Source organism: Pongo abelii, chromosome 16, assembly GCF_028885655.2.
Source record: "Pongo abelii isolate AG06213 chromosome 16, NHGRI_mPonAbe1-v2.0_pri, whole genome shotgun sequence".
Lineage (NCBI taxonomy): Eukaryota > Metazoa > Chordata > Mammalia > Primates > Hominidae > Pongo > Pongo abelii.
In genome coordinates, this window is record NC_072001.2 from 66,239,092 (window position 1) to 66,365,851 (window position 126,760).

A 126,760-nucleotide genomic window follows, 5' to 3' on the forward strand; every position below is an offset into this window, starting at 1 on the left:
ACAAAGAAATAACAAAGTTAAGTTCCGGCGGCTCGACCAGCAGAGTTCGAAACGGGGCCTCACTTCTCAACTCGGGTGGAAACGCCTCCACCCTGTCACCCCGCCCATAGCAGGTCTTTTATCCGCTGGAGCCGCCTGGACAGTCCTCGCGGGGCACGCCCGAGGCTCCCCGGAGGAACTACAAGTCCCATGGAGTCCCGGGGCGCGGGCGGTGATGACGACGCTCTCGCTGATTGGCCGCACGGGCGGGGCGCGCAGGCCTTCTCCGAGAGGAGGGGCGGGGCGCAGGGCGGGGCGAACAGCGGCGGATTGGCGGGCACGCCCCCTCGCCCGCGGCGCCCTCCCCGCCTGTCTCCACCGCCTCCTCTGGCTCCCCGGTCAGAGGGCCGGAGCGAGAAGATGGCGAAGACGTACGATTATCTTTTCAAGCTCCTGCTGATCGGCGACTCGGGGGTAGGCAAGACCTGCCTCCTGTTCCGCTTCTCAGAGGACGCCTTCAACACCACCTTCATCTCCACCATCGGTGAGGGAGGGGCCGCGGCCCGGGACCGGGTAGAGAATTGGGGGGCGGGTACGAGGGGATGGGGAGAGGGCGGAGGACGCTTGGGAGCCCGGGAGAGGAGACCCCGGGGACTGCAAGGTGGCGGGGGCACTGAGAGGGGCGAGGGCGTGAGGGAGAGGGGCGAGGGCGTGAGGGAGAGGGGCGAGCGGGAACGTGAGGCTAGGGCGAAGGGGGAACTTGGGGGCAAAGGAAGGGGAAGGGGAACAGAGGAACAAGGACTAGGGGTATTGGGGGAACGAGAGGGTTCGGAGACTGACAGGGAGGGGTCTTTGAGGGACAAAATGTGTTGGGGGGAAGACGCAGGAAATCTCATGTAGAGAGAGAAGGGGATAGTGGACGTGCCAAAGATTAAAAGACAGGAGAGGAAGGAAATGTGAAGGGGGAAATGAGGGATGGGAGCAATGAGAGGGATGTGAAGTAAAGGGACAGAGGACACAAGGGACAGAGAGGTGAGAACCAGGCAACTGGAAGGGAATTCAGGGGAATGAGCGGTCCGGAGGTGAGGAAGAAGGGGACGGCTGGCCACAGGAGGTCTGGACTGAGATGTCGTAGGAGGGGGCAGAAGAAAACTGTAGGTGGAAGAAGAGTTCAAGGGATCAGAGGGCAGAATGAGGATACTTGGTGGAGAAAGTAAAGGGATCTGGGTGTGAGACAGAAAGGAAAAGAGGAAGCAACATCATAGTAAAGGGAGGTTGAGCAGAGAAGACAGAGATGGAAAAGAGAGGAAATGGAAAGTAGTGGGGCGCAAGACTTGCTATAGTAACTGATTACCATTTTCTCTTTACTTCCTTTGGATCAAGTGCAGGAGAAAGCAAAATGTGACTAATGATGGAATAATGTCTATAGAGCGTTAATTTGTTCTGTGAGTGTTAATGGATGTTAAGGGAATTGGTGACTTTTGGAAATGATGTGGTCAGGAAAATATGGTTCACCTCTTTCCTACCATCTCCTGAGAAGCAAGACTTCTCAGTATTTTAAATCCTTCGGTTTGAATGTTTAACAGCTTCTCAGCCAAGGAATTGATCTTACATTCTACACGCCTCCCTGTATATTTTGCTTTGGTTCTAATTATTGTTAAATGAATCACAACATGTGATATACCTCTCAGTTACTTCCAATTGATTCAAGAGTTTTTCTGATCCTGGCTGGGAGCTATCCTTTCTACTTTTGTACTGGAAGACACTGTGTTCAGGTAATAAGATCTCTTAACTTACCATAAACTGAACACCAAGTCAAAGCTGGTTTTAAGCTCTTAGACGTGACCACCTTAACATCATTTCTCCTGTTAAATAGTTGCAGGTTAATTAAATACCTTAAGAATACCTCAGCTTTTGGTTGTATTGGTGATGTTTCTGGCCTCTAATAGTGGCTTATTTAGTCATCTTTCTTATGGTTCTTACAGCATATTTCACCATGAATTTCTGGGTTGGGAAATAATAGAGAGCTAGTGCTTTGGTAATACGTGTGTTTAAATATTTGTGTATTTTTAAGGATAATTTATCTTTTTTTAAAAAAAGAGTATTTGGTATCGAACACTCTTTAAGTATTAGAAAAGGCTATGGTTTGTTTGCTCATTCTGGCTTCTTTCATATAGATTGAACAGTCTAAAATCTCCTGGGTGTTTTGATGTCTGGGCTTAGGGAAGTTTGAATTGCAAGTTCTTGGCAGTCAGTCTTGAGTGGGACTTTTTCTTTTCTGAAAAAGCAGATTTTAAATGTCATCTCTCAAGTATATTCCTAAGATTTGGTGGTAGCTGCTGGTACAGCAACTAAAGGGCGTTAATTTTTGACATTGGTATTAATTTCAAAGCCTCAAATAACGATTTTTCATTGTTGAATGCATACTGCAGTCCAGATGGTAAAGGATAATTTCTAACAAGTTGAGTGGGTGTCCTTTTGTCCATTCTGTATTTGAGCCTCCCAGAAGTGTCTCCTGCCTTGAAAGTAAGTGAATCTCGCTGATGCTGTTTTTGTTAAGCTTCTTGGACGACTTGCTTGTTTGTAATAGTTTTATTCGTTTTCTCTTTTTCCCTTAATTTTTGTCCCATGTTTCCTGTAAGGGTATCTGCTTCCTTTTAAAATAGTAGCTTTTAAAAATTTTCATTTTGAAGGGTTCAAGTCTATCAGTGTATTTCAAAAAATGATGGAAATGAGGTTCTTTGGAGGGCGACAGCTATGAAGGCATGAAAACCAGTGTCCTGAAACAGATTAGAATAGGAAGTGGACATGAAAAGGAGGTGAATCTCATGTGAGATCTTGGTCTTTATATTTTCTGTGAGGTGGATGTGGTAAAAAGAGGCTGTGAGCTGTGTCTTCAGTTGACGTGGAGGAGGGGAAATCCCATACCTCTTATTTAGCCCCAGAGCTCCAACAGGAAGTGGTAGCACACTGCCTTCAAACTGCAGAATTTATATACCAGAAACCTAATGCTCTGCAGTCAAAATTAAGCTGGGAAAGTAAGGTGAACGTTAGCACCATTCTGGTTCCACAGACTCTTCACTGATTACAAGTATAGATTTTGAGTGTTGACATCTCTAGCAGCGACTCCCTCCATGCCCCTCACCTCATTCCCAGGTGATCTGAAGTTATTGAGGTGACAGCCCATCTCCTCCCTAGTCATGAAGTACCTAAGTGTGTAAGTTCCTGTGCTTTTCTGACTGGGTTTTGATGAGGTCTGCCACAGCATTGCTGACAACACTTGATAAGCTCTGTGTCGTACGGAAAAGATGTATTTCTCAACGCCTAGGGTTTGTGTGTATGTGTTTTGGTAGATATGTATGGGTGTCTGTTTCTTCCCATGAATATACATTTTAAGTCTTAATTTCGCTTTGTCAAAGTTTTAGTAGTTTTAAAAGTGGGAATCTGCCATCTTTCGACACTGTTTTGATAGGGGTTCTGTCATCACGAAGGGAAGGAGACAGTCATTTTGATTCCAGATACAGTTATCTCAGAGATACTTTCTTCTTCTCACTTCTCTAAGGTCTTGCTATTGGCTGGGTGTGGTGGCTCACGCTTGTAACCCCAGCACTTTGGGAGACTGAGGTGGGAGGATCACTTGAAGCCAGGAGTTCAAGACCAGCCTGGGAAACATAGCGAGACTCTGTCTCTACAAAAATACAAAAATTCATCAAACGTGGTGGTGTGTGCCTGTATTCCTAGCTACTTGGGAGGCTGAGGCAGGAAGATCACTTGAGGCCAGGAGTTTGACACCAGTCTGGGCAATATAGCAAGACCCCATCTCTACAAAAAGTAAATTAAAAAATTAGCCAGGTGGAGTGGTGCACACCTTTAGTACTAGCTACTCGGGAGGCTGAGGCAGGAGGATAACTTGAGCCCAGGAGTTCAAGGTTATTAACAGTAAGCTGTGATTGTACCACTGCTCTCCAGCCTGGGAGACAGAGCGAGATTCTGTCTCTAAAAAATAGATAAGTAAATAAATAAGGTTTTGCTATCTTCTCTGATATCTCAGGTCCCCTCATTTCCTTTTTGCTCTTTGAGGGGTGGTGGAAGGTAGATTTTCTTGTATCTGACTTTTTGAAGATCTTCTAGTATATCTGTCAATAATTTAGTTAACTGTGAGGAAAGGATGTTTTATCCATTTGAAATTATTGGTCAAGTGCCTAGGACCAACTCGCCTTTCACTCCAAATGTTTGAAAATTGAATTTTTTTTATTGGCTCTAAAAACCCTTATGTAATCATAATTAACATTTAATTGGCCGGGCGCAGTGGCTCATGCCTGTAATCCCAGCACTTTGGGAGGCCAAGGCAGGCAGATCACAAGGTCAGGAGATTGAGACCATCCTGGCTAACACGGTGAAACCCTGTCTCTACTAAAAAATACAAAAAATTAGCCGGGGGTGGTGGCGGGCACCTGTAGTCCCAGCTACTTGGGAGGCTGAGGCAGGAGAATGGCGTGAACCTGGGAGGCAGAGCTTGCAGTGAGCTGAGATCGCGCCACTGCACTCCAGCCTGGGCGACAGAGCAAGACTCCATCTCAAAAAAAAAAAAAAACCAACAAAAAACAAGCAACAACAAAAAAATTTAATTAAGTGCCTGTAAAATGTAACATAAAGACAACTAGGAATGATGATACAGTTAGCTATATACTTCCTATGGGAAATGGATGCATTTTAATATTGATATGAGGGCATACCGACATCTTGAAATGGCTCTGGACAGAAAAAGGTGCTGTTTTAACAAAAAGAGATAACCCAACCCTGTCCTCTTGACAGGACAATCAGAGCTTCTTCCCTTTGCCGTCTCTCTCCTGCCCTGCCCCCTTCTTCCTGTTAGGTATTTCCTGAGTGGTTTCACTATTTAGTATAGTCATAGTTTAACAGCAGAAAGAGTCTTAGATATTATCTACTTTATTCCTGTCCCAATTTTATAAATAAAAAAAAATGAAGGTTTAATTGACACCCTCAAAATTACACAGCTGATTATAGCAGATCCTGTAGTGAAACCCCAAATCCAAGTCTGTGTCACTTTTCACAACTGAGTTACTACTATTCCTAATCAGTATGATTATCCCCATTAATTCAAGTTATCACCTTTTCCAGGGTAGAATTAGAGTTTGCACATACGCCTTTATGTGAGGAAAGTTAAGACATTTCCATTTCGATTAGCCAAGTCTGTTCAGGTGAATAGCAAATGTTACTACAATGACTCTGAGTTCTGTTGGAGTTTATACTGGAATAACTCAGCGCATAGCTGTCCTTTGCCCTTTCTTTCTGTGTCTATAGTTTCACATTAAGAGATCAAAGTGTATCCCATCATTAAAATTTCTTCCATACGTAAAGTAACTAATGAAATCATATTAATGGGGGTATGTTAGTAATTGTTGTAGCTTAGTCTCATCAGAGTACTTTTAGACATTTTATTCTGTAACACTGGATATTTTTCTTGGGTTCACTTTCCTTAAAATCAGGGGTTAGCACACTATAGCCCATGGGCCAAGTGTAACCTGCAGCCTGTTTTTGTGTAGACCACAGGCTAAGAATGGTTTTTGTATTTTAAAGGTTATTAAAAAATAAAACAATATGCAAAAGAGACCGTATGTATCCCACAAAGCTTAAAAATATTTACTAACTGGTTCTTTGTAGAAAGTTTGCTGACCGTTGCTTAAAATTAAAAACTGTTTTTGGTTGGTAGCATTTCAAAGCTTTTATCAAGACTTATTGACTGAAAAACAAACTTTGTCATATTTACATTTTCATCCAAGATGATATCAACATTTGGCTGAGCATAATCCAGATATGTAGAGCAAGTTGATTTTCATTTTCATAGTTGTTTTCCTTGGTTTCAACTTCTCAAACAAAAATATGCAAGGAACATGCAAGTTCATATTGAACATTTTGTACATAAAGCCTTATTTTAATGTCATTGTGTTCTTTCAAAGCTGCCAGTAGATTTCCCATCTAAGCAATAGCATTGATAACGACTCTGGTTCAGAAAAAGTAGAATTTAATACTTGATCATAAAGGGTTAAACTCATCTCTTCAATCAATGTTCTAGTGAATGAAAAAAGCCTTCCTACATATAAAGGATCGGCATGGGGAAACTGAGTCTTGGGTACAAATATGGATCTGTCTGAAGAATGTGTACTTTAATGAAGAGCTTCACCAGCTGTTCTGCAGGCAGCAAGTCAGGGAGGAGGTTCTCTTGGCAACAGCAGCGAGATTGTTTGGATCCACTGAGAAAAGCTGGAGGGAAATAGGTTTAGATATTGTTTTAGAGGTAAATAAGTCTAGTCTTTGATGACAAAGAAAAATTTAGCAGTATATTTTTGAATTGAATCCAATAACTGAATCTGAAAAGAACCATAGATCCTGAAGTGGATGAGCAGGGAGCTGCCGGCCTCAGGCCAGCTCTAGTCTAGGTCTGCCTGTCTGCACCTAGCTCTGGACATCAGCCCTCCTGTGTGTGTTAGAACTGTTACTTGAGAATATTTTGCAGGAATAGAGTTTTCATAGCATGAGAAGAGGGTTGGGGTGAGGATAGGGAAGTAGATTTTAGGTGGCGAGTAATGTGGAGTGTGATATCACTAAGCTTCGGAAATGCAAGTAGCCACGGAAACATAAAAAGGGAAATTCAAGGTAACATTGTAGATTCTTACTACCTAGGTTAGGGGTTGCAAATTCACATGGTTCTGGTGGGAACTATGAATAAGGTGAGTGGACCCAGAATGGGAAGCAGCAGGGAGTGATGTGGACCCTGGATTGTATGTATTCCCTCTCTGAGGGCGTGGCTGCTTTTTATTTGCAGCTTTACCATTGCCATGCTGGAAAATCATCACATATTTCAAGATTTGCTGAAAATTTCTCATAAAAACTCAACTTTATGGGCAATTAATAAAAACAAACAAAAAACAATGTGAGGGCCATTACAATAAGGGCCAAACAGACATGTCTGTGGGCTAGATGAGGCCTGTGAGCTACCAGCTTGCAAAGCAGGCATGGCCATCAAGGATGTATGGTGGTTACAATACTTTAAAATAGATCCTTTATCAGAGCTGGTATTGACATGAAAAAGCCTTAAATTATTTTCATTTTCCAGGCAGATGAGGTGGACTAGTATGTTTGGCATTATGGAGATAGCGTGTTGAATTAAGAGCAATGGGCATCTGCCGTTCTAGCTTTGTGGGCTTTGGGGAGTCGGTTATCCTTCTAGGGCCTTAGTTCCTTATAACAGAGTGTAAGAATACCATGTCTACCTTTCAGACTTGCTGTGAGCTCCTTAAGGCAAAAATCAAGTCATATTCACCTTTTAAATCTCCAAGGCCTGTATTAAATGTCTGCACATTGGATGAATGAACGGATGAAGGGATGAATTGTGAAAGCCCTATATGAGCTGTAAAGCATAGCTTGAATTTGTTACTGTTCTCTTTCACAGTATTATAGATGATTAGATGATATTTGAGTTAAGATAAAAAGTGTTTAATGTGGACTCTTAACACAGGAATGTTACTTCCCCCAGTATAAAATGCTGCATATCTTTCTATAATCAGTTTGAAAGGTTTGTTTTAGAATATCAGAGATATTTCACTTATCTTTCAGTCTCCATAATAAGCTGTTTTAACACCCAGCTTCCAACCCCCCCACTAACATAAATACCAAATAGAAAATGAGTGAAATCACTGGGTTTGCATTATAAGAGCCATTTCAGCTTTGTCTCTGCCCATTAGCTTCAAACAATGCAACAGATGCCTGTTAACAGTTTCATGCCCATTTTTAATTAGCAGATGGAGCTGTGTTTGTGTCTGTGTTCTGCCCAGCACTCATTTGAGTGACAGGGTAGTGAGTAGATTAGACCTGGACTGGGCGTTTGGGTTGAATAAAGCCAAATTCTATTTAAAAAAAATATTTGTATAAATATTTTTATATAAAGCCCTTGTGTATCTCACTGGAATAGCATATGTCTATAGTACTGATGTTTATGGTTGTGTTTTATTCTCATCTTACAGGAAAAAAAATGATCATTTTATAGTTTAAATAAAGGGTTTTCTTTAGTCTTGAAACTATCATGAAGTGGCTTTCTTTTCTTTTTCTTTCTTTCTTTTTTTTTTTTTTTGAGACAGAGTCTTGTTCTTTCACCCAGGCTGGAATGTGTTGGTACAATCTCGGCTTGCTGCAACCTCCGCCTCCTGGTCTCAAGCAGTTCTCCTGCCTCAGCCTCCAGAGTAGCTGGGACCCCAGGTGCACACTACCATGCCTGGTTAATTTTTGTATTTTTTATAGAGAGAAGGTTTCGCTATGTTGTCCAGGCTGGCCTCAAACTCCTGAGCTCAAGTAATCTGTCTGTCTCGGCCTCCCAAAGTGTTAGCATTACAGTGAGCCACCACACCTGGCTGAAATGGCTTTCTTTAAAGACTCATTTCAATATGTTGGCATAGTATATTGAGGAATATGCAAAGCTGGGATGAAAAATGTCAATCCTGATGGATTGGTAGTGGCTGCCAGGAATGCTGTGTTCTGTTGAGTTCTGACGTCCTGTCTGAGCTCAGCAAGGCTGAGCGCTGTGATGGATTCCTAATGTCTGCCATGGACAGTAGGGAAAGAGAGGGAGGGCAGCAACTTCCTACACATTTGCTGTTTTCTAAAATGAATAGGTAGCTATTTGCTGTCCAACATGTTATGGCTAAATTTTAATATTAGTAATATTATTAGTAAATAATTATTAGATATAGTATGTCTGGAGAGGTGCCCTTTTCCTATGTTCAGTTTTGTGTTTTGGGATTTTTCTTATTTCAAGTTGAATTAATAAGAACCTGAAAGGAGGTAGGTACCTGGTTGTCCTTAGAGGAAGAAATAAATCTGCTTTTCAAAAAAAGTTACTTAGTTGCTTGGGACTTCCTTTGGGAGGCCACATAAAGTGGTGGAAACAGTTTGGGAACAGTTCTCTACAGCAGCTCAATTAGCTGTGATGAAAGTATTTTCTTGCTGTCCTACTTGTAGCATTTAGCATTAGTTTAACTAGGCACTTTGGTATTTACCTGTTTACTGCAACTTTGGACGTTTTCCAGGGAGCTCTCATGTTCCTCGGCCCAGAATTTTAATTCTTGGCTCTCAGGGAAAATGCTAACACTGTGCTTGTTATCATGTTCATCGTATTTAGGCTTGCCACCACTGAGAAAGCCTGGATAATGGTGGTACTTGTGGTCTCGTGACAGCATTGCAGGATTTCAAAGCACTTTGCAAAAGCTCAGTTAGGTACGGAATCCCACCTCATTATGATAAAAACCATCCACAGAGCTGTTAAGCAACGCGTAGTATTGCACGGCCTTCTGCTGGCAGAGCTAGGACTGGCGTGGCTTCCCATATCACTTTATAATTTTGCATATTTTGGTGAAGAACTTGGCGGTAATTATTTTAATAAATCATAGATGTTATCCTGATGTATAAAGTGGAAGGACAACTCTGAAGATGTATGGTCAAGTTTTAATGTGAAGTATTGGATGATCTATTAAAAGTTGAATTGTAAATTCATTTCTTATGCAATATTTGTTTATCTGGAATGGATATTGCAGCATACTCTAATCTCCTTATGCACACATACATACGAATACACAAAATCCATAACAAAAAAAAGAGTTTGTGTTGGGAGATGTCAGTGACTAACCCTTCTGTAATTTGTTTATTGCTTATGAATTTGGATGTGATAGCTGTTTATGGTTTTCAACAAGGAATCGTTTACTTTTTCTCTTCTAAATATCTCTGAGTAAAATCTTGATACAGCATGGAAAACAATTCTTTATTGAGAGTCAACTGTTCCCCTTTTGGAATGACTCCAACCACTTTCTTGTTTCACTGTCTGTTAGCACCTCACCCATACCAAAACTTAGAGAGAGGGGATTGGGTTGGGAAGAGAAAAATGAAAACATTTCCCTTCCCCTATCTGTTTCTTTGGCTACTTGGTTCAGTCTCTTTTTGCTTTTGTTAGCAGTTGGAGTAAACTATTGGATGAAGAGTTAGAAATGTCTCTGTAAAATAGTTTGAGAATTAATAGTGACCTTTGACTTCTGTTTTTCTCTTACATTGTTTAGAACTAGATAATTTTTAAAAAATTGGTGCCTCTCTCTGCCATAGCCAGTAATGAGCACAGACCAGGGTGTTGTCCACAAACAAAATAATTTGAGTTGTTGCATTCCCTATTTTGTCTACATCATTTTGAAAATTTCCAACCTTATAGAAGGATGAAAAATTTGTGGGAAAAGTGAAATAATTTCTTTAACATGCACAAAATTCCATTATAATTAAGTTGAAAAACATGCATATATAAATATATATAATATCATCAGAGTTATGTCTTTATTTTGGCCCTTCAGCCTTCAACTTTGGGTTTTGTTTGTTTGTTTGTTTTTGAGACTTTGTCATCAGGCTGGAATTAGTGGCCTCCTGTGCACTACCACACCCAGCCAATTTTTGTATTTTTTGTAGAAACTCGGCTTCACCATGTTGCCCAGGTTGGTCTTGAACTCCTGAGCTCAAGTGATCTGCCCGCCTCAACCTCCCAAAGTGCTAGGATTACAGGTGTGAGCCACTGCCCCCGGCCAGCCTTCAACTTTGATAAGCACTATTACATTTTATGTTGTGATCTTATTATATGATTTACCATTTTTTGTTCAAGTTATCTCTTAATTCTTATTTTAAAAAGTGTGTAGGGCTTTGACAAACAATTGTTTTGTGTTTTGAATTATTCATGGCACAAGCCCCTCCTGAAAACATCAGACTGATCATGAAGGATGAGTGCAGGCCTCGACGGTCTTCAGGTCTCTCCTGGCTGTGGCATTCTGTGAGTCTGTGAGATCAAACAGTGTCTATAAAAGGGTTTGTCGTTTTCTTTCTTCAGTTAATGATTGTGGATGAGGGTTCTTTGCACTGATAGACACTAGTGTTTTGATGACATGAAGATGGAAGAAGAAGTAGCATTAGTTAATTCAAACAAGCCTGTATTGATCTTGTAAATTGGCTAAAATCTTTGTTGTACTAAAGAGATTGCTTAATGTTTTTGAATCCTATTCTTTAAAATGCTTTGGTTTGAGTAATAAAGCTAAATATCACCAGAAAAATAACTTACTGAAAATTGTAAAAGTATCTCTTTGAGAAGAAATGTATAAAGCATTTTCAAATAGTCTCATTTACTTACTATAAAACATGGTGAGGCTAGGTGCAGTGGCTCACGCATGCAATCCCAGCACTTTGGGAGGCCAAGGAGGGAGTATCCCTCGTACCCAGGAGTTCAAGACCAGCCTAGGCAACATAGTGAGACACTCATCACCACAAAAAGAAAAAGCATGACAAGACAAAAAAAAAAAAAAAAAAAACCTCATGGTGAGGTAGGTGAAAAATAGTCTAAAATAATAGGAAGCCCTTTGCTGGTGCTAAATTTCCATTTGACAGATGGTGGGCCTGAGGCCTAGAGGCATCGGGGTTGCCCAAGGTTACACAAAGCCTGACATTGAGCATTTGTTTTTTAATTTCAAATCTATTTTCTCTTATACTCCATCTGCCTTCATTTCTCTTGCTATGAAAAGACACATGGTTTGGCATACAGTCTGGGCGTAGTCAACATTTTGTGGGAGAAAAGGAAGGAATTGGACTAGGAGATCTGGGATGCAAGTACATATTCGGCCCTTGATTAGCCTTTTGCTTTGGGGTTAAAAGGGAGTGGCTGGGGGTGGGTGAGGTTTTAGCTAGATCTCCAAGAACCTCTTTCCTCCTTGCTTATGAAATTGGGGGTGGGGGTGCTGTATTGGTTTGTCAGTCAGTTACTCATGCCAAAAATTAGGTCATTATCATTTTCACTAAATTCACTCATTCAACACTTTGTGGTCTGCAAAATTTTGAAAGGGGAAAGAGTTAATGAGTATCCAGGCAATTTTAACACAATGATGAAAAAGGCTACAAAGGAGTAAATCTACGTGTTATGAAAGCATGCAGAGGAGAGGTCGAGGAAAGATTCTAGGAGGGAATTACACCTCAGCTCAGATTGGACCCCAAAGGAGGAGTTAGTTGGGTAGAATGGAAGAGAGTAAGGAAGGGAGGCTCTCCGGGCAGAGCCACTCCTGCCCTCCAGAGAGACAGCATAGCCCTTGAAGGAGGAACTTGAAGATATCTTGTTTGGCTGAAGCCTCAGGTAAGTGGGGGATGTGACGAGGTGAAGTTGGGTCATTAGAGGGCAGAAGGGCTTCTAACCTTATTCAAGAGTCTGGACTTTATCCTGGAGCAGTAGGGAGCCACTGTAGGATCATATATGGGGAGGCCAATTAGGATGTTAAGAGACGACATCATTTGCCCATTCCCTTCACTTGGACCTTTGCCGTTTACAAAGTACTTTCACTTATGTTATTACTTTATGTAAACTACTCAATAATCGTATAAGGTAGAAGGAGATATATATCTCCTTGTTGTAGACAAGGAATCTAAAGTTCTGAGAGGGTAGTCGACTTGATTAATCAAGTAAGAAGCTAGAGGGGCCAACACATGAGCCTTGCACTTCAGTTCTGGACTGTACTCTAGCTGCAACAACCTGTTCCTCTCAAAACAGGTGCTGGAGTTTTCCACAGGACTCAGTGTGTTGGGCACTTAGCCATAGGACCAGTCCCTTTCGGTGGTCTATAATAACTATTGGCCAGGCGCGGTGGCTCATGCCCGTAATCCCAGCACTTCGGGAGGCCGAGGTGGGCAGATCCACGAGGTCAGGAGATCGAGACCATCCTGGCTAACACGGTGAAACCCCATCTCTACTAAAAAAAAAAAAAATACAAAAAATTAGCTAGGCGTGGTGGCAGGCGCCTGTAGTCCCAGCTTGGGAGGCTGAGGCAGGAGAATGGCATGAACCCGGGAGGCGGAGCTTGCAGTGAGCCGAGATCGCGCCACTGCACTCCAGCCAGGGTGACAGAGCGAGACTCTGTCTCAAAAAAAAAAAAAAAAAAAGAACTATTAAAACTGACCAATAAACCCTTGAAAAGTATGTTGAGTGGGAAGATGAAATCAACCTCTCCTTGGACAAGCCTGAGTAATAGCTAATGCAAACATGCATCAAGTTCACTCTTGGCCCCTGGAGGTCAGTGGACTTGTGGTTTGGGTCTCCTGGTTTCTAACTCAGGCCCTTAGGAAGCAATCAAATATGTGTACAGCAGAATGGGAACAGGAGGGGACAGAGTTTAATTATGAATCTGACTCTTTCGTGAAAAGGAAACTAATATCAGAAATCTCAGTGTTGTCTGTCCACATGGGGACTGTTGGTTTGTTATGCTTGTATGTTGTTGGCCTTAGACTACTAAGTGCTAGGAACAGCTACCTTAATTGTGAGCTTCCTTCCTTTGGCAATTTAGGTTTAAACTTCATGTCAACCTGTCCTTTTATTTGAGGGTGAAATTGTATCTACTCTAGCTTTTGTTTGTAAAAACCTTGTTTGGCAAAGTTTTCCTCACAGACACAGTAGCATTGTAAACTGGATGAACACCTGATTTGTTTAAGTCTCCATAATGCCACTGTGATCCAGAAAGCAGAGAAGTCTGAGCAACTCAACTTTTTATGTAACAAAGTCCACTTGCTAAAACGCCTGAGCTTGCCTCATAGGGAAGTCTCTGAGCCCTCTCTTAGCCTTTATAGTCTTGATTTATGCAGTGGTCACTGGTTTCTCTATGGCCCAAAAAGATTAGGAGCAGGACTGAGAGCCTCTTGGAGGCAGGCCACCAACATCGGAGAGGAAAAAGTGGCAGTGTGGGACTATGGAAGACATTCATTATATGACTTCAGACATGTCAACAGTAAACTTCCTGGGTTTTTATTTCTTCATGTATGAAAAGGAAATGTTGTGCTAGATACACTGTAAAAGTCTCTGTCCAAACTCTGATCCTAAGTTATAACCAATGGACTCACTGACAAAATGGAAAAAGTAGACATAAGAACTCAAAATAATAATGTAGCTAAAAGAACTTGGGCTTTTGAGATAGAAACTCCAAAGTTCAAATTCCTATTTGAAAGCCTTGGGCAAATTATTCAGCCATTTTCTTTATTATAAGAAGGATAGTAACTCCCTTGTAGGACTTTTATTTTATTTTTTGAGAATTGAATGCTGTTACTGTGTGTATGATGTGTTTGTCACATGGAAAGCACACACAAAAAGTGTGTAAATGCATATAAATGAAATCAGTCCCTAGTTCACTGAGGGTAGGTCCAGACAGCTGTAAGAACCTTGGTAATCTTTGGGGGCTTCATTGTTATAGCACATGATTTTAGTAAGAGCTAACATTTATTGAGTGCTTACTGTATACCAAATTCTAGGCATTAACATTATTCATGGATTGACCCATTTAATTCTTGCAACAGCGTCTTAGTTGTGTTCTCTCTATTTTCCAAATGAGGTAATTGAGGCACAGAATGGTTGAATAACCTTTCAAGGTCATATAGCTAGTAAATGGCAGTCTAGTTCCAGAATCCATTTTTAACCGCCATGTTTTTTTTTCTATCCCAACAGTGACTCAGAAGTATTTTTTCTGATTCATTATCTTCAGGGAGGTGGTATGGTGCAGGGTGAACTGCGGGTGCCACTCCTTACCAGCTGGGTGACCTCAATGAGGTTTTTAACCTGCGTGGTCCCTTAGTTCCTCTTCTCTGCAGAGGATTGTCGTGGGGTGGTTGAATGAAGTGCTGTGGTAAAGCATTAATGAAGCACAGGGCCTATCATGCAGTCAGGCTCAGTATAAGGTGAGGGTTTTTTTTTTAAATCCAGGTAACATAAGAAGCACCTGTTAGCATGAGTTCCATACAAAATATGAGCGGGAGCATTCATTTTGGTTACTTAAAGGAATGTATGTCAGTTTTCTAGAAAATTACTTCTTAATAAAGTTTAGGACTACATGCATTTTACAAAGCTAGAATTGGAAATATTTGTCTTTAAACTCATCCCCAGAGTGATGGTGATTATCCCCTACATCAGTGGGCATAAGGAGGCATTGAAAAATCAGCCCTTGACCTCGGATGCAGCATGTTAGTGTAATATCAGGAGCAAGTTCTTCCAATTGCTGCAGACTCTCAGGGCATCTTGAATTCCTACTTTGGGTGAAAACATAAACAAAAAACAGCGTAGAACACCCTGTCTAGAAGGGACAAATGTTTCCATTTAAATATTCTAGTTCAATACCCTATGTTAGGGCCCTGAATTTTAAGTACAGTGAGTTTCTGAGTGAAATCTCCTGAATTTTAATGAGTTTGTTTGCATACATGAATTCGAACAATACATTCAATCTTAAAACACGGTAGCTGATTTTAATGGAGTAAATTACCCAGATTGAAAGTTAGTTAATAGGTTTTTGTTTCCCTAATAATCAAGATGCTGTTTCCATCTCAAAACAGTCATTAATCATACTTTTACAGTATCAATACATGCTGTTAGTTTCTTTTTCATCTTTAAACTGTCTCAAGAGATTTAGGAAAAGAAATGTGCGTAAGTTAGAATAAAGTGTGATTTCCTCCATTTAACACTTTTTCTCATACAAGGATGAGGGCTGGGGTGCAGTGGCACATGCCTATAATCCAAGCACTTTGGGAGGCTGAGGCAGGAGGCTTGCTTGAGCTCAGGAGTTAGAGACCAGCCTAGGCAACATAGGGAGACCTCATCTCTACAAAAAAAATAAGAAAATTGGCTGGGTACGGTGGCTCATGCCTGTATTCCCAGCACTTTGGGAGGCTGAGGCAGGCGGATCACCTGAGATCAGGAGTTTGAGACCAGCCTGGTCAACATGGTGAAACCCCGTCTCTACAAAAATACAAAAAAAATTAGCTGGGCATGATGGTGGACGCCTGTAATCCCAGCTACTCAGGAGGCTGAGGCGGGAGAATCGCTTGAACCCGGGAGATGGAGGTTGCAGTGAGCCAAGATCGCACCATTGCACTCCAGCCTGGGTGACAGAGTGAGACTCCATTTCTAAATAAATAAATAAATAAATAAATAAATAAATAAATAAATACAATTTAAAAATTAGCCAGGTGTGATCATGCGCCTGTAGTCCCAGCTATTCAGGAGGCTGAAGTGAGAGGATTACTTGAGTCCAGGAGGTTGAGGCTACAGTGAGCTATGATGGCACCATTGTACTCCAGCCTGGGCAACAAAGTGAGACCCTGTATCAAAAAAAAAAAAAAATACGCACACACACACGGGATGATATTTGGTAGGGACAAGGGCATGAAGGGCCTCAAGGCAATGTAAGGAGGATAGATTTTATTCTGACTATAGTTACGTTCAGGGAAGTGACACATTTTATTTTATTTCTTTGCTCTGAAAACATGTCAGGTTCATAAGAAGTGACACATTTGGTTTATAATTTTAAAAGCAGTTTTATGAGAGTTCATTTCAAAGTTTAATGGCACTGAAAAACCATGCCATGAAACTCTCAGGTCCAGTCTGTTCCCTAAAATTTTGATGTACCCAGAAAAGCATATTGTAAAAAATGTTCAGATGGTAAGAGTTTTACTTTCTAATAAAGCATACAGATTTGTGATGGGGAGTTCAGTTCATGGGCAGTAAAAGCAGTGAAGTGTGCCTCCATGGTGGAAGAGCAGGAGCTTTCAGGGCCTGTCATACCCGATTGGAAGCTCCTGGAGGACAGGAACTGTAACTGGCCTCTTCAGAGCTCTTTTATCTGGTGCCTAGGCACACGGTATCTGTGGAATAAATGAACAACACCACGTATTTCCTTCTGAAGAATGACTCTTGGGCCCCTGCAGTAGTGATATCTCCTCCATTAGCACATACATATGTTTCAAAGGATGTGTAATTATCACCTATTATTGCCTATGGTCTTTTTCTAGATGTGAGAGCAATAAAATCAGCCCATTTCTTTTTTTACCCAGAGTATTTATCTATAGTAATAAATGCCTGCTAACTTCATTTATGCCGCACATAAATATGTACAGTTCCTGGTACAGAGAAGGCCCTGAGTAAATGTTTGTTTTTTTTTTTTAATGACTGTGCAGTTGATAGCCCGTAGCAGTTTCCTTAAGTCCCAGCTGTTGGTGTCTCACTGAAATCATAGCAGAAGACTCCCCTCTCCCCCTCATTTTCCTGAAAAGATCCCCTACTCCCTAACAAGTGCTTCCCCAGCATCATTGCTTACCATCTCTGATTTCTGGATATTTTCACCTTTCCTTGTTTCTTTCGCTCTTCTCTCCAAGGAGCCAGTGCTAACCTGTTGGTTGGTATGCTTGATGTAATAATACCTTCCCACTCTCCTGGGACCTGGCCCTGGCAGTCATTCCCCTCCTCTCCTCCGTCGTCTGTCTTCTCTGTCTAGTTCTCCGCTTGCCCTTTTCTGCTCTACTTTCAACCCTATTGTAATCATCCTCATTCTACGTAGGATATCCCATAAACTCGCTACTTTCTCAAGTCACCCATCTCCCCTTTCTCCTTCCTTGTTCCTTAATTTGGTGAAAGAGAGAAGTCTTGTCCCCCATCTCCTCACTCATTAACCCCTCAAAGTCCTGCTCTGCCCCCTTCAAAACTGCACTCGGGTCATCATGACCTCCTTGTTAACAACTGTCCAGTGGTCCTTTCTCAGTCTTTGTCATCCTTGGCCTCTCATCAGCATTTCACACTGTTTATTATCTGCTCCTTGAAACTCATTCCTCCTTCGGCTTCCAGGAATTGTCTGCTCCAGCATACTTCCTACTATTCTAACCGCTCCTCCCCTTTCCATGGTAGTCTCATTTTGCCTTTTAATGGAAGTCACTTCCAAGTGTCTGTTCTCTAGGTTTTCCTTTTTTTCTCTTTTAGAAATTGGACACTTCAATAAAATTTGTAATTACGCCCGTCTGTGTGATTATTGCATTGATGTCTGTATCTCCTGCCAGATTGTAAACTCCGTGAGTGCGCATACCAGCTCTGTTATGGTTCTCATCATATCCCTAGCTCCTAGCGCAGTGCGGGGCACGTATGAGTGCTCAAAAGCTCCCACGTGGTGATGGAGCTAAGCTTGCCTCCTTCCATGTGTGACTACCCAACTTTCTGACTCCTCCTCTTCCCAGCCTCTCTCAGACTCCTCTGTGTGCATCCCACCCCACGGTCGGTTCATTTCCTCTTTTTATCTAGTACCCTTTCATGAATTGTCACATATTTTTTAACCCTTCCATATTTTTCTTTTCAGGTATTTAGGCTCAAAACCTGGAAGTCATCTTTGACTCTTTCCTTTTCCTTAGTTTTTTTTTTTTTGGAGAAGGAATCTTGCTCTGTCACCAGGCTGGAGTGCAGTGGCGCGATCTCGGCTCGCTGCAACCTCTGCCTCCTGGGTTCAAGCGATTCCCTTTTCTCAGCCTCTCGAGTAGCTGGGACTATAGGTGCGTGCCACCACACCCGGCTAATTTTCTTTTTTGGTATTTTAGTGGAGACGGGGTTTCACCGCGTTGGCCAGGATGGTCTCGATCTCCTGACTTCATGATCTGCCCACCTCGGCCTTCCAAAGTGCTGGGATTACAGGCGTGAGCCATCGTGCCTGGCCCCTTTTCCTTAATTCTTATGTACAATTTGTTGCCAAGTCCTTCCCATTCTTTCTTCTGCCACCCTAATTTAGGCCCTCAATACCTCTCTCCTGGACTTTGCCGTGTCCTCCTAAGTGACCCGAGCGCTTCCAGTCTCATTTGGGTAGCGTCCTTCCCGAATTCCATTCTATACACTTCAAGCAAATTAGTTTTAGAGCATAGCTCTGATTATCGTATTAATCCCTTATCCCTCCCTTAAAAGTCTTATTTTTTACTTTGTCCACTGGAATACATCATCGTTGGCCTATCATTCCAAACTCCCTACGGTGTGGCTTCAGCTATATCTCTCTCTGTTTTTTACAGGAATCCTAAACTCTAACCCAGGGACCCTCAACATCTGTGCTGGGTGGACTGTGGCCACATTTTCAGCTGGCCAGTGTAAGGGTTTTAGAGTCCCTTACATGAGAAGAAATACCATTTTTAAGTCTCTGAGATGATGTGCTTCTTACATTTTTGGAATTAAAATGCTCCTTTACTTATAAAATGCTGGTAGTAATAGATGGTCATTATCTCACTGTCCTTTGTGAAAGAAAAAAACGATTGTAATAGAATTCTTGCTATTTTGTTTCTCTAAGGGAGGTAAGTTTTCTCCCTAAGCAAACTTTATGGAATACACAACGCCTGGCTTTCACCTTCTTTTATTCTCACTACCACCACCTTTTATTCTCGCCTGCACATTTTACTAATTCACAAAATTAAAAAGTGTAAGATTAACTGCTCTACTGCTCTGCCCATAATGGCAGTTTCCAAGAACATACCTCATTTCGGTCTGTTGACATCTGTCTTTCCTGATGTTCCTCATATGTCACTTTCTTTATGAGGCCATGTCAGGATTGTCTCCCTTCACCCCCAACCCAACCACCAAGATGCTTTCTCTTTCCTCAGTGGGACTTTGTACTCTGTAGTACTTTGATCTTTCATGTGGCACTTACCATGTTGTTCCTATAAGTAGAACCGTCTTCCTTTGCTTCCCCAACCCTCCACTCCCATGATAATTTTTTTTGAGGGGGAGTCTCCCTCTGTTGCCCAGGCTGGATTGCAGTGATGGAATCTCAGCTCACTGCAACCTCCGCCTCCTGGGTTCAAGGGATTCTGCCTCAGCCTCCCGAGTAGCTGGGATTATAGGTGCCCGCCACCATACCCAGCTAATTTTTTGTATTTTTAGTAGAGACAGGGTTTCGTCATGTTGCCCAGCTGGTTTTGAACTCCTGAGCTCACACAATCCACCTGCCTCGGCCTCCCAAAGTGCTGGGACCCACGATAAATTTCTTTAGGACAGAAACATGTTTTGTCTTTGTGTTCTTTGCATTGCCGAATACTGTACTTAGTACCTATTTGGTGCTTGAAAAAATTGTCATTGAACTGAAATTTCAGGATGATATTATGAAATAATTTGATGAGGCTGGGTGCAATGGCTCACGCCTGTAATCCCAGCACTTTAGGAGGCCGAGGCAGGTGGATCACCTGAAGTCAGGAGTTTGATACCAGACTGGCCAACATGGTGAAACCCTGTCTCTACTAAAAATACAAGAATTAGCCAAGCGTAGTGGCAGGCGCCTGTAATCCCAGCTACTCGGAAGGCTGAGGCAGGAGAATCGCTTGAACCCAGGAGGCGGAGGTTGCAGTGAGCCGAGATCACACCACAGCACTCCAGCCTGGGAGACAAAAAGAAAAAAAAAAAAAAAAAAAAAAAAAAATTGGTGAAATAAAACCGTCATTTTCTGGGGAAGGGAGCCTTTAAAGGTACCAGCTTAGAATTTTTTTTCTGATGATTCTGAAATTAGAATTATAGTTGCTTACTGAAACATGTTAGGAATGATTGCTCGTTTATCTTTTTTTTTTTTTTAATTATACTTTAAGTTCTGGGATACATGTGCAGAATGTGCAGGTTTGTTACACAGGTATACATGTGCCATGGTGGTTTGCTGTACCCATCAACCCGTCATCTACATTAGGTATTTCTCCTAATGCTCTCCCTCCCCTTGCCCCCGACTCCCCAACAGGCCCCAGTGTATGATGTTCCCCTCCCTGTGTCCATGTGTTCTCATTGTTGAACTCCCACTTATGAGAGAGAACATGCAGTGTTTGGTTTTCTGTTCCTGTGTTAGTTTGCTGAGAATGACCATTTATCTTTTAAAGATAAAATAATCTTAGACTGCAACTCTAGACATCTCAGAGTAGGATTCAGGCCTGCTGTGGTTGTGGTGGTGAAGTGGAGAAGTTGCATGTTTCATTGGCTTTCTTTTGTGAAAAGTTGATTTTTATTTTATTTTGACAGAAGAGGCCCTAAAAATCTTCTTTTTCCCCAGGTAAGAGGCTACAGTTTCTTTGCCTCTGGCCCTCGCTAGAGCTGTCAGTGCCCTGTGAACATTGGCCTGATTTAGACAATGAGGCTTTCTCTGTGTCTTTGAGAAAGCCATCTTTGTGCTGCGCACAGCACTGTTACTTTCATTCTTCATTAGAAAATGTTTCCTTAATGAATTTCTTTTTTCTTCCTGCCTTGTCTACCTCTACTCTCTCCCCTAAAATCTTTTGTTACTGAAATTGAATTGCGTGAAAGCAAACCTGGGTAAGAGATAGGTAGTGCCACAGCTAGGCCTCCTGCTGTCTGCACAAGGGAACCTTTGGTGCTGTCCAGGTACCTTCCACCTCCAGCTTCCCAACCTTCTGTGGATCATCTTTCAATTTTTTCACACCAAAGCACTGAGATAATTTTGGATGTGGGGAACGTGGCAGGGTTTCTGACATGGAAGACCCTGAAAGGAGTAGGAAGTTTGTGCCGTGGCCTCCCCCTGTCTTTTCTATTGAGAAAGGGGTGGCCAAGTAGTGGGTGGTAGCTGCAGCTGTGGGCAAGGCCCATTCTTGGCCTTTTTTTTACTAGGCTGTAGGCTGGTTTTTATTGAGTGGCTGGTATGCAAATAAAAGATGAGAAATGTAATTGTCTTCTGAAGAGAACAAAGAGAAATTTAATTGTCTCTCCTTAACATCACACCACAGGCATTTTCTATCAGCATACTCGAGGTACTGTGTGGTGTGGTTCTAATTAGCTTTGAAGAGCCAGAGCTCAACTCAACCTGAGGAAACCTCTTTTGCCAAAAGATACCACTACACAAGGGACCCATCAGAGCTCTTGCAATATCAAAAGATAAACAGCAGGGAAAGAGTTTGGGGAAGGATTCTATGGTTGGTTTGAGATGTGTGTCTTATCTGCAAAAACCCAAATAAAAGTGAAAGACCAGCTCTGCTTTTATTAACTTAAGTGTTTTGTGTTAAAATCTCTTTTGGCCTAACTTTTCTTTATTGACAAGAGAACAAATAGTAGAATATCCTTTGTAGATCGGAAGTATAGAAATTACTGAGAATACTGGGAAATGCTTCACAGATGTTCCTGAAACTACAGCCAGATTGAGTGAATTCTTGTCCCTTTCTGAGTTGGGAGGTTGGGGGATTATTGTCTCACGTACTGTGATATTATAACTGTGTTCTACCCCAGACTGTATATGTTCACCATCTCTCTCATTGAGATTCTTGTTTAACCCTATTATATCCTTAACTTTGATGGCCATTAGAATGGGAAAGAATGTTTAAGCAAGACTTTAGAGAGCCATAGTTTGATATTTCCTTTATAAAGCTTCCTGATACTGTTTAGTATTTACTTTCGTTAAATGTATCTTCTTAAAAGTACAGGTAGTGTGGTAGAGTTCAAAATTAACTTCCAGTTACATCCAGTCATAGTTTTGGTGGATTTTTTTGCCAAGCACCGCATTTTTCTTAGTATTGTCACATATTGACTGACACTAGTCAATTGCGACTAGTGACTGGTCATGATAGATATTGATAGACATCTCATAACTGTCATGGCTGAAGGGGAGTTGCCCCTAGTTGATCATTCAACATCATGAAGAACCCTGTGTTTTTTTCTTTTTTTTAGAGACAGGATTTCACTCTGTCATTTAGGCTGGAGTGCAGTAGCGTAATCACGGCTCACTGCAGCCTCAACTTCCCAGGCTCAGGTTGATTCTCCCACCTCAGCTTCCCGAGTAGCTGGGACTACAGGTGTGTCCCACCATGCCCAGCTCATTTTATTTAATTTTTTAAGAGAGAGAGAGTCTCTCTATGTTGCCCGGGCTGGTCTTGAATTCCTGAGCTCAAGCAGTCCTCCTGCCTCAGCATCCCAAAGTGCTGGGATTACAGGCATGAGCCACAGTGCCTGGCCTAAAAGCCCCATCTTCCTACACAGTGCATTGTAGTCTTTCCTCCTGAGTTGATGTAGAGGCATCCTTGGTGTATAACAAGCAGAGCATGCTGAACTAGTTCGCAGCAAAAAACAAACAACGAAAACTTGATATCCAGGTTGTTCTTGGATAGGTCACCATGTTTATCATTTTTAAACATCCGGGGTTGTGAGATAAAGTTGTTAAGGGAGGGATTGCACCAGCACATTTTTCTGTTTCAGTTCATGTTCATCTGACTCATATTTATTCTAGTCTAACCTCATTTTGTGTGAAAATTTTTGTACTAGAAAATGTCACTTTCAATTAGGGGAGGGGAAATTCTGATTGGGGATCAGAAGAGTCAAGATGTATTAGTGATAATTTGGCATCACTTTTGATTCAAGGTAAAAACACAGAATCCCTAAAAATGTTGTAAAGTAAAAGTGATTCACGTAACTTGATAGGGGAAAGGAAATGTCACTGCTGAACTTTACTGTGAGAAGAGGGGGAGGTGAAGGAAATTATTACAAAATTTTTGTACGTGATGAAGAGACAGCCTCTGGACTTCCCCAAATATTTCCGTATTCCCTAAAACAGCTCTAGTGAATTGCTTCATGATTGGTGTATGAATAGAAAGACACTAGAACTCTTAAACTTGATCTTGAAAGGCCCATCTTTGTATATAATCATCCACAGATGTCCGTATGTGATTATATATTCCCATAGTGAGGCAATGATAAATGTAAATGAGAACCATGATATAATTTTGCCTTGCTTGCATGCACATTTTCAGAATATAATTAAAAGCACATGCCACTGTCAGTAGTTAACTATGAGGTTTGTCTTAGTTTTTTTTATAAGACTTTGGCAGAGGCCTAAAGCATGTTTTAGTGTCTAAGTCTTTCCTCCCTCCCTCTCTTCCTCCCTTCTTTTCTCCCTTCCCTCCCTCTTTGGAATCAAAAAGGAACTCTAAGTTCTGACTACTCTCTTTTCAGAACTAGGGACAATTTCAGCTTGTACACAGATTAATTTTCATTTTTTGGCTTCTCTGCTGGTACCTGAAATTGTAACTAAGTTATTACTAGATAATTCCTTTCTGACTTCTTCCTTCAAATAAAATCCAATGAGGACAAATGTCTTCTAGGTACTATTTCACTACCAAAACCGATGGATATGTGTGGAGGGGGACGTGGGGCAAAGCAGAGGATAGGCTAGGGGTGCTGTTATAATGTAACTTAGGTCAGTTGATTGGTGCTTAGTAAATCATGGTTTTCTGTATAGTGCCAAATGCTCAGAAAATCTGTACTGGATAAAGAATTTCTTGTTCAAGTCTATTTAGTTACTGTACTTATGCCTAGAACTGGAATGTGCGCCTCTTTTAAATTCAGTAGGCTGTGCATTTATGACTATAGATGATACCGCTTTCATTTTTAAAATAATGATAAAAGCTTAAGTTGTAAATTTAAGTTGTAATATGGACACTTAAAAAAAAACCCAAAACAAAACAATCTTCCTTCTGGTTATGGGGAATTCCTACATGAGTTCTTTCCAACTGCTTTTGTTTATATGAGTGTTGAAACTTAAAATGAGTAAATTCTGTCTTCCAAATAATTTTCTACATTTTCCATTTATTTCCATCGCTTATATCTGCTCTCAAGAACAAAACAAAAGTGGTTTCCAGGCCAGGTGCGGTGGCTCACGCCTGTAATCCCAGCACTTTGGGAGGCCGAGGCGGGCGGATCACGAGATCAGGAGTTCGAGACCAGCCTGGGCAACATGGTGAAACCCCTACTCTACTAAAAATACAAAAATTAGCTGGGCGTTGTGGCATGTGCCTGTAATCCCAGCTACTCGGGAGGCTAAGGCAGGAGAATTGCTTGAACCTGGGAGATGGAGGTTGCGGTGAGCCAAGATTGTGCCACTGCACTCCAGCCTGGCTGACAGAGCGAGACTCTGTCTCAGAGAAGAAAAAAAGTGGTTTCCTTTGCTATACCAACGTGTAAAATGTAGAAATTTCCAGTGTTTAAAAATTCTGATTGGCTATTCCTTTCAAGGTATTACAGTGTGGGAGGTAAAGGATCTAATGTAGTTATCTAGGAGTTTAAGTTTGAAAAAGAATTCACCAATGGTGTTGAATTCCTTGGAAATGGGTATGCTCAGTTTCTTTCTTTTTTTTTTTTTTGAGACGGAGTCTCACTCTGCCACCCAGGCGCTGGAGTGCAGGGCCATGATCTCGGCTCACTATAGCCTCCGCCTCCCGGGTTGCAGCGATTCTCCTGCCTCAGCCTCCCGGGTAGCTGGGATTACAGGCAGGTGCCACCATGCCTGGCTAATTTTTGTATTTTTAGTAGAGATGGGGTTTCACCATGTTGGCCAGGCTGGTCTTGAACTCCTGACCTCAGGTGATCTGCCCACCACGGCTTCTCACTTGATCTTAGCCAAAAGGCTGAGAAGCCATCCACCACGGCTTCTCAAAGTGCTAGGATTACAGGCGTGAGCCACCACGCCCGGCCCAGTTTCTAACACTTCACAAAGCTTTTGCATCTGACAGTGGATGTGACCAGAGCGGGTTCTCTTGCTTCTAATTTCAGCACAGTTCATTTCTCTTTTTTAATGTAACCCTTGAGCTGTGGGCATTAAAATCTGCTTCTGAGAATTCATGTTTCTTATCTTTTCCTCCTAAAACTGCATATAGTGGTGTTCTCCCCACCAAAAGAAACAATAAAAATGATTTCCCATGGAATACACATGTAGTATTTAATTTTATTTTTCTTGTTTACTAAGGTCTTTAAAATTGAATAGGGCATCTAGAGCTCTCTGTCCTCAGACCTTCCACCTCATTCTTATGGAGTCAGGAGTTTGCAATCTCCATAGGTTTCTGAGCTCCTTTCCCATTCCAGTCACAAGAGATACCTGCTGTTGCTATTTGTAACCAAATACCATATTTGTCAATAACTACCAACAGGGGCTCTGGGAATCTGGAAGCTGAAGACATCACTCTTGATAATTCAGTCCAAGGGCCCTTTCTCCCTCATACCCATCTCTTCTCTACTGGGATTTAGACTTTTGCCTTTCTACATCTTATCATAGTCTCATCGTGAAATGTGAGTACTTTCATATTAGATCTTATTCATTGATGCATTGATTTTATTTTAAAATTCATTTGTATACTTCTATACTTCTGATTAAAGTGTTCCAAAAATTGTCTTGGTAGTTTTTACTTAACTGCTGATTTTTCAAAGATATTAAATGAAAAACTGCCTTCTAGTGAATAACAAGTTTGTAAAGAGTAGGAAGTAATTTTTATACTTATGTAAAAATTTAACCAATTAACACTGTATCTTTGTCATACTGTATTTCTTTGTAGTCTTCGAAGGAACTGAGAATCCCCGTATGATAGACTTCGCTACTTGTAAATGGACTATCAAAAGGAAAGTTCTTTCTAGTTTACTTTGAAAAATGCCTGAGGTCCTCGTAATTTTCATTTTTATCTTAGTTTTAGAATTGTCAACTCAGTCTTATTTTCACAACCTTTACTTTTTACTGAAAGTTGAAGTGGGAATTGGCAGAAGATTCAGAAGAAAGAGGAACTATATTATATTTGCCCTTAAAATTTTACCCTATAGACCAGGCACAGCTGCTCATGCCTATAATTCCAGCACTTTGGGAGGCTGAGGCAGGATGATTGTTTGACCCCAGGTGTTTGAAACCAGCCTGGGCAACATGGCGAGACCCCATCTCTGTAAAAAATTTTAAAAATTTGCCAGGTGTGGTGACATGCACCTGTGGTCCCAGCTACTCTGGCGGCTGAGGTGGGAGGATCACTTGAACCCAGGAGGTTGAGGCTGCAGTGAGCCTTGTTTGTGTCACTGCACTCCAGTCTGGGCAGCAGAATGAGACCGTCTCAAAAAAAAGAAAAATTAAAGAAAATTACCCTATTCAAGAGTCCATAATTAGCATCTTAGCACCATATGATGTGTTTTTCTTCTCTATAATTTTTCATATATGTTATCTACTGTGATTTCTCCTCTCTTTTAACATCCATATAAGTGTTTCAATCCAACTTTTACTTTAATTAATTAATTAATTTATTTATTTTTTGGAGACGGAGTCTTGCTCTGTCTCCCCCACTGGAGTACAGTGGCACAATCTCAGCTCACTGCAACCTCCGCCTCCTGGTTTCATGCAATTCTCCTGCCTCAGCCTCCCAAGTAGCTGGGACTACAGGTGCACACCACCACACCCGGCTAATTTTTTGTATTTTAGTAGAACTGGGGTTTCACCATGTTGTCCAGGCTGGTCTTGAACTCGTGAGCTCGAGCAGTCCACCTGCCTTGGCCTGCCAAAGTGCTGGGATTACAGGCATGAGCCATCGTGCCTGGCCTCAATCCAACTTTTAAATGTTCAGTACCACTGATGTAATAGTTCTGACTTGTGGCTGGTCTCGGTGGCTCATGCCTGTAATCCCAGCACTTTGGGAGGCCGAGGCGGGCAGATCACGAGGCAGGAGTTCGAGACCAGCCTGGCCAATATGATGAAACCCCATCTCTACTAAAAATACAAAAATTAGTCAGGCATGGTGGTGTGCACCTGTAGTCCCAGCTACTTGGGAGGCTGAGGCAGGAGAATCGCTTGAACCTGGGAGGCAGAGGTTGCAGTGAGCTGAGATCATGCCACTGCACTCCAGCCTGGGTGACAGAGTGAGACTCTGTCTCAAAAAAAAAAAAGAAAAGTTTTGACTTGTAAAGTATTCCTCCTTTTTTAGTCCATAAAGTGGTATCAGTGCAGTAGTCTCTGTTGCTAACACACTGGGGGACTTCTGCCACAGAGAAGTTGGCCTCTGACTAGATGCACATGGGTTGATTACATCTGTTTCTCTTAGTTCCACTGAATCTAATTTTCTTTCATTTCATTTCCTTATATCCTCTGAGCTCATGGTAGTTTCCTTCATCTTTAGAAAGAATAATCAGATATCTCATTAGATAAATCATATATGATTAATGTATGATTAGTCAGATAAAAGGAATTCAAATGTACTTCGAAGAGACTAATGAAAAGATGGTATATATGGGGGCCTAATGGTTTGAGGAATAAGCATAAAGGAGTTAGGATTGTTCTATATGATTACTTTCTTTTTGTGTAAAAGATGTAAAAATAAACGTCGTTTACATTTAAAAATATTGAATGGAATATGGGATTTTTCCATTGGAACTTTCTAATCTTTTCCAGTATTTATTCCAGCAGCAATTTAGACATTTAAGGAAAATGTTTTTCACTATGTGTCATGTTTTTGGGTCAGTGAGAAAGCCTTAACCAAGACGATTGTTGGGTGGTACTGTGTTTAATAACTCCAGATCCTTGACCAAGTTTGTAGAGTCACTTATGGCCATTTGAAACCAAATGAAGGATCAAAGGACTAATTATTTTGAATACCTCTGAGTGTTTTCCCCAAGCTTGAGAAGAGTTTCATTCAGCTATAAAATGCTCATTGTGCAAATGAGTGGTTTCCATGCTGTATAATTAAAGCATTGCCTTTAATAATATTTTATTACCTTTACTTTAGCTTGTCTTTTTAATTTGAAGAAAATCTAAACAATTTAAAGTAAAATGTGATAAAGACAGTTTTTCGGGAGAGAGAAGGGTAGATCGCTTCACTTAGTATCTATATCAAATATTTGTATCAAATATTTGTATCAAAAGCAGACTCTCACTTTAAAATTATTCTTCTAGTGGCAAGATTCTTTTCCCTAGATTGAGAGTACAGAGCTCACATAGTAATAACTGCTGTTAAAATAGACACTTAGAACTATAGAGCCAAAGCTTAGGTTCCAAACTAAGGGAAGCTGCCATTTTCTGAAATAATGTGTCTTTCTTATTTAAAAGGACCAGTTCCTTTTTGCCTTTTTTCCCCTTCCTCGCTTCCTTCCTATTGCTCCATGTATGTTGTACATGTGGTTATCTGTTCTTTTTTTTTTATGCTTCTACCCTTATGTTGGCAAAAGAAATGTACCAATGGGAGGTGAAGGTTTAAAATATAACAGTTGAGTTCATATCCCAGTTTTATCACTTTCTACAAGTATAAGCAAGTTACTTATCTGGACCTCTGTTTCCTCTTATGTTAAATGGGGATTAAAGCCCCCTTGCAGACTTGTTATAAGAATAGTGATAAGGAATATTCAGTACCTATCACAGTGCCTGGCCTTAAGTGGGCCCTTAAGAAGTGATAGCTATTTTTATTAATGATAGCCTATCCCATTATAGCTGTCAGCATCATTATCTGTTGAGCAGGGATCTCAGGAGAGTATCTTGAAGAATATCATTGGACTCCACTATACGGGATTATCTAATCTGAAGCTCATTTTGTTTGGCTGCATTTTGTTCTAAGAGTTTGTGCTTTAGACATTCTGGATTGTTTTAAGCTGGAGTCATTGATTTTGCAGGCAATTATTTCCTCATTTAAAGGGCATAGTCCCACTTCATTCATTTGAAATGAGGTCAGTTACCAAACTGCTGAACTCTTCTGGCCTTTTGTGATGGACCTTTCTCTCTTTTGTTTCTTGGCCTTAGGCTGATAAATCAAAGTATCTCAGGTGATAGAGGAATTCCTGGCAATGTCATACTCAAAATATTGGGCATGTTGCTCAAGCAGTATTTCCATTATTGGAATTCTCCTTTTTTCCTTTAAATCTTAGCCTCCCTGCTCCTTAATATGTTACTTTACTCACAAAATAGGAAGAAAAAAAACACTTTAGAATAGCCTCTTAAGTTTAACAAATATTTTAGGGGAAACTATATACAAGACCCTGAAGTTGTCATTTTTCTCTCTCTCACTAAAAAGTGAAGCTAAAATGATCTTTTCTTCCAGCAGTGGAATTTTTTTTTTTTAAGAAGGAAAGAGATCACCGGGCACGGGGAGACTGAGGTGGGTAGATCACGAGGTCAGAAGATCGAGGCCATCCTGGCCAACACGGTGAAACCCCATCTCTACTAAAATACAAAAATTTAGCCGGGGTGGTGGCGCACGCCTGTAGTCCCAGTTACTCAGGAGGCTGAGGCAGGGGAATTGCTTGAACCCGGGAGGCAGAGATTGTAGTGAGCCGAGATCATGCCACTGCACTCCAGCATGGCGAAGGAGCGAGACTCCATCAAAAAAAAAAGAAAGAAAGAAAGAAAGAGATCGAGAGAGAGAATGTGACCTTTAGTTGACTTCCAGGATGTTCTTTAAGCCAATGTTTTCAATATGGGTTGCAACCCATTACTGGGTCGTGAAGTCAATTTACTGTGTCCAGACCAACTTTTTTTTTTTTAAATGGAGGGAAAGAGAACAGACAAGAACATGAGAATAGATAAGAGAACACAGAGTCCACTGCACATGTAAGAGTAACAAGGAGTAAGGGTCAAGTGCTATTTCATAAAACTTTTGTTTCAGTTATGTAAGTATGTGTATATATGTGGAATGTGTTGTTATATAAAAATTATTTCTTACCAGTGGGTTAAAAAAGGCAGAAAGCCACTGCTGTGGGGCAGTTTGCCACTGAAGGCTTGTCTCATTTTTTAGAAAAACCAATTCTATGGAGGCTGTATTTGATCAGACAGATCCCTTTCTTTCCATGAAAGAAAACTGGGTCTTTTACTGTTGAGCCTATATTGATGGAAGGCTTCCACTGCTGGCTTAACTGGCTGTGTTTTTGAGAGGGTCACTTGAGTAATGAGTCTATTGTCTCTCTTCTTTTTTGGTTTTCTGCTTTCTACTCTTTCTACATGGACTCTGGAAGCCATTCTAGTTGTTGGAACAATGGTAGAAGTTCCCACACACTGTAGAGACATCCACAACATTTGGTTTTGCGATTGTTGTCCAAGTGTTAAGAAAACTGTGGTTTCTGAAGAAAGTAAGACTTTCTAACCAATATGAAATATCCAATTATTTCCCCCCACTTCAGTGGTAGCCCTTATATCAGGCCTTTTAATTACAAAATTGGTATTTATTTCAGTGTGTTGAATTTTAAAAAATCACCCGAACCCCTAAACCTGTCTAAATTAACGTGATTAGAATCGAGACAATGGTAGCAGAACCTTTCATTCTATTTCATTTCTCTAGAAGAGACTGCATTGTTGCCTTTTCTTCATTCTAAAATGAAGACATCTACTTTATGTGTGCTTAGTACTGTTTTGTCATTTGTACTTTTCTTAATAATTTAAGAAAATTATTCTAGAATATTCTTTAGGCCAGTGTTTTTAGTATGGATGGCAACCCTTTATTGGGTCATGAAGTCAATTTATTGTGTACAGACCAACTTTTTTTTTTTTTTTAATAGAAGGAAAGACAATAGGACAAGAACATGGGAATAGAAGAGAGAGTACAGTGTTCACTGCACATATAAGAGTAAGGAGGAGTAAGAGTCAAGTGCTATTTTTTGAAACTTTCAGTAGTTTCATATTTTAGTGTTTTTTTGTTTCACTTTTTTGTTTTATCACTTGAAGTTACCCAAATATGTAACTTAATTTGCCAGCCATTAAGATGCATTCCAGTAGGATCAATCTAGACATATGTAAACCTGATTGTATTCCAAAGTAATTGATCAGTGTCAAGAAATGTTTATTGAGTGCCTGTTACTTGCTTGGCAAACAGGAGGGAGGTTCCAAATGAAGTACTGTAAGTAAAAGATGAAGCTCCTGCTTTTTTTTAAAAAGGGTTTATCTTTCATTTATCCCTTTAAACATTTATCAGGCACTTACTCAATCAGCCATATACAGTGCTAGATCCTCTGCTCGAGTGTAATTGGGAAGGTAAAACGTACATGAAACAACAAAAATAATTAATTGCCACATGCATAATGATATACATTTTAAATTCTATAGGAGTTTAGGGTAGAGAGTGAGCAGAGTTGGCTGGGATAACTGGAGGACAGAGGAGGTACAGTTTCTGAATCTTGAGGCACTTTCAGGATTCAGATGGAAAGGATGGAGAATGTTCCAGACAATGGGGAGATCTTGAAAAATGCTTAGAGGCAGGGAATACCGCAGAGCATGAAGGAGGCATTTCTGAGGTTGTATGCTGAGGAATTGTGAAAAATAACGTTGGATATGTTGGATGGGGCCATTTATTTTAAGATGGGTAATTGTAGAGTTACATAAACTAAAAAGGTATCCAGTATCCTGTGGTGCATACAGTCTACTTTGGGAGAAGGGAGGGATTAGAAATAACTAATGAAGCTGTACTGTATGTATTATGATGGAAGCTAGTACTGTGCTGGAAGTATTATAAGCAAAAAGCTTGAATGGCCATGTTAGTGGTTACCTTTGAGCTATATTAATACTGCTCTGGCTTAGGACTTGGCAATATCGCTGACTCAGTGACAAACTTCCTTTTTGGAAGTCCTGGCTCCTCACTTGCCAGCATATGACACTCCCAGTTCACCAGGTCATCCTGTCCCGAACTGCCCAGTTAATTGTGAAGCTATAAGACAGTCCTGGCCAGGGCTCATCTCCACCGCTAGCTGGGGATCCCACCACATTGCTAGACAGGTTCCTGAATGGACTTCTCCTTCAGGACCGGGGCATGGTTGGGGGTCTGTACATGTGCTTGCCTTCCACCCTGGGCTCACAAATTAATAGTGGAAATGTCTTCAAAGCAATTATTAAAAGTAATTATTTATATGATTTCACTTTTGATTCTCCATTTATTTCACTTCTGTCTGCTTATTTATTTACCTCCTTGATGTTTGTGGAGGTGTGTATCAGTCAGCTTTTGCAGTTATACAACCCCAAAATCTCAGTTGCTTGTAACAGTCACATATTTGATTATTGCAGCTGAGGATTAACTATAGTCCTTGGTCAGTTTTCTCTAAGATTCATTCTTCCCTGTTTCTCTACCCAGGCTCCTGGGTCAGCTAGCTTCAGACTGGGTTCAGCCAATTAGAGAAACTGGCAGGAAATAATGCAAGAGGAGAAAGGGAGAAACCAAGATATTTCTGTTTTTCCCTTCTTGCCTTGGGTGGCTTCTCTAGCAGACTGTTTCTCTCTGGCTTTAGCTCTCACTGGACAGGACCACCATGGTTCTTGTCCAGTGACTCTATGTCTTCAGTTCCTATAACACCATCTCCTCCTTTTGTCTCTCCAGCTAAGGGGTGGTAGTGGCTCCCTGCTGTTGTTAAACCTTTTACCATCCCCAGTATGGTTTGCAGCAATTTGATGGCTTATATAGCCAGTTCCCTCTATTAAACTCCTTCTGTTGTAAATACAGTCATGCACCACATAACAACCTTTTGGTGAATGATGGATCACATATAGGATGGTTGTCCCATAAGTTGATGATGATGATGATGATGATGATGATGATGATGATGATGATTCTTATTATTATTTGAGACGGAGTCTCACTCTGTTGCTTAGGCTGGAGTGCAGTGGCACAATCTTGGCTCACTGCAACCTCCCTTCCTGGGCGCAGGCAATTCTCCTGCCTCAGCCTCCCGAGTAACTGGGACTACAGGCATATGCCACGACACCCGACTAATTTTTTTTGTATTTTTAGTAGAGATGGAGTTTCACCATGTTGGTCAGGCTCGTCTCGATCTCCTGACCTCAAGTGATCCTCCCGCTTTGGCCTCCCAAAGTGCTGGGATTACAGGTGTGAGCCACCATGCCAGGCCCGCATAAGATTATGATGGAGCTAAAACATTTCTGTTGCCTAGTGACATCATAACTATCATAACATTGTACTACAGTTACCTTATTTTTTAAGTATAATTTTGGTGTAGCTTAGGTGTATAGTGTTTATAGAGTCTACAGTAGTGTACAGTAATGTCCTAGGCCTTCACATTCACTCACCACTCACTCATTGATTCCTTCAGAGCAACTTCTAGTCCTGTAAGCTCCTTTCATGGTAAGTACCCTATATAGGTATACCATTTTTATTTTACTTATTTTTTATTTTAATTTTTTGAGACGGAATCTTGCTCTGTCACCCAGGCTGGTATGCAGTGGCGTGATCTTGGCTCACTGCAACCTCTGCCTCCCGGGTTCAAGCGATTCTCCTGCCTCAGCCTCCCAAGTAGCTGGTACTACAGGCACCTGCCACCATGCCCGGCTAATTTTTGTATTTTTAGTAGAGACGGGGTTTCACTATATTGGCCAGGCTGGTCTCAAACTCCTGACTTCAGGTGATCCACTTGCCTCGGCCTCCCAAAGTGCTGGGATTACAGGCATGAGCCACTGGGCCCAGCCGCCATTTTTTATCTTTTATACCATGTTTTTACTGTACTTTTTCTATGTTTAGATATGTTTAAATATACAAATACTTACCATTGTGTTACAGTTGCCTACAGTATTTGGTACAATAGCATACTATATAGGTTTGTAGCCTAGGAGCAATAAACAGGCTATACTATGTAGACTAGGTGTGTAGTACATGCTATGATGTTTGCACAAAGACGAAACCACCTAACAATGCATTTCCCAGAACGTCTGGTTGTTAAGTGACACATGACTATACTTGAAGACACATGACTGTACTTGTACTGGTTGTTAAGTGACACATGACTGTACTTGGTTGTTAAGTGACACATGACTGTATTTGATTTCTTTTTCCTGACTAGACCCTGACTGATACACTGTTCCAAAAAAGAAGTTTTTCTTTTGTCTTTATATTGTTTTCTTCTATAGTGCGGCCTCACATAGAGGAATAAAAACAACCCATTTTATTATCCCACAAAATGTCTCCTAATGAAGCAGTGTGATGTAGTGGACAGAGTATTGGATTTGGAATCACTGTCACTTATAGCACTGTGGTGTTGGGTAAGTCACTCATTCTCTCCGTGTGGAGGTACTTATGATTCCTGTTATACCTACATCTTCAGGGTTGTCTGTGATGATCAAAACAAGGAAATGCTTATAAACTATCAAGCTTTCTTCAAGTGATGCAGGGAGCCTCAATGATGTTGTAGAACAGTCTGCCAGCTGGCCATATTTTATTTTATTTGTTTTTATCATTTGTAGTTGTTTCCAACATAGTTTCTTTCTCATTATAAACTCAGAATTGGAAGATGCAACTATAATTAGATAGAGAAAAGTTATAGAAAATATTCATCCCATGTTGGAATATATGTTTGTATATTTAAAAGGTATTCTTCAAATGGCCAAGTACATTTGACCACTGATAACACCCCAGGTATCCAAACTTTTTTAGTTCTTCCTAGCCTTACTGTAGAACCAAGATCGTGTTTCCTGGAGCAGCATGAGTGTCGCAGTCCCTGTCACATAGGCTAACATGGGATGGATTTCAATCATATGAGTGGAAAATTACCTATTGCCCCATCTCCTTAACATCTTTTATTTTGAACCTTGCCTTGGGAGATAGCTTCATTCTGATTCAGAACAGACCTACATAGATGGGGTCTTCTCTAGTTTGCCAGGATGATCAGATCTATTTCAGATTAATCTAGAAATAAGGATTTCATAATAAAATGGCTGTGCTAAGCATACTCAGAGGCTCAAAGAACTAATTCCTAATATTCAGGTCCACCAACAATGGACCAATTTTCCTTTTGTGATCGCAACATAATCTAGAGTTAGGTTCAGCTTTAAGGGATGTATTGGAAACAGGTTCCTCCCAAGTCCTCCATAGTCTGAGCTAGTACCTCCTCCAGGGTGGACTCTAAAGGGTGATTCTCCTGTTAGTGTCACTTGAGACACAGAATTCTCATCCTTAGCCCAACGAGGGGAGATCAGATATCAGAGATGGGCAGACATGGGTTGAAACCCCAGCTCTGCCACTTTCTTGTTGTTTTGTACAAGTTACTTAACCTCTTAGAGCTGCAGGTTCTTTGTCAGTGAAATGAGGGTTAGGGATGGATATTTCCTATAGTTCTACCTGGCACATAGTAGGTACACAATAAATATAATATCATCTTTAACGTAATATCATCATGCTTATCAGACAAAGGACTTTGGAGTTAGGATTCAAGACTCTGCAGCTGCACTACCAAAGTTTGCTGAGCCCCTTAGCCTTTGTTAACGTAACTTAACCGTTATGGAGTTTTTAGTATTAACCATTCCTTATAAATATGTTTGGCAATTTTTATTTTTAGCTAGTCCTCAAAGCTCTTACAAGTCAGAATTTCAAACTTGACCAGGGCTATAGTTTATTTACTGGAGTGCTAGGAGAGAATGCAAAAGTGATGGTATATTGAGTACTTTTAATTTTTATTGCTGTCATATATTTTAAGCTGAATTTGTTTCTAAACAACATGAAAAGTTACTATTAACATTTTTGCCATTTGTGAGAGACAAATGCCTCTTGCTTACTCTCAGCCTTTTGGGTGATAAATATATACTTGCTTCTGGAAATGACAGCAGACACTTTCATATCTTAGGAAATCATGGTTTTGTTGGTTCATCATCTGTTGTTAGTTCCTGCTCCTGAAGCGCGAACCTTAGAATATTGTCTTTAGCAAAGACACCAGTATGGAGTAGGATTTTCACATTATGAAATTTTAATGACTATTAGCCTAGGAGCTCCTTGAGACTCATAACTTTTCATTGTTGTATTCCTCAGTGCCTAGCGTAGTGTCAGGCTCATGGAGGTGCCCACTAATTCTTTTTCTTTTTTCTTGTTTAGCTCATTGGCAAGAATAATTTAAGATTTTTTTCCTTCTCTGTTTTATTCTTTTCTTTCTGAGAGAGGGTCTCGCTCTGTCACCCAGGATGGAGTGCAGTGGCGTGATCATAGCTCACTGTAGCCTCAACCTCCTGGGCTCAAGCGATCATCCCACCTCAGCCCTGTCAGTAGCTGCGACTACAGGTGCTTGCCACCATGCCTGGCTCATTTTTGTATTTTTTACAGAGACGTGATTTTGCCATGTTCCCAGGCTGGTCTTGAACTCCTGGGCTCAAGTGATCCTCTCGCCTACGCCTCCCAAAGTGCTGGGATTACAGGTGTGAGCCACTGTGCCCAGCCACTAATTCTTTGTCAAATTAAATCTTGAAATTTGCCCTTTCCTTAGTCAATCTGATTTTCGCTAAATTTGACTTCATTTGACTAAGGTAAACCTTATTGTATCTATCGTGTGGTTGAGCACTCTTTAGCCATATCTGTTACATAGCTAAAATGAAGCAGCCTCTGTCAGTTTTCTGTTCTACAATTTGATAAGTGGATTATACTCACACGTAGGATAAGGAATTGGTTGTAAATCAGATAAGGGGCCAAATCTCCCACTTTTCCGACTTCAGTATCATAATCTCCAAATATGGACTTCAGCCTTCAACTTTGAGTCCTGCAAAGCTATGTTACCTATGCAAAATAGACTAAATATCAGTTTTTCAGAATGCACACATTTTTTTCTGCTTTCTTTTCTCACCCTCAGAAATTCATGCCAAGATCTGCCGTCTATGGTTGTGATCTGTTCCTAAAATGGCCAGTGACATTTTCCTTCACACTTCTCATTCTGCTGATAGACCATTTGAGGTTAAAAATACATAGTCATTGTGTTTTCACATTTCTTAACTTCTTTGTGTTACAGGAAAGGGGTTCTGATCCAGACCCCAAGAGAGGGTTCTTGGATCTTATGCAAGAAAGAATTCAGGGCGGGTCTGCAGTGCAAAGTGAAAGCAAGTTTATTAAGAAAGTAAATGAGTAAAAGAATGGCTACTCCATAGACAGAGCAGCCCCGAGGGCAGCTGGTTGCCCATTTTTATGGTTTTTTTTTTTTATGATATGCTAAACAAGGGGTGGATTATTCATGCCTCCCCTTTTTAGGCCATATAGGGTAACTTCTTGACATTGCCATGACATTTGTAAACTGTCATGGTGCTGGTGGGAGTGTAGCAGTGAGGATGACCAGAGGTCACTCTCGTGGCCATTTTGGTTTTGGTGGCTTTGGGCTGGTTCCTTTAGGCAACCTGTTTTATCAGCAAGGTTTTTATGACCTTTATTTTGTGCTGACCTCCTGTCTCATCCTGTGACTTAGAATGCCTTAGCCATCTGGGAATGCAGCCCAGTGGGTTTCAGCCTCATTTTACCCAGCTCCTGTTTAAGATGGAGTTGCTCTGGTTCACACGCCTCTGACATTTGCATCCACTGTTGTATGTATTTCCTGACCTAATGACAGTGAGGACCAAACTGAGAACACCAAAACTGTGACCACCAGATACGGAAATCCTGCCCCAGGCTTGCCTGAGGACATCTTTGAAATAACACTGTGCCTGTAAACTTATCTGTGAGTGAATAGTTCTGTTTTTGTTTTTCATGTTGGTAACTTAGGGTTACTGTTAGGGTGCTGCAAAAGCACTTTTAGATCAGTCAGAAACTGGGTAAATGAAGTTAACATTGTAAAATACTAACTTTTCAATTGCAGAGGTAAATTTACAACTTGATGTTCAATTTTGTTTTATTTAGTTTTGGTTGTTTTCCTCAACTGTTTACGTATGGAAACATTCTGGCTCTGTCCACCCAGGAACCCAGAATTCTTCACCTTCTGAACCCCTGGATTTGTTTTTAAAATAATCTGTACATACCTGCTGTTTGTTTTGTTCTTAACTTCATTGTATTATGGGGCTTTATAAACAGAAAGATGAGTTAAAAATATGAGAAATAAAATTGTTCACCAAGGCTGCTTTTGCCCTTTGTCTGTGTGGGAATTCACCATGATCCTCAGCTGAGCAGCTTTTAAAATCCAGTGAGCACCCTCTTTTCTTTTCTTTTCTCTTTTCCTTTCCTTTCCTTTCTTTTCTTCCTTTTCTCTTTCCTTTCCTTTCTTTTCTTTTCTTCCTTTTGTCTTTCCTTTTCTTCCTTTTCTTTCTCTTTCACAGGGTCTCACTTTGTCACCCACGCTGGAGTGTAGTCACCCAGGCTGGAGACACAAACATGGCTCATTGCAGCCTCGACCTCCTAGGCTCAAGCAATTCTCCCACCTTAGCCTCCTAAGTAGTTGGGACTACAGGCACACACCACCACACCCAGCTAATTGTTTTATTTTTTTGTAGAGGTAGGGTCTCCTATGTTGCCCAAGCTGGTCTCAAACCCCTGGGCTCAAGTGATCCTCCTGCCTTGGTCTCCCAAAGTGCTGGGATTATAGGTGTGAGCTACCGAACCCTGCCCCAGTGAGCTCACTTTATTAAAACTTGTACTGTTGCCCTCTCCTGTTTTACAGCTGATTAGATTAATTGAATATGGCTAATAAATTATGATATGGCAAACTCAGAATTATCTGTGTTAATTAGGGACAGGGATAGCCTGGAAAAATGAATTCTGCAAATGATGCCTTTCCTCCTGGATTTGTTTCTGCAGATGGTCATAAAACACAGCATGTGAAAGCAAGTTCACATCTTGATCCCTTTCTTTGTTTCCCACATGCTGTCTTGCAGGTGACAAGAAATAAACCGGAACTGCAGTATTAGAGAAAGAGGAACAAATTTGTCTGGGCTCTTTGGTGGATAATGATTGCAGTCCCCACTTCACACTAGCTCTTTCGGATGGAGTGTGTGAATTAGTTGTTTGGTGCCCTTTTTTGTGCTTTTTTTCCCGTAGAAACAACATTATACTAAATGCTAAGATTTTGCAAGGGCAGCCCCTAAAAGCTTCTTTAATTCAGAATTTGAAGTATACTTACAGTGAGTACTATTTTCACTATTGTATGTATAATATTTTCTTCAAAATTTATTAATGCAAAAATAATATGAGTAAGTGAAAACATTAGTTTGTAATTTTGAAAATCATCTCGCATTAATATACTTAGCCTAACATAGCTACATAATTGTTTTACATGTCGCTTTCCATATGTACATATGTTGCAGACAGTGCATTTTATATTTTGCCACGTTTGTAACATGATAACATAAATATTTTTGAGATCTCTGTATAACCTTGGTAACAATCAAGGATCACTTTTAATAGCTTCAAAATATTCCTTCACGGTAAATAAGACACAAAGCCTTCAGTGGCTACCCCAGCATTGGGAAATAAGGGGTGGGGGAGAGGAGGAAAGCTATTTTCCAGGAATTATTTCTATGTATGCCTAAGAGAAGGCATATCTTTTGGTTGCTCACTCCCAGGTATTCTGCTATAGAAATAAAGGTCATTGCCCTTCAGGGCTCAAGGTCAGGCTAGAGATTTCTAAATGAGTCTTTGGTATCTTATGTGTCAGTCATTTGGGGTGACTGCCTGATGATGACCTGTTTAAAAAGCATTTTGTAACTTTGAAAAATATGCGTGAGGAAGATAGGTGCTCACAGACATTGAGTGATCCTTAATGTATTTCTCCAGTATTTGAAAAGAAGGCATGGTGGCTCACGCCTGTAATCCCAGCACTTTGGGAGACCAAGGCGGGCAGATTGCCTGAGGTCAGGAGTTCAAGCCATTCTGGCCAAAATGGTGAAACCATGTCTCTACTAAAAATCCAAAAATTAGCTGGGCGTGGTGGCACGTGCCTGTAATTCCAGCTACTCAGGAGGCTGAGGCACAAGAATCTCTTGAACCCTGAGGGCAGAGGTTGCAGTGAGCCGAGATCGCACCACGGCACTCCAGCCTAGGTGACAGAGCAAGACTCTGTCTCAAAAAAAAAAAGAAGCCAAACCAAGGAAGTAATAGAGGACAGAATCCTTTGGCACCCTATAAAGTTAGAAGAGTGTCTTTATTTTAAGGTGAATGGCTACATGTATAGATAAGTGTAATAGGCCATGAAGGTTATAGAGTGTTGTCATCTTCAAACTTTTGTATCATAGAGGATTGTGCTTACAAATCAGGAGGATGTAGTCACTGGTAGTTTTTCATTATTGATTGGGAAAAATATGCCATTTGTGCCAAAATGTTGATTTTTTTACTCATCCTCTTACCTGCATTACTCTTTTGGTTGTAACTTTACTCATCAGCAATAGCTTATTATAATTATCCTTCCATCACACTGGCTACAGTGAGCTGTAAGTGCTGCTTAATTTTCATACACTTTTGTGGCATTGATGTTGGTTTTGATCAAGAAAAGGCTCTTGTTAACTAGATTCAGAACACTGGAAGTTTGCAGTTATGTTTGTTTATTTTATAATCTCTTACCACTTTTGTTGTTGTTGTTGTTGTTGTTGCTGAGACAGAGTCTTGCTCTTGTCGCCCATGCTGGAGTGCAATGGCTTGATTTCGGCTCACTGCAACCTCCACCTCCCGGGTTCAAGCAATTCTCCTGCCTCAGCCTCCCTAGTAGCTGGGATTACAGGTGCCCACCACCACACCCGGCTAATTTTTGTATTTTTAGTAGAGACAGGGTTTCGCCATGTTGGCCAGGCTGGTTTCAAGCTCCTGACCTCAGGTGATCCGCCCGCCTGGACCTCCCAAAGTGCTGGGATTACAGGTGTGAGCCACCACACCCAGCCTCTTATCACTTTTTATTTAGAGAAAAGTCAGTGGGATAAGAGGATGAGAGAAGGAAGAGGCAGGCCTGCAGGAGAGAGTATGATTTTACTATTTATTATTATTATTATTTTAGAGACAGGGCCTTGCTCTGTTTCCCAGGTGGAAGTGCAGTGGCACAATCATAGCTCACCGTAACCTTGAACTCCTAGGTTCAAATGATCCTCCTGCCTCTGTCTCCCGAGTAGCTGGGACTACAGACACGTGCCACCATGCCCAGCTAATTTTTAATTTAATTTAATTTAATTTGTAGAGATGGGCTCTCACTATGTTGCCCAGGCTGGGAGAGCATGACTTTAGATTTTTCTCTACTGCCTCTAGTAATTTGGTAAAGACCCTTCCTCCTCCCCTTTCTGCTAAAGTGTTTATTTGTATTAATTGGGTGGGAAAATTACCAAATTTTACAGTTCATACCAATATAAGCTGAAATATTTCTGAACAAAGTGACTTGGGAATTTTCCTGGAAAGTAAAAATATATATATAGCTAAAGTTTGTTTTAACCCTGGTTATTATCTGATATATTACATGGATAACATTCTTTTTAATTTTTTCTTTTTAAGAATTCGTTCTAAAAGGGAAAAGAGATATCATTTGTTTTTAGTTAGTTGTACTATGTGGTGTTATTACTTAGTTCTATTAGTTTTTTTTTTAGCTTTCATTTACCTCTAAATGAATGGAAAATATGATACATGGTCAATACTTGGAAAGAGCCAGATTAATCAGTTTCACTGCATTTTTGGTGCAGCATCATTGGAATGTAGTTGTAATTTTTTCCAGTGATAATTCCAGTAATTTGGCAATATGGTCTTCCCATAGCAATAGCGCCTTAGTACCTAAAATCAGGGATTTGCTTCTTTTTTTTTTTTTTTTTAACTTCAGTTTTTGAATGTCTTCAGAGTATTCACCTCACCCTTAAATGAAACAGACCTGACTGAGTTGTCAGAATTCAAACAAGGAAATTCTAGGTTTAGGAAATAATAGAGATTCATACTCGAGGGGTTTTCCTGCTACAAAGGTACACTTTATTGTAAACAATGGATGGAGCAAGAGAGACACAACTGGTTTTGTTTTGGAGCAGTTTGGTTCTTGAGATAATAATGAATTAATAGTGGGGAAAGAAATAGAAGCTCAGAGGCATTCTGAACTTTTATTCTTTAAGAAAGGTTAGTTCACCAGTTAGCCCCTTTATGAAAAGAGACTTTATTGAAGGTAAAACATCTGTTCACTGAGAATCTCTAAAATCCAGATTTTGACATATTTGAGCTTATTGCTACTTCTAGATTGAGTAACACTTGAAACACATTTCCTTTTCAAAATGCAAGATTTGCAAAAGAAACTTATGAAGTCTTTTGGCCTGGCTTAAATGGTGAGCTGAATGCTGGATAATCTCTGCTGGCTCCTTAATCAGATTTAAAATTCTCAATGTTTCCTAATTGTTTCTGCATACTTTATCTGAGTTGTAGCTGTGTTATTACACTTTATTTGCTATTTCTGTCTTTCTTGACTTTTGGTAGTTCTAGCGTTTAGAAACCTTTTATTTATGATTCAACATATAGTTATATTTTGGTAGTTATCATTTGATGTATAATTATTTATTTTGCTCATTTATGTCCCAGAGGTATATTAAGGGTTAATTAGATCATTATATTTTAATCTTATAAATTAAAGCCCTTCGAGAGTCAAATAGAGACTTTATTTAAAACTATTCTTAATTGTACTATTTGCATATCTCTAATGCGTGTTTATGGCTCAAAGAGAAAATAGTAAATTCTTCCTAATTTCTGAAATCAGTTTATGAGTTTGTTGTATTTTGTTGGTATGATTAGATCTTATGGGTACAGCTGTCATATGAAGAATGCCAAGAATTGAATTTAATTTAGTAACAAATAGAAAATTCTGAAACAGTGTAAAGCCGTTCAGCTTTTTTAGCAGGAAGTGGTAATGTGTGTCACTGTTGACTTATGTATAAATGCCATTTAATTTGCCACTTCCTATTCATAGGATGGAAGAACCAAACACGTCAGAAAATTCTAGTCCATCTTCTTAGTTTATCAGGTTTTTTTTTTTAAGGGCAAGTTATATTTGCTGACCATTTGTCCCCCTTAAAAAAATGCCCCCTTTTCCTCTGTTGGGTTGAACAAAGCTAAAATAAACATATTTGGCTGCCAGTGATCATTTCACACTGTTGTTAAATGTTTTCTAAACTTATTTTATTGTGTTTTTCCTCCTAAACTTTAGACTTCCTAATTTTCAAACACGAAAACAATTTTAATATAAATAAACAAAAATTTAAATAGTTCTAAATATATCCAGCAAAATAACTTATACTTGATGAAAATAGCTTTATAACTTATGTGACGTATATTTATGAAAGAACAATGCCTTGACCTCTTTTTTTCAATCTAAGTTACATTCTATTTTTTTTTCCTTTTTGTTGAGAACAGTCTCATGGTGTGCTAAGGCTGGGGAGTGGTGGCGCAATGATCATAGCTCACTGCAGACTTTAACTCCTGGCCTCAAGCTATCCTCTCACCTTCAGCCTCCCAAGTAGCCAGGACCACAGGCACGTGCCACCACATCCAGCTAATTTTTAATTATTATTTTTTTTTTGGGGGATGGGGTCTCACCATGTTGTCCAGGCTGGTCTCCAACTCCTGGCCTCAAGTGATCCTCCCACCTCAGCCTCCCTAAATGCTGGGATTACAGGCATTAGCCACTGTTCCCAGCCTCAATCTAAGTAACATTCTTAATTTATTTCTACCTTTACATTTTCTCCAAGTCCTTTATTTTGAGAAAAAAAAATATTTTAAAGCTTCAGTTTATGACTCATTTTTTATTTCAGTAGTCCATTTTTCTAATTAGAGATTTCAACTAATTATCCTAAAATCAGCTACTCTAAAATTTCATTAATCTAAATTCACACCAAAAAAAGCATAAGCAAAATTTGATTGTCAAAGAAAGTTTCAAAACTGTCAAGAACTGTATCTTTATTGTTAATCAAAATCTTAAGGAGGTGAATGTAACATTTCTTTAAAGTAGACTTCAATATTTGGGAAACTATTTTTCTATTTCTGGAAGATCTCTGAAATGTAAATAGACAAACCACATAACCCATATTCAGGTAGCCTGGGATCACACATGTTTCCAAATGTACTTTTGAAACAAAGTCCTGTTTTTTTTTTTCCTTTTTAATTGTAAAAGCACAGTATTTAACTTCTGCTTCTTAAAGTGGGTCAAAGGGGATAGATAACCTTTGTAGAAAAATGTGCAGTGCTGTGAGTAAACCCAGCATTGAAATCTTGCATTGTTGTGATTCATTGAAAGGCTGAATGACCCAGAAGTCTGAATTTTTTTTCAAGGTTCTCATGACTGCAGCCAAATTAGTCTTTTAAAAGAAATTCAGTGGGAACCAGGTATAGAAAACCTTAGTTGAAGGTCCCTGATGTTTTTCTACCCCTGATTTTTCTGGACCAGGCAGCAGACTTCCCCAGGAGACCCAAGATAGTACTACTGAAAGCAGGAAAGCTGTGTGTGTTCTAAGCTGCAACACCCACCGGCCAAAATGCATCAAGTCACAGCTTATGCTGAAGGTCAGGAGAACTAGCTGGCCCTAAAGAGAGAGGTCCGAAGGCCAAGAAAACTACTCTTTCCCACACTCCAGCAATGGTATCCTTTCACCCATTCACAAACGCAGGGGCAACCTCCCTATTCTCTTGAAACAGAAAAGATTATGTTATTAATATCTGTTGACTGACTAACTTTAGTGTAAAAGAGTCTTGTCAATCTGTCCCTTTCTCGTGTTCAATTATATCTAATTTGCGGAATGAAAAGTGGCCCAGTACTGCTCATTCCAAGTTCCTTTTCCCTGTTAGATCTGTTAACTATGGACTTGGGCCAGGTTGAAAGTTTCCTTCTTTCTGTTTTGCTGGCCAAGCCCTTCCCCTCAGCTGCCTCCAGCGACATCACTGGTTGCTGAGAAATATCTGGTAAGCAGTACTCTGGGTAAGAGCTTGCTCCTTACCCCTCACTCGTGCCACGTGGTGAGGTATCTGCGAGCTCTGGTGCCCTGTGGGTTGCCCTGGACAATGCAGAAACCTCAAATACCACACTGCCTTCTCCTCAGAGGTGCAGGAAAGAGCCTCCTGGCCCAAACCTCCCACCCCAAGGGTGGGGCAGTGGCTGTCCGCCTTCTCCCATTGAATGGAAAATCAGAACTCCTTTGTTCTTCCTGCCAGAGTGCCACTCCTAACAGTGACCCAAATGTGTATTCTTCGCTTGTCATTGGTCCAAGTCAAAACTCCTTTTCCTCGAGGTGGAGAAGAACAGTCCCCGAACCCCCTGCTTGAAATCAGAGTGCTAGCATTCCTTGCCACCCCACTTCCCTGCTCTGCCCCTCACTTTCTGAACTTGATCCAATCTGAACTTGATCCAGTATTAGTTACCTGGAAATCTGACATGTGAAGGCATGCATTCATTAATGGTAGTAGAAAAATCAACCAAAATTTCAGAGATAAAATGTACCCTAGAAGATTTAGTCAGGGAAAAAGCAGGCACAACCATACCATCCTTGTTCAATACAAAGAAGGACTGTAAGCCATTGGTGACCAGGCATGGATGGGGTGGGCTACCAAGGGCTCACAGGACCTCTTTATACTGTATTGAATAAGAGCGATAGAGCCTGCTTTTCCCCTGACTAAATCTTCTAAGGTACCCCTCATCTCTAAAATTTGGTTTGGTTTTTTACTGACATTAATGAACATACCTCTCTATATGTTTTCCAGGTACTAATATTTACTTTTTAAAAGAATTTCAAAAACTTTTAGACCTATTAAAGTATAGCTAATATAAAACATTCTCATGTCCATGTACCCACCACTCAATTTTAGAAATAATAAATTATAGAGTCAAAGTCCCCTATGAATCCCTCCTCTTTCATTTCTTTCTAGAGGTAACATTGAGTATTATCCTTAATTTGTTAATAATCATTCCTATCCATGTTTTATACTGTAATTATACAAGGATATATATAATATATAAATATACTATATATATTTTATATATATGAATGATAATACTGTTGTTTTGGCATTTTAAATATTTTTTTCAGAAATATACAAATTGATTTGACTGTATATTTCTGCAACTTGTTCTTTTCACTTACCATCATCTTTTTTAGATTAATCTGTGTTGATAAATATGGCTTTTGTTCACTGCTCAAGTATTCCTTCTCTACTTGTATACCAAGGCATTCTCCAGTTAATGGACATTTAGGTTGTTGCCTGCGTTCTATACTATGACCCTTAAAGAGGTTTCCCCATCAAGATGTGGACATTCTTGTACGTATCCCTTTGGGAAGGCCTGATTTTTAAAAGCCAAAACTTGATTTTAACCTAACCTTTTTTTATTGGTCTTCGTGAATCTGAGTAAATTGCTGCGTCTCTCTTGGCCTCAGTTTTCTTAACCACACAGACAGGACTGAACTAAATGATCTCTAAGGTACTTCTCAAGTCTATAATTCTATGATTCTCTTTCATACTTATTTCCCTGCCTCCTTATGTTATAAGCAACCATTTAGCATAAGAGTCAATTCAGGAAAGCAAAATCTATTAGAGAGAGAGGGTTTTTAAATTCAAAATGAAAATGCCTTTGAGTCATTCCCTTGGGAATGTTTTCACACAATTTATATTTCCTATTGTATTGACCAGATAAATATTAATGAGGAAACTGGGACTACTTTAAAATCATCAAAAAATGAATGTTGAGGTATATTTGAGCAACATGGAAATACCTTTGGAATCTTGCCTCCTAAACTCAGATGTTGGATTGTGTTTCCAGCTGGGTGGGCTGCATGCCTCTTGGTGGGTCATGGATTGCTCATGAGTCAGGATGACTCAGGGTCATCATTTTGAACACGAATTATTATATTATGTGCTGCCAAAAAAATGATGTTCTCAAAAAGACTTTTGAAATACAAAAAGGCTTTTAAAAAAATTGCGGGTACATAGTAGATGTATATATTTATGGATTACATGAGATATTTTGGTACAGGCATGCAATGAGTAATAATAATCACATCAGGGTAAATGGAGTATCCATCACCTCAAGCATTTTTATCCTTTGTGTTACAAACAGTCCGATTATACTTGTAGTTATTTTTAAATGTATAATTAAATTATTTTTGATTATAGTCACCCTGTTGTCCTAGCAAATACTAGGTCTTATTCTAACTATTTTTTGTACCCATTAACCATTACCACTTTCCCCTACCCCCCACTACCCTTCCCAGCCTAACCATTCTTCTACGCTCTATCTCCATGAATTCAATCATTTTAATTTTTAGCTCCCACAAATAAATTAGAACGTGCGAAGTTTGTCTTTCTGTACCTGGCTTATTTCACTTACTATAATGACCTCCAGTTCCATCCATGTTGATGCAAATGACAGGATCTCATTCTTTTTATGGCTGAATAGTACTCCATTGTGTATATGTACCACATTTTCTTTGTCCATTCATCTGTTGATGGATTCTTAGATTGCTTCCAAATCTTGGCTATTGTGAATAGTGCTGCAATAAACATGGGAGTGCAGTTACTTCTTTGACATACTCATTTCCTTCCTTTTGGAGTGGGATTGCTGGGTCATATGATAGCTCTGTATTTGATTTTGTGAGGAACCTTCAAACTGTTCTCCATAGTGGCTGTACTAATTTGCATTCCCACCCACAGTGTACAAGGGTTCCCTTTTCTCCACATCCCTGCCAGTTTTTGTTATTGCCTATCTTTTGGATAAAAGCCATTTTAAATGGGGTGAGATGATATATCATTGTAGTTTTCATTTGCATTTCTCTGATAATCACTGATGTTGAGCACCTTTTCATGTATCTGTTTGCCATTTGTATGTCTTCTTTTGAAAAATGTCTGCTTAGGTCTTCTGCTCATTTTAAAATCAGATTATAAGATTTTTTCCTGTAGAGCTGTTTGAGCTCCTTATATATTCTGATTATTAATAGCTTGTCAGATGGGTAGTTTGCAAATATTTTTTCCCATTCTGTGTGTTGTCTCTTCACTTTGCTCATTGTTTCCTTTGCTGTACAGAAGCTTTTTAACTTGATGTGATCCTGTTTGTTCATTTTTGCATTGGTTGGCTGTGCTTGCAGGGTATTACTCTAGAAACATTTGCCCAATCCAATGTCCTGGAGAGTTTCCCCAATGTTTTCTTTTAGTAGTTTCATAGTTTGAAGTCTTAGAATTAAGTCTTTAATCCATTTTGATTTGATTTTTGTGTATGGCAAGAGATAGGGGTCTAGTTTCATTCTTCGGCATACAGATACCCAGTTTTCCCAGCACCATTTATTGAAGAGACTGTCCTTTCCCCCAATGTATGTACTTGGCACCTTTGTCAAAATGAGTTCACTGTAGATGTATAGATTTATCTCTGGGTTCTCTGTTCTGTTCCACTGGTATATGTGTCTATTTTTATGCTAGTACCATGCCGTTTTGGTTACCATAGCTCTGTAGTATAATTTAAACAAAGGGCTTTTTGACCTGAAGGATAATGTCCTTCAAAAACTGTGTTTTTTGAGATTGTATAGTCCTTTTAAATTAAAAAAAAAAAAAAAAAAAAAAAAGTTGCTCCCTTACTGCCAGGATGACCTCTGGTTCTTGCTGCTGTTGGTGTGATAGCCCCCTCCTTCTTTCTAGTCTCCAGTCATCTGGGGCCAGGGGATAAGCCAAGTCTTTGGAGTTGTGGGCTCAAGGACTCTCGTAGCAGCTGTGGTCACAGTTCAGCACAGAGATGTTGTGGCAGCTACTTGGGTTGCTCATTGTCCTCTTTTTCTTTCTTATTTTCTAGTTCTTAGCCAAACACTACATGAAATTGCCTTCAGAGAAGTACTACAGTTTCTCATTAAATGTAATAACATTTATGACAGGGTAGTAGTGCAGCTCTTTCATACAGATATGAATATAAAATTTGTCCTTTCATATAGCTATGAATATAAAATTTTATTAATGAGATAGGTTTGAGTATTATATAGAGGATATATAATATGTATATAATATAGAGGATATTATGATTTTTCTCAATAGCCTTTCTATTCTATTTTTAGCAGCCTATGGATTCTAGGAGTGACCCAGCTCCAGGGATAGGCCTTGATTAATCTAAATTTAGAGAATGGGTTTAGATTAATCCAATCTTGGTAATTCCCCGTGGCAGTGATTAGTTCAGGAATTCAGCCTTAGCCTGCCATAACATGACATTCCCGTGGTTATAAGTCCAGAAATGAGACATGAAGGAAAACTCGTTGGAGGCTTTGGGGAAACGCTTTCTCACTTTTGAGAGGAAGAGGAAAATAATCTCTTTTCTTCTGGTATTGCTGTTGTGGTCAGGAACTGCTGTCAGTCAAGAGTGTGAAATTGATACTCCCTGGAGGGCAGAGCCCAGGGAGGTGCAAAGAAATGAGCTGGAGCCCTAGATTGAGCCATCTCTGAACCCCATCTCACCACTGGACTTGGAGATGAGTCAACAGATTACCTTAAGCTAGTTTGATTTGGGGTTTCTGCTATTTGCAGCTGAAAGCATCCTAATTATATTATCATTTTATAGCTAATTATTCTTTTAATCCCTGGAGTAGCATCAGGAAATTATCTTTGCTTTAAATTTTAACATGAATGTTAATCCACTACTGATATTATTGTCAAACTAATTGTAATGTGTCTTCATTTTCTTATTGGAATAAGATTTCTCAGCATCCTGACTATTGTAACTATAATATATTAAGAAATTTCCAAAGTTTTTTTTTTTTGAGAGACAGGCTCACTCTGTTGCCCAGGCTGGAGTGCAGTGGTGCAATCTGGGCTCACTGCAACCTCTGCCTCCTGGGTTCAAGTGATTCATTCTCCTGCCTCAGCCTCCCCGCTAGCTGGGATTACAGGCATCTGCCACCATGCCCAGCTAATTTTTTTTAGTAGAGTAGGGATTTCGCTATGTTGGCCAGGCTGGTCAGCTCCTGACCTCAGGTGATCTGCCCGCCTTGGCCTCCCAAAGTGCTGGGATTACAGGCGTGAGCCACCGCACCTGGCCAAATTTCCAAAGTTTTTAAAGCCATCTTCACCCTTAGTAGTATATAATGTTTACTTAAATATGTAAGAGTACCTAACCTTTAATTTAGTTAGTGTACACATGTTTCTGTGCACAACTTAACTGGCAAAGAGAGGATGGAGTCTTCGCATGATCTGAGAGCAATTGCAGGGCACTATGTTAATAAAACCCAATAACACAGGATTAAATCACAGTGCAAAAACCAGGCTTTGAGGCAGAGCTGAGGAGAGAAGAGAGAGAACTACATGGGTGGAATGGCATCCTCAGAGAAGGCTGCAAAGTGAGGTGGTCATGCAGGAGTGGAGGAAAGGAGGTATGGGGCCCACTGAGAGAAGCAAAAGGCCTCATTTGGAGACACTCTGAGGTTTGCAGTGTCGGGAGAACGGTGCATCTGGTGGGAAAGGCTGTATCACCAGGCTGAAGAAGTTGGCTCCACGGCTTCTTAAATAGTGCAGTGACATTACCACAGGGATTGTTGCAAGCTATTCTAGAAGTGACATGTAGGGGAATTAGACCAGGGAGAGATGTTGGCACAGTATCCTGGAAAGCTATTACAAATAATCCATACATTAAGTGACAAGAGCTGTAGGGTTATAGACTCTGAATGTGTAATCTCTTAGGTTTATATGGAATTTCAGAGTTCCCAGAGCACGTTCACACACATCGTCTAATTTATCTAATTAGATCCTGTCAACCTTTTTTTATGGATGAGGATATATAGGTTCAGAGCAGTCAAGCAGCCTGTTCACAAGTTTTTAGTGACAGAACCTAACCTACAGTTCAGTGCTTTTCAATGAATTTTTATCACTTGTAGTGAAATTCTTATTTTCTAAAACTGTTGCCTGTTTTCCAGGTCCCCACTTGCTTTTTTTTTCCATATGGTGCTAATTTGACTTTGTTCTACAGCCGTTGTCTGTCGGTTGGCCCTTGACAACAGCATAAGCAAAAGCTAAATGCCATAGTTCACAGCTCTTAGAAACACTGAAAACCTTTGAGTAGTGAAAGATGGCTAAGTATCACCATCTTGTAGAACTTCCTCACATAACTGAAAGGTAATGTTCCTAACAAAAAAAAAGCCTCTGTCAGTAGAAGGTTTTTGAAGTGTTTTAAATGCATGGAGAGTGAGACTTTAAGGAGCCTCAAATTGGCATTGTTGAGTGAAGGTGGTAAAGTTGCCCATGACTTCCAATTACAGGCAAAATCAACCTTAATAAGAACAGGAGTTACTATTTTAATAAGCCAGATAAGGAAAATATTAATCTGAACAAATATTCTGGTATACGTCGTCTTTTATTTAAAATGTGAATGAAGGTCAGGCAGGCTAGCTCACGCCTGTAAACCCAGCACTTTGGGAGGCTAAGGCAGGTGGATCACATGAGGCCAGGAATTTGAGACCAGCCTGGTCAACATGGTGCAACCCCGTCTCTACTGAAAATACCAAAGTTAGCTGGGTGTAGTGGAGCACACTGTAATCCCAGCTAGTCGTGAGGCTGAGGCAGGAGGCAGGAGAATCGCTTGAACCCAAGAGGCGAAGGTTGCGGTGAGCCAAGATCACGCCACTGCACTCCAGCCTGCACGATAGAAGGAGACCCGTCTCAAAAAAAATAAGTGAATGAACTATTAAGTGGTAAAATGTTGGACATTGGCCTTTTAATTAATTTATTCAGGTATACAGTAGGCATTTTGAAAGTCATTGTTTTTTATTTTTTATTTTGGTAAAAAACAATATGTAAGTTGCAGTCTTAACCATTTTTCAGTGTACAGTTCAGTAATTTTACGCCTGTTCACATTGTTGTGCAACTGATCTGTAGAACTATTTCATCTTGCAAATCTGAAACTCCAAACCTATTAAACAACTATTCCTTTCCCCCTCCCTCCAGATCCTGGTAACTACCATTGTACTACTTTCTGTTTCTATGGATTTGGAAAGTCATGAATTTTTTTAAAATGTTTATCTGAAGAAACATGTATTGAGTACATACCAGGTATTGGACATTGTTCTTGATGCCAGGCCCAAAGAGAGGTAAAGGATAGAGGAGGATTCCTAGAGGGTCTTTGTTACACTGGATTTGGTGGCATATAAAATGTAAATCACAATAAAAATCAATGTCTATTAAGTCTTAAATGAGTGATGGAAACAGTACATTTTGTCAGATGGTAGCAGTAATATTTATGCTGAGTTGCTTTGTGTCACCTTTACAGACCCTGAAATGCTGAGGGAGGTGCCTTAGAGGAGAAAATGTGAGCCAGATAACTTGGGAATAGTGGTTATGAGATTGCATTAGGTTGGTGCAAAAGTAATTGCGGTTTTTGCCATTCTTAATGGCAAAAACCGCAATTACTTTTGCACCAACCTAATATTTATTAATAATCTATGGTTGTTAGTGAGGGGAAATAATGATTGAGAAGGTGTTCTGCTAAATTAGCCTGGGTGTGATTGTTGCCTATTTCAAGACACAAGAGTATCTAAAAAGGCTCCCTGGGGAAAAAGTACCACACAGAGAAAAAAGGGGGAAATTCGGTTGGTTTATGTCTATGCATTGTATAAAGCTGGAGCTAGGAAGCAGCCTTTTGGGTGCTTTCAATGTTTATATGAAAAAATACTGTAGTAACAGCAGTTGAATGCTCCCCACCTAAATAAAACTGGAGTTGGCTGGGTGCAGTGGCTCACGCCTGTAATCCTAACACTTTGGGAGGCCGAGGCGGGTGGATCATGAGGTCAGGAGATTGAGACCACCCTGGCCAACATGGTGAAACCCCGTCTCCACTAAAAATACAAAAAATTATCTGGGCGTGATGGCGCATGCCTGTAGTCCCACCTACTCGGGAGGCTGAGGCAGGAGAATCACTTGAACCTGGGAGGTGGAGGTTGCAGTGAGCCGAGATTGCCCTACTGCACTCCAGCCTGGTGACAGAGTGAGACTCCATCTCAAAAACCAAAACAAACCAAAACTGGAGTTAATGTTTAAGTCAATTTAGAGGATATGTAATTTACATGTTTCCTGAAATTTCTTGGAAACCACTTTAAGGGGTTCTTTATAGCAGTGGTCCCCAACCTTTTTGGCACCAGGGGCCAGTTTCATGGAAGACAGTTTTTCCTCCAGGGACTGGAGGTGGTGGTGGTGTGGGGGTGGGGGTGGTTTAGGAATGATTCAAGCACATTACATTTATTATGCACTTATATTCTATTTTTATTACATTGTAATATATAATGAAATTATTATACAACTCACCAATGTAGAATCAGTGGGAGCTGTGAGCATGTTTTTCTGCAACAGATGGTCCTATCTGGTGGTGATAGAAGACAGTGACAGATCATCAGGCATTAGATTCTCATAGGAGTGCACAACCTAGATCCCCCGCATAGGCAGTTCACAATAGGGTTTGCGCACCTATGAGAATCTAATGCCACTGCTGATCTGACAGGAGGCTGAACTTAGGCGGCAATGCAAGCAATGGGGAGCAGCTGTAAATATAGATGAAGTTTCTCTCACTTGCCTGCCACTCAACTCCTGCTGTGCAGCCCAGTACTGGTCCGTGGCCCAGGGGTTGAGAAACCCTGCTGGACAGAATGCAAAAGAATAGAAAAATCTAAACAAAGCTGAGTAGCCAGATGATGAGGATTTAGCAAATTGCAACTAAGTTGTATTCACTAGCTGGTCTCCTCAGAAAGCTTATTCCTGATATATGATAGAGCTTGCTGATATTTGTCAAGGGCTTTGTGGTTCCTTATCGTTGAAATTGATAAATAAGTTTTGAGCTACCATAGTGGGGGGAAATATGTGAGGGAAGAGCTGAACTTTTGAAGTGCCAGAGCCCTTCAAAAGGCATAGCCCTTCAAAAGCCAAAACTTTTGACTAAAATCATCTGGGAAACTTTAAAAATTACCAGTGCCCAGGTCCCACCCTTGACTAATTAAGTCACAATCTCAGAATTTGGGGAAGGGGGCAGGCCTAATCATGAGTATTTTTTTTTTTTTAACATTTCTCAGTCATCTTAGTCCATTTTCTGCTGCTATGACAGAATACCTGAAACTGCATAGTTTATAATGAACAGAAATTTAGCTCATGGTTCTGGAGGCTGGGACCTCCAAGGGTATGGCATCAGCATCTGGTGAGGACCTTCATGCTTCATTATCTCATGCTGGAAGACTGGAAGGGGAAGTGCACTCATGCAGAAGAAAATGTAGGAGGAGCAGGACTCACTTTTATAAAAACCCACTCTCAAGATAACTAACTCACTCCTGTGATAAGGACAATCCATTCATACAGGCTCCACATGAATCAGCTGTGGAAGGTCCCACTTCTTAGTATCTCTAAGGTCCCACAATGGCAATCTAATTTCAACGTGAGTTTTGGAGGGGACTTTCAGATCATAGTACCAGGCAATTCTAGACAGTCAGGCCTGAAATCCATTCTTCCTGTTTCAGCTGTAGCAAGTAATCTATAGGGACCATTTATTAAAATGTGTATAAAATACTTGCTAACTGTTTAAAATAGATATGCAGGCTTTCCCTCCCTTACTGTCAAATAGACAGATTTTTTTTTCCTCAGTCAATTGCAGAATCTGAAGAAAAAAGTGGAAGGAGATGGAGGAATATTCTTTAAAGAGGTCCCATAGCCTTCTTTAGGGAAGGATTGGGGTTGAGGAGTAGGTAGGAAGCATTGTTTATATGTACTTCAGGAAGTAGGAAATATGGCATGTTCTCAGTCTATCTAAATTATATAACTTTGCAGGATGTGATCCATTTGTGTCGGAATAATGAGGCATATAATACGTTGCATTTAACACATGTGGGAATTCTTTGCTGAGTAATTAGCATTCCTTTCTCCAGCCTGTATTCAGAGGAAACATACCATTCACACCCTCTCTGTGTTCACATTTTCCAGTGCGTTGGAGAGCTTTTTTTCAATAGAAATCTTTGTCCTCCTAATGAGACTTGGATTATATCTGAAGAAACTTAACATATCTTTCTTTGTTTTTCTGGCAGGAATTGATTTTAAAATTAGAACGATAGAACTAGATGGAAAGAAAATTAAGCTTCAGATATGGTAAGTAAACACACACACAGAGTTTCTGCTTTAATTGGGAATTGAAAGTAGGAATTAAATGTGAATTGTAATAAGTTAGAGGCATCTTGTGATAGCTAAAACATCTTTTCTTTATCGGAACCAGGGGGAAATAAGTAAGCACTGGGAATCCTTCAAAGGTATCTTTACCAAGAGTTGGGAAGGTGAGAGAGGGTACTAACTGTTGAAGCCAGAAGAGATCCGATAGCTCATCTTTCCAAAACTATAATTTTTGAGGGGAGGAAACTAAATTCTAAGGAACGCAAATTACTTCTTCATCACAGTTGTTGTAGTTTTGAAATCTGATAAGACAGAGTAGTCACGTCGCAGGAACCCTTGGCAGGAAGTACAGATCTAGGTTCTAGCCACGATGCCTCCAAATTGAGGGCTTTGGGCCAGTTATTTCCCTTCTCAGGGTCTCACCTTTTCCTCGTTTGTAAATTGGTTGGATTGATGACATTGGAGTTCCCCTCCAGCTATGATATTTTATGATTTATTTGCATATTTCTTATTAAATAGAAAAATGAAGACTGAGAAAAAAAAAATCATGTCATAGTTCAGACTGCTCTAAGATATTTTTAAACACACTTTTTTTCTCATACATAGCACAGTACTTCTGACACCAGATGTCAGGGGGTTCCCCCCACCACCACCAGGTAATTCTCCAGCAGATGCCAATTGGGTGTCCTATACTTTTTTTTAAATTCTTTTTTTAATTTTCTTTTTCTTTCTGGGTGTCCTATAATTTAAGTCAGTTCTGATACCGTCTACCTGGAGATAGCATCAGATCCCACAGGTTGAGGGCTGGGTCCCGCAGTGTCCCTACTTCAGCTGCCAGTCACAAGTATAGGTTAAGTATCCCTTATCCAAAATGCTTGGGAACAGAAGTGTTTCTGATTTTGGATATTCTTGGATTTTGGAATATGTGCATATACATAATGAGATATCTTGGGGATGGGACCCAAGTCTAAACATGAAATTCATTTATGTTTCATATACAGCTGGTACACATGAAGCTGAATATAACTTTATACAATATTTTAATAAATTTTTTTTTTCTTGAGACGGAGTTTTGCTCTTGTTGCCCAAGCTGGGGTGCAATGGCGTGAGCTCGGCTCACTGCAACCTCCACCTCCCGGGTTCAAGCGATTCTCCTGCCTCAGCTTCCTGAGTAGCTGGGATTACAGGCATGTGCCACCACGCCCTGCTATTTTTTTGTATTTTTAATAGAAATGGGGTTTCTCCACGTTAGCCAGCTGGTCTTGAACTCCTGACCTCAGGTGATCTGCCCGCCTTGGCCTCCCAAAGTGCTGGGATTACAGGCGTGAGCCACTGCGCCCGGCCAATAAAATTTTTTAAATAAACTGTGTTGTATGTCTACATTTTGACTGTGACCCATCACATGAGCTCAGGTGTGGAGTATTCCACTATGGCATCATGTTGGCACTCAAAAAGTTTTGGATTTGGGAGCATTTTAGAATTTGGATTTTCAGATTAGGGATACTGAACTGTAGTAGGTTGTCACCTCTACTTCTGACCAACTGGCTATAAATTGGGGTTCTGATGACCCCCCTCCTCTGATTCCTTTAATTTACTAGAGCAGCTCACAGAACTCAGGGAAACACTTTATTTATGTTTACCCATTTATTATAAAGGATATTGCAAAGAATACAGATGAACAGCCAGATGGAAGAGATGCAAAGGGCAAGCCATGTGGGAAGGAGTGAGGAACTTCCACACTTCTTTCCTTGTGGGAGGGGTCATCTACTCTCCAAGAACATCCAGCACCTCCACGTGTCTCACTGTCCTGAAGCTCTCCAAACCCAGTCCTTTTGAGTTTTTATGGACGCTTCCTTATATAGCCATGATTGATTACATCGTGGGCCATTGGTGATTAAGTCAACCTTTAGCCTCTCTCCCTTCTCCAGAGGTTGAGTGGTAGGACTGAAAGTTCCAGCCCGCTTATCACTTGGTTGCTCCCAAATCCAAAACTTTTTGAGTGCCAACATGATGCCATAGTGGAATACTCCACACCTGAGCTCATGTGATGGATCACAGTCAAAATGTAGACATACAACACAGTTTATTTAAAAAATTTTATTGGCCGGGCGCAGTGGCTCACGCCTGTAATCCCAGCACTTTGGGAGGCCAAGGCAGGCGGATTACCTGAGGTCAGGAGTTCAAGACCAGCTGGCTAACATGGAGAAACCCCATTTCTATTAAAAATACAACCAGCCTCCTATCCTGTGGCTGGACAGGAGCCCCAGCCACCAGTAATTTCATTAGCGCACAAAAAGAATTTAAACACTTTGTTGGAGATTCCAAGAATTTTAGTATCTGTGTGCCAAGAATCAGGAGCAGAGACCAAATATGTTTCTTATTACATGTGTTTCTTACTGTGTCACACTATCACAGCTACTATAACAAAAATACCATAGACTGGGTGTCTTAAACAATAAACATGTATTTCTCACAGTTCTGGAGGCTGGGAAATCCAAGATCAGGGTGCCAGCAGATCCAGTGTCTAGTGAAGTCTTGCTTCCTGGTTTGTAGACAGCTGTCTCGCTTGTATCCTCACATGGCCCACAGAGAGATCATCTCTATGGTGTCTCTTAGAAGAGCACTAATCCCTTTCACAACGGCTCCACCCTCATGACCTAATTACCTCCCAAAGTTCCCCTATCTAAATACCATCACATTGAGGATTAGGCTTCAACATATAAATGTTGGAGGTACACAAACTATTAGTCCTTAGGATGTTTCCTAACTCTAATGTTGCAATATGCAAGGCAAAGATCTTACGATTACCCAACTGTGGTTCATAAACTCCTGAAGAATTTGTCCAACTACAGTGAATAATATGGTTCCTCCAGATTGCTAGGTTGAATATTTTTGACTTGAACTCAGAAGCTCTTCTTAGATTTTTTTTTAACCTCCTAGAAGCTGGTTTAATTTCTTTCAGTTCAGTGCCTTGCATGGAACCATATAGATTTGGAGCTTTTGGAAGGTTGTTGGTGATGTTTGCTGATCTAATGTGTATTGATGACAGCAGTAGACAAAACGTAGAATTCAGAGCAGCGCTGGCTAAGAACGAGGCAGGGCTAAAGAGTAAAGTTATACATATTAGCTTTTGCCTTAGGCTGCATTTCTTTTTTGAATCTCAGAACTGGGACGGAAGAAGAATATCCCCCCAGCTCTTCTTTTATAGAGAAGGAAACAGGGACTGAGAGTGGTTAGGTCCACTTGAGGGCATATGTGATGAAGCTGGGACAACTACTCAACTGCCGTGGAACATAGTGATTGGCTTCCTAGTGGTTTCCAGTGTACTTCACTGGAAAATGTTATGAAGTTTACTATAGGCTGCCCTTTCCGTCCATTGGTATTGAACAAGATGCCAAATATTTTACAGATTTAAAAAATTACATCTTTTCTCATGATCCCCTCCTTGGGTTTCTCAGAGAAATATGGTTAGTCTGCTAAAAAGTGCTTGCCTTCCATTTCCCCATGATTTGTTAGTTGTGCATCAAACAAGTGCCCCATGCATCTAATGCTGATCAAAGAAAATGACAGGATAAGATGGCTTTTTTGTAAGGCCTGGCCCAGAGCTGAACAGCTGAGACCTAAGATGCTTGTCTCCTTCAAGAGTATGAGCTAGGCCGGGTGCAGTGGCTCACACCTGTAATCCCAGCACGTTGGGAGGCTGAGGCGGGTAGATCACAAGGTCAGGAGTTTGAGACCAGCCTGGTTAATACGGTGAAACCCCGTCTCTACTAAAAATACAAAAATTAGCCGGGCGTGGTGGTGGGCTTCTGTAGTCCCAGCTACTTGGGAGGCTGAAGCAGGAGAATCGCTTGAACCCGGGAGGCAGAGGTTGCAGTGAGCCAAGATTGTGCCACTGCACCCCAGCCTGCCTGGGTGACAGAGCGAGACTCCATCTCAGCAACAAAGAAAGAAAGAAAGAAAGAAAGAAAGAAAGAATATGAGCTGTTTAGTGGCAGAGCTGGGGCCATAGTTCCTCTGAGCCTGTTTCCTCATCTGCAGAACTTGGATGCTGGTAACACCCCCAGCCAGTAGCCCACCCTAATGGGCTGTGGTAGACATCACATGAGTGCAGTGTGAAAGTATTTTGTAAGGTATATGTCTGTGTTAAGGTGTTTATTGCTTTTTAACTTATGATATTCCCTTGGGCCTTCATCTTTTATTAGGATTTGGTATATACTAGATTTCTAGTATATTTCCACAAATGCCTCTTTCTCTCCTGCAATTGAATTGTCTTAGTAGCACAGGGAGTGAATTAGTTCTGGCTGGAAGTGGAAAATTTGAGAATATTGATTTTCTCAAGTATCAAGGAAATTTAACTTGCTTTATAGGATTCTATAAATGAAATCAGAAACTCTTATATTTTTTCAGAATACATTTTAATGGTATGCCATCAGCTAAAAAGCAAAAATATATGACAGTTTATATAGTTTTGATATGTTGTTTATGCTTAAAAGTCTTTGAAAACATTGTCAAGATTTATGTGTTGAACTCCAGGTCCCCATGAAATCATGGGCTCGCTCCATAGCTGAACAAGTTCTTGAGGAGATCTATTTTATTGTGCTCTGCTGAGCAGAATGTACACAGTAATAAGTCCAGCTCGATTGCTTGCTTTATACAGAAATCAGACATTCAGGCAAGAAAGCAAAGTGCTTTAATCATTAAGCACTTACAAAAAGGATTATAAGTATCTTGGGGAGTCCAAGAATTCAGAACTATTCTCTATTCCCTCCCACGTGTGTTTGACTAATATAACACACCAGTTCCTAGCAAGATTTTTCTGTGTATTATTCTGTTGCTGCTTTTATCAAGGTCTGTTTTTCACCCAGGTCATTGTGAGCTCTTGACAGGCTCCTGTGGCCACCACCACCTCCAGCTTGCAGATGTGCAAAGGGCTCCCTTTGTGTCTCATTCTCCTTTCCCCTGTGACCACTGCACCCTGAGCAGACTAGAATTACATCTCCTACAGCAGGGTTTCTCCTCAGTGATGCTGGTGATGACTTTAAAAACCACTCTCCTTTGTTTCATATTTTAGGGACACAGCGGGTCAGGAAAGATTCCGAACAATCACGACAGCGTACTACAGAGGAGCCATGGTGAGTGTGTTGTAGGGTTTTGTAACTCTTCAGGTAGAAGTAAAGCATGAATGTTTGTTTGCCAAGATTATAGGATTCAAGCTGGAGTCTAGTATGTAGAAAAATAAATTTTCTGATGGGGAAACAAGACATTTAAAAGGTTTTTTGGTTGTGTTTAGCAACTGTATACTTTGCCAGTGGTCTTCATTGTAATAATCAGGTGATTAACTTATAGATGTTCTAGAACTCCTCCACACATTCTGATGTGATTGTATATTTTCATTATTTTTCCTTTTATTAATACCTTATGGCAGTCGTAGCAAACCACAAGCCCTATGACTAAGTATTCCTTTCTTATACTCTCTTGTCATTCAGCCCTGCCACCATTATCTCTTACCTCACCACCTCCACAACATCCACTGCTGTGGCTCATCTCCCTGTCATCCCCCTGACCACCATTCTGCCAGCTGGCCTGAAAGAATCTGGTGAATCTTGACTACCAAGTTCTTTGCTGAATCCAGGCATTTTCCTTGCTGTCATAACTTCATCACTTGTTATGTTCTATCCTAAGATGCTTCATCTATTCAGTGCAGTTTTATTGCTTTTTGGCTCTGGGCAGTGTGATGCTGGAAGTACAGTGGTGAGTAAGGCAGCTTGGAAGCTGCCTTACTTCCATGAGCTGTGCTTAACCATGCCTAGAATGCCAGGCCCAGACCACGGCTTTATCTCTGGTGTTTAGGCCTAAGCCAAGCACAAGTTGGAGTCTTGAATTATGATGAAATCCAGTATGCTCAGAGAGTCTTTGAAGGTTGAACAACTGAGGTCATGAACCCCAACCTGGTAGACTGTAGGGTACCAGCTGCCATCATTCCCAGCTCATTGCTTAAAAGATTCTTGTATTCCTGGGAGTGGTGCTAGGATGACAGAGCTGAAGGGGTGATAGCTGTCCCCACACCTCCAGGAAGATGTGGTCTGAACCCACAGATCCCCTCACTGACATGCTGCCCTTCCTCCTCCACCACCACTTGCTCTCCAGTGTTGGAGTAGCATCATAACTCATCCCCACAAAAAGATTAGGGATTCCTTTTTAAGGCTGAAGTGTACCATTAACCACTTTATGTGTATTTGTTCCCCACACTCCACCCTATAATACTTTTAAGATTGTGAAGGGTCATCATTTTAATAAAAATAGCTGCCAGCCACTTTCTATGTTGCATAGACTGGAATCAAAGGGAAGGGGCTTATCATATGTGCCAGGAAGACATTTGTTTGTTGTTTGTTTGTTTCCCCCAGGAAGGAATTTTAGGGATAAAAAGAACATCATAACAGGGATGATTTGGAATAGTTTACAGGTAATTCTGATTAGAGGCATCTTAGACACACATGCCTTTCTGTTGAGCAGTTTTTTGCATGCTAGGAATGATGTGCTGACACCATTTGCATGCTCATTTTCACTGGAGGGTGAGCAGGGGCACTTAGAATATTAGAGTAAATGTTTCACTTGGATGTCTGGCTCTAGCTCATTGTATGAAGAAAGAGGGCATGGAAATGTATTAAATAATACATTTAGATTTGAGGATTGTCTTTTATTTACTGCCTAGTCTTTCCTCACATTACTTTAGATAATTAGAAATTGTTGCTATTCTAGATAGTATTACCTTCCACATTTTGAAGGTAGAGATTTCTGTCTTTGTTCTGCTGTATACAATGCCAGTGTCTGACACATAGTAGAGGCTCAATAAATGCTGGCTGAAGGGGTGAATCAGTGGGAAATTTTAGACCTAGACACCATCTTGGATAAATCTTCAGGAAATCCTGCTGTGCCTGACTCTTGGATCTCTCAAGTCATCTATTCCAGTGGGTTGCCAGGCCCACCATTTTCAGCAAGTGGTGGTTATGGCAGGTTTAGTTTGGCTGATTCAGGTATGTGGCGTGTTGACAAGCACTATACTGGAGTCTGTCACCATGGCATTTCAAACACATCAGCAGCATTCATAGGCATAGCAGTGATCCTGATGGACATTTGGGCTTTGGGGAAAAACAAGACCATATCATTACATTATTAATGTTTCTCATAGACCAACACCATCTTCTGAATTCTTAGGAAGCTATTCTTCTTCTAGATATATACTAGATACATAAAGTTTTAACTGATACACTTGAATTTGTATTTCTCACTGATTCATAATATCAATTAGCTTAAAAACATAAGAAGTAGGTGAATGATTTCTGCTATTGAAACTGAAGATATAAATTAATAATAGCTGCCATTTATTGAGTCCAAGCTATGTCCTAGGCTCTAGGTGAAGTAGTTTACAAATATCTCAGTAGATCCTCAAAACGATCAAGCGTGGAAGAAGTATTTATCCTCATTCTGTAAATGAGGACATGGAGACTGAGAGGAATAAAATAATGTCTCCAGGATCTCCCAGTTAATATGTGGTGGAGCCTAAGTTAGAAGCCTCAGACTCTAGCTTGTGTTCTTAACACCACACCATGTTCACACTTTCTGTGCTAACCAGTGAAATGAAACTTCATCATGACATGGCATGTAAATGATCTGGGTTGTTCATACAGTCCAAAGGATGGTAGAGCTAGGGCAGTTATTTGGGTAATTTTAATATTGTAGGCAGCCAAACACATTGCATCAGGAATTATGCAGAATCCACTTTGAATTGTTTTTATTGTGGTAAAATATACATAATAGAACATTTACCATTTTGACCATTTAAAAATGTATAGTTCTTTACTTTGACTTTTTTTTTTTTTTGAAATGGAGTTTCATTCTTGTTGCCCAGGCTGGAGTGCAATGGCACGATCTCGGCTCACTGCAACCTCCATCTCCTGGGTTCAAGCGATTCTCCTGCCTCAGCCTCCCGAGTAGCTGGGATTACAGGCATGCATCACCACGCTCAGCTACTTTTGTATTTTTAATAGAGATGGGGTTTCCCCATGTTGGCCAGGCTGGTCTCAAACTCCTGACCTCAGGTGATCCACCTGCCTCGGCCTCCCAAAGTGCTGGGATTACAGGCGTGAGCCACCATTCCCGGGCTGACCTTTATAAAATAAAATTATTTATATTGAGACAATTGTAAAATTGCCTTTACAGCGTGTAGCCAAAGTGAAGCATTTGTATTTGAGGCTGGAAGAAGGGAGGATAGAGGAGTTGTTTGTCATTTAAACAATAATGTATGTTTTTCTGGTTGCAAAAAGGATACATATACTATAGGAAACTTTGAAAATCCCAAGAAATCATCTAAAATCCTAACTACTCTGAGAGATATATTCTGTTAACGTTTTATTTCATGTATTCTTTGTCTATGTGTATATGTGTGTTTTATATGATTTATATTTATTTATATTTTATATTTACTTACAAAGTTGGAAGTCAGACCTGGAAGGACTTCCCCTACTATACTAAGGAACTTTAATTTAATTTTGAGTATAAAGGAGAGGTGCTAAAGGATTTTGATCAATGAAGTGATAGCTCTAGTGCCCTTATGGAAAGTGGATTAGAGGAGGCTAAGAATGAAAGCAGGGAAGCTGGATGTGGTGGCTCATGCCAGTAATCTCAGCAGCTCGGGAGGTGGAGGTGGGAGGACTGCTTGAGTTCAGGAGTTTGAGGCCAGTCTGGGCAACATAGCGAGACCTCGTCTCTAAAAAAAAGAAAGAAAGAAAAAGAATGAAATTAATCAGGGAGATCAATTAAAGATGACAGGAATCCAGGTAAAGACTAATTTGTGAGAATCTGACTAAGGCCATGTGTATGGTAGGTAAGATTCTGGAATATTTAGGACATTGAGTCTCCAGGACTTAGTGACTGATTGGCTGTAGAGAAGAAGATAACTCCCACATGTGTGCTTGGGCTGGCTGACTGGGTTGTATTACTTTCACCAAAATGGTAATACAAGGACAAATAGAAGATTCAGAGGAGACAAGACAATCTCATGTTTTACTTTGTTGAGTTTGCCGTGATCACAGGGGATATCTATTGGCCAATGTCCAGACAGTGGTCTCTCGAGTACCCCAGCCTAGCCCTTCAGCCTCATCTTGTGCCCTCCGCCCATTAGATCTGTGCAGCCTTGCCAAGCTGACTTTCTTTCACTCAATCCAATGGTCTCTGGTTCAACATCAGCAAGAGATTTACAATGTTTCTGCTATTTGCCAGGTACCTGGGCTTCCCCTCTTCACCCCAGCTCCTAGCCCTTTGACTAGTTTAAGTCTACTAAGTTCCCAGGCTTTGGCTTTAATGTCATTTCCTCAGGGAAGCCTCGCCTGCCCACTCCAGCCCCTCAACCAGATTCAATTACATCCCTAGCATATGAGCTCCCCATGCATCTTCATAGCAATTGTCAAAATTATAATTAGTTGTATAGATATTGGTTTATTGTCTGTTGTCTTTGTTAGCCATCTACAAGAGGAAGAGACCTTTTCTATCTTGTTCACTGCTAGTAGAATCTAGTATAGTATCAGGCACACAGTAGGTGCTCACTAAATATTTGTGTAGTAGATGGACAGGTGAGTAGTTCTAGCACTTAGTACAGAAGTGTGGTCTGGGGATATAGATTTTGCAGTAGCATACGGGTGTTAGTTTAAACATTTGGAAGGTAAACCTTTTAGAAATACCAGACATGGGCTGGGCACGGTGGCTCACACCTGTAATCCCAGCACTTTAGGAGGCCAAGGCGGGCGGATCACGAGGTCAGGAGATCGAAACCATCCTGGCTAATACGGTGAAACCCTGTCTTTACTAAAAATACAAAAAATTAGCTGGGTGTGGTGGCGGGCGCCTGTAGTCCCAGCTACTCGGGAGGCTGAGGCAGGAGAATGGCGTGAACCCGGGAGGTGGAGATGCCACCACTGCACTCCAGCCTGGGTGACAGAGCAAGACTCCGTCTCAAAAAAAGAAATACCAGACATGGAGTCTTTAAAAATATGACGAGAATGCCTTTCATTAAACCAGTATAACAAATGCATTGGATTTTAAGTGTCTGTGATGTACTTAGATAAATAGTGACAACCTATTTTTTGATCAACCTATATAAAAAATGATTTTAAAGCAGTGTGGTCTCAATCTTAGTAGAAGAGTAGAAAGCAAGATAGTTTCTACTTGGAATAAACAAAGTGCACAGTGGAAGTGATTAACTCTTACTCTCAATGTTATCTCTGTTTTGACTTAACACTCAGCCCCAATTGGGGCTGATTGTTATCATGTGAGGTCAGGTAGAAAGGGTGTATCACCTTTACCACGATCACTAATTCATTAAAGGTTAACAGTGAAAATGTTAAAAGGGTTTTTATTTACATGGTGAGACCAGTGGAATAAGTATTTATTGATTTTTGTTTCTCTGTACTTTTCAAATTTATTATGAACCCTTTTTTAAAGGGAAAAAATGGACAAACAAAAGGTTTCTGGAGGGTAGGAGTACATTGACATTATATACTATAACTTTAAATATATAAAGTACTAAATAAAGGTATTTTTCCCCCTTATAGGGCATTATGCTGGTCTATGACATCACAAATGAAAAATCCTTTGACAATATTAAAAATTGGATCAGAAACATAGAAGAGGTATGTGCGGAAAGAGAATGGTGACATTGGAGAAGAGTCCTGCTGGGTGCTTGTAAAAGGCTCCTCTGTCTCTGCAAGGCAGCTGAGCTGCTTAGAAGCAGGGCATGGGCAGGTTGGGCCCTCTCTCTCTGAAGAGCTCCATAAATCTCTGGTGCTGCCAGTTTGACTACTGGGGGTTGGGGGACAGAGAAGTAACGTCACAAGATTTTAAGCTTGGGCCAGATATGGGAAATAATTTAATCCTAGATCACATTTTACACATGAATAACTGAGAACAGAAAGAAGTGATTTGCCTGTGCTCATACAGCCTTTAAAAAGAAGAGCCAGGATTAAAACATCTGGTTCCCAGCTTCTATCCCACCATGCTGTTTGGCTAGCAACAATTATCTCTTTACCCTGGCAACTTTTTGCCCTTCTGACATTTTCTCCATCTTAGATATTTGAAGATTGTTTTAATTCCAGGATAATTGGTATTAAGATTTTTTAATGTCTTTGTCACTTAAGAAAGAAATCTGACTCTGAAATAATTTTGTACACGTTTCTATTAACTTAGATGAATTTCTTTTTTAAATAGTACAGAATCCAGAATACCTTCTCCACTGGTTCACTCAGTACCAAGTTTTTGTCCTTCTTTGACCTGAATATTTGGAAATTTTGTCATTAGATCACCTTAAGCTTTGTGTTTGTTCCACCTTCTTTCCAAACCTCGGGAAGAAGGTTTGCACAGGCTCTGTGAGGGCTCTTGTACTGTAGCTTTGCCCCTCTTCCCATCTTTAAACTTTTCTCTGAATTAGGCCTTGTGTGAGTAAAAGATTATTTGTCTTATTAAATTCATGTGTTTCTGACAGGTTGGATTTGTCTATTAAGTAACGGGTTTTTCTCAGGCTGATTTTATAGCATGCTATTTTCTCCCTGCAGCATGCCTCTTCCGATGTTGAAAGAATGATCCTGGGTAACAAATGTGATATGAATGACAAAAGACAAGTGTCAAAAGAAAGAGGGGAGAAGGTAAATGTGAATGGAATGGATAAAGGTTGGAATCTACTCACATTAAGCATTTCTTTTCTTCATATTATTTAATTATTGATTTAAGTTTTTTTTAAATCTGTGTTTTAATCCTTTTAAATTGGATATCAACAACAAAGAGATGTAATCCATACTTGAATGGTGTGAATTAGTATTCGAGATCCAGCTCCCTATACTGTGTGGTCATGACTCATTCCTAAAGAATTTGCTAATGTTTTCTGGGAGATACAAATTGGTCCTTTCTCAGATTCCTGCAGCTTAGAGTTCAGGCTGTTTCTTCCAGATCTGTGTGAAAATGCCCAGTTTTGAAGTTAAAGTAATTCATTCTTTTTGAAAAAGAAGTTATAGGATAGGTGAAGTTTCAACAGGAATCATTTTCCAATTCATTTTTTCCCCTAAGAATATTTTACTACACATTAGCTTTAGGTTTTATGGATAAATTCCTTGTAACTGATCAAGCTATGGATGTTGTTTATACGTTGTTTATGGGCATGGGCATTTCTCTCTTTTGTGTCCTGTAAAGCAAAGGAATATTTTGTGCACATACTTACTTCTGTGACAGATTCTAAATTGACTTAGAAGCTTCACTTTTTAAGTCTTGGAATTTTGCTTTAGCCTTTAAAAAAATTATATATGCAAAATGCATTAGACAGAGTCTTGCTCTGTCTCCCAGGCTGGAGTGCAGTGGCATAATCTCAGTTCACTGCAACCTCTGCTTCCTGGGTTCAAGCAATTCTCGTGCCTCAGCCTCCAAGAAGCTGGGATTATAGGCATGTGCCACCACACCCGGCTAATTTTTGTATTTTTAGTAGAGACGGGGTTTTGCCATGCTGGCCAGGCTGGTTTTGAACTCCCAGCCTCAAGCAATCCACCTGCCTCGGCCTCCCAAAGTGCTGGGATTACAGGTGTGAGGCACCATGCCCGGCCACATTTTATTTTTCAATCTGACTGTGAACTTTTGCTGCAAACTTTTTTCCCCTAAAAACATTTACTTAATTTTAGCATTATAAATGAACTAGGAAGTTTTTGAGGAATATATAAGAGTTCGCAATTTGTCTCAATCAATAGAAATCAAAGCATGAATACTTTAGTATTCAAGTTTTTGTTCAATTCTGGACTCATTTATTAAAATTAATTAAGGCCTGGCGTGGTGGCTCATACCTGTCATCCCAGCACTTTGGGAGGCCGAGGTGGGCGGATCACAAGGTCAGGAGTTCAAGACCAGCCTGACCAACATGGTGAAACACTGTCTCTACTAAAAATACAAAAATTAGCTGGGCGTGGTGGTGTGCGTGCGTCTGTAGTCCCAGCTACTCAGGAGGCTGAGGCAGGAGAATCACTTGAACCCAGGAGGCGGAGGTTGCAGTGAGCTGAGATAGTGCCACTGTACTCCTCCAGCCTGGGCAACAGAGCGAGACTCTGTCTCAAAAAAAAAAAAAAAAGTAATTAAAAGTCAGTATAGTTTTTTTTTTTTTTTTTTAATTTGAGACAGAGTTTCACTCTTGTCACCCAGGCTGGAGTGCAATTGCACGATTTTGGCTCACTACAACCTCTGGCTCCCTGGTTCAAGCGATTCTCCTGTCTCAGCCTCCCAAGTAGCTGGGATTATAGACGTCCGCTACCACACCAGGCTAATTTTTGTATTTTTAGTAGAGACGGGGTTTCGCCATGTTGGCCAGGCTGGTCTCTTAGCTCCTGACCTCAGGTGATCTGCCTGCCTCGACCTCCCAAAGTGCTGGGATTACAGGCGTGAGCCACCGCACCCGGCCTAAAAGTCAATACAGTAACTGTTGGAGAATTATACTTTGGGAGCAGCTAAAAGGAGTGAATGAATCCCAAGATAATGGTAGTTTTACCAGTGGAGGGTCTTTACTATACAGGTCAGCCAGATTCTTGGCATTTTGAGCAAAGAATTGGACAAAATGCACACACACACACACACAAACAATGAAAGAATGAAGCCAAAAACACAAGTTTATCGAAATGAAAGTATACTCCACAGAGTGGGAGTGGGCTCGAGCAAGCAGCTCGAGCACTGGTTACAGAATTTTCTGGGGTTTAAATACCCTCTAAAAATTTCCCGTGGGTTACTTGGTTTACACTCTGTAAATGAAGTAGTGGCCCATGACCAGTCTGATTGGTTGCAGAAGGTGACCAATCAGAGGATGAAATGAAGTTACAAAGTTATACCCTGCACAGACGTCTGATTGGTTGTGGGAGGGGACCAATCAGAGGTACTTTCCATTTTTAATCTGTGAGTCAGAAAAGGGGAGGGGGTTGCAAAGGGAGTACCCCTGTACTTTTGTTACTTGGGCGTGGAAGGCTGGGGTTTTTCTTTTGATTTAGTTCTAGGAACTCAGTGTGAATTGGCCTTAGGTTCCCTGCCTTCAGACCCTATTCTCCTACCTCAGGAGGGTGGGTATTTATCCCATAGTGGAGAACTAAAAGTACAAAAACAGAAAAAAAGAGAAGTACTTAAATTATTATTTTATTTATTTATTTATTTTGAGACAGAGTCTCGCTCTGTCACCTGGGCTGGAGTGCAGTGGTGCAATCTTGGCTTACTCCAACCTCCGCCTCCTGGGTTCAAGCAATTCTCCTGCCTCAGCCTCCCGGGTAGCTGGGACTACAGGCGGGTGCCTCCACGCCCGGCTAATTTTTTGTATGTTTAGTAGAGACAGGGTTTCATCGTGTTAGCGAGGAGGGTCTTGATCTCCTGACCTCGTGATCCGTCTGCCTCGGCCTCCCAAAGTGCGTGAGCCACCATGCCCAGCCTTAAATTATGTTTTAAATGGAAGTTGTGCCATCCTTCTTATGATGATTAAGTTAAATTATTAAATTCCGAATACAGTGAAGAAAGCAAAGAAATTTGAGAACCACAGGAGTTCTGAAATAGATACCCTATCTTTGAGACTTTGAAAAACCTAAGAAATATAAATGCATTATATGTTCAAGTATCTTTTGCTAAATTTAAATATTTCTGTTTACTTTTCAGCTAGCAATTGACTATGGGATTAAATTCTTGGAGACAAGTGCAAAATCCAGTACAAATGTAGAAGAGGTAAGAAGGAAACATTTGGTGACTGTTACGGAGCAGCACCAGTGCCTAGGGGCCAGTGTTCAAACAGCTCTCAAAGCTTTGGTATTTTCTGACCTAATGAATGCCTTTTGTTGACCCAACTTCACTTTGTACACTTTTGTGCTTCTGATTTTTTTTTTTTTTTTTTTTTTTTGAGATAGAGTCTCACTCTGTCACCAGGCTGGAATGCAGTGGCATGATCTCGGCTCACTGCAACCTCTGCCTCCCAGGTTCAAGCGATTCTCCTGCCTCAGCCTCCCGAGTAGCTGGTACTACAGGTGTGCATCACCACGCCCAGCTAATTTTTGTATTTTTAGTGGAAACGGGGTTTCACCATGTTGGCCAGGATGGTCTCGATCTTTTGACCTCGTGATCCACTCGCCTTGGTCTCCCAAAGTGCTGGGATTACAGGCGTGAGCCACCGCACCCAGCTGCTTCTGATTTTTATGTAGACGCTAGTTGTTGAATTTCTAGCATCTAGCCTCCACCTGGGTTATATTAGATTGCTCAGTTAAGATTCACACAATAGAATATGGAAATTAAGTTTTGCCCTTTTTTTGGGCAGCTGGAAATCCTGGACTAGAAGACCAACCAGTGTCCTGTGCTCATTCATGTCACCCTGTATGCCTGCAGCAGAAGAGTTAAATCACTTTCAAGGCTGTACTCTTTCAAGGAAGAATTAAGCTGTTAGTTTATTGGACACATTCCTTTAGTGTACACATTTGAAGTAGATTAAGCACAATAAGTTGTAACAGTGGCATTTAGTGGAAATAAGAAAGCGTTTATCAGGGAGTAGCTTCAATAAATTTTCATTAAGTCAGCTGTTAAGGAAAACCAAACCATCTAAAGTCTTATGAGAATAGGTTTTCTTCAATACCTAACGTAGATGATTGGTTGATGGTTGCAGAAAACCACCATGCACCATGGCATGTGTATACCTATGTAACAAACGTGCATGTTCTATACATGTATCCCAGAACTTAAAGTGTAAAAAAAAAAAAAAATAGGTTTTCTTCACCAAGAGAACTGTTGATATTTTCTTTTTTAAAAAACATTTTTTGAACTGATCATAAAAATAATACATGTAATTTACATGTGATATGTGTTAATACATGTAATTCTTTTAATAATACTGATAGTTTCATAAACATTTAATTTCCTAGATTACTCATTGTTCATCATAACATGATGGTTAAAAATCGAGACCTACATGACTTTATTAGCCAGTGGACACTGATCAGAACTTTTTCTTTGTTTTAAATAACGTAACAGTTATTTGTTTAGGTTGGCCGATGGGTGTTAGGAAACAGGAAGCCTCTACTGATTTACTTACACAAGCTTAGATAAGCAGAAAAATGCTTCCCTCTGCTTGATACAAAAGGATTTCCCGCCATCAGAAATAATCCAAGTTAAAAATGGACAAAAGATCTGAATAGACATTTCTCAAAAGAAGACAAATAAATGGCAACAGGTGTATGAAAAAATTCCCGACATCAGTAGTGATCAGGGCAATACATATCAAAAGTACAGTGAGCTATCATCTCACCCCAATTAAAATGGCTTTTATCAAAGAGATAGGCAATAACAAATGCTGGAAAGGATGTAGAGAAAGGGGAACCCTCATATACTGTGGGTAGGAATGTAAATTAGTACAGCCACTATGGAGAACAATAAAAAAACTAAAAATAGAACTACCATATGATCCAGCAGTCTCACTACTGGGTATTTACCCAAAAGAAAGGGAATCAGTATATCCACCTAAGTGTCCATCAGTGGATGAATGGATAAAGAAAATGTGGTGTGTATACACAATGGAATACTATTCAGCCATAAAAAAGAATGAAATCCCATAATTTGCATCAGTATGGATAGAACTCCCTGAACTGGGAGTTGCCTGAGTTGCTTATTCTAGCCAGGCATACAGATGGTAACAACTTTGCCAGAGCTTTAAATCAGTGTGGTTAGGCTCATAGGTGACGAGTTTGACAGTGAGACACTGACAATGAGTAATAATAGTAGTTGCCATATTGTTTTTATTTGATTGGATTGGGAATAATCCTTTTCCTGAACAGTTTTTGGGGATCAGGAGTGTTGGGAACAAAGAGGCTGATTTAACAATAGGTTTAGCATGGTGACAAATGAAGAATCTTTAACAGTTCCTGGCTTCTTAGAAAAAGTGATGATGGGTTTAAAAAATATTTGGTTTGTATCAAGAGACATTATGGATAAATTATCACGAAGATTAATCAGATTTGCCCTGCTTCTATTTGAACTGACTTCCACGGTGGGGAATTTGGCTGAGAGCTCCAGGAACTGTTGGGATTTTGGAGTAAGACATGGAAGATTATACATATTCAGCTATAAGAGTGAGAGCAATTTGAAAGAAAAGGTCAGAAATAAAAAGTAGAGATTTTTGTGAAGACAGATTTTAGAGCTGTAGGGTAATACATAATTATTTATTCACTCATTAAACCAGATATTCAGCATTTCCTAGATCAGCACTGTGCCCTGCTCTAGGGAAGTGGGGTAGCTTAGACAGAGCTTCTGTCCTGTTCTTGGTGTACTGAAGAAGTTACTCGTGACTCAACAAGGGTGTTATTGTGATATTATATCACATGAAGAAAATATTTGATGAATGAATGGTAGTTTGATAACATTGGAAAATGTTTATGATACAATATCAAAAGAGTAAACACTCACATGCATACTATGATTACAATTATTACTTTCTTAATGTAAAACTTTAAAGTGGTATATTTTTATTGAAATAATGAAAAATTCTATATTTCTATTTTAAAATAAGTCAGGCATGGTGGCTCATACCTGTAGTCCCAGCTACTCAGGAGACTGAGGTGGGAGGATTGCCTGAACCCAGGAGTTCCAATTCAGCCAGGGCAACATAGCAAGACCCCATCTCTGAGGCGGGGGGAATATATATATGTATGTGTGTATATATATATATATATAGTGAATATATAATAATGAAAATGTTTTGTTTTACTTATAGGCATTTTTTACACTTGCACGAGATATAATGACAAAACTCAACAGAAAAATGGTTTGTATCACTTATAATTTTTATTTCCATTATGCTCTCTGTTTGGCATTTGATGAAAAGGATAGGTCTAATTATAAGATACTCAAATTAAACTCATTTTTTTCTGACTCAGATACTCATTTGGTTGAACTCTGATTCTTAGTTCTGTTTGTTTAGGATTCTTATTTCTGAACTGCCGCTGTTTCAGTTCTTTCATCTGGCTCTTTAAGTGATCTTTAATTGAATTTTGATGAGAATAATGAAAATAATAATGGCACAAATTAGATTTTTGCCATAAAGTTATCCAGTTTTCATGTGACAGGTATTTATATCTACATAACTATGATTTTGAAGTTGCTAAAGTTTGCTTAAATTTGAAATCATTAAGACAACCTTGAAAGTTTGTTTTATCCTGAGTCCTGACTATAATTGCATACCTTATACTACTAACTCTTCTTACCTCTAACAGAATTGTCTATGCCAGTATCTTAACATTGTTTCCATCATTACCTTTGAAACTTTACACTCCATTGGAACTAGAAATAGAAGCTTCCTATCGAATACATTATTGATATAAAAGCTGCTATCGTAAGGGCATTTTCCTCTTTTCAATTCACCATTTCCAAAGAAAAAGACAACATTGGTGCTTAACTAGTTCCCGTTCTAATAAAATACTCTAGTGAATACACATTTCACTAGAATACACATTTCACATGGTATGGTTAGTTATTTTTGTTTTTTAGGTAACTGAGGTCAAACCATGAAACTTTTATTTCCTTGGTAACTTCATCTTCTATTTTTTAGAATGACAGCAATTCAGCAGGAGCAGGTGGACCAGTGAAAATAACAGAAAACCGATCAAAGAAGACCAGTTTCTTTCGTTGCTTGCTACTTTGATGAACTCTTTCTGAGAGACTGCAGCACACCTAGAGGGCCCTTTCCTGCTTCTCTGAAAGCACAGGTCACCCAGCCTCAGAATCACACCTCCCGGCTGCTGCTGAGAGCACCACTGAACTTAGACCTCTCAACACAGAATGCCAAGTGGATTCCAGCCTCATGGCCTAGCAAAAGAACAGGCTCCTTTTTTCAAATATGGAAGCAATGAAGTGGAGACACATGCAGGACCTAACTCGTTTTTTCCTTGTTTTACTACCTGTTGCAGAAGCTGTTATCTTTCTTTTTTACTTTGCACATCAGTGTTAGCCTTTCCCTATTTCAGCACAATCTTAGACTCATATTTGCACACTTCTGTGTCATGAAGTTCTAGACAAATTTGTACATGTGGCAATGTTAAAAGGGCATTTACAGCAGAGGTTAATATACTAAAATTAAAGGGTATTGGTCTGGTTCATATGGTCAAATATTACTGCCTTGGTAGCATTTATTTAAGGGCTTTTTCTTAAATAAGAATTATTAAAGTCATTAAAATTTACTGAAATGCCCATCTTGTCATCAAAGGCCACAATTTCTTTATTTCTTCAGATTAAGAGCTTTGCCTCATCCCTGACCTGTTTGCCAGAGTCCGGGTAGCTGAATGAATCACTTTTTAAAATGATTACCTCTGCCTAATCTATAGAAACTGCATTTGGAAATCACCATAATCTCATTTTTCCCTGGGGTTTGTATTTGCTATTCTTTCCCATGTTTGACTTAACTGTAATCACTCAGTTACCTAAAACTAATAACATATTTGAACATTATTATCTCTTTCTATTTGTGAACTTCTTGAGCTGAAATTTTACGTGGGCTGAGAGATATACCATTTAGGGTTTTAGTGCAGCATCTAACTGTGATTCTGTCAATAAGGATATGTAATATATTTTTTCTTAGGTTCACTCCTTAGCTGGCTGGTTTAGTTGTAATACCAAATTCCTACCATAATCCCTGTCTACAAAAGTTAGGTTTAGATTTTAGTTTGTGGAAACCTTCCCTATATAGAGACAGATTAACTTGTTGATATAAATTTAATAGAGCTAGCTCTTGGTAATGGTGAAAATAATGAGTTTTGGTTGGTTTTATTTGGGAGATATTTTTAGAAATAAAAGTACTTAGACCTAGTGCAGCCTCTAGGAAAAGTCTTGCCTTTTCATTAGAGAAAACAGGACCAAGGTTTCAGTTTTCAAACAGCTGTTGTTGAATGTATAGAACCCAGTTCCATCTGTTTTGGTTCATTGTTACAGAACTTAGTCATTTGGGCTAAAGCCAACCAAAAGCTTAGTTGCCTTTCTCAACAAACACTGGTACTGGTATACTTTTGTAGATGAAACCATCACAAGGTATTTAGTGCTAACTTATGTGCCAAATTCAGATCACTATGTCATTGTTTTTGCTCTAGCCTTCAGTGTCATGACACAGAGGGGGATAATACAGAGGGGATGAGGGAAATGAATTGTTAATAATGACTCTTCCTGGTATGCCTGTTTTGCTTCACAAAGGCTACTATCATGCTGGATAGTTAAGAACAGGAGATGGCAGTGGAAAGGGATTGCTTGTTACCACAGATAATTCTCTTCAAATTAAGATATGTCATTAGAATGCTTGGACCAGTCAATCTTTTGTACTTATTCGAAAATATAGGAACAATTTAGCAGCTGCAAATATGCCCAAGCTATTTTTAGTAGATATACTAAACTTATTGTTGACAAATTTCAGCCTCCTTAATTTTTTTTTTGGTATTTACCTATAGGCTTAAAAGTCATTCATTGCTGTTCTAGTATAATTAGTAGTTCCGTGATTGAAAGTTTATTGTAATTCTACTATCTTCAAATTAGATACATTTTCAAAAGGAAAAGATAATTTTTTAGAAACATCTTATATTCACTATTTCCTGAAAAAAATCCAAACAGTTAACGCTCTCTGGATGGTAACAAAGTACCTTCTAAAAGATAAGTGCTATGACACCATGTATGAATGTAATTCTCTTAGTAATTTACCTCTGACTATTTGGTGTCTTAACGCTTTGGTTTATATAATCTCAGGGGTTGTCTGCAAACCAAAACTGACATATTCTGTGGTTAGCTTTTATTACTTTTTTTTTTTAACAGAATGCTTTGCTTTGGTTATATTTCTTCTTTCTTCTTTTGTCTTATATGGATTAATAACTAGTCTCCATGAACTTCACTTGAAAGAGCCTGTGAAAGTTAGATGAGTCTAAAAGTGCTCTTTGAAGTAGCAGCAAATTGGGAGTATATGCTCTGTTATATAGAAATAAATTGTCCTTGCTATTTTCTTACATTTAGCCTTGCTAGATTGTATATACATTGAGCTAAGACCTTAGGAAATTCACTTTCTGCATGATAAAATGACCCAATAAATATTCCACTTTGCTTAATAATGTACATACAGTGCATTATTTTTTCTATTTGTAGATGAATTTAATGACAGATAATTGTCTGTTCCCTGCTGAAACTGAAGAAATCTAGTTCTTTTGTGAACATTTTTGTGGTCTTATGGATAAGGTACATGAGGATTTTTGCAGCAGTATTAGTGGTTCAGTGGCTGCACTTTATTATATCAGTGTGTTAATTTTTGACAATGATTGGACTAGACCCTTTCAAATAGAGTCTGAGGGTATCAGACAGGGAAAATGTGCTGTAACTAAGTAGCATGTAAATCAGTTGATTGTAAAACGTTTCGCTGGGAACTTATTTTAGCTATATTTTACTTCAGACAGATTATGATACAATAATCTACCTGTGCATCAGTTAGTAGGTGCTGCAGGGTTTCTTACTATTTACAGAAACATTTTGTGCAGTCTTTGTTATAAATTTTCAGAAGACTATACTCTTTACTTTGAAGGTCTATTTTTTAATTATACCTCATTTAGCTAACTAGTATTCTAATACCTGGTAGAAAAACAGTGAGCCAGCCTTTAAGCATCTAACAAAATTTAGACTCTTTGTTTTGTTTTGAACTGAAGACATCATTGGGAAAGGTAGGAAATATTAGTTTAGAATAGAGCATACATGTCATATCCAGTAGCATAAAAAAAAGTATTATCTCCCTGTCTCCATTAATAAATTTAGCTGTGCAATATAGCTGCGTTTTTGCAGAAGTTTCTAAGTAAGAGATTATAACTCCATTTTACAGGTTCTGAATGCTCGAGTCTATATTAAGGCTTATAAAGTTTTTCCTGTGATCAGTAAGTGACACATTTAAGCAGACATTCTTTTCAAGTTCATGACTTAGATTCCTTTACAAATTTAGTTCTCAGTCTTTAAAGATGAGCTTCTAAGCTTAAAATTTAAAAACCACATTTCATTATGTTGGTTTACTTATTGTAAATTTTAAGCACTCATTTCTGCAATCAGGTTTCTCAGAATTTTTTTTTTTTTTTAAACAGAAGAGACATTCCTTTTTCCTTGTTACATCCAAGGGGGGCACAGGGGTGGGTGGAAAGGAATGTCTAAAAATGAAATCCCTTGACATAGACGGACCTAGACGGACAGGATATGCTAAAAGAATTTCAAATTCTAGCACAGTTTTAGAGTAGAATAAGTCATTTTTTTAGACTAATAAAATTAATGGCTGTCATGTTCACTCTGAAAAAAATCTAAATGACTGAAATGTACAGAAATAAAAATTAGCAAACAATTATTCTAGGGATATTTTCAGATTTTACTTCATTTCTTGAAATGCGTGTGCCATATGCAGTTGCATTTCTTGTGCCAAGAAACTAATAGAACTTATTTCACTTTCTTACCTTTTTTTAAAATGTGAATTTAGTTATTATAGTTCAATTTTATGGCCTTACAGATGGGTTTTATTTTGTTTGCAGCTGACACTGCAGTTCCTTTCATGCAAAATACCATAAACTTTTTGATGAAAATCATGCCCCTAATGGAAACTCTCTAGTTTTTCCATATAATTATCCTACTGTACATGTTTAAACATATTTTATTTTTGCTCCAATGGCTTAATGTGAAAAGCTCCTGCAGATAAGTGGACCTGTCATGTGGTTAATCTTGTTTAAGCCAATTCATTAACTGTGTACTGATACTGATGCTATGTTTTTTTTAAATGGATTTTATTCCAGGTGAACTTTTTTTTTATAATAATGTTCGTCTAAAATAAAAACTACATAATGAAAATGAAAATGCTATTGGCTCTCTGAAATGGACTGCACATTTTAGAAATGTTTCTGCAAATTTGGGCCAGATGCAGTGGCTCACGCCTGTGGTCCCAGCACTTTGGGAGGCTGGGGTGGGTGGATCGCCTGAGGTCGGGAATTCAAAACCAGCCTGCCCGGCACGGTGAGACACCCATCTCTACTACAAAATTACAAAATACAAAAATTAGCCCAGCATGGCAGGGCACACCTGTGGTCCCGGCTGCTCAGGAGGCTGAGGTGGGAGAATCGCTTGGACTTGGGAGGTGGAGGTTCCGTGAGCTGGGATCGGGCCACTGCACTCCAGCCTGCACAATGGAGTGAGACCCTGTTTCACAAAAATAAATAAATAAAATAAAATAAATTAAAAATGTTTCTGCAAATTTGATAGGTATATGTTTCAAACCATGGCAGACTTAAGATGTTTTAGCAAACTTTATATCTGACCCAGAGTTGTTTAAAGATCTAGAAAAATAGCCAGCTCCCCTGTACATCATACTTAGCTCAGCATACATTGAGGTTATTCTGTTGTAGAACCTGTAGCTTTAAATTGATCACCCTTCCTTTCTTAGCTACTGAAGAGGCTGGGGCAGGAGAATCACTTGAACCCAGGAGGTGGAGTTTGCAGTGAGCCAAGATCACAAGATCACGCCATTGCACTCCAGCCTGGGCAACAGAGCCACACTCTTGTCTAAAAAAAAAAAAAAAAAAAAAAAAAAGACTCACTGAGGGTTTCTCTACAACCCACCCGTGCTTAGAAGCCTCTGTGTGTGCCCAAAGTGTCACTCACCACATGGATTGGAGTTGACTATTTACTTTCCTTCTCTACTAGACAGACTCTAGGCTCCTGAAGGGTGGGAGTTGTGTCTTTAGTTTTTGTATCTACCATACCCAGTAAGGGGCTTGGCACATGGTAGGTGTTTAATAAATGAAAGAATCGCCTGGCACAGTGGCTCACGCCTGTAATCCCAAAACTCCAGGAGCCTGAGGCAGGTGGATCACTTGAGCTCAGGAGTTGGAGACCAGCCTGGGCAACATGGAGAAACCCTGTCTCTACAAAAAAATACAAAAATTATCCAGGCGTGGTGGCACGCACCCGTAGTCCCAGCTACTCAGGAGGCTGAAGTGGGAGGATCGCTTGTGCCCAGGAGGTTAGGCTGCAGTGAGCTGTGATAGTGCCACTGCACTCCAGCCTGGGCGACAGAAGTGAGATTCTGTGTCAAAATAATAATACATAAATGAAAGAATCAGTACTTCAGTCATCATCAAAATTAACATTCCCCATGAAGTAAGTGAAGTGTAATTTGGGAGCTAAGTGTAATTTAGAAGTTTTGTTCTCCATTTACTTTCAGACAGTTTCACTCTGTCATCCAGGCTGAAGTGCAGTGGTGCAATCTTAGCTCACTGCAGCCTTGACCTCCCGGGCTCAAGCAATCCTCCTACCGCAGCCTCCTGAGTAGTTGGGACTATAGGTGGGGGCCATCACACCTGGCTAATTTTTTTTTTTGAGACAGAGTTTTGCTTTGTCGCCCAGGCTGGAGTGCAGAGGCGCGATCTTGGCTCACTGCAACCTCTGCCTCCCGGGTTCAAGCGGTTCTCCTGCCTCAGCCTCCTAAGTAGCTGGGATTACAAGCGTGCGCCACCAGGGCCAGCTAATTTTTCTGTTTCTTGGTTTTGTTTTTTGTTTTTGTTTTTGAGACGGAGTCTCGCTCTGTTGCCCAGGCTAGAGTGCAGTGGCGTGATCTCGGCTCACTGCCACCTCCACTGCCACCTCCACCTCCTGGGTTCAAGCGATTCTCCTCCTCAGCCTCCGGAGTAGCTGGGACTACAGGTGCCTGCCACCATGCCCAGCTAATTTTTTGTATTTTAGTAGAGATGCAGTTTCACCATGTTGCACAGGCTGGTTGCGAACTCCTGAGCTCAGGCAGTCCGCTCACCTCAGCCTCCCCAAGTGCTGGGATTACAGGCGTGAACCACCGCGTCCAGCCAATTTTTGTATTTTTAGTAGATGGGTTTTCCCCATGTTGGCTGGGCTGGTTTCAAACTCCTGACCTCAGGTGATCTGCCCACCTTAGCCTCCCAAAGTGCTGGGATTACTGGTATGAGTCACTGCGCCTGGCCTAATTTTTGTATTTTTTGTAGAAATGGGGTTTCACCATGTTGCCTAGGCTGGTCTTGAAGTCCTGGGCTCAAGCAATCCTCCCACCTTGGCCTTATATGATCTTTATTCTGGTTCTTATCTTTTAATCTTTGTTAAACACCTTACAGGGGTCCCCAGTTCTGGGGACATGGATAGGTACTGGTCTCTGGTTTTTAGGAACTGGGCCACACAGCAGGAGGTGAGCGGCAGGCCAGTAAGCATTATTGCCTGAACTCTGCCTCCTGCCAGATCAATGGCGGCATTAGATTCTCATAGGAGTGTGAACCCTATCGTGAATTGTGCATGTGAGGGATCTAGGTTTTGTGCTCCTTATGAGAATCTAATGCCTGATGATCTGAGGTGGAACAGTTTCATCCTGAAACCATCCCCATCACCCCAACCCACAGTCCATGGAAAAATTGTCTTCCACGAAACCAGTCCCTGCTACCAAAAAGGTTGGGGACCACTGCCTTATACTATCTTAATCTGTGTGTATCTTACACTATATTAATCTTTATTAAGTATAGAAGGATTTGCTTTTAATAAAATCACCCAGAATGTTGTTTAGGTATTGATAAATTCACTAAACCTTCTCTCCCACTTCATGATTCTAACCCTCAAGATTCGTGTTCCGATATTAGTTCCAGGGATATATGAGAATGCACCATAGCAAATAAAATAAATATATAATAAATTAAAATAAATAAATATACATTCACCTAAGGTGAAAGTAGTTGGGTGATGACATGAAAGAAAAACAAATTGCTGTGGTTAAGAATAGCAACTGCTAAACACATGAAATGAGTTTTTGTTTCTTATGAGTAAATATTGCAATAAAACTTTAGGGAAAAATTTCAAATAGGTAGTAACATTAGTCAATAAATTATCAAAATGTCTCAGGCTTCAACTGAGGCAGCTGGATCTAGCAAAAAGAGACCTGAACTAGAAATCAAGACTTCCAGGTTCCAAGCGGGTCCAGCTGCTCGGTAATAGAGTATTTTCTAGGCTTGTTGTATCCTCTGTTTGCTTTTAAAAAAAATTATATTGGATAATCTCTATGTCCTTTCTTAGCTCTAAAATTCTAAGAAAACACTGGTCATTTCTCTAATACAGATCATTTGATACTCTACCATCATTGCAGTTTTCTCTCTGATATCTCAATGAAGGTATTTAGCTTTATGGTTTATAAATTAAATCAACTTGGCATTATAAACATGGACACTTAGTATAAACTAGGTAATAATTCTTTATCTGATTTCTTATGACCAATATTTGCCCTCCTTGTTTTTGTTTCTTAAGGTTTCTTCCTCTTGCATTGCCCTTACTTATTTATTTACTTATTTACTTTTGAGTTGGAGTCTCGCTCTGTCACCCAGGCTGGAGTGCAGTGGCATGATCTTGGCTCACTGCAACCTCTGCCTCCCGGGTTCAAGCAATTCTAGTGCCTTCGCCTCCTGAGTAGCTGGGACTACAGATGTATGCCACCACGCCCAGTTAATTTTTGTATGTTTAGTAGAGACGGGGTTTCACCATATTGGCTAGACTGGTCTCAAACTCCTGACCTCAAGTGATCCACCCGCCTCAGCCTCCCAAAGTGTTGGGATTACAGCGTAAGCCACTGTGCCCAGCCACTTCCTCTTGCATTGCCTTTAAAAAAAATTTACTTGTGAATATTGTGTGCAAGCTGAAGTTGAAAAAACTCTAAGAGAATGTAGTTAAGACTCTCATCTTGTACCATCAACAAAACCAGTGCTGCTTGAAAGCTGGGTCCTAGGTTTGACTCTCTTAGGGCTGGTAACTTCACTCTGACCTTCAGGATCACAGCAGGATTGAAATTGCATCACTTGTTACCAAGGAAACTGGGTGGAGTACTCTGAGGATCCCTCCATTTCCTGTCTTCCTTCAGCTGGTGTCCTGTCTCCTCTCCTCTAAAGCTAAATTTCTCCATTTTCTCCTCTAAAGCTAAATTTCTCCATTTTCTCCTCTTTCCTTTTTTTTCTTACCACACATTCATGTGAGAAGATTTTACAGACTGCCTTTTACCCCTATGTCTGAGTCACTGATGACCTCTGTATGGCTATACAGAGTGGATATACTCAGAGTGGATATACTCAGAGTGGCTATACTCAGTGGATATAATTCACTGGTAGCTTGTTTTGTTGTTGTTGTTGTTGTTTTGTTGTTTGTTTTGAGACGGAGGAGTCTCACTCTGTGGCCCAGGCTGGAGTACAGTGGCACACTCTTGGCTCACTGCAACCTCCGCCTCCCACGTTCAAGTGATCCTTCTGTCTCAGCCTCCTGAGTAGCTGGGATTACAGGTGCCTGCCACCATGCCCAGCTAATTTTTGTATTTTTAGTAGAGGCAGGGTTTCACCATGTTGGCCAGGCTGGTCTCAAACTCCTGACCTCAAGTGATCCGCCTGCCTTGGCCTCCCAAAGTGCTGGGATTACAGGCGTGAGCCACTGTGCATGGCCACTTGTTTAACCTCTCGACATCCCTTCTTTCTGAAATGTTTTCCCCTTGGCTTCCACAGCACCACATTCCCCCAGTTTTCTTGTTACCCTCTTGGCCACTCCTTTTCAGTTTCTTATGAGGTTCCTCTTCTCCTCATACCTTTAATGTTGGTGTTCTGACATAGGCCTTGTTCTGGCTTTACTAGCTATCTAGGTGATTCTATTCTATGTACTCTCACGGCTTCAGGTATTCTGGTCTCAGCTCTGATGTTCAGTCCATTTCTCTCCTGATCCTGTGTATGTAGTTGCCTACTGAACACCTCCATTTGGAGTGCTACAAGTATCTCAGTCTCAAGGCGTCCAAAATGAAGGCCGGGCACGGTGGCTCACGCCTGTAATCCCAGCACTTTGGGAGGCTGAGGTGGGCAAGTCACTTGAGGCCAGGAGTTCGAGACTGGCCTGGCCAACATTGTTCACACTGTCTCTACTAAAATACGAAAATAACCCAGGCATGATGGCGCGTGCCTATAGTCCCAGATACTCGGGAAGCTGAGGCAGGATAATTGCTTGAACTCGGGAGGCAGAGGTTGCAGTGAGCTGAGATCACGCCACTGCACTCCAGCCTGGACGACAGAGTGAGACTCCGTCTCCAAAACAATAACAACAAAATAACAAAATGGTACTCATTATCGTGTCTACTTTGCCATATTGTCTCCTCCTCCTGTCTGCACAGCATCCACTTAAGCCCGAACCCTCTAGAGGCCCTCATCATTGACTCTTCCCCCATCTCACTCTAGTCACTAAATTCTGTTTGTACAATTCCTAAACTTCTATTAAATTTGTCTGCTTCCCTCCAGAGTCCTGCTAATTCCCTGATTCAGGCCACTGCCATCTCATACCTGCGTTGCACCGAGGACCTCCAGTCTGGAATCGCATTTTCCATATATTTACAAAGCAGATCTATCACTCTGAACTGTTGTCTCGACCTGAGTTTTGATAGGTATTGTGCTGGGATCTGACCATTCAAAATACAGTCACTGGAATCTGAAGAAGTACTCTGTGGGAGTGAATGGAAATATATATGACTTTTAAATGGGCAAAGGTAATGTTTTTCTGTAAGAATTAAATACCTGCAGTTGTATTATTTGAAGGTGCATTTTCAGGGGCGAGCTGCAAAACTTCTGTCAGGTCCCAACATTTGTCTACTGGTGTTTTTTTAAATGTGGATTGCCAAAATCTTTGTTCATGATGGGCATTATGTAGGAGTGGTTAACACTTATATAGCACTTAACCTGTGTCAGGCACACTGATCAAAATAACCGACGAAGTATTATTCAACATAAAGAAAAATCTAACTTGGATGTGAATGATCAGAGAACTTAAGTTTTAATTTTTAAACCTTTCAGAAATTGTTAATATAGATGTTTATAACTTCCACTTTTTAAATTATTTCACTTATTGAACAGATATTAGTGAACTTCTAGGTGCTGAGGAAACAACAAAGAGCAAAGCAAAGTCCCTGTCCCCCAGGAGTTCGCGTTTTAACAGGCAAGAAAAATAAGCAAGTGAAATGGACGACTGTGAGAAGACGGAGCAGGGAGATGTTACTATTGCTTGTAGGGTGCTCACAGAATGCCTGCAAACAACAACTTTTTTGAAGAATTGGGAAAAAAATAAAAACCATTTGGCTGAAACAGCCCTGAGAAGGGCAGCTTCTTCCACCACTCTTTCATCATTTTACCATCTGTGGGTTATCCCCGGGGTCACTGCTATCCCAGCCTAGGTTTCATACAGGATGGAGTACGAAGTTCCCGCAACTATCCAAACGGTAAAATGTACTTAAAAAAAAAAAAAACTATTTAAAAAGGAATCCTGCTTGTTACTGCGCTACGTTTTTTTTTAGTCTCTTCAGTTGACTTGGAATCTCTGCCTGTTCTCGGGGCATGCGACTCGAAGGTGGGCTGGGGAGCTCCCCTTCTCTTAGCCACCTCGCGGCCGGCACTAGAACCCGATCGGAGTGTATTTGTTGGGGTGCGGCGATGGCTCGGGCTCTAACGTCGCCGAGGACGCCCGCCTCGGGAGCAGAAGCTACGGCGTGGCCCTGGAGCTTCCGGACACCCGGTAGGGCAGAGGGCCCAATGGTGGGGGCCGCGCTCACCGCCTTGAGCCCGCCCCTGCGCCCGGCGCCCTCAGCCCACGCCCCGCCCAGTCCCCCAGGCCCTAGCGTTTACCCCCACGCCCCGCCTCGCCCCGCCTCGCCCCGCGACCCACGTGCCCCGCCTCCGAGCCCCGCCCCCGCCCCACGTGCCCCGCCCCCGTCCCCGTCGCCGTGCCTACCCCTGAGCCTCGCCCCGCCCCCCGCGTCCCGCTTAGCCCCCCACCCCGAGCCCCACCCACCGAACCCCGCCCGCGCCGGGAGCATCTCGCGTCCCCAACGGGCCCCTGGGTCGGTTTCCGCGGTGGCCATGACTGCGGCCGTGTTCTTCGGCTGCGCCTTCATTGCCTTCGGGCCTGCGCTCGCCCTTTATGTCTTCACCATCGCCACCGAGCCGTTGCGTATCATCTTCCTCATCGCCGGGTGAGGCGGTCGCGTCGGGAAACCCGGACGCCGGGGCTCCCCACCCCGCTGGGGTTACCCGCGACCCTCGGCGCCCCACCGCGCGGCTCGACCTTGTTGCGTTTCAGACGGGAGGAGGGTTGAGAGGGGGAGACCGGAGATCCCGCTCCCCAAAGGCGCCTCGCCCTCTTAGGAAGAAGCCACACTGGGGGTCAGGGCCTTTTGCCTGGGGCCCATGGGTGGGGTTTAGTGATCCGTGAAGCTACTAAAGTTGTATTAAAAAATTATGGATAAGTTCATATATGCATCCTTCATTTTCTGGAGGGAGAGTCCGTAATTTCCCTCAGATTCTCAAAGGCATCTGTAATCCCCAAAGGGTTAAGAACCATTGGCGTTTAGGATAGTAGTGCGCGACTTCTGCCAATTAGAATCACCTGTGGCCAGGTGCTTTAAAACATGCCGATGCCCACCCCCACCCCGATCCATTGAATCAGAATGTCTAGTGGATGGGATTCGGGCTTCAGAAAAAAAAAAATTTTTAAGCTCCTTTTGGATGGTTCCGTTGTGCAGCTAAAGGGTGGAAACCTGTAAAAACACCGAAGCACATGACTGTGCGTCTCCTTCTGGGAGCTTGGTAAATACCGGACTCTGGTGTCCCATCGCAGTCATCACCTGGCTCTTACTTGCACATACCACATCCCCCCTCCCCTGATGAGTCTCTCTTGGCACCAGACTAGGCCAATGATTCCGCCTTTTCTGCGTTTCTTCACCTCCCACAAACGTATTGAAAGTGCTTCGCTGCATGTCATTTTAAAAATAATAGAGATTTGGGGAAAGCTTTGTAAAGCTCGCTATAATCATTAGAATCCCCAGCGGTGCTGTAAGACCCCTGGAGGGCTTGGATACTGATCCAGATCAGAACACAGGTTTTCAAGTTGAATTTTATACCAATCACCTTATTAATAGAGATGTAGATATTTTTCCGGGAAAGATACTCATCTTTGCAGATATCTGACCAGTAAATCCATAATTTCTTATAAGTTTTAAGAATATGAAAATTGCAGTAATCAGAGTTGTGTATTTTCTTGTTTTGGCTCATTAATGGGCAGAGCATTGATTAGAAAGAGTAACAAATAACCAAGTTTCTAGCTAGACAGTCCTTGGCAGAGTCTGCAGAGGTACTTGGAAGTAGCAGGGTCACTGAAAAAAGTAATTGTCAGGAAACCTCAGCCTTCCTCTTGGACACGTTTGTCTCACCAAGGAAAATGCACTGTTAAGAACAACTGATCAGAGTATCACTTTATGAGGACTTTTTTTTCCCTTATTAAAACGTCAAGAAATCTCCTCCTCAAGCAGGTTTTTTTTTTTCTGCTTTTAAACATTATTAATCCTGTACTGATGTTCACTTGTAACTTTTTTTCCCGTGTTTTTCAGAGCTTTCTTCTGGTTGGTGTCTCTACTGATTTCGTCCCTTGTTTGGTTCATGGCAAGAGTCATTATTGACAACAAAGATGGACCAACACAGAAATATCTGCTGATCTTTGGAACGTTTGTCTCCGTCTATATTCAAGAAATGTTCCGATTTGCATACTATAGACTCCTAAAGTAAGTTAAATACCTGCCTTACCTTTTTTTTCTCCAGTTAGATTTTAGTTATGATTTAGTCATTTGAAACATGAATATAGTATTGTATCTGTGCCCTCCTACATAGTACTAAGCCAAGAGATTGGTACATTTCCAGCCTGAAAATATGGAGTGTTCTTTTATCTTGTGGAAATTTCTTATTTCCTTCCTTCCTTTATTCAAAAAAATATTTCTTGAGAATCAATCCCAGACACTATCCTAGGTACTGGGGATACATCAGTGATTAAAAGACAGTCTCTGGCTTCATGGAGGTTATATTATAGTAGGAAGAGACAGACAATAAATGAATGAACAAGAAATACACTGGTATACTAGATAAGTGTCATGGAGACAGACAAGCTAGGGGAGCATTAAAACAACTACAGAAATCATTCCAGCTTAGAATGTATATGTTCTCTTTGCCACCACCAAAGATAATTGTAGGGACCAGCCCCACAGGGTCGATGGGTCTCTCCCCGTGTGCGGCGACGAGAGAGTGTAGAAATAAAGACACAAGACAAAGAGATAAAAGACAGCTGGGCCCGGGGGACCACTACCACCAATGCACGGAGACCAGTAGTGGCCCCGAATGTCTGGCTGCGCTGTTATTTATTGGATATAAAGCAAAAGGGGCAGGGTAAAGACTGTGAGTCATCTCCAATGATAGATAAGGTCACGTGGGTCATGTGTCCACTGGACAGGGGGCCCTTCCCTGCCTGGCAGCCGAGGCAGAGAGGGAGAGGAGACACAGAGAAAGACAGCTTATGCCATTATTTCTGCATATCAGAGACTTTTAGTACTTTCACTAATTGACTACTGCTATCTAGAAGGCAGAGCCAGGTGTACAGGATGGAACATGAAGGCGGACTGGGAGAGTGACCACTTAAGCACAGCATCACAGGGAGACGGATAGGCCTCCAAATAACTGTGGGCCGGTCTGACTGATGTCAGGCCCTCCACAAGAGGTGGAGGAGCAGAGTCTTCTCTAAACTCCCCGGGGGAAAGGCGGCCTCCCTTTCCCGGTCTGCTAAGTAGCAGGTGTTGTTCCTTGACACTTTTCACTACCGCTAGACCACCGTCCGCTCGGCAACGGGCATCTTCCCAGATGCTGGCGTCACCGCTAGACCAAGGAGCCCTTCTGGTGGCCCTGTCTGGGCATAACAGAAGGCTCGCACTCTTGTCTTCTGGTCACTCCTCACTGTGTCCCCTCAGCTCCTATCTCTGGATGGCCTGGTTTCTCCTAGGTTATGATTTTAGAGCAAGGATTATTATAATATTGGAATAAAGAGTAATTGCTACCAACTAATGATTAATGATATTCATATATAATCATCTCTAAGATCTATATCTGGTATAACTATTCTTGTTTTATGTTTTATTATACTGGAACAGCTCATGTCCTCTGTCTTTTGCCTTGGCGCCTGGGTGGCTTGCTGCCCACAGATAATTCTTTTTTTTTTTTTTTTTTTTTTGAGACAGAGTTTTCGCTCCTGTTGCCCAGGCTGGAGTGCAATGGCGCAATCTCAGCTCACAGCAACCTCTGCCTCCTGGGTTCAAGCGATTGTCCTGCCTCAGCCTCCCAAGTAGCTGGGATTACAGGCGTGCACCACCACGCCCGGCTAATTTTTGTAATTTTAGTAGAGACGGGGTTTCACCATGTTCGCCAGGCTGGTTTCGAACTCCTGACCTCAAGTGATCTGCCCACCTTGGCCTCCCAAAGTGTTAGGATTACAGGCCTGAGCCACCACGCCTGGCCAAGATAAATAATTCTTATGGAGACCATGCCTTCCATTATTTTGACTGTGGTAGGGGAAAATAGGAGTTCATTTTGTGGTATTTCCTGTAGTTTTAAATCAATAATAGAAAATTACATTTTAAAAAATGCCTTGGGTTCCCTTGTTGGGCCAGAAAGTAGGTCTTCTCTAGGACTTATGAGGGCCTCACATGAAACCACTGATTTGAAACACAGCTGAAACTTGGAACCATATTTCCTTTCAGGCAGTCATGAGATTGGCTTTGAGTATGTAGTAAGACTTAGTAGAGTGATAAATGTGCTGTCTTTTTTCATTTGCACAAATGAAGTAATTAAGGCTGTCCATGAATTTCATGGCTATAACCAAGAGGAACCTCAACAACAACTCTTTTCATAGGCTTCTGATAACTTGTTCTTGCCAATATGCTAGGTTTTCTGTATTTGTTACTCTTTACTTTTAATACCAGATGCTGAATTCCCTTTTCGTAATGAAGGAATTTAAATTAGAAATTGAAATCCAGGAGGCCATTGCTTAGAAGTAAAAATCATATCTTAGAAAAGTTTCAAAAATGAAATTCCCATTAGTACCTGGAAATATTACATGGGAATAAATAAATATCATAGGTAACACAGAAATTTCCATGGTAATACAACATCCCTAATAGATGGACATCTAGCTGTGTTTGAATGTTTCTGGTATGTGGCAGAATGGTTACTACCATTCTACAATTTTAAGCTTTAACTGTAGAATATCATTAAGGTAATCACATCTACCTCCGCTGGGCTTGGTGGCTCATGCCTGTAACTGTAACACTTTGGGAAAGCACGGTAGGCCAATTGCTTGAGCTGAGGATTTCGAGACCAGCCTGGGCAACATGGCAAAACCCTGTCTCTACAACAAATACAAAAATTAACTGGGCATAGTGGTCCCAGCTCCTCGGGAGGTTGAGGTGGGAGGATCACTTGAACCTAGGAGGCGGAGGTTGCAGTGAGCCGTGATTGCGCCACTGTGCTCCATTCTGGGCGACAGAGCCAGACCCTGTCTAAAAAAAAAAAAAACAAGCAAAAACAAAAACTCACTTCTGACCTCTGCCTTACTCAAGTACCAGGTAAATGAAGTCTCTGCTGCATGGTTATAATTATCTCCCTTTCAAGATTGAACAGTCCTCATTTCTTCACCTGGACCTCAACAGGCATGGTTGTGGCTTCCAAACCTTTCCAAAAGAAAGGCTGTTTGTTCTTTTTGGTCAGTGGACATGACCCTTTTTGTCAGCTCCTGGTTTTTGCCTGTGCTCAGGACCCAGCACGGTATTCTGCAGTGCGGACTAAGTAGTGCCCCTGACTGGGCACTGTACTCTTCACAGCTCAGCCTCACGTTGCACTGGGTTTTCCTGTCAGTGACATCATTGGCCCATATGCATTTTCATGCCATGGGTCTAATTTTGAAAAACAAAAAACAAAAACAACAACAACAACTTAATTTCTAATACAGAATTTAAAGTTTAGGACTTGTATGTTCTAAAACCTGAATTACCAGCGTGACAAAATGAGCATGGGCTGTTCTTCACTGCCTTGCATCTTCATGGTTTCCACCTGAAATGGCAACATTTTCCTGGCACTAACTTAGGGCTCCAAAGGACTGTAGCTGAACATAGATCCACATTTTTGTTCCTCTTTTTTTTTTTTTTTTAATTTTTAAAATTTTCTTTTTACAGTGAGGAGCCTGGGTCCACTTTTTTAATGAGGGCAGGAAAGGAGTAGGACCGCATGAGGAAGAAATTACAGCTGTCAGTCTGTAGGCTCGAATGCCAGGAAGTTCAGAGAAGCCTCTTTAGGCTCCTAGGGAAACCATGTTTGCTTTTCTGAAAGGACCTTTGGAAATTTGCAAATGGTAGGACAGACTTGTACTAACAGATACCTTTGTTTGCATTTGCAAAATGCATCTTTTACAAGCCTTTAGAATATTCAAAATTTTCCCAGCAAATTTGAGAAATGTTGAATGTTATGTAGTTGTATTAAAACAATTTAAGAATTATTATACTTTATTTATGACTGACATTTATATGGATACATTTACATTGCTCTCTTATGCTATATTGCATTCAAATATAGGGACTTTGGTTTAATCAATACTTTATCTCCACTGCCAAAGTAGGTCTTGAACTTTTAAATTTAAAGTGCTACCTCAGACTTTTGCTGTCAGAATTTGGTGCCAAGATTAAAATGTGGAGAGTTTATACCAGTTTTTATAAATATATGGAATTGGATCAAAATATTCATTGCAATCTAATAATAAATAAGTTTTATTTCATGAGTTAGGCCTTAGTCACTTAATCTTACTAATCTTATTCTTACATGAATGAATAGTAACTTTCAGCCTGGCAAAGCCTTGCATGATGAGAAATTGGCATGTGTGGTAGCCCTTTCTACAGTAATTTTTTTAAAATCCAAGTTATGTTGCTTAAAACATAATCGTATTTTGCCAAAAACATACAGTTTAGACAACTCTGTGTTGCTTGAAACTCCTGTATTTTGCCTAAAACAGACATTAGGATTTTTTCTGTTTGGATGGAAACTTTTGTAATTTAATTCAATTTTGTCTTAAAATGTTGATACTGTAAATATTTTGTAATTTTAGAAAATCTTCCATTTATAGAAAAAAACATTAAGACAACCATTGCTGCAACTTTTAAGCAGCGTGTCTATTTTTAAAAATTCCGAAAATGGCGTATTTAACTTGTATTTATACTCCTTTCTCTCTCTCATAACGCACATTCAAAAAAGGATAGAACAAATGAGAAAGATGTTATGATTTAGCAGTAGTTTTTCAAAGTTTATAGTTTTGAAATTTGAATTGTTTCTTTTTTTGTTCTTGGGAACATAATAATAAATGCAAACAAAGAATTTTCCACTTCAGTAAGATGGAAGTGAACCCAGAAACTGATGATGTTTTGTACTTTCTCACTTCCTGATGTTGACATTGAGAACTCTTAGTGCTGTTACTTTTCCTCCCACATACTTCCATAACGTAGAATTAGGAAGCTTATTAAACTTTTGAGTTTATTTATTTAATATATTTGTGATAGTAGTACTTTGCTGTATCAAATAGCTAAAATCTTTGATTGATTCACTAATTGACACAGTCTCGCTCTGTCACCCAGGCTAGAGTGCAGTGGCGCAATCATGGCTTACTGCAACTTCCGCCTCCGGGGCTCAAGCAATCCTCCCACCCTCAGCCTCCTGAGTAGCTAAGACTATAAGTGCATGCCACCACACCCAGCTAACTGTTGTATTTTTTTGTTAGAGACATAGTCTCCCTATGTTGCCCAGGCTGGTCTCAAACTCCTGAGCTCAAGCGACCCGCCCACCTTGGCCTCCCAAAATGCTGGTATTACAGGTGTGAGCCACCATGCCCAATTTATCTCTTAAATTGGATTATTTGTCTTTTTATTATTGAGTTGTAAGAGTTCTGTAGATGTAAGTCCTTTTTCAAATATGATTTGCAAATATTTTCTCCCATCTGTGTTGTCTCTTCATTTTCTTGATAGTGTCCTTTGTAGCATCAAAGTTTTTAATTTTGATGAGGTTCATCTATTTACTTTTTCTTTAGTTGCTTGTGGTTTAGGTGTATGTATTTGAGAAACCATTACCCAACCCACGGTCTTGAAGACTGGCACCTATGTATTCTTCTGACAGTTTTATAGTTTTAGCTCTGATAGCTGGACTTTTCAGTCATTTTAGTTTTTATATATGGTGTAAGGTAATGGTCCACCTTAATTCTTTTGTATGTGATTATCTAGTTGTTCTGTCACCATTTATTAAAAAGACCATCTCTCTTTCCTCATTGAATCATCTTGCACTCTTGTTGAAAATCAGTTGACTGTAAATACAAAGGTTTATTGCTGGACTGTCAATTTTATTCTGTTAATCTGTGTGTCTGCCCTTACACCAGTATCAGATGATCTTGAATACTGTATTTTTGTAGTAAGTTTTGAAATGGAGAAGTCTTTTAACTTTGTTGTTGTTTTTTATAAAAACCATTAACAGTTGTTTATTACCATTATGAAGTATTATATACTGTGCATAATTGTATGTGCTATGCTTTTTTTTTTTTTTTTTGAGACAGAGCCTCTCTGTTGCCCAGGCTAGAGTGCAGCAGTGCAATCTCAGCTCACTGCAGCCTCCACCTCCTTGGCTCAAGCCATCCTCCCACCTCAGCCTCCCAGGTAGCTGGGACTATAGGCACACACCACCACACCCGGCTCATTTTGTATTTTCTGTAGAGATGGGGATTCACCATGTTGCCCAAGCTGGTCTCAAACTCCTGCGCTCAAGTGACTTGTTTGCCTTGACCTCCCAAAATGCTAGGATTATAGGCATGGGCCACTGCGCCTGGCCAATGTGTGCTGTGCTTTTATATGACTGGCGGTGCAGTAGGTTTGTTTACACCAACATCACCACAAACACGGGGGTGATGTATTATGGTACAACATTTTAACGTCACTAGGCAATAGGGATTTTTTTAGCACCTTTATAATAATGACTACCATCATATATGTGCAGTCCATTGTTGACTGAAATGTTGCTATGCAACACATAACTGTATTTTATTTTATTAACTTTTAAGTTCAAGGGTACACATGCAGGTTTGTTACCTGGGTAAATTGTGATCCTCTCCCTTCTCCCACTCTAGTCTAAACTAGGCCTGTTGTTCCCTTCTTTGTGTCCACATGGACACAAGTCTTTTATTTATTATCGAGGAATTTATAGAAAACAGAAATCCTCCCAAATTTTTTGATTCTACTATATTGATATATTTGTTGACAGAGATTTTTACTATGTATGTGTCCCATAAGCTTTAATTCACTTTTAACAATATCACTATGAGAGGTAAGTTTATTTTATTTAGGAAAATTGGACATTTTAGTTGGTTACTGCTTCAGAGAAAGAAGATGGTCACTTAAATTTCTGGCTCATGTCCTCACTACCAAACGCTTCCAGATGGAGAGCACCAAAATGGCAGATTGTTTCTTTTGAGTCTAGAAAAGCACCGCCTTCACTAGGCTTGTCCCTATTTTGGTTGAATTCTACATTGCCTTAATTTAATGTAATCAATGATATTTATATTTATGTAAAGAATAAGCTGACTATAATGAATATCCATACCCTGAAATTTAAAATAACACAATGCCCAGAAAGTAAGTATGTTCTGCTTAATTTAATTGTCTATTCTTAGAGTTAACCTGTCTTGTTTCAACATTTGCTAACAAATCATTTTTAAAATGTTTTGGTTCTTTTGTTGCCTTAATAAATATACTTTATAGTAAATATAATTTAAATATTCTTTGAATCAGGCTCTTACATTATTGCAGAGTTTTCTCGCCAACAAGAATTAGTAATAGTGATGCTAGTAGAATTGACCAGCCACACCTAGCATTCCTAACAAATCTGCATGGCACTCATGGTAAGCTTATAAATTGGCCACAACAGAAGCATGCATAAGATCACTCTGAAGATCACTTCTTTATTTTATTTTATTTTATTTTATTTTTTTATAGAGACAGGATCTCGCTGTGTGGTCCAGGCTGGTCTCGAACTCCTGGATGCAAGTGATCCTCCTGCCTTGGCCTCCCAAAGTGCTAAGCCACCATGCTCGGCTGAAGATTATTTTCTCTTGAGCAGTATTCTGTTCTTTCATTCAAGGGTTCATTTATCTCCTATTCTGAGGGTAGCATTTTATTCTGCAAGATACAACGAAAGTATCAGATCATTTTCTCCCTTGAAGCCTTATTGGTGATAGAAAACAAATATGTAAAACGTTTTAGAATCAGAAGATCATTTGATTAAATACTCATGTGAGAGTCCAGACCATCAGTATTATAGGATTTAAGAATAAGGAGAGATTAGTGATTACAAACCATTGGTAGGCAGCTTCTTTAACAAATCGCTGCCTGAAGTGGACTCTGAAGGATGAGTGTAGTTTAGGTTCTACAGAGTAGAAGGTGCAAGGGAGGGTGGCAGAGCAAGTATAGTCCTGGTGGAAGATAGAACAAAGTGCCAACAAAGCAGGAATAACGATATAGTACTTTGGGAAGGGGAAAAAAATCAGAGTGGTAGATCCCATAGGATATTGAATTAAATATTTGCCGAGTTCAGAAAGCAGTTGAAAGTGTTGTGGTTTTTATCTTTTTAAATTCAATTCCTGGCGACTTGTTTACTTATATTTTTCTTATTATTTTATGCGAATGTCAAAAGGTAAAAATTAGCAATTTTGGTTGATTTTAGTTCATTGAAAATTTGCTGGGTTTTGTTTAAATAAATAACAGATTTAGAGTATAACCTGATGCAAAGCCTCAGTGAGTATCTGGGTTTGAAGTGTCTTGTTGGACTTTCCTGATATATTGTGCTTTCTGTTTTTTTTTTTTCTTCTTAATTACATGTGTGGTTTTATTTTAGAAAAGCCAGTGAGGGTTTGAAGAGTATAAACCCAGGTGAGACAGCGCCCTCTATGCGACTGCTGGCCTATGGTAAGTTAGAACCGCATGGTTTCATTAAGGAAAAAAATCAGACTTGGCATAAAAGTCGTTTGTATCTTTTGTATCTTTGTAGATTTCAAGTAGTTTTTTATTACTGCCTTGGCCTATTGGTGTACATATTTGCTTATTATCCCCGTCTTCCAGGTTCCTCTTGTAAATGAAAGTGATTGCAAGTGACCCTTACCTGTATGTCCATTGTATATTAACCAGGTTTGAAAGTTAGATTTTTAATGTGTATGTACCCTAGTTAACTAAGATTTTCTAGATGATGAAACTGTTACTTTCTCCGAATCTTACTTTGGCTGTTCTAGGAGTACTCTTCATATTAAAGCAGTTAATATGTCTGCATATTATACTTTGAGAATTATGTTTAAGATTGGATCTAGGTTCCCCAGTTGGGCTCAGGAATACGCAGTTCCCCTTTACACTCAATTTCAGTTCTAAGCCATCAAACATAACTCTGTAGACTCTGTTATCATAAAGTAAGCCAGAGTTTTGGTGTTGTATCCTCTGTCTCACCTATTTCTTCTGTGTCTTTCTAGACCCTTTTCTCCCCTTTTTATTACTCTGCTGCATTCTGCCATTCATTTCCTTTCCTCTTACCCCTTCCCTCTCTGATTCATCATTTAGCCAAGCACATGCCTCTCCAGAGCCAGCTGTCTGCTGCTTCAGGAAGAACATAAGCACCCTTTCCCCTCCAACACACTTTGTATTAACTAGTCCTTGGAAATTTGACTTGAAATCTTGAAAGGAAAAGAGTTAACAGTGTTTTTCTTCCTGTTTAGTTTCTGGCTTGGGCTTTGGAATCATGAGTGGAGTATTTTCCTTTGTGAATACCCTATCTGACTCCTTGGGGCCAGGCACAGTGGGCATTCATGGAGATTCTCCTCAATTCTTCCTTTATTCAGGTATGTGTCTCATAGCTGTCAACATTCAGGCTTCTAGTCTAAATGATCATTCTTATTGGAGTTCACTGGCTTAGGAATTCCAGTGAATTCGAATTTATGTTATGTCTTTTAAAGGCGAAATACTCTGAGGCACTGTGAAGTAAAAGACTTAGGAAAATAAAAATTTTGGTTAGAGTGTTTTAGAATTTTAGAGTGGAGTTTAGCTTGTGTAAAATTTATTTTTATTTTGCTCTACTAACAATGTTGCTGTATAGTTGAAATGTTAGAAGTGAATTTTTAAAGGCCATGTGCTCTTTTTGGTTTTTACGATTTTATGTTATCTTCAGTAGAAGCCCTAATCTGTAATTGTCATTGTGGTGCCTTTTGTGGGAATAGGCAGTAAAATTTAATCTGAAATTGAGAGGAAAAATGGGATAATAGATGAGTTGATCATTTCATCCAAATGATGCAGCTAAAAGGACCACCTCATTTCAAGTTGCTTTTTCGTCCACGAGCTAAAAATTGTCATCATGATGCAGTGATCACAAATTTGAGAGTTGGTAGTGTACATAATTAACATAGATTTCTTCTAAGTTCCACAAGAAAACTCTTTTAAAAATAGGGGGAGAACACCCACTGTATTTTTAGTCATTTCCACAACAGTTATGCCATTGAAATAACTGAGTTCACATCATGATTTGTATATTCTTTTAATAACATCTATGCTAAAGCTCCTCAGGGAGCTTATCTTCTAATAAGGGAATAAGAGAAAAAAAAGTGAATAAGCATTCCAGTAACAGTGTAAGGTAATAATAGAAAAGATATAAAGAGGTATGACCAATTTTTTAAAATTTCTGCAGTAGTTTAGAGGCATGCTGAATGTCATAGTGATCCCCAAGCCCATTGGACTCTCATTCACCATTCCCAGTAGACCCTTTGTTTCCATTTCAGTTCAGGCCTTGACATCTCCTCTCTGGCTTACCATCATCTGCCCTCAACTGGTTAGTCTTTCCTTGACACACTATCCATGTGAATCCTGTATGCAACTACCTAATTAATCTTCCCTGCTGCAAAAATGGTTTGGCTTTTCAGGGCTTACAGGATAAAGTCAAGGCTCTTTAAATCTGGCTGCAAGTTAGAGGACGAGAAAGTGTGTTCATGGGTCATACTTATTTAATGGTGCTTCCAGCATAGCAAATTATCTTTCTTTTGAACATTTCATCATTGGCATATTTCTGGCAAATGTGTTAATGTTTGATTATACTGAGTGTTAGGTCTTTAAAACAAATGTAATATTAGTAAAGTCTGTTAGAACCCGATAAAAAGTAATAAAACATAATCGTAAGGGGTGTTAGTGCTACAGTTTGTTTTCTGTTTTCATATACAGTTAGCACAGCTCTGTCTCCCTGCTACAGGAGTTTTCTTTTGATATACAAGTTTTGCCAGCTTTTTTCACTAGATGGTGCTAATTCCCTTTAGTGACCTAGGCTGTTTTCATAAGATGTTTAAAATGATTCTTTTGGTAGTAAAAGAAAGATTCAGTACCAATTTGGGGATTGTATTTGTAATTTCTAGGAATTAAAGGAAAAATTCAATATTCAATAAGCTATCTTAATGTCTTTAGCCAAGTTAGCATGGCAGACTGACTATGTTATAAATTTGTATCTATAGAATGAAAGAACAGTGTTGTTTTATCATGTGCAAGTTTCTTACTGTTATAACATCATTCTTTGAAGCATAAACTTTGAATTACAAATTTAAGAAATTAATTTTTATTACATTTAAAAATAAGATCCCCAAATTTATATTTGTTGTATTTATGTTATTTATAACTACTTGTAATTACCATTTATTTAGACACAACTCATTTTTGCCAGGTAAATCCGTAACTTTATATGTTTAGCATACTCCATTACAAATGCCTAAATAATAATCAGAATAAATAAGGAATGTAGGGTCACTAATTACAGATTGAGCATTTTTAATCCAAAAATCCAAAATCCAAAAATGCTCCAACATCCAGAACTTCCTTCACCGACATGACGCCACAAGTAGGAAATTTCACACCTGACCTTGTGTGGTGGGTCACAGACAGAACAAGAAAAAACTGTTTCATGCACAAAATTATTAAAAATATTGTGTAAAATTACCTTCAGTCTGTATGTATCAGATATATATGAAATGTAAATGAATTTCATGTTTTGGCCAGGTGTGGTGGCTCATGCCTATAATCCCAACACTTTGGGAAGCCAAGGCAGGAGAATCACTTGAGCTCAGGAGTGAGACCAGCCTGGGCAATATAGCGAGACCTTGTCTCTACTAAAAATTAAAAAATTCAGCTGGGTGTGGTGGTGCCCACCCATGGTCCCAGCTGCTCAGGAGGCCGAGGTGGGAGAATCATTTGAGCCCAGGAGGTTGAGACTGCAGTGAGCTGTGATCGTCCCACTGCAGTCCAGCCTGAGTAACAGAGGGATACTCTGTTTCAAGAGAAAAAAAAAAGAATTTCATGTTTAAACTTGAGTCTTATCCCCTAAATATCTCGTTTTATATATATAGATGCACAAATATTTCAAAATTTGAAACACTTCTGGTCCCAAACATTTCAGATAAGGGATATTCAGCCTGTAGTATATATCTGTCTATATTAGTATGTGTTAATAAAATCCATACTATATGATACCTGTATGTACATAGGCTCTTATGTTACAAACAGGCATAGTTTATAAATAAAGTTTATGTATAGGTTACTTCTTTTTTATTTGTGGTTATGTTGTAGGCTAGCATTAAATTTTACTAGAATCATTACCCGTTCTTGGTAATTTTGTGTAGAGACAAAAGTATGGGAATTGGAATCCTAGGTTCGAATCTTATCCTGGCTCATTAATGTAGTATTTTGGGCAAGTCCATTTGATTATTGAATCACTCATTCCATACATAATTATTAAGTGTTTTTAGTCTAAAGGAGTTATACAAAGCTATGAAAATAGAGCCCAGTTACCATTCATAACTTCCATTCTTAGTGGGGAATAAAGACAAATGGCTAATTACAGTAAAGCATAATCAATGCTACAGGGAAATGAGGAAGAGCCACAGGGCACAAAGGACAGGCTGTAACCCATGCTCCCAGGCCACAGTACCTTGGCTTTGCAGCATTTATCACAGGCGTGATTAAGTAATGGTATAGTTATTTGTTGAATGTCTTTTCTCTCCAGTCGGGTGCTATGCCATGCAAGTGCAAGAACAACATCTGTGTTGTTCACTGCTGTGTCCTTGGCATCTTGTGGAGTCCTTTATTTCTAGATGGCACTCAATAAATAACTTACAGAAAAATGAAAGCCAGGCACGGCTTATGGAGGAAGTGCCATAACGAGTAGAGATTTACTTAAAGGGTGAATAATAGCTAGGCAGGCAAAGAAAGGAGTTGTCAGGGAGAGATGTTCCAGGCAGAGGGAAGAGGCCTCTTTCCTCCAGGCCTGGAGGTTAAGAGCAGCATTGTTCACAGGGCAAAGGAAGTCTTGTCCTTCCATCTAATCTTCAATTTCCTGATCTTTCAGGAAGGGCAGAAATAATGCCTAGCTAAGAGTTGTTGAGAATTAAATGAAATTAATTTAGAGAATGTGTATTTAAGTGCTTATAAGCTCTAAACTGGCCTAAGAATATTATTAAGGTGGAGAATTTAGCGCTTGAGATGAGAAAACAGAATTCAGAGAGAAGATAATTTTGCTAGTATTATATAGAATCTGGGTTTTTCATTCCGAATTGCCTCCCTTATGCTTTAGAAGAAAAAATGTCTTTAGCTAGTACTAGCTAAAAATGTCTTTTAGCTACTAGTAAAAAAGAACAGCTGATCATTTTATTTTTAAAAATTCCCCAGACCATTTCATTTCTATTATATTTTCTAGACAGTGCGCTTAAAACCTAGGCAAGCTTTTAAACTTTTTAGCCACTAAACCTTTCACAAGGGGAAAACCAATATGGGTCAGACCACATGTGGAGTGTTGTATTGTTCCAAGCATTGTGATTTAACAGGAATACTGAAGAAGTAAAATTCACATAGAAAGAATGTTGTCAGTATGGTAGAAGATCTAGAAGCCATGGCCTGTGGGTTATGACTGAAGAAAGAAAAATATTGAGCTTAAAGAAAATAAAAGAGGAATGTGGGAGATTGTTTTTGTCCCAATTTGTCATTTCCTGTAATAAGTCTCGTGGTGGCTGGAATGTTCTTTTCCACCCTTTGACTTTGAGCTCAGTCATGTGACTTGAATTGGCCAATTAGTGGTTATGATGTAAGTTAGAGGCTTAAAAAATATTTTCATGATTGGACCTTCCTTCTTGGACTCTGGTGCCATGAGAAGAAGATACCTTGGAAACTTAATGCCCACTTAGCCTGGACCCTTGAATGAATATACCCAGAGCCACACAGAGCCCACCCCAGGAACTTGCAGCAGAGTTTTCCAGCTGAGCCCAGCCTTTATCAGCAATGCACAGTCTCTCAGCTGCGGCTGAGCTTTGGCCTTGGGAAGTCCTCCTGTGTCTGTGGCTGCCACCACCCAGCAGCAGCCTTTGGCTTGCTCTGACCTAGTTAGAGATACCCTGCCCGTGTTAGGGGAAGCCAGGTGATGGCAATTTCTACGCTGGCAGGAAGCCAGTATTAGACGCAATTGCTGTCTTAGGCCATTAGCTTTGCAAGGACAGAAAAATAGGTATCAGGAATGAGGGAAAGGAACATGTGTGAAAATGAGGGTGCTTATGAATCTGTGTGTTAGAGCATTTGGGGTATATTCAGGAAGGGTGAAGGAGCCAAACAGTAAATGTTGTTTCTTTTTTTTTGAGACGGAGTCTCGCTCTGTCGCCCAGGCTGGAATGCAGTGGTGCCATCTTGGCTCACTGCAACCTCTGCCTCCTGGATTCAAGCGATTCTCCTGCCTCAGCCTCCCGAGTAGCTGGGACTACAGGCGTGTGCCACCTCGCCTGGCTAATTTTTTGTATTTTTTAGGAGAGATGGGGTTTCACCATGTAGGCCAGGATGGTCTTGATCTCCTGACCTGGTGATCTGCCTGCTTTGGCCTCCCAGGTGTGAGCCACCCTGCCCGGCCATAAATGTTGTTTCTTGAAGATAACACTGAAACATTTTGCTTAGAAATAGGTTAGAAATATTCACTACCAAGATACTTTGACTTAGAAGATTATTAGAAGAGGAAGTCCATTATCGACTAGACAGTTACAGTCGTCACAAACTGATATACAGTACTTGTTAGAATTATTCCGCTTTCTGATTAATGTATTACAACATATGAAAATTATGGAAGCTCCTTTTATTAATCTGGGTTATAAACTAACATTGATATTCTTATGGTTAAGTTAGGGAAGTTTTTTTGGCTTAAGAATATTAGAACAGGCTGGGCATTATGGCTCAAGCCTGTAATTCCAGCACTTTGGGAAGTTGAGGTGGGCAGATTGCCTGAACCCAGGAGTTTGAGACCAGCCTGGGCAACATGGCAAAACCCTATCTCCACTTAAAACAGAAAAAATTAGTCGGGCCTGATGGTGCACACCTGTAGTCCCAGCTACTCAGGAGGCTGAGGTGGGAGGATTACCTGAGCCCCAGGAGGTCGAGGCTATAGTGAGCCATGATCACACCATTGCACTCCAGTCTGGGTGACAGAGTTGAGACCCTGTCTCAGAAAAAAAAAAAGAATATTAGAACAAAGCAAATTTGGGGGTTAGATTTACTGAAGGACTTTTAGAATTTTATATTTAGGAACATTAACTGAGAAAGGTTTAGTAATTAAAAGGTTGTACTCTAGAGATACTATTAGCAAATTTTCATTACTAGCTGGAATTTGTTCCTTTTACTAATGAGAAGGATTTAAATAGGATGTATGTAGCTGTAGCCACATGTGTGTGGCAGAATAATGCAGATATCCGTGTCTGTTTCTGTTGGACCTCTTAACCAACTGCAGAGGGAAGAAAGAGTAAATCCCAGCATTCTAACGTAGCACATCGTGATAGTGAAGGCTGTGATGACCATCAAAGCCACCCAGAAACGAGTGCTGGCTGCATAAATGAGCTAAGTATGAACATAGCACAGTATTTTAATACATGTCCAAGGGATCTCCTCTAGATATTGTGTTAATAAAATGGTAAACTGAAAGGATGAGGAAAGGTTCTATGAGACTGTGTTTCATGTGTTGTAATAGTCCCAGCGGCTAGAAAGTGCCTGGCCCATATTGGCCACTGCATACATACTTTTTATGTGGATTGATGAAAGAGGGGAGGAAGAAAATAAATGTAAGAGTAATACAAAGTCAGAGGAAGAAATAATCTACAAGAATGAAGAGAAATGCATTTTTGTTTTTATTTTTTATTTATTTTTTTGAGACAGGGTCTAGCTCTGTCACCCAGGCTAGAGTGCAGTGGTGCGATCATGGCTCACTGTAGCCTCAACCTCCCTGGCCTCAGGTAATCCTCCCACGTCAGCCTCCTGAGTAGCTGAGACAACAGCCGCACAATACCACACCTGGCTAATTTTTGTATTTGTCGTAGAGACAGGGTCTCCTTATGTTGCCTAAGCTGGTTTCGAACTCCTGGGCTCAAGTGGTCCGCCCACCTCAGCCTCCCAGGTGCTGGGATTATAGGAGTAAGCCACTGTGCCTAGCCAGGAATGCATTTTTAATACATAGTCAGGTACCCAGGAGACTTGGATATAAGTGGTCATTGCTGGCTGCTGTCTCACTTTCCCACGTGATAGTACAACTCACTGAGAACCCTGGCTTATTCGTCTTTGAATCTGTAGACCATAGCACACGGTAGCTACCACATATTAAAAAGTTGTGGTTTGCCAAGCACTGTTTTTCCTTGTAACAGCCCTATGTGGTATTATCCCCATTTTAAAAATAAAGGAAATGGAAGCTCAGAGAGTTTAAATAGCTTGTCCAAAGCCACACAGTGGAGCTGGGATTCTAACTCAGAACCGTCCGACTCTAAAGATAATATATATAACCTTCAGGCCAGGCTGTCTAGATGCTCAGTAGATTGTGTTGAATGTAAAAAAAAAAAAAAAACAGGAGGAGGGTAGATGTTAGGAAATAATTTACTGAGGAGAGGTGGCATTTGAACTGGATTGTAAATAAAAGTAAGATTCAGATGTGGTGAAATGGAGAGGGGTGGTGCTGAGGGGCAGAGTCTTCAGACAAAAGGGATAATCTATTTAAAAATAAAAAAGAAAACCAGAGGTATAGACAGAGTGAAGAAGAGTTCTGGTTTTCTTCCATAGGATGCAGTTGAAGATTAGTAGAGAATATGGTGTCAAGGTAATTGGGGTGTAGATTGTAGAGGTCCTTGAATGCTAGTCTGAGGTGTATGGACTTGACTTTGGAGGCAAAGTCAATCCATCAGACTTCTTAGTAAGAAGGACCAAGAAATGTGGACCTAGAATTTGGAAGAAAGGTCAGGGCTAATGATGTCTTGAGGATGCTTGCCTAAAACTCACAGTAATGCTCTTTTGGACAAGAATAGACTGAAACTTCTGTAAGTGAGAGAATTTTTGTTGTTGTTGTTTTTGTTTTGTTTTGTTTTTGAGATGGAGTCTTGCTCTGTCGCCCAGGCTGGAGTGCAGTGGCACTATCTCGGCTCACTGCAAGCTCCACCTCCCGGGTTCACGCCATTCTCCTGCCTCAGCCTCCCGAGCAGCTGGGACTACAAGCGCCCACCACCACGCCCGGCTAATGTTTTGTATTTTTAGTACAGGCGGGGTTTCACTGTGTTAGCCAGGGTGGTCTCGATCTCCTGACCTCATGATCCTCCTGCCTCGGCCTCCCAAAGTGCTGGGATTACAGGCGTGAGCCACTGCGCCCAACCCGTGAGAGCATTTTTAAATGAGCTGTAGGCCTTGACTATAGGAGCATAATTGTGACTCAGTGTCACTGGTAAACACTTCTTTCCCCACTCAGTATTGGTCGCAAAGAAAGAACATCCAATTGGAAAAGGCAATCAGGTTTTATTCCCTGGCCAGAGAATGGAGAAGGTGAGCTCTTGCGCTAAATGTACTTTCTCCTCACGCAGCAGAAGGCATAGGGGGACTAGGTGTGGGGCGGGAAAGGAATGTTAGCATGTGTGGGATGGGACTCCAGACATGAAGGTGCTATTCATGAACATATGCCTTCATATATTATATGTGCATGAAATGGCAGGGATTTTCTTTCAGGGGAGGGAGTTTTAGCATTGTAAAGATATGCTGATGATCTAAATGCAAATAGGAGTCACCTATTCCAGTTTGTGCTGGTTTTGCGAGGTCTTCCTATGGTATCTGGTCAGGGGTCAAGAAGCTCTGGTGCCATCTCGAGCCATTTGGTTTCTTTAAGCAGCTGTGCCTATAGATAAAGGAACTAAAGAAAAACAGTTAAAAAAAACAAAAACAAGAACTAAGGACCTTTCCCGGTTATTTCATCAGGGCTGCCCTGGTAACATCAATATTCAGAAAGAACGGCAAACATAAGCTGCCAAACAGATGACACCTTAATGGTGTCATTGCTTTCTCTTGACATTTGATTGTCATCTAGATTCTGAAAAACTCTTAGAGTATGAACACTTTATGATTTCTTTAAAAAATCAGTGTTTCCATTTGTGTCAGTTTCTGCCTTGATCTTTTCTGACACAAAAACTTTAAAACTTAAATTGCACTCCTGGGCATCTTCAGTGGTCTCAGCTCCCCGCTGTCACCAAGCATCTCTCTCCAGGGAGGCTTCCTTTTCCAGGGTCATCACCAGGGTTAAAATACATCACTTTAGCTTCATCTGCCATAGCGTCAAAACTTTGGAAACTGTTTCTCTTCTACTTTAGTTAAAATATCTACCACCGTTTACTGAAATGATTACACGTTTACACCAGATATAACAGCTTTCTTTAATCACAACAGTTACGTCTTTTAGTTTTGCATGTTTTAGAATTCATATCAACGAAATAATACGCATTTTTTCACGATACGCATTTCTTTTCTATATAACATTAGATTCTTGAGATCATTTATATTGTAGACCATATAGTATTCCATTGTGTGAATAGAGCATGATTTATTTATCCATTCTGGTAATGATGGACATATTTCATTATTACAGACAGTGCTGACTTAAACTTATATATGCTCCTTGTGCAGATGTGTACGTTTCTCTAGAGCAATGGCTCTGAAACTTGACCGTGCCTCAGAATCACCTGGAGGGCTGTTTAAACACGGATTGCTGGGCTCCCACCCCATTGTTTCTGATTCAGGAAGTGCGGGGTGGGTCCCCATAATTTGGAGTTCTAACAAGTTCCCAGGTGCAGGTGATCTATTAATTTCAGAACTAATTGCTTCAGAGTGTAGCTCTAGCTGCAGAATTGCTGGAGTGAAATAGAGAATGCAAATTCCTCTTTAATTTGTAATGCTAGACTGTTTTCCTATCAGCAGTCTGAAAGAGAGTTGTCAGACTTGAATTTTTGCCAGTCTGGTGGGTGTTAATGATTTCTTATTATGTGGTTGAAAGAGGAAATCTAGATGCCTTTTTATTTTCCATGTTAACCTTTGCAGAATATATAGGGCTTGCCCACTTTAAATAAAGACTGTTATCCAGCACACAAGATACACAGACAACACACACACAGAGGTAGTGTTCCCCAGAAAAAACCTGGTGGTGCTGATCAAATTCAGTGCCAGTTGCTTAAGAAGCATTGTAGATAATTACTGTGATTTTAAATATTTTTCTTTTCTTTCTTCTTCTTCTTCTTTTTTTTTTTTTTTTTTTTTTTTTTTACTCTGTTGCCTAGGCTGGAGTACAGTGGCATGATCTCAGCTCACTGCAACCTCCGCCTCCTCGGTTCAAGTAATTCTCCTGCCTGAGCCTCCCGAATAGTTGGGATTACAGGCACGTGCCACCATGCCTGGCTAATTTTTGTATTTTTAGTAGAGCTGGGGTTTCACCATGTTGGCCAGGCTGGTCTCAAACTCCTGACCTCAAGTGATCTGCCCGCCTCGGCCTCCCAAAGTGCTGGGATTACAGGCATGAGCCAGAGCGCCTGGCCATGATTTTAATATTTTTCCATTGGTCTTTTTCAAAAGGATCCGAGGAAAAATTCCACTTTAGTGAGGAGCCTTGTTTAAACAGAAGATACTCCTTTTCATTGAAGTCTCTCTTTACTCGTGCAGAAGGCTCAAATGAGCATTGGGGAAAGCTGGCTGGACATCACAGTAATCTTATTGCATTCCTCAGGGAAGCTGCCTGAAAGCCAGATCTCAGGTGACCTTCTATTGAACAGGTTTACATTCTAGACAAGAAGCTGTGGCGGTCAGTCTCCTGTTCCGCAGTGTTGCTTTTTGAGTGTGTCAAGGCCCTGTTTCTGTCAGGTGGTGGTAAACTCTCTCGCTGAGGTGTGGTGGACACCCTGAGAGCCCGTGCACAGTGCCAGGGCTGTCAGTGGCTCTGATGTCTGTAGGAGTGACACTAATGGTTGGCTGTCTTTCAGCTTTCATGACGCTGGTCATCATCTTGCTGCATGTGTTCTGGGGCATTGTATTTTTTGATGGCTGTGAGAAGAAAAAGTGGGGCATCCTCCTTATCGTTCTCCTGACCCACCTGCTGGTGTCAGCCCAGGTGAGTGTTGCCGCCGTGCTCAGACTGTATTCTGGTACTCAAGTCTATGTATCTAAAATGGTAAATTCTACTCTAGATGAAATACATGCTCATGAGAACATGAGGAAATTCAGAAAAGCCATTTAAGTGAATGAATGAGTCATCTAAGTCTTACCACAAAAAGACCACCACTTTTAATTTTTTGGTGTGTCTTATTAAAATATTTTTTTCCCTGCTGTTTATTTGCAGTGATTTGTCTCTCCCTAACCTAGGTCAGTTTGGAAAACTGTTCATTCTCTGTGACAGCTGCGTGGAAAAGTTGCATATTCCAGACTCGGCACCATGACTGGACCTTATTCCTAGCTCTCGTATAACACATGTCCTTGGCTAGCATATTTTATTTAATATAGTTTTTATCTCTCTCTCTTTCTAATTAGAGTTTGATAATCAAGGATGGGGCCTTATCTTCAATCTTCGTATCCTCAATTCATGGCACATAGTAGGTGGCCAGTAAATGTTGGTGTATATTGAATAGTTGATACTATTCTTTTTAATGATTAAAAGGAAAGAACCTAGGAAGTTTGAAAAGTATATACCAAAATGTTCATAGTAGTTCTCTGTCAGTGGCAGATTTCAGAGAATGATTACATAATTGTTTTATTAAAATAACACACCTACAGAAAAGCACACAAATCAGAAGTATACATCTTGATGAATTTTCACAGTGTGAACACACCTGTGTAACTAGCACCTAGATGAAAATCAAAACATTCTCAGCCTCCAGGAGCCTCCCTGTTCCACCAGTCACTGCCCCCACTGAGGGTGACCATGACGCTGACTTCAACACCACAGCTTGGTGCTGCCTTTTGGTATTTCTGTCAATGGAATCACACAACGTTTGCTCTTGTGTCTGGCTCCTCTTGCTCAGCACGTTTGTGGGATTCATCTTCACATCACTATAGATGTCTCACTCATTGCTGTATAGTATTCTACCGTGTGTCTATACCATAATTTACCCATTTGACAGCAGAGAGGCATTGATGTTGTTTCTAGTTTGAGATGGAGTCTTGCCCTGTTGCCCAGGCTGGAGTGCGGTGGCACGATCATGGCTCGTTGCAGCCTCGACCTCCTGGGCTCAAGTGATTCTCCCACCGCACCCTTCCAAGTAGCTGGGACTATGGGCATGTGCCGTCATGCCTGGCTAACTTTTAAATTTTTTTGTAGAGATGAGCTCTATGTTGCTCAGGCTGGCTTCGAGCTCCTGGGCTCAAGTGATTCTCCTGCCTCAGCCACTCAAAGTGTTGGGATTACAGGCGTGAGCCACCACACCTGGCTTTCTCATTTTTAACTATTGTGAATGGTACTGCTATGAATGTTCTAATGTATATCTCTTGGTGAACACACAACACACACACACACACACACACACACACACACTTCTTTTGGGTATATGCCTAGGAGTGGGACTGCTGGGTCATGGGGTGTACATGTGTTGACTGTTCATACCACTCAATTTTCAGAGTGATTGTATCACCTTACACTCTACCATCAATTTACAAGTTGTGGTTCCTCCACCTCCTCACTGCATTCTCTTTATTGTTAGTCATCCTGCTGGGTATGTCATGGTATCATAAATACATAAATTGATAAATTATAGTAAAAGTTTTCATTTACATTTCCCTGATGATTAATAGGTTGAGCCACATGTTGTGTGGCTCCGTTGACAGAAATACCAAAAGGCAGCACCAAGCTGTGGTGTTGAAGTCAGCGTCATGGTCACCCTTAGTGGGGGCAGTGACTGGTGGAATCAGAGAGGCTTCTGGGGGCTGAGAATGTTTTGATTTTCATCTAGGTGCTAGTTACACAGGTGTGTTCACACCGGGAAAATAAGGTTGAGCAAGTCTTCAGATGTTTGTTGGCCATTCGGATAATTCTTTTGGAAGTGCCTGTTCAAATATTATGCCTATCTATTTTCCTTTTGATTTTTAGGAGTTCTTTATGTTTTCTGTAAAAGAAAAAAATCTTTTGTCAGATGTATGTATTGCAAATAACTTCTGTGGCATGGTTTGTCTTTACATTCTCTTAATGTCTTTTGATGAACAAAAGTTCTTAATTTTATATAGTCTGATCAGTTTTTCTCTTTTTGGTTTCACTTTTTGAGCTTTTTAATAAATATTAACCTAGCTGAATTTTAAGTTTTAAAATTTGTTCTATTTTTCTCATTTTTGGGTTGTAATTTTCTACAACAATCATGTATTGCTTTTGTAATTGTTTAAAAGAGGAAAAATGTTTTTTAAAGAAGAAAAGAGCAATACAAAAGAGTGTAGCACTCTGTAAAATGAGTTAAAATTCAGTGGATTTGAGGTATAGAATTATTGTGAAGAATAATCTAGCAAATGCTCAATGCCTGCCATGCCCACGGAGGCCTCTTGAGAAGAGCAGTCTTTCTGCATAAGGTGCTACCTGTAAAATCTACCACTTTCTTCAGGCCTTCTTTGATGAGTAAAAACAAGGAGATCACCTTGTTTTTACCCATCCTAGCCTCATTGCAATTATAATTATGCTGTCTTAGCATTCATCACAATTTGTAACTAATTGTTTCTTCATTCATTACCTGCCTCCCTTACTAGTACAGAACCTCCATTAGGATAGAAACTTTGGTCTCACCAAGGTGTAGACAGTACCTCTCAGCATTCCATTAGTGTTCTTTAAATGAATACACTTTTGGAACCCACAGCAATTGTGCAACTGAAAAAGACTATTCCCTCATGTTCCCTTGAGTACTAAGGATTCATACCAAAGTAATTTGGACTTGTCTCACTTTCTTGCAAATTCTAAGAACCAATTTAACACAGAAATGAATAGAAACTAGTTACATGACATGCATCTTGTATTGTATATTCCATTAGGTTCTGCCTAATGACTGCCTTCTAGGGTTACCATCTGAATACAGCAAAGCACGGGACCAACAGTATCTGTTGACCAGCTTAGTTCTACATGCCTCGGGGCCTTAATGCGTGACACACATCATATGTTTGGTGAAACACACCCAAGTTCTTGAAAGTATTCCATGCTTCCCTTTATGTTTGGTTATTCCACATGTTTAATAAGCTTGCTGTTATTACCCAAGCTGATTTATTTTTCTTTTGCAGACCTTCATAAGTTCTTATTATGGAATAAACCTGGCGTCAGCATTTATAATCCTGGTGCTCATGGGCACCTGGGCATTCTTAGCTGCGGGAGGCAGCTGCCGAAGCCTGAAACTCTGCCTACTCTGCCAAGACAAGGACTTTCTTCTCTACAACCAGCGCTCCAGATAACCTCGGGGAACCAGCACTTCCCAGACCGCAGACTACATCTTTAGAGGAAGCACAACTGTGCCTTTTTCTGAAAATCCCTTTTTCTGGTGGAATTGAGAAAGAAATAAAACTATCCAGATATGCGTTCCATTCACTTGGCTTTCACGCAACTGCTCTCCGAAAGGGGTGCTCAGTGGTGTGCATCCTGGCTGCACGAGAATCACCTGGGACAGCGTAAAGCCAACTGATTCTGGGCTCCACCTTCCAGAGCTAATTGGCCTGGGCACGTGGTGAGTTTTAAACGCTTCCCAGGTGATTCTGATGTGCAGCCAGGTAGAGACCCACTGGTTTGGTATCCAAATAGGAGCTTCCTGAGAACACCGTAAGTGAATGAGAATCTGGTGTTTAACTGTCTCCTAACTCAACTTGTGCTGAGCAAGTAAGTATCTGAATGTCAAATCCTGGTTATCTTTTATCTTCCTAAGTTCCGAAGTCACAAAAGGCTAAAGGGCTATCACCCCTGTTCACCGTTTTCGTGTACTTCACCATCTTAGGAGAACACGGTAGGTTGGGCTTCTAAATGCAATAATAAATTACGCTGACTATGATAACTTAGCCAAAGTGAGATACAGATTAAGCCGTATTTTTCTGAAGTTCTTCCATTCCAGGTTTTGCTTTCTGAGGCATTACATTGTTTTTGAGTATAGATTACATTTTATTAACTAAAAATGATTGTTTTCTGACTTCCTTGGGAAGGTATTTTAAAATCAGGAATTTTTATGCAATGTCTATAAGCCTGTTTAAAGCTTTCCATGGGCTCTGCCCCAAGGCCGTTGGCTGCAGCGTTCACCATCTGAGTACCAGTTGCTGGACTAGTTGAGGTGAAGTGCATTGTTTTCTCTCTGAGCAGCTGTGCAGGGAGCTGAGTGATGTGCCCTGGGACAGGCTTCACTGGAGCTGGTGGAAGTATAACCAGAAGCACAAGGAAATAAGCCAAAAGGGTGTTGTTGACACTTTTCATTTGCTCCTGTGATACTAACAACAGTTTCACCCAAATGGTTTAATGTAATATTGGAAATAGATCTTAAACTGCCAAATCTCACACTATTGCATAATCCATATGATCTTTAGATCTAGTCAGTGTCTCTGGGTTTTGGTAGCAGATACAGCGTTCCCTTTACAGGAATACCCAAGGTGTTCTTTCAAGCTTCCAAACAGGCCCTTTGATTTCCTTTATAAAGGGAAAATGCTGGCAAATCGTGCCTTTACTATTAGAAATTGTTCCCAGTTGATGTCTTTTGGGGAGCTGGTGGTGTGAAATGGAAATGACCTATACATTAAAGTGATGTCTCAGTGAATACCATACACGCAGTAGAACATTCAAAAGACAGGAGCAGCAATCCTGAGGGGCTGGGGGAGTGACAGTGGCAGGACAGATGGGCGGGTTTGACAGATTGTGGTGGGAAGAAGAATGATCATGTTTAAAGCTAACATAGCCAGTGTTTTGGGCTAGCCACACATCATTCCAGAGACCAAAACCTTACTCATGAACTAGACCTTTATCGATATCAGTGAACCCCCATGTTTAAAATATTAGAATGTTTAGAGATAAAATAGAGATAATAGAGATAAAAGAAGAGGAGGGCTTCTAGCAATGCTGTAAACAGTCTGATAAGCGACTGTGGTTGTTCCCCTAAAGTTTACTTCAGCACTAACACTAGTGCTTCCGCTGGAGTTTGCAGTTTTCCAGCTTTATACAAGATTTTCCTTTGACTGGAAGAGTCAAGGATATAGAGACTCAACAGTGACATTTATTGTACAGCATCAAGGGGAATAAGATACTCATCAAACTGGGATGATTCTTATCGAAACATGGTCTTCTTTGAATAAGAAAAATACATAGTTGGTTATTATGGACTTAAAACTGTGTTAAATGGATATTCTGATAAAATATTTGCTGATCTGTAGAGTGTGGAAAATCTGAGAATATTAGCTTTACTCATCTTGAGCTTTGTTGATGTTCTCTGTATGCTGATGATTTCATATTAACTAAAACTGGATATTGTAAAATCTCATTTATAAGAACTCAGATGAGAAGAAAATTTTCTTTGATGGTGAGACTGTTGTCTTAGTTCAGGAAATTATTTAATAATGCTTTGTTACCTGTGAATGAAGGAACTTTGTAATTCTGATTTCTCCTAAAACATGAGCCTTTCCAGAGTCAGCTTAGACACTGTTGTCGCAAATAGCCATGCTTTGCCTTATGCCAAGGAGGCCCAGAGGGAGGGCGTAGTCTTCCTCTGTTGCTGTGCATATATTGAAATGCTTTTTTTTTTTTTTTTTGCATTTGTTATCTATAATGAGCTTTCTGAGCCCTGATGATATGTGAGACAAACAGGAGTTATTGATGTTATACACTCCCTTCCATTCAGGATTTTCTGCTTGGAGGGAAATATGTTGACCTTAGAGAATTGTGAATATTGTTGCAATTCTTGAATATATTACCATGTGAATAATAGAGACTGTGTTGCTCTCTAGTGTAAGCTATATTTATTTTTGATTCATTTGAATTACTAGTTATAACTGGAGAAGTTTTGTTACCTCTACCCTGGCCTGCCTGACTGGCAGTATAATAGCAGCAGCCTCTTTTAGAGCATCTTAATGAAAACATGGATGAAAGGAATTAATGATGATATCTGCAGACTGCATAGAAAATGGCTTTTGTTCCCAGCGTTAACATTTTCTTCTCAATCACATTTCAATGTTTGCGGAGAGTGGCAGATTCACACCAGAAACACTAGGTGTTCATATCCATAGCATGGATGCAGAATAAGCAGTTGGGAGAGAAGCTTCCTCCTACCTGGTACTCCTCCCATTCACCTCAGCCCAGCCCCAGACAGGCGTTAGCGTTCAGTGTGGGCCCTCGGGCAGCCCTGAAGCCTGGCTGGGTCACCAGACGGGGGCAGCCTGTGATGGGCACCAGCGGCCTGATTCCGGGGAAGAGTTCCTGGACGGTGTTGGCTGTTTTTGTTAGCTCAGTTTTTTTCTGGGCTCCACCATTCCTAACTCCAGGTAGACAAGATAGATGTCACACACAACAATTTTAAAGTATTTTGCTTAGTGCATTTTGTTTATGATTGCAGTGTTTGTTTCTTATTTAACAGGCTTTTTACTTCATTCTATTAAATTTTAGTGTTTAGAAGAGGCGGGTACTGTCACTGTGTAAAATATGTAATATTCTATATGTTATACCATGTCATATACACTTGCAATATCAGACCTTGCATTCAGTATACAATGCAATTGACTCTTTGCAGACCTGCATTTTTCAGTGAACAATAAAAAGATTGTCTGGCACTCCTCATTTCCTGTGTTTCCTGTTCTGTGGAATGGTGTATCCTTTAGTATCTGTTACTACCATGTTTTGTCTCCTTGTGAAACTTGGATGTACATTCTGTTGTTTATGACTGATCAGTTCAGAGACTTTTTTCAAAGAGAAATTCTTTATCTGATTTAAAACTCCTAAGGCTTATTTCATATCTGTGTGTTTAGGAGTAGTTTGGTGTAGAGCATTTCCTTGAGGTATCTTAAACCAAGCCGGGGGAATCCTCAAAGATCCTGGAAGCTTGCTTTGCAAAATCACCTAATTGTAAAATGGTGAATTTAAAGAATGTTGCATAATAGTGGCTGAGGATTGGAGTCCGGTGAAGAGGAGAGTACAATTTAGCTTTTACCTGGTGATTCTGAGTAGCCTATAGAGTTCTTTTCTCTTTCTTTCCCTTGGTGAGGAGACAGTGCAGCTAAAGGGTTGAGCTTGGCCCTCGCCATCAGACAGGATACATAGGGGATTATGATACGAAACTCAAAACTATTTGATGCTGGTTCACTCTGGCTTGAAATGAGGCTGTTGCAGGCTATGTTGATGACGTTATTGGATGAAACGCTCTCAGGTCCCAAGGGCTCTTTGCTTCTAACCTGTAAACCAGTGGAAGAGGTGGGCATTCCTCCGTTATCAGCCCAGATTCGTGTACAATTTCATTGGCCCTTAAACACTGAATTTTTGTTCTAATTTAATTGTTACTTGTTTGGCATTTAGTTGGAATGGAGATTTCCCTGTGACCAGCCTCAACACATGAGAAACCTCTAATGGAAAGAAGTGCATATTTTACTTTCACCTCTTTGAAAATGCTGAATAGAAGGAACCTCTGGACAGGTTATGGTCCCAGTCTCAGTAGAAGAATTAGATACACTCTAAGGTGACCATAATAGATTATGAGTCCCAAGCAGATCTTGGCTTTAATGCTCAATTAATTGATAAGTGGTACTTTTTGCCTCAGTGTGGATCACTGTAAATCCTTCTAGCTACTAGTAAAATTACACATTTTTTAGAGCTTGCACAAAATCAGATGGAGTTTACAGTGATTATTCAGGGCTTACCAGGCATGGAATACTGCTTAGACACTTCAAAAGGATGGAAAAGAACGAGATGGTGGGGATCTTTGTCCTTGGAAAACATATAATCTAACTGCACAGATTAAAACACCTAAGTATTATTTCAAGGCAACTACAAAACGCACTACAAATTATGGAATAATATAGAATAGCTCGACTACTAAGATGATGCTTAAAATTTAGAAGTGGATGAAGGGCACTGGGTAGTGGATATAGATAGGTGATAGCCGAGGACTGAACCCTGGGGCAGTCAATTGAAAGGTTGGAAAGGAGAGAAGAGGAAAGGAAAACCAGAGGAGTGCAGTGGCTTGACAGCCGGTGGGGAAAGGGTGTCAAATGCTGCTGGATAATGGGTAAGAAGAGGAGAGAGAATTGATTGTTGTGTATGGAGAGATGGAACTTGCTGGTGACCTTGATAAAAACAAGATGGAAATCAGAGTGAACACCTGAATAGAATGGATTGTACGGAACAGGAGATAAGGAAGTAGACACAGCATTGAGAACACAGGTATTGTAGAGCAATGGGATGATAACCTAAGGAGGATGTGGGGGAAAGAGAGTTTTTTTTTCCTTATGATGTAGACTGTAACTGTAACTGCATGTTTATGTTAAGATAAGAATGACTCCATAGAAAGGAAAAAATGACGTAGGAGAGGGATAGGATAGTTGCCAAAGCAAAGACCTGAAAGAGGGAATAGAGGGGGAAATTCTTTTATTTATTTTTTTGAGACAGAATCTCGCTCTGTCACCAGGCTGGGGTGCAGTGGCATGATCTCAGCTCACTGCAACCTCTGCCTTCCAGGTTCAAGCGATTCTTCTGCCTCAGCCTCCCGAGTAGCTGGGACTACAGGTGCACACCACCATGCCCACCTAATTTTTGTATTTTTAGTAGAGACGGGGTTTCACCATGTTGGCTAGGCTGGTCTTGAACTCTTGGCCTCAAGTGATCTGCCCACCGCAGCCTCCCAAAGTGCTGGGATTACAGGCGTGAGCCACTGTGCCTGGCCAAGAGAGGGAAATTCTTAACATTAAATGCTTATATTAGGTAAGTAAAAATATTCAAAATCAATGACCTAAGCCTGTACTTAAGAAACTTGATAAGGAAGAGCAAACTAAAGCTAATATAAGGAGAAGAAATGAAATCATAAAAGAACAGGAACCAAAGAAATAGCAGTAAAACAATGGGGAAAAATGAAACAAAAATCTGGTTCTTTGAAAAAAACCAATAAAGCTGTTAAAGCTCTGGCCAGATGGACAAAAGAGAAGGCACAAATATCAGTAATGACAGGAGACATCACTATAGGCCCTACATTATTAAATAAATAATAAAGGATATTATGGATAACTTTAATGCCAATAAACTTAAAAACGTAAATGGACAAATTCCTTTTTTAAAAAAACCCACAAAATTCACTCGAGAGGCTGAGGTGGGTGGATCACCTGAGGTCAGGAGTTTGAAACCAGCCTGGCCAACATGGTGAAACCCCATCTCTACTAAAAATACAAAAAATAAACCAGGCCTGGTGATGGGCACCTGTAATCCCAGCTACTTGGGAGGTTGAGGCAGAAGAATCACTTGAACCCAGAAGACGGAGGTTGCGGTGAGCTGAGATCACACCATTGCACTGCAGCCTGGGCAACAAGAGTGAAACTCTGTCTCAAAAAAAAAAAAAAAAGAAAAGAAATCTGCATATCCTTCTATGTCTTCAGACTTTGTTTTTTCTTGCCTCTTAATATGCCTTGTAATTATTTGTTGAAAGCTAGACATCGCCTCTTGGGTAATAGGAACTGAATTTTAAAAGCCTTGAGTGTAAATTTTATGTTAATCTAGGTAGGAGTTGGATTATATTTAATATTTGCTGTGGCTGTTAGTGCCAGAGGCTTCGAGTTCCTCTGGTGGTCTTGTTTTTGTCTCCCGTTTTGACTGTGGAGTTCCCTCAGTGCCCTTTTTCAGAGAAAGCCTGTGTCTTGCAACTCGTTCAGCTGTAATCCACTGTAAATTACACTAGAGCCCTGTTGGTATGGCAGTGCGATGTGGAGGAGGGGACATGTGTAATAATAAAATTATTATTATAATTTATTAGATTTATTTATTAGATTTATAATCTAAATCTCAGTATTTTCATGGGCTGAATCCCTGGGCTGAGAGTTTCTTAACTTTTTCCCCCTTAGATAAGACAGGAAGCTAGAAGGTGGCTAGAGAAGAAAGGTACCTTTCCCTAGCTGGGATAAGGCTTTGGTAAAGTCTTTTTCCTTGGAGAGAGGCCTTTGTTGTGGAAAACACTCTGGATGTATTTTACAATGAGGACAGTATTTCTCACCCTTACACTAGTCCATACTCAGACTCCAGCAATTTGTCAACATTAGCATTTAAGTGTTGCTACCAGCTTATGGCTCCAGCAGCTTGCGCTCCAGGTAAGCACATCTCAGCCGTGACTCTGGATTCACCTCTCTCTCCAGATTTCAGAGTGGTGGTTTACCCTGAGACCTCAGTTCTCTGATGGGTTCAAAAGAATTGTTGATTTTTCCATTTGCTTAGCTTTTTCTTGTAAGGATGGGAGTGATGGCTTCCAAGCTCTTTATATGTTAGAGCTAACTGGACATCCTCTGTATCTATTAAATACGTTGAATTTGTAGTTTTTATAAAGAAAACAATTGTTAAAATGTACATGTTTGTAGGCAATATAGAATCACTATGACACATAACTTTTTGTTCTGTAACAACTAAACAAAATGTCATGATTGAAATTTCAGTTCTCCATATTAAATGGCTATATACACACTATGAAAGAATACCTGGTATGCCAATATTTAAATTTTTTGATAATTTATCAAAGGGATAACTGAACTTGTTCCTGTTAATTTACCTAATCTAGATTGGATTGATAACAGTGCCACTCTCAGGGAATAAAATTGTGTGAAATGTTTCTGTTTATCCTACTAGATACCAACATATATCACAAATCTACAGTCATGGATATGAATGTAGAGTTTCAGAACAGGCCCGGCTATATATGGGAATTTCATGTATGGTAAAATTGGCATTTTAAGTCAGTGGGGAAAGCATATGTTATTCAATAAATGGGTCTGTTTGATCATTTATTTGATTATATTTGGGAAAAAAAGCAAAGCTAAGTTTTTACTTTCACTTATTTAAACAGATTAAAGATTCAAATGCAAAAAATAAAACCATATAAGAATCTTTTAAAATTAGAATAGTTTTATATTCTAAAGGAGGAGAGCTTTTCTCTACATTTCACTTAGGCTACAAACCACAAAGAAGAAAGAAAACATTTGATTACATAGAACTTTAAAACTGCAGTGCAAAAGACATTCTAAACAAAGAAGATGGAGAGAAATATTTTTGACATATATAGAATTGTCACCTATAATATATAAAAAGCTTCTATAATTAAAAAAATTAATGATACAGTAAAAAGAGATCAAAGCATATAAACAGACAATTCACAGAAAAAATGCAAATAGTCAATAAACATAAAACAAAATGCTAAACCAGGAATAATAAAAGCAAAACAAGCAAATAATTTTGGACTATCAGATTATCAAGGGTGAAAAGGATTGATAACAAGGATTGTTGAGCATATGGTAGAAACGACATATTATGAAAAAGGAAATTAGTACAACCCTCTTGGGTGGTAATTTAGCAAAATCTGTTACATTTATGCAGTTTTGAGATGTGCATATTTTGAACCAGCAAATTCCTCTTCTAGGAATTTGTCCCATAGAAATGGTGTGTCAGAGGAAAAAGACCACAAACTCACAGTTTTTTTTCTATTCTCTCAACAAGCAAGCAATCAGTTCTGCTGCAGACACCGGCTGGGTGTCCTCTAATTCAATTCCAACACTGCCTGGAGATAGCATCAGATCCCACAGGTTCAGGGCTCAGTCCCCAAAACCACGCCCCCTTCAGACACCAGTTGCAAATCCAGGCCTCCTGAACTTCAGACTGACCAACTTCAAGTTGGGGTTCCCACAACCCCACTTTAGGGTTCAATTAATTTGCTGGAGTGGCTCACAGAACTCAGGGAAACACATTTGCTGGTTTATTATAAAGTGTATTACAAAGGATACAGATGCAGAGATTCATACGGCGAGGTGTGGTGGAAGCGACACAGAGCTTTCATGTCCTCCCTGGTGTGCCACCCTCCAAGAACCTCCACACAGTCCCCTATTGAGAAGCTTCCCAAACTCTGTCCTCTTGAACCTTTTATGGAGACTTCATTACATAGGCATGATTGATTAAACCTTTGGCCATTGGCTATCAACTTAATCTTGAGCCTGAGCCTCCTCTCCTCCCCAGAGGTTAGGGGTAGTGCTCAAAGACCCAACCCTGTAATCCTGCCTTGGGCTTTCTGGAGACCAGCCCCATCCTGAAGCTGCCTAGGGACTGCTAGCTTTCAGTCAGTCATCACATACAAAAATACATCACTTTGGAGATTCTAAGGTTTTAGGAATTGTTTGCCAGGAAACAGAGATGAAGATCAAATATATATTTCACAGTATCACAGAAATACATCCAAGTACACATGGATCTCGTAACAGTCTTGTAACAGTAAGGAATTTGCAGCAAGTGCCTATAGATAGGGCATTGCATCAAGCAGCAGAACATTGTATAGCCACTGAAAAGAATGAGGATATCCAGGATGTGCTAGAAAACAAAAGCAAGAATAAAAGATCATTCTTTCATCCAGCAAATATTTCTTATGCCAGACATTGTGCTAGATACTGAAAATTTAGAATGAAAATCGGCATGATGCTGGCCCTTATAGAGCATATAATATAGAATCCTATTAATTCATTTTATTAAAAATTTAAAAATGAGTAAAAATACATATGAATATACATAACGTCTCTGGAAAATAAATTGTTAGCTAAAGATAATTGTTTAGCTAACACTAAATTGTTAAAAGTGACTTTTGGGAGCTAGGATTATGGGGGACTTTCTGCTTTATACACAGTTTAATTATTTGCATTTTTCAAAAAATGGGCATGCATTGTTTATGTAATCAGACGAAACCATAATCTAAGCACTTTCACAATTTCTCTTTGTCCTTGGTAGAAAGTGGATATTATTCAAGGTCTTTTGTAATCTGATCTCAACCACTTTTTTCCGTCTCCCACCTGTAAACCAAAGAAAAATGACCGAGGCAAGCCTCAGCTGAGAGGTTTATTTTGTCAAGGTCAAGGATGCACCTGGGAAAAAGGAACACAAATCACAGGAAGTCTGTGATCCATGCATTTTCCAAAGAGGGTTTTAGGACTTCAATATTTAAAGGGAGAGAAGAGACCATAGGTGAAAGAGGAAAGAAAAAAAAGGGAGGAGGGGGACCGGGCACGGTGGCTCATGCCTGTAATCCCAGCACTTCGGGAGGCCGAAGCGGACAGATCACGAGGTCAGGAGATCGAGACCATCCTGGCTAACATGGTGAAACCCTATCTCTACTAAAAATACAAAAAATTAGCCGGGCATGGTGGCACGCACCTGTAGTCCCAGCTACTGGGGAGGCTGAGGCAGGAGAATCGCTTGAACCCGGGAAACAGAGGTTGCCATGAGCCAAGATCGCACCACTGCACTCTAGCCTGGGTGACAGAGTGAGACTCTGTCTCAAAAAAAAAAAAAAAAAAAGGGAGGAGGGTAGATAAAAAAGGCAAGAGGTTACATTATCTCAAGACTTTGATTAGGCTTTGATTAGTGCTCACTAAATCTGCATTTTACTCATGAAAGGAGGGGGTAGAGGAACAGTCAATTATGCATTCATCTTGTGCTCAGAGAATCTGCATTTTTATGTAAGATAAACACCGAGTAGAGGAAGCGGTCAAATATGCATTTGTCTCAGGTGAGTGAAGGGATGACTTCTGTCCTGTCTTTCTGCCATACTTGTGAAGATATGCTGTTAATTTACATTGTCAGGGGGAAATCCAACAGAATTGTTTTAGGGTAAAGATCTTGGGGCCTACAAGGAATTTCCTTGTAAGCAAATTATGTGGAGGGGGGCTCTTTCTGGGGAGGTACTTGGCCCTCTATTTTTGCAGCTAGCTATTTAGAAACAAAATGAAAGGCAGTTTTTGCATGATTCAGTTCCCAAACTGAACTTTTCCCTTTGGCACAGTAAGTTTGGGGTCCCAAGATTTTTATTTTCCTTGCACACACCATTCCCAACCCTCCTTTCTCAGACATTCTCAAACACATCTGTGAGGTCTCCTCTACTGAGATGCACGTTGACTCTCATACCTCCACATTTTAGTTCTTGTTTTTAGCTCCAACCAGAAAATGTCCTATTCTTCCTCCAAGATCCTGCTCAAATGTCACTTCCTTTGCGAAGTCTTTCCTTATTAGGCCCAGAAAAGCAAATAGCTTTTTCCACTGTGATCTCTTTACACTTTCCTTTAAAATCAAGGAACAATTTACATACAATAAAATGCATGTAAATTTACATACAGATTCAAAGTGTACAGCTGGATGAATTTTGCCAAATGTGCACACTTGTGTAAGCTCCACCCCAATCAAGATATAAAACATTTCCTTCCCTGCTGGTTCCGTCTCCCTTCCAGACCATCCACAGGGGCAACCGCTAGTTCCCACTTCTATTGCCATAGATTAGTTTCATTTGTTATTGTTGTTGTTTTTTTTTTTTTTTTTTTTTTAAACGGAGCCTTTGTCACCCAGGCTGGAGTGCAGTGCCACAATCTCAGCTCACTGCAACCTCTGCCTCCCAGGTTCAGGCGATTCCTTGGCCTCAGCCTCCCAAGTAGCTGGGACTACAGGCATGCGCCACCACACACGGCTAATTTTTGTATTTTTAGTAGAGATGGGGTTTCACCATGTTGGCCAGGCTGGTCTCAAACTCCTGACCTCAGGTGATCCACCCGCCTTGACCTAAAGTGCTGGGATTACAGGCGTGAGCCACTGCGCCCAGCCAGTTTCACTTGTTTTTGAACTTCATATACGTAGAGTAACACAAAATGTACTCTTTTGTGTCTGGCGTCTTTCACTCAACATAATTTTCTGAGATATCCTCTATATTTTGTGTATATCAAGAATTTGCTATTTTTATTGCTGAATAGCATTCTATTTTACAGAGATACTATAATTTGGTTAGTCACTCTTCTTTTGATGGACACATAGCATTCTGTACATACTGCTCTTCTGTATAGCGGGGCTGGCAATTTCTGTTTGTGTTTCGGGGAAAGCTCTCTCAAACCGTGTTTTTCCTCTGCTCTCATACCACCACAGTAATATCAACGCAGAAGAAGACTTCCATGACCAGAGGTGTAGGTTTTTTCACCACACACCAAGCAGCAGACACGGGCTGGGTGCCCTCCAATTCCAACATGATCTACCTGGAGATAGTGTCAGATCCCACAGGTTGGGGGTTCAGTCACCTGAGTCTATCTAACCCACCCCCGTTTTTTCTTCTCTCTCTCTCTTTCTTTCTTTTGATGGAGTCTTGCTCTGTTGCCCAGGCTGGAGTGCAGTGGCACAATCTCAGCTCATGGCAACCTCCACCTCCCAGGTTCAAGCAAATCTGCCTCAGCCTCCTGAGTAGCTGGGACTACAGGCGCCCACCACAACGCCCGGCCAATTTTTGTATTTTTAGTAGAGATGGGATTTCACCATCTTTCCCAGGCTGGTCTCAAACTCCTGATCTCAGATGATCCGCCCGTCTGGGCCTCCCAAAGTGCTGGGGTTACAGGCGTGAGCCACCGCGCCCAGCCCCTGCCCCCTTTTTTTCTTTCCTCTTTTCCAATAATTTAGTCCTTGTATCTAAATTATGCTTGAATCCCGACCACTTAATCTGTGTTTAGCAGACAGTAGTAGTTCATTAAATCTTTACTTTTGAATAAGGAGGTATGAGAAAAAGTTAGTTGGAAATTAGTTTGAATAATAGAAGGGGGTTAATCCAGATTTCGCCCATTGATTAAAAAGGAGTGATAAGCTCCTGGGCTGCGCTGCTTAGTGGCTGTGCACTCCTCCATGGAAAGGATGTACCATATTCAGGAACACTTTTCAAATGGTTATGTGTTGAGTGGTTGAGGGGAGACACTAGATGCATGAGATCTGTTGTTGGATATCCAGGTAGCTTCGGAAACTAGTTTCAGCAGATGAAGGAACTGGTTATGTTACCTATGTCACTAGAAAGTTCTTTGCTTCTTCCAGAGAAAGCCAGTTGACTATGTCATCATCAACAAAGTTGCTATAGGTCTCAATCTGCCCTTGACCCCATGGGCCCTGTGTTTGTTGTCTTCATTGCTGGTCATTAAAAGTTAATATTTGAAATGAGTGAACCCAGGCAGAAATAATGACTTTGACTTACAATACTGAGAGGTCATAGCCAACCATGTGAATAGAGCATGCTCCTTTCTGGCCTCCCACCCACAGGGTGAGTCCAAGGGAAGTATGGACTCGCCCTATGGGTGGGAGCCCAGGAAGGTGCATTATACCAGCCTTTGCTGAGCTGCTTCTCTAGAGGGACCAGGAGGAGGTAAGCTCTCAGTGGAAATTTCAGGATGGGACTGAGTATCATTTGGCTGTGTGTGGGATGGAGGTGGTGGTGGGAGGGACTGTTTTTTTCTTTTTTTTAACAGATTTATTGAGGTATAATTGATTTAAGATAAATGGCACATATTTAAAATATAACATTAGAATTGTGTTCACATATGTGGAGAAACCATCACCGCAATCAAGATAATGAACATATGGATCACCTTTACCATTTCTTATACACTTTTGTAATCCCTCCATTCCCCACTCCACCTCATCCCTAGGTGAGGCAATCTGCTTTCTGTCATTAGCACTGATCTGCTTTCTGTCATTAGCACTGATCTGCTTTCTGTCATTAGACTGTACAGCATTAAGAAATTTGTATTAAATGGAATACAGTCATGTGCCACATAACATTTTAGTCAATGATGGATGGCATATACAACAGTGTTCTCATAGGTTATAATGAAGCTGAAAAATTCCTATTGCCTAGTTACGTCATAGCCATTATAAAATCCTAGTGCAGTGCATTACTCAGATGTTTGTGGTGATGCTGATGTAAACAAACCTACCGCACTGCCAGTTATATAAAAGTATATAGCATATACAATTGTTATATACTATAAATGTATATGCTGTACAATTATATAGCATAATTGTATATGCTATATACTTTTATATGCTAAAACGACTCTGTTATGGTTTATGAATTTACTACACTGTACTTTTTATTGGTATTTTAGAGTGTATTCCTACTTAGAAAAAAAAAGTTAACCCTAAAACAGCCTCACGCAGGTCCTTCAGGAGGTATTCCAGAAGGCGTTGCTATTCATAGGAGAGGACAGCTCCATGCATGTTATTGTCCCTGAAGACCTTCCAGTGGGACAAGACGTGGAGGTGGAAGACAGTGATACTCATGATCCTGACCCTGTGTAGGCCTAGGCTAATGTGTATATTTGTGTCTTAGTTTTAAACAAAAAAGTTTAAAAAAAAATTTAAAGGCTTATAGAAAAAGGATATAAAGACAGAAAATAACTTGTACTGCTGTACAGTATGTTTGTTTAAAGCTAAGTGCTATTATAAGAGTCCAAAAGTTAAAAAAAATTGAAAGTTTATGAAGTAAAAATGTTAGAGTAAATTTATTATTGAAGAAAGAAAAGTTTTCAATCAATGTAGTGTAGCATAAGTGTACAGCATTTTATAGAGTTTACAGTAGTGTATAGTAATGTCCTAGGCCTCATACTCCCTCCACTCACTCACTCACCCAGAGCAACTTCCAGTCCTGCAAGCTCCATTCATGGTGTACCATTTTTAATCTTTATAACATTTTCACTGTAATTTTTCTATGTTTAGATACACCAATACCGTTGTGTTACAATGGCCTATAGTATTCAGTACAGTAACGTTGTACAGCTTTGTAGCCTAGGAGCAATAGGCTGTACCATTTAGCTTAGCCTAGGTGTGTAGCAGGCTGTACTATGAAGATTTGTTCACACAACGATGTAATCTAATGATGAATTTCCCAGAATGTATCCCTATGGTTAAGGGATACATTGTTAAGCAGTGCGTGACTATATATATATGCACTATATATACACACACTATATAGAGAGACACACTATTTTGTGTGCGTCTCTGTCAGTGTGTGTGTGTGTGTGTGTGTGTTTATTCCTTCTCTCCAGTTCAGCCTTAGGAAAAGGGAAAGCTTGTGAACGTGTCCTCGGGAACTTGGTTTGCTGAATTAACAGGTGAAGGTAACATCTCAAGAGCTCAGTAGACCCCTCTGCCCAAATGCAGTTGGCAGTCCTTGGTAAGGCTTAACCTGAGTGGAGGCCGGTGGTTAGAGCTACCAAGCAGATTGCAGGTGGGAGGTTGTGGTTGACTTTTTGGAAGTCATTAGTACAAATGCTTTTAGTGCCTTTAGCCCCTGGGGTTTTACAAGGTCACCGCGTGATTGGGAGAAGCACGGTAAACTCTACGACCAGAAGGTGTTTCCATGCGGCCTGATTGGGATAAGCACAGTAAACTCTACGACCAGAAGGTGTTTCCATGTCACTGGGGCTGTGGAGGGTGGCCCTAGCACTGTCACTAAAAATCCGAGGGCTGTGGGAGCTCTGGGAGCTTGGCTTAGCCAGAGCCATCTCCTCTTTCCCACTTGGAAGCTAGGGGCAATGCTGCGCCTGACCCTGGGTTGTGCAATGGAGTGAAGGGGACTTAGGGCAGTCAAGAGCGAGAGGCATTGCCGAATCCCTGGGTGGCTTGCCGTCATCATGATACGCTGACCTGGTTGCAATCATTTTTATGGTGAATTATTCAATACAGCAAAGTAATCTGGCCCTTATCTCTGCGCAGTCATTCTATAATAAAGAGGCACAGGGTGGAGCCCGGGGACACCCTTGGTGGCATTGTCGGGCCGCACACCTTTCCCCTCACATCCTGTGACAGCTGAATCCGAGCCCGAGGAGCACGTGCGGGGCGGTCTCCAGTGTGGATGGCAGCCCGGCTGGAACGCACTGGCAGGTGGTCCCTGCACCCCAGAGGCCCCGTTTCCTTCCGGAAGCGGGGCTGCAACTGCTCCAGATACCCAGCAGGAAGGCCACGTGACAACGAGAGGGGCGCTCCTGTGTGTGTGTATAGGGGCGAGGGGGTGGCGGTGCCAGGGTCCTGCAGTTCACCAGGTGCCCACGTGCCTGCCATCCGAGCGCCATTCACTCTCGCCCGCGGGGACCTGGGGCACGGCCGGGCCCCCTGCGGCGAGGCGAGGAGGTGTGGGGAGAGGAAGAGCGGCGTCCACGATGTGCTCATTTAGGCTTGATTTTCCTCCTGCCCTCCTGTCTCCCTTCCTGTCTCCCTCCCTGTCTCCCTCCCTGGCCTTCTTCTCGGGCTGATTTCTGTGGGAGCTCTCTAGGCAGAACCCTCAGTCTCTGAAAGTCGGGTTCGTCGTCCCGGTCTGCGCAGGGCATGGATCTTGAACGCTTGGAATGTGCCTCAACTGAGAAACGCTACTTTACTTTAATAAGTTTACATCTAAAAGCCGATCATTGATTCCATTATTTGGAAAACAACTTCTAAGTGTGTTTGGAGCAACTCGGATGTTGGAATCTTTTAAACTGTAAATTTTATGAAATCTAAATAACGACCAAATATCTACAAGGAAAATCTAGCATCTGAATCGAGTGTGCTGTCAGTGTAAAACACACACCAGATTTCAAAGATTTACTGCAGAAAAACAAACACATGAAAATACTGGTTACATGTGGAAATCATAGTATTTTAGATCTGTTGGATTATCTAAAATTAAATTTAAATTAATGTCACTGGTTTTTTGGGTTTTTTTTTTTTACCTTTTTCTAGCGTGGCTACCGGAAAGTTTAAATTTCATACGTGTCTCATATTTTATTACATTTCTCTCCGCCTGTGTGCTCTAGACGGTCGATTTGGCTGGATTGAGATGAGGTAATGGCCATCCTAAAGGAGGGCCTGAGTTCCCTCTGCCGACCTATGGCTCTCACTGCTATGCCTCCCTGATCATCCACCCAGTGGATGTGGAATTCAGGGAGACAAGAGATGCTTACTGCCTGCTCCAGGAGTGCTCTCCCCAGTGGGGTTGGAGCAAGTCCGAGAAGTGAGTGCTTCGTGAG

At 40.5% G+C, this 126,760-nt stretch overlaps 2 protein-coding genes and 1 long non-coding RNA gene across 5 annotated transcripts; 2 read left to right on the plus strand and 1 right to left on the minus strand.

Annotated features, from left to right (window-relative positions):
- The first annotated feature begins 367 nt into the window (after positions 1–367).
- RAB8B (RAB8B, member RAS oncogene family) lies at positions 368–78,288 on the plus strand. Its single transcript, NM_001131403.1, is given in 8 exon segments — positions 368–523; positions 55,296–55,356; positions 60,449–60,509; positions 65,985–66,062; positions 66,981–67,070; positions 70,084–70,149; positions 73,175–73,225; positions 74,009–78,288. Coding segments are annotated over 8 exon segments (624 nt in total). The 5' UTR covers positions 368–399; the 3' UTR covers positions 74,102–78,288.
- On the minus strand, positions 78,033–85,565 carry LOC129050135 (uncharacterized). 2 transcript variants are annotated; one of them, XR_008513635.2, is made up of 3 exons: positions 85,303–85,565; positions 83,805–83,962; positions 78,033–78,639 (listed from the first exon to the last, which is right to left on the minus strand). It is a non-coding gene; the product is annotated as an uncharacterized LOC129050135 (long non-coding RNA). The 2 variants fall into 2 exon arrangements; XR_008513636.2 differs by lacking the exon at positions 85,303–85,565 and adding an exon at positions 84,647–85,127.
- APH1B (aph-1 homolog B, gamma-secretase subunit) lies at positions 85,327–113,528 on the plus strand. 2 transcript variants are annotated; one of them, NM_001131558.1, is given in 6 exon segments: positions 85,357–85,483; positions 86,897–87,067; positions 95,295–95,365; positions 96,160–96,282; positions 106,759–106,886; positions 110,018–113,528. In NM_001131558.1, coding segments are annotated over 6 exon segments (774 nt in total). In that variant the 5' UTR covers positions 85,357–85,370; the 3' UTR covers positions 110,186–113,528.
- The last annotated feature ends 13,232 nt before the right edge of the window (positions 113,529–126,760 follow it).

What these genes read in the sequence shown, in the direction of transcription:
- APH1B (XM_009249888.3), top strand. Translation starts at nt 85,371, where the DNA reads ATGACTGCGGCCGTGTTCTTCGGCTGCGCCTTCATTGCCTTCGGGCCT. An exon ending in GCATACTATAGACTCCTAAA is followed by an intron (nt 87,068 to 95,294) that starts GTAAGTTAAATA and finishes GTTTTATTTTAG; the next exon opens with AAAAGCCAGTGAGGGTTTGA. An exon ending in TATGCGACTGCTGGCCTATG is followed by an intron (nt 95,366 to 106,758) that starts GTAAGTTAGAAC and finishes GCTGTCTTTCAG; the next exon opens with CTTTCATGACGCTGGTCATC.